The sequence below is a fragment of the Eptesicus fuscus genome, chromosome 9, assembly GCF_027574615.1.
Source record: "Eptesicus fuscus isolate TK198812 chromosome 9, DD_ASM_mEF_20220401, whole genome shotgun sequence".
Lineage (NCBI taxonomy): Eukaryota > Metazoa > Chordata > Mammalia > Chiroptera > Vespertilionidae > Eptesicus > Eptesicus fuscus.
In genome coordinates, this window is record NC_072481.1 from 63,275,785 (window position 1) to 63,383,492 (window position 107,708).

Below are 107,708 nucleotides of genomic sequence, written 5' to 3' on the forward strand. Positions count from 1 at the left end.
AATTTCAGCTGATGCTTAATAGTACCTTTGAAGAAGTCAAGTCCCTTGTTGCTGCTGCTGAGACTTCCCCTGCTTGCTTGAGGTTTGGTATGTATGCTCTCTCAGTCTCACCCTCACAGCTCTTGGGCTTCTCTGAAAAGCTTTGTAAATGCCTTAAAGAGTTGGCAGAGAGCCAACATTCACCTGTAGCTAATGATGAAAAAGCCTTTGTGGAGATTTGTGTAGAAAGTTCTATAGGAGTGAAGAGAGGGCAGCCTTCCTGCTGGTCAGCATCTTTGTGGCCACAGCTCAGTAAGACATGCTCCTTTAAACACACACACACACACACACACACACACACACACACACACACTTCCATTGATTTCAGAGAGCAAGGGAGAGGGAGAGAGAGAGAGAAACATCACTGATGAGAGAGAATCATTGATCAGCTGCCTCCTACACGTCCCACACTGGGGATCGAGCCCACAACCCGGCCATGTGCCCTGACCAGGAATTGAACCGTGATCTCCGGTTCATAGGTTGACGCTCAACCACTGAGCCACGCCAGTGGGGCAAGACACGCTTCTTGAGGTGTCATTCACTCAGCCAAGAACTCAACTCTAGTTCCCTAAACACAAGGAATCATGACAAAGCACTGGTTTGCAAACGTTACTTTGAAAGCAGAGTCAAAACTCTTTATAAATAAAGAGCAAAGCAGCTTTAACTAATATCAGCAAAGGGTCTAAGAAAAGAGATGCAGCTAATGTATTCCATCTGTTTGCTCTCTTGTGCCCTAAGACTGAGGACAAAGTGCCAGCTGGGGAAAGGGATCATAACACACAGGGCAGGAACAAGTCACAAACAAGTTTGTGTTTCCCAAACTGTCCAACCAGTCCCCAGCCTCACTCTCATCCCTAGTCTGGCCATGACAGGAGCATCTATTTCCAGATATGAGCTGGTAAGCAGCAGAACCAATCTGCACAGCCGTGTGGAACCAATCATCACTGATTGGTTCGGGAGGCAGCACACAGGACTGCATTCTTGTGGTTCACCCATTCAGAAGGGCCTTCCCCGAGCACCACATGCGGCCTGCACTGGGCCCAGCAGAAGAGGGGGAGGCCAAGGATGTCCTCTGCCCTTTGGCAGACTGTTTTGCCAGAACAATACTGCACTTCTTGCTTTGGCACATTGCATTCCCTCTCCCCACATGAGCCTTGCCCTGGAAGGCTTCATTGCATGAACCCCAGAAGACCTCTTCTCTATTTATGGAGAAAAGAATGGAGAGGAGGAATGGCATAGGGAAGGTTTTCATAGGGGCCTCCAAGCTCAACTGGCTGGAATCTGAAGAGGGCAAAAAAAAAAAAAAAAAAGGAATGTTAATCCTCAAAGACTGAACAGAAGCTAAGCAAACATCGGGTGACAGAGCAAACACACAGGAAATATGACCTGTGTGCCCTTGGAAGGGTTATCATTCTTGAATTAGTCTTGAAATGGAAGGAGGTTCTTACTGACTCTGGGGTATCTGAATCCCAGTCTGCGCAAAAGCTTCAGTCTTGATTCCTGGGAGAACAGCATCGAGTGCAAGGGTCAAGGAATTTCAGAGCTGGGGTGGGTGTCAGAATCGGTTTCCCGTGAAAAGAAGTTCCAGGAATCAACAGTAGCTGGCAGCAGATAACCTCTGCAGGCTGCTTAAGGATTGCAGGATCCTTGACCATTAGTCAGAAGGTTAATTTAGGGATGGCCTAAGGCTGAGTCGTTCACTTTCCAGATGAGGAAACCGAGGTCCGGAAAGGATAAGAGGATTGTCTAAGGTCACACAGCTGGTTCACAACACAGCTGGGAGCAGAGCCATGGTGAGCTGACCTTCATTCCCACGCCTCAGTCTATGTGTAACCCAAGATCAAAATAGTTGTGGGGGGCGGGGAGGGGGCAGAAAAAAGGGGAAAAAATGATGGGCTTTGAAAGTCATTAGTAATCCTATCATTAGACACAAGGCATCATTAGCCAGCTAAATATGCTAATATCCTTAATGTGAGAGGCAATATCTGTTACACTAATGAGGTGACTGGTACCATTAACGACTCAGCCTTGGGCTATCCCTAAGATAATCTTCTGACTAATGGTTAATGGCAGACATTTTTTTCAAGTTTAGGGTCCTAGAGAAGAAACACGTATAAAAAGAGATTTAGCCGAAACCGGTTTGGCTCAGTGGATAGAGCGTCGGCCTGCGGACTGAAAGGTCCCAGGTTTGATTCCGGTCAAGGGCATGTACCTTGGTTGTGGGCACATCCCCAGTAGGGGGTGTGCAAGAGGCAGCTGATCGATGTTTCTCTCTCATCGATGTTTCTAGCTCTCTATCCCTCTCTCTTCCTCTTTGTAAAAAAAAAAAAAAAAAAGAGATTTACACACACATATCCTGTCTAAACACACACCTTGGCCATTCTGTTATGTAAATTGAATGAGTGAACATTGAATGAGTGAGTAAACATTTATCCCTTAATTTTGCCAGATAGAAAAAACTTCAATTGAATTATACACAGAATGATGACAAAGTTATATGGTTTGTGGTTTAAAAACAAAATTGGTTAGGTCCCTCTCCCCCTTTCCACAATTGTATTAGTTTTTAAAAAGTGACATGAGTCATAATGAAGGTGTTGAACAAGCAGATGCAAAGACAAAAGTCCATTTAGTCAGCCCTGGCAGGGTGAAGTGCCATTTGCCCAATTGCGAGTCCCGGTTTGGGGCAAGGAAGAAAGGCATGCCCATGAAAACCATAAGTGAGCGGGTATATTTAAATTTCTGAGGGCCCTTCAAGGGGCTAAGAAAAACTAGAATGCCAGTTTGAGAGAGGATACAGACTCCTCATTGTTTCCTAATGTAGGTTAGAACATCAACCATCTAGAGTGCTGAAAGAGACCTCTTGTATTCTATTCAAAATAGATGAATGACATACATAGGTCTAGAAGGATCTCAGAAATCACCTAATCCAGCATCTTCGTTTTCCAGATCAGAAAACAGAGGCCCAGAAATATCCAGGAACTTGATTAAAGTTGGCACAAATTCTCAGTGTGGTTTGCCAACCTCTACTGTGTGTCTTGGAGAGGGGAGCTGGGGTGAGGCTGGGCCAGACGGCATTCCAACCGGTCTGTGAATCTTTCAAAGTGCAAGCCACACAAAAAGTGTACATTGGAGTTCTACTTCCCTGGAAGATTCCAGTCTACGGGAATTCACTCGAAGACTCATATGAAGATTTTAAAATGTTACAATGATAATAACTATCCAGCCCTTCAAAAGTGTGCATTCAGAGTGGGGAGTAGGTGTGAAGACGTTGGAGATGGGTCCTCTGTCTTCTCAGAGGGGCTGGAGCTCAGAGGGGCTAGACCACTGTTCCCGGGGATTAGAGCCAGAGGCTGAGAGGCCACAGTGCTCCAGCCGGTGAGTGCCACCAACTTGCTGCAACGCGGCCTCTTCATTTCCTTTGACATCGGAAGTCTATTTTCCAATGACCATCCAGTTTGATGACAACTGTCCACAAAACCAACACCCGAAAGTACCTGGGGCTTAAGGCCCAAAAGATAGTTTGATGAATGAGACTACACTCTTGGAGCATAACTGGGACCACTAACACCGCTCCATACGAATGGCTACCATGTTATTGAGCACTTACTAGGAACGGGGCTCATGACGTGTTGTATTGTTTCCTCTCAGCAACAGCAGGGCACACCAGGGGTCATAGCTCCCTGTTTCAGAGACTGGAAAGCAAAGGTCAGCCAGCAAGCGGCAGACTGGTTAAATCCCTGACTCTCCGGCTCCGTTCCCCTGCCTCCTGGCGCAGGGCCCAGGCAGGTGAAGTGGCACCCATGACTCCTGTTGGTCCAGATGTTAAGGTACAGTCAAGAGCCTTCTTAATTCCAATATTTGTTTGGGGGCCTGTTTTCTGAAGCTTCATGTTTGTTTGTCATTCATACATACGACTTCCTTCGATTTCTCTGCAAATTTCCACCAAATAAAACCATATGCACTGCCATAGCAACATTGCAACACAAACATGGTGTAATCTTTGTCTATTGCAGTACACAACTTGAAAGTTTTTTTAATTAAAAGAAAAAAAAAAAAAAACACACCAACTACATCTGTATACAGTTGAACCTGGTCCCATGGCAACAAACACAAACATCAACGTGGGTTCGTTTCTTTAAATCTTTCCTGGTGTTCTCTTTTCTTTGCTGGTTGATCGTTTTTAGAACAGAAACCGGGGTTGCAACACTTGTGACTAAGCCGGCCCCAGCTCGGCGAGGGACGAGCCGCCAGCCCCGCGGAGGGCCTCGGGCGGGAGCAGGGCCGCTGCTGGGCCCAGGAGCTCTCACCGCCGGCGCTGGACACACGCAGAGACGGGGCTGCGTCCCGGGCCTGGTGGAAGCCAGAGGGTGGCTCAGCGAGGTCAATCAGGCCCCTGCGGGAGGCCGGCCGACCCCACCACGTGTGGCTGTGGGGGAGGAGGCGGCCGCCCTCACTGCCCCCGGAGGCTGCGATGTCCCGTCCCCGCCGGCACCTCGCTGTCTCCGCACGCCACCGCGGGGTGTGCCGCGTCCCATGTGACCCTCCCGGCGGTATCGCTCCTAGTCACCGTTCACAAATGACAGCCTCCAGCGTCGTGGAGGAGAGCTATTTGCCCAAGCGGACAGGCTGGGGAGGGATGTCAAACCGGGACTCTCCTTTCTCACTCTACTTCTTTGGCTCCTGACCCCGAGCGCGCTGGGGACCTACGGCTCTCCTATGGGACCTGGGATGTGACCCCCTCCCACAGCAGCCCGGGCGGGGGTGAGGACGCCTCCAGGGAACGGGGCCTCCGTAGACGGGCTGTGCGAAGTGAGGCAGGTAAAGGCGGGTTTGGCTGCAGTCCCGGCTCCTCCCCTCTGACTCTCCTTCCTCCTGGAGCCCCGGCTTTGGAAGGCTTTCTACATTCTCCGAACAGAAATGCAGACATTCTCAAGCACCCAGGCAATTGGGGCTGAGCGTTGATTCGCTCCGGTTCTATGGTGGAAGGTCCCCCACGCACTAGCTGGAAGCGGGAGGACTCACGCGGTAAATGTCATTCTCCGTGTTTCAGGTTCATGGACCAGACACACTGCCGGGACCAGGTGGCAGCACCCTAAGAAAGGTAGCGCCTTGGACTTGTGCTGAGGTGAGGGGCAGCCAACGGGCCAGAAGAAAACCTACCATTTCTGGAAACTTACCAGGTGCCAGGTGCTCTGAGAAGCTCTTTATAACACTTCATCCTCACAGACCCAAATGTATTTTTTATTGATTTCAGAGAGGAAGGGAGAGAGAGGGAGGGATAAAAACATTCATGATGAGAATTATTGGATCAGCTGCCTCCTGCACGCCCCCTCCTGGGGATTGAGCCTGCAACTGGGGCAGGAATCAAACTCTGACCTCCTGGTTCACAGATCGGCACAACCGCTGAGCCACACGGGCTGGGCAATACTATTATTCTTGTTCAATGCCTGAGAGATCCAAAGCTTTAAGAGGCAGTCTGTCCTGTCCAATGGCAGAGCTGGTTCGGCCCAGGGCTTCAGACTCAGAGCCTGCTCACCACTGATTTCCCCATAGAAGGTGGTCGGGGCCATTCCAGGGGGACACTCTAATAAGGTCGTGCCAGGAGAGCACATATTATTCCTGACTCTCAGGTGAACTTGAACCAGCTTTAGGATATGAAAGGGAAGAGGAGTGGGAACAGCCCGCACTTCTTGTCCAAATTCAAAGGGGATCCAAGGTTCAGTCAGGAAGGCTCTTTTTTTAACCAATTGTTTTTTATTTTCAGAACTGAAGTGGAAATGACCCAGTGAGGAAGGAAAATGAGCGTAGCTTGCCCTGATCACACAATTCAGACATATACGCTGGCCAAAGGGACATCACACCTCCCCCCATCTCCCTTCAGAGAGAGAAGGAACTTTTTGAGCTGGAAGCCTATGAAAGCATTCCACGGGGGAATTCTCTGACCCTGCTGAAGGGACACTGTGAGAAACCTTGTTCCTTAGAATGCAGCTACACAAAGGGTTTTGTGCAAATACCGAGCCATTATTCTACAAATGCAAAGAAGCGTCGGGGGTGGTATGTGAACAAAGGCTGGATGGAGGATGCACGCCCAGATGCTGTCTTGGCCAGGTTACAATTTGAATGATCTAATGTTTTCTGGCTCCTTCTTGCTTTGCTTTTCCAATTTGGTTTGAATATTTGCGTTACTATATTATTTTCCCTGTACAATCGCTGTTGTCTGTGCACAATTAGGTCATTTTCATAGTTGGGTAAGGAGATGCTTCAGACGTGAGATGAGCTACAGGTGGTAGCTGGCTTCCCCGTGGGGATCTAACTATGCCATCCTGTTGGTTCCAAAGGCCCTACCTACCTCCAGGAAATGGAAGTTTTAATGTAGGTCATCTGACCAAGTGGAAAGAACCAGGACATCCCTTTGTAATGGTGGGTAAGCACATCTTGTTTCTATAAGTTTCGGGGTGATTTGCTGATCTAATCATACTGGTCCTTGGGCCAAATCTAACCCTGTATTGTTATGCTCCAGACAAAAGAAAGGGCTGTTTCCTGGCAGCCTGTGCCTTCTTGGTCTGTGGAAGTTCTGCTGAAATAGACCCTGGGCAAGGGACAAGGAAAAGGAAGTGACAGGGTGAGGAGGAAGGGCACACTGCCCCCAGAGGTGAGCCCAGAATTCATGTAGATGTTCAAGCCAGTACAGAGGCTGGACACTGACCTAGGACTTTGAAGAAAAAAAAAAAAAAAAGGAAATAAAAAAGAATGGAGGCTTCTTTTGCAAATGAAAGCTGCTTAGGGCCCTGCTCACCAAGTGCGTTATACCTCGGCGGTGTAAAACCTCACTAACACACACCCTACCTACCCGGCTTTCTCAGCTATCTGGACTTTGTGGCCCTTTGGGCAAGACCAAGGCTAAAAGTTTATATTGGTGCTACCCCTGAAGTAAGTTGGGGTAAACAAATGGGAAGGACAGGCTATGATTCAAGTTCCCTGTGGAAACCCCCTGACTCTTAAAGTGCTTTCTAACCAGACATGACTGTCCCCAGCTCACTGAGTGCCCCCTTTGGCAGGCCCATCTCTCTGGCTCAGTGTTCTCATTGGTTCCTGTGTGCTTCCTCTCGGTACCTTAGACCTCCATCTATGACATTGGCCTTGTTTCTCCTCTCTTCTTTCCTCTTTGTACCCAATTCATTAGCTATTTGATCACTAGATATGTGATTACCTCCTATGTGTCAGACATGCGCGAGGTGCTGGAGTTACAAGTGAGTATGGAGCCTCTGCTCTCATGGAGCTCACAGTCTAATGAGGAACACTGATATTAAAGTGTGATAGATGACATGGAAGGGAAACCCAGGTCCAAGTGTTGAGCAATGGCTGGATGATGGGGCTGCGAAGACTCAAAGAGATGGATTACCTTATCCAAGCTCTCACAGATGGCTGATGACAGAGTTGGAACTAACGAGATCATTCAGGAACAGAAGCCTGGCCTCCTGCCACCACCTCCTTCCTGAGGCTGCCCAGGGCCCCGCAGTCAGAAGGAATCTTTTCTGGTTCTTTCTCATCCAGTTGCACATAGTTCAAACTCACCCTTCTCCCTAGACTAAGTTATTCCCACCCCAGTAAAATCCACATTCTGGCCATTCATTAAAGCCAGAGGTCAGCCCTCTAAGAGAGGTCATCTCTCTCTCAAGAATTGATGTGCTGTTAAACTTAGCTGATAGATCTAAAGGTGCTTTGAGAGCTAAAATACAATACAAAACTAAGCTACTAAGTAACATATTAATTCAATCAATGAAGCAGTCAAGGGATTAATCACTACTCAATACTAGGTTCTGTGGGCGTGAGGCTGTCTTCATGTATAGTATGTCCCCATCCTTAAAAGAATGTATGGACAAGTTGATGATACAAGTTTAAAAGGGGAAGAAAGTAAGCATTTGTGAAGTGTTATGTGTGTTGTGCCATTATCGGCTGGTCCTTATAGTATAATCCTCAAACTAGTTCTTATTCAATGTGTGGATGGAATGCCCTCTCGCAATCACTGTCTGTTCAAGCACAATATAGAATAAAAACTAAAAGGTTTGGATCAGGACTCAGACTGCTTGAATTTGTATCTAGGTACTGCCAGTAACTTTCTGCAAGACTGGGAAAATTGCTCAAATTTTCTGTGTCTCAGTTATAAAATTGAAATTCTAAGAATAGAACTAATCTTATGCTTTGTTTTTAGGATAAGGTGACAATGCATGTGAAGTGCCCTGCACTATGGCATGGTCCAGAGTAGCATGAGATAAAAGTTAGGTGTTATTCCCCCATTAGAAACGGTAACTTTTACCTCTGCATCCTCACATCACCGTGAGCATGCCTCTCAGCACATTTTTATGTGTACCTGGTTATTAGGTCTTACACAGAAAAACCAATAAATGTTGAAGGTTGGATGAGTGGATGTTTCTGTCTCCCAGAGCTAATCAGAAGCTCATGGAAGGCAGGAAGTATTGTGTTTCTAGCTCTAAGAAAGGCAGAACAGCCCTAGCTGGTTTGGCTCAGTGGATAGAGGTCAGCCTGCATTCTGAAGGGTCCCAGGTTCGATTCCCGTCAAGGGCACATGCTCAGGTTTTGGGCTCAATTCCCAGTAGGGGGCATTGGCAGGAGGCAGCCAATCAACGATTCCCTCTCATCATTGATGTTTCTATCTCTCTCTCCCTTCCTATCTGAAATCAATAAAAAAATATTTTTTTAAAAAGAAAGAACATCTGGATATTCTAGATAAAGTATAACAAGTATACTTTCAAATGCAGAGTTAAATTCTCATATAAATTCGGGCAATCCTCATGGACACACACACAGAGGGACTGGAATTCAAAGTGGTAAACTGCCACTGAAGTTCTGCTGCTTTGGGAAGTCTGTCTATCTTCATGACTTTGAGGCTTGGTTTTAGGGAGAACAGAGACAATTATTAGTGTCCACAAAAGATGGAGTTGAAACTGAGAATTCTGCATAAAGGTGAGACTCACAAAGGAATACTAAGTGAAAGGGTGGACTAGAAAAAAACCCCTGCTTATCTGTAATAAAGAAATGTGAGAAAACTTGTCTGTCTTGTCCTCAGCTCCTAAGATGTTAAAATCACAGACTTCCCCTGACACAGGTTCAGGACTTGAATTTATACTATCTACATGGTCTGGGAAACTTCAGCTGAAAAATTAGTTAAAATTAGTCTCAGGCTCATAGCATCACAGATCACCTAGCAGAAGGAGATCTTCTCTGGAGGGATAGATACCCATGCCTCCCAGGAGTCTAATTGATATGGCCTCACTAAACATGAGATCACAGTCTAAAATGACAAGCCACACTAGGAAACAAGTTACCATGAGTGAAAGTCAGTACAAACCACAATGACCAGAATTAGACACTGTGAGGGAGCACAGGAGACTTGATTGGAAAGTCTATAAGGAGGAATCTCCAAAAGGTCAGGGGCCCCTAGGGGGACCTTGCCGAAGGCGGCAGACCCTGTCTTGACTTTTCCAAACAAGTCTGAGCCCCCAGGTGTTTACTGGAATCCTTATGCTTAATCTTTCGGTGTCCTTGCTTAAAGGACACTGTAGACACATGTGTCCTCCCAAGAATACTTACCCTTCTGATTGTATCTAAAAGATAAACTTTTATCTCAAACTGCTGCTACAATAAAATCCTGAAGAGGCAGGTGAACGAGGCTATCTGGTTCCTTTAGCCAGGCCATCCCTTAGCCCTCTCTTTCACAGCAAACCTGTGTCAGAGTAATCATTCATCCGTCGTTCAGGGTCTGCTGGTCAGCCCCAGCAAGACACTATATAACAATTATTATATGCCAAATATAACTTGTTTAGATATTTAAAAAAATAAAAAGGGGAAATAAAAACATGAAAAAAACCCCACAAATAAATAAACCTAAAGAGACTAGGAAGAATTGAGAAAGAATCAAATACTACTTATGGAAATAAAAAAATATATAACTATTAAAATTAGAAACACAGTGAATGAATGAAAGTAGAACAGATATAGATAAGAGAGAATTAAGATACTTGAAGATGAATCTGAATAAATTACTCAGGACACAGCAAAAAAAGAACAGGTAAAGAAATGAGAAACATTAGATGTTAAAGGGGTCAGGAAGAAAAAAACAGAATGTGAAAAAAGCAATATTTAGAGAAAATGTTTAGAATGTCTCTGGAATTAAGGGCAAGAGGTAGGACTTGTTTAATCTTTGAATCTAAAGCACCTGGCAAGTGCCTAGTACATAATAGATGCCCAATAAATGTTTCTGAGTTGAATTGACCCATGTGCTCTAGCATTTGCTTGTCCATTATTTCATATACCTATTTATTTTTAAAAATATTCAGTAGAGATAGTTGTAAACAAAACCACTTTTGTCTTTATCAAGCTGTTATTCTGAATGAAGAAGACAAATAATAAACAAATACACAAATTAATACTCAAGATAATTCTAGATTTTGAGAAGTGTTATGAAGGAAATAAAAGGGTTATTTAATAGGCATATTGGAAATAGGAATTCAGTGAAGAACTGAGACCTCAGTGATAAGAAATCAAGTGAAAACATTCCAAGCAAAGGAAATAGCAAGTACACATGCCCTGAGTGAGAAATAACTTGGCATTTTTTGAGGAAAAGAAAGAAGCCATTGCATCTGAATCTCAGTGAGTGACATGGACAGTGGTATGCGATGTGGTCTGACAGGCAGGCAGGAGCAATGGGATTTTCTTTTTTTCCTAGGAGCAGCAGAAAGTCATTGGAGGGTTTTAAGCACAGGAGCATGTGCTCTGTCACCCTGGCTACTGCGTGGAAATGGATTGCAGTGGGGGCAAAAATGGAAGCAGGGAGCTTAGCTAGTGATATCAGTCATCCAGGCAAAAGGTTACAGCAGCGTGGACTAGGATGATGGCCATCAATATGGAGAAAGTGGATGGACTTAGATATATTCTGGAAGTAGAAACAGGGTATTTGAAGTAGATATAAAAGAGGAAGGAAAGGGAAAGAAGGGATCAAGCCTGATTCCTAAGTGTTTGGATTGAACAACGGGGTGAACAGAAGTTGTGTAATCTGGCTCCCACCCACTCCTGCCCACCAGCATTGTATCCAAAAGCTCCAAGGGAGTAGAGAGTCAAGAATATGACGCATCAGGCGGTACACAGAAAAAGGAGATCCCAGCATGAGGTAATGACCAAAAAATGCCAGAGCCCATTACATAAGTGAAAGTGAAACCTCTGAGGAACAAATAAACAAAGGGTATCATATTGATATAAAAATATAAGAAGCTCATTCTGTGGTTACTGACATACATCATTGTGGAAACAAAATCATGTCCAAAGTGACTCTGGTTAAACTTGGAACCAGATGACAGGAGCTTTAGGAAGTTTCAAAATAATCAAGAATAACTCAAACAACGTAGTGTTCTTCCCCAGGCTTATGGCTTAGAGAAAAGGGGCAAGCATCCATCTGGAGAGGAGGGCCAATTCAAGGGGACCCAATGACTCGAGGTAGTTCATATAAAAGACAGGAACTACTGCTGCCCAGAAAAAGGACTGTGCATTGACTGAAATTAGTCAGGATGCAGCAAGTCCATGAGACTATATAGTAGAATATTTTTTCTCCCAGCTCTATACATGCACACACACACATATGTATGTATGTATGTTAGTAGCATGCAGCTTGTGTGACAACCTTACTGTTGGTGTAATTTTGTTTTTATATTCTTATTTTTCTCTTATCCCCATTTTCTGATTTTTGAAAAACGGTGTATTTGACACACGATGTGTTTTGGAATGTAGTAGAAAACAAACCAATCAATAAACTCTCTGCCCAAACAAGGCAGCATGAAAAGCAGGCACCTAGTAGTATTATGACACCTCAATGAACCAAAGAGGTTCTAATTACTGTCTGTTAGACACTCACGTCAGAATCATTAAGTTCATTAGATAGATGGGAATCTTGCTTTGGCCATAACAGGATGCCAAATGAAAGGTTCATGAACAAACGGAGGAGGTATTCAGGTAAGAAGGGCAGAGCCAATAAAAATAATTGAATGCACAATTCCAGCTCCTGTAGGGGTTGATTTTCACCTGGCAGGGAGAGACTTCCAGGAGGAGCCGGTTTGGCCGGCTTAGGTGCACCTCTTACAGAGCACGGCTGTGCCCTGGGCATGGCGGTCTCTCAGATTCCACCCACTGGGATCGACCAGACTCTTCTCCAGACAAATGGGTCAAAACCACCTCTGACCTCCTGAAAGGTTACTTTGCCTGCTTTCTGAGTATTTGTATACATTTTAGTAGGTTTTATTCCTGCTTTCTCTGTGTGTGTGTGTGTTTAATTACAAAAGTAACTCTTTTTTTAAAAAATTATAAAAGTAATACAAAGGCAATAAGAATTAAAATAATACCAAAGTACATAAAATATAAAATCAATCTTTCATTTCTTTTTTATTCTTCTCCCATTCTATTGCTCTTCCCCATTCATCAAGAGTAATCACCAATAACTTTTTAAGTGTTCAGTATGAATACTTGTGGATCTCTGCTATGCACATTCAGACATAGTTCCATATATATATAGATATAGATGTAGATATCTACATATCTACATCTATATTTTTATATCTACATATCTATATCTATAAATGCCTACATTTGTAAAGTAGGTATATAGCTTTAGTTTTTAAAAAATGAAAATTATATTCTCACTATTTTGTAACTTGCTTTTTGCACTCAGTAAGATGAAAGAGTACCTTGGTTCACATTCTCATCAGCAATGGATATTGCCAGTTTTCAAATTTTGGCAGAACTGATTAGCAAGAGCATGGTACTTATTTTAATTTGTCTTTACCTGATCAGTAGTAAGACTAACCATTATGTTTAGTCTTTCCTTTTACTATGGCTGCCATGTAAGACGAAGCAGAGCCCTAAGAAGATCCACATTTGAATGTTACATGCTTCCATGTTAGGAAAGGGAGTCAAAATTGATTTCATAGCAGGCATAGTATGGCTGGGGTCACCTCCACACAGCAAACGTTTTAAGTTTCTTGGTCTCTGTGCTCGAGTCAAATTCTAGGGAGAAAGATCCTTATTGGCTTAACCGGGCCTCAAGGGAAGACAGGCTCTTGATTATATTCCCAACAGACTTACTCTAACAGGAAGGAGATTCTTCCTCAAAAGGAAGTTAGGGTATTGTTAGGAAGTGAAATGGATGCTAGTCAGCACAAAACAAAACAAAACAAACAAAACTATTTTCTACATTAGCAATTTTCAACCAGTGTGCCAGAAGAATTTTTAAAACATGTAATACCTGACTATTTAGTCAGGGTCACTGACCTCTTTTCACTTAGATTGTCAAATAAAAAATAAATGACAACAGCCAACACAACAATAGCTCTCCAGTGTGAATGTGAATGAATCAAACTGTTTTCTATACCTATGTTTTTTGTTCAAATCGGCAAAAATATATATTTTTTGGTGTGCTGCAGAATTTTTGTAATTAGTTTATGTGTGCCAGGAGGTGGAAAAGATTGAAAATTGCTGCTCTACATTAAACTTTCCAATTGCCATTTCTTCTTTTCACCTTGCAAACCTGTCCAGTTCCCACAGACAATTTGATAGATAGCATGCTGCTCACATCCAGAATGGTAGCCCAGGGGTCAGAAAAATGGAAATCATCACATTGTCTGTATTTTGTGCTCAAGTACTTTTCAGTATTCCAGGCCTGGGATCAAAATATTTAAGTCTTAGCCCGGCCTGTGTGGCTCAGTGGTTGAGCATCGACCTATGGTTTGATTCCCAGTCAGGGCACATGTCCAGGTTGGGGGCTCAATCCCCAGTGGGGAGCGTGCAGGAGGCAGCCAATCAATAATTCTCTCTCATCATCAATGTTTCTATCTCTCTTTCCCTCTCCTTTCCTCTCTGAAATCAATAAAAATATATATATTTTAAAAAGATTAAAACATATTTAAGTCTTAGATTAAGAGCAATTACCCTGAGATGTTTTCATATTGGCCTTCACTCTTCTCCTTTCTCCTTATTCTCAAAGGCATGGAGACTCTGTGCGTTCATTTATTCACTCACTCACCCATGTTAGCACTTTATAGAGAGTGGTCTTGTGCTAGACATTGTTCTAGGTGCTGAGGGAATAGCAGTAAAATGGAAAGACAAGGTCTCTGTCCCAGTGACAGAAACGGCTGGAAGAAGTAAACAAGGCTGGAATTTGAACTTTGGATTTTATCTGAAAAGCAATAGAAAGCTACTCAAAGGTTTTGGGCTGGCAATAAAATGACTGGATTTATTTCAGACACATTACTCTAATTGGTGTGTAGAGTACGGACTGCAAGGGGATAAGAATAGAGGCCAAGAGACCAGTCAGAGGACCAGTGAAGTAGTTAGATGAGAACAGATGGTAGCCTGGACTAGTTTGGTGGCAAAGAAATAAAGAGATGTGAACAGAATAAAGAGAGATTTAGGAAGTAGAATAGACAAGATCAAGTGGGGGGAGTGTTACAGGAAAGGAAAGAAACAAAGATAACTGATACTTCTGGCAGGAGCCAATGGATGAACGGTGATGACAACGGGTAACCCAGGAGCTGCTTTAGGGACAGGTGGAGAAAAGAATGAATTAGCTGTGGGTCACACTGAGTACATGTGTGATTCTCATGTCAAGTAAGCAGTTAGGTATCAGGTCTGAAGCTCAGGAGGAGATTCCGAATGGGAAGTTATCAGTGGTCACTAAGCCAAGGAGTTAAAAGACGCTCCTCAAGGAGAGGCTAAAGATTGAACAGAGAGGGTCACCAACATTGAACTAATATTTTAAACAAGGAAACCCTGGAATATTTGGCCTCAAGAACTGTAACTTCTGTCTTCTGTGGAGCCCCACAGGAATTCTCCTCTGCTGTAGAGTTCTAGTCTTCAACAATAGCCAGCCCCTTCATTTAAGAGGTTAATAACTTAGGTGGATAAATCACTTGGGCCAACTCATAGAAAGATTCCCAACTAGTTCTGCTCAGGTCCATCTACTTTGGAGGGAGAGGTATTCTTCATCATGTCCACATCTTCACACAAATTGTCCAGTTGAATCCCCCACCTTATGGTTCAAGGGCTTATAGGTTTCCAGGGCCATTGGAGCCAGGGCTACACAGGCTATATGTTGATGGTGGTGAGATGGTGGGTTCTACCCTTGAAGATAGCCCAGCCCCGATTGAGTCCCTCTACATTGGTCCTCATGGCAGATTTGAGGAGCCCATTCCCTCCCCATAGTCCTTTCTGGTCTCACTAGCCCCTCTGCGGCCTCCCTTCCTCACTCCAGTGCTAGGTTACCCCGTCATTGGCTATGGAAAGACTGCATTGAGTGAATCTTTTGGATCTTTGTATCTGTTTCCATTTGAAGTGCCCTTAGGCACCAGGAAGAAGATTCCCAACTAGTTCTGCTCAGGTCCATCTACATTGTTCTAGGTGCTGAGGGAATAGCAGTCATGCACAGGAAGAGAAAGGTCATGCACAGGAAGCACATTAATAGGCTGGGCTAGCATCTGCCGCACTTTCAGATGACAGGTCACCTGCAGACAAATGACTCAAAGATCAACCAAGCCAGGGGTCCCTCAGAAGGCTGGGGATGTGGGCAAACAGATCAAACACTCAAGGTGTTGAAAACTACAGAGTTTTTTGGTAAAAATATGCACTATTTCAAAAACGTATTTGCAAAAATCGAGGTGTCTCTGGTCCAGCCCTCCCTATTAATCAAAGAAATTGCTTGAGCTTCGTGGCCCAGTCTGTGATCCTAGCCCTGACCGCCGCTGCCCATGAGGCCTCCGTGAATTCCTCTCGCAGCCTCCAGACTTCCTTGGCTGGAGACTTGTTCCTCTTGGGACAGCTTTCGCCTGAGCTGAGCGGGCTGGCCCCCAGCTGTGCTGGGCCCTCTCTCCGGTAAGGGGAACTGCTTTCAGCCGAGTCCATTAACACAAACATTCAAAAGCAAACATTCAAAAGCCACAGATCATGTTCGAATAAATAATATAGGATTGAGCAAAGCTTCACCCCATGAAACCAAAGGGGTGTTTAAAAACTGCCCCGGCCTTCCAAGGAGGCAGGCAGCAAAGCCACAGCAATTCCGAAGGCTTGTGTGCTCGGTAGAGCTGGGTGGCTGCGGCCACAGGCCTTTGAAGAGGAAATGCCATCCCTGGGACAGGCAGGCAGCCAGCTCCTGCCTGAGTCCTGAAAGTACCAGAGAGAAGCAGAGAGCAGTGACAGGGAAGGGGGAACACAGTTAGGAAGCAAAAAAGGGGAGGAAGGTGAGTAGGCGGAGAGAGCCTTCCTAAATAGGGTTGCCGCACCCAAACTGAAGCACCACTAGACAGAGCAATTCACTGTGCCCCTGAGACAGAGCTGGGCATGGAGAGTCCTGGGCGGCGGGCACAGCCCATAGTGACTAAGGCTTCGAGGAGGGGTGTGAGTCGTCGCTGAGGGGTGGAGAGGGGTGGTGGTGTCTGGGCTGAGAGATGCCTTTGCTTTGAAAGCTTCGGAGGAAATTAACTTTACAAGGTGCCTCCCTGTCTCCCAGAGTTATTAAAAGAAAGGAGGGAGCAAAGAAGAAATGGAAAAATGGTAATACCTCAGGAAGGGCTGTGTGATCCCAACTGAAGGAAATGGGAGGCAGATTAAGTGACTGACGAATGTGCAACCTCCCCTCAGGGAGGAAGAGCTCTGAATGTGACCTTGTACAGATGGAAATAAAAAGAAAAACCACAACAACCAAGGTGGCCAAGGACAACACACACACACACACACACACACACACACACACACACACACGCTCTGAATATCTACAGATGAATGACTATTTAAATACCCCAAAAAAACCTCCGAGTAAGAAAGTCTGTTAGTACGCCTGTCTCTGTAAGGCAGCACTGAATGCTATTAGAATGGCAGTGAGGGGGGTACTGGTGTAAATCATAGGTCATCAGAAAGTATAACCCTCAGAGCCTTTTCGAGTCCTATCAGTGGGGCCCATGGATGGACAGCTAGGCATTAGTTACACTTTAGATGATGAAGAGAGGAAAAACAAAAAAAGCACTAGATCTAAAACTCTTCAAGAAAAGAGAAGTCAATTGAAGCTATCTCCTTCATCGAGTAGGAAGCCAGGTGTTTTCTGCACGTTAAAAAACTGGGATTTAAAAATTTAAAGCCCTCCTGCCTGACAATAATCCTCAGCTCAGGTGAGGCCACCCTCACCCAACTCTGGCAAGCCCAGTCAGTGCTTGAAAGCATAATCCTTAGAAGCTCTGCCTGCCCAGACACATGCACCCAGCAACTCCTAACATTCAACTGTGCTCGGGTGGGATGGCAAATCACAGGCGGGGGGAAAAATACACTGGGAGAGAAACAACCCATCTGCTGCTCCTTTTCTGTCTCTTCACGCCTAAGCCCTTTGGTCTCTTACAGCCCCTTTGGATGGAAAGTCTAGAAGGGTTCTGACGCCCCTGGAGGTGACACTCAAGAGCGAGCAGCCGCCTAATGGATGAATGCTTTCCAGACGGTGCTGTTTAGCCATTGGTGAAGGAAACATCTCCATCTGGTTGCTGCTGGCTCCTTCATCAAAGCTGGGCTCTGAACCTCTCAGAACTCTGCTCCTTCCAAATTGGTTAGGGATTTTCCTCAGCAAATTAACAGTATCCTGATTGAAGTACTTCAGGACAGAAATGGACTAAACCAAACTATACAAGGTCACAGCTCCAGTCTTCATGGGCTAATTTTTATTTTCCTCTTTGCTAATTATTTTGTGTGGCTATCAACAGAATTAGAAACAATCATAGACACAGTCTATTGAGTGCTTACCTCGTGCCTCACGCTTTCTACAGTAAGTCCTCACTAAATGTCCTTGACAGGTTCTGGACTTTAAGTAAAAAGCCATATAATAGAACCAATTTTACCATAGGCTAATTGATACAACTAAGACTCAAGTTCCTACAGCATCTCATCAACATAACAAAATGACACTGAATGAAGCGTTATTCAAGGACCTGCTGTATGTAATTCTTATAAGCCTGACACAGGTACCATATTGTTTCTTTGGTTAATTGAGGCTTAGAGAGGCTAAGTAGCTTACAAGAGGATATTCAGCTGGTAAAGCATAGATTCAGAATTTGAACTCAGTTCTATTAACCCATAAACCAGTTCCTTCAATCACTACATTGGGTTGGCTCCAGGTTTATTTCTGCAGCAGGGAGAAATTGGTAAGAAATTTCATGTTGCGTTAGAGCTTTAACTAGTATAACTAAATGCTCTATCTCTGATGTTGCCCAGCAGAGACATTAGATAGGCAAGGTTAGGACATTGTGTTAAAAAAGTTGAACAATCTCCTAAATATCTCTTAATCTCTCATTGATCTATGTTAAGCCCCAATTAACACTTTCAGTCTACATCAATCTACTGGATTCTGGGTTTCATAAATTTATTATTTTCTTCATTCACTACATTTTTATGTATCTTGAAATTACTTTTGTCAAGGGCAGCCTCCTGGATTTAATAAGTTGGCTGACAGAATCAAGATTTTTAAAAAATCCCAATAGATTGAAATGAGGGATGAAAAAGGAGTTAAGAATAAACTACAAATCGTGAACTGAGGTTCAATTAGTCAGCCAGCTGACTACAGAATGATGGTAAAAAGACAAAAAAGATGGATGCTGTCACTCAATGGTCAAGCACAGGACATGGTGATCGCAGGCTGCCTTAATAAAAACGTAAGGTCCAGGATAAAGGGTGGGATAGCTCCATTAGTTTAGTCTACACTGTACATATAGGAAGTCGTGTTCTAGACACACAGCTTTAATAGCAACCAAAGCAATTGAGTATTCAATTTAAAAAAAAAATAATGAGAAAATGCTGGAGTGATTAAAAATCACAGTCCATGAAGAGATGTGGTGTTTGTGTGTATGTGCTGAGGGAGAAGTGGAGGGGGGCGGGCAGAGTAACTGTCTTGAAACAATTGAAGGGGGGAGTGGCTTCAGAGGGAAGAACTGGAACCAAATGTAAAGAAATTCCAAGGGCTGATTTGGTTTAGTATGGGGGAGACTTTTCTAACTATCAGAACTGCCAGAATGGATTGTGTTGCCTCAAATGGTGATAAGCTTCCCATCCTTGGAGGTGTTCAAACACAGGCTGGATAACCACTTGTGAGAGGTGCTTTGGAGGGAATTCTGACATGGGAAGTGACTTCATGATCTCTAGGATCCCTTCCAGTTATAAGATTCCACATTTAGTATCTCTCAACCTTCATTTACCACCTGGGCAATCCCTAAAAGAGCTATTAATCTGTCAAAACATCAATTTCCCTTTAAGTAAAAGCATTACATAAAACCTGTGAAGTCACAAGTTTGATGTGAAAATGCTAGTTGTATTTTACTAGGATTCATTATAATTTATTAAAATTAAAAGATATTCATGAGTGACCTAAAAATCACCTTGCTTACCCTAAGGCAGCTTGGAAGGCCCCGGACTAGTTGATCTTTATGGTCCTTTGGTTCTAAGATCCTAAATTCCATGGCTCTGCTGATTTCAATCATACACAGGGGAGACCGGTTTGGAAGAGAGGACGACCACTAAAAGGAGGGACTCGTTTAAATGTCCCACACTCTCTGTATCACCTGGGAAACTGTGATTGTTGTGGCAAATGAGGGGGGAGCACTCCAGAATGACTGGAAAATGAAGGCAACATGTTGTTACTAGGATCCAAGTTTCAGCTCTGCTTCTAGGTTGATTTTCAGGCTGGCCCCCCTGGTGGCACCCAACATGGTTACAGCAGTTCCAAAGCTCACATTCCCACATAGGTTAGCCCAATGGGGGACGGAGATTGAGCTCTAGCCTTCCTAGGAAAAATCTGGGCCTCCTTCTGGTATGGGTTTACTAGTACATGCCCATTCCTTAACCAGATACTGTGGCTGAGAGGGTGGAATGGAGAGGGGGGCATCAATTCCAACCAAACCATACAGTTGAGAATGAGGGCAAGTGGCTCTCAAGGGACGTGTGGAGAATGAGATAGGAGGACTAAACAATGTGACAATCCAGATTTTGGCTGCCTAACATCAACCCACAGCTTCCACACATACGGGTTACATCCCCCCACCCCCCCCCCCCAAGGGAGGTAATATGAAATCTCATCCAGCTACTAAAGCTAGATCCAAATCCAATATTTCATGTCAACGTGCAAATCATGTCAAGTGATAGTTCATGGTTCAGTGATCTGTGGGTAAATAAGTTTAGCCACATCCTACCTCTAATAGGAGAGACAAAACAAGAATTGCAAAAAGAATTCCAAATTGTAAAGGGGAGAAAGTAAAATATCCAATGGCCATCAGTCCTCACACACAATACAAGCCTTTTGGAGAGAAATGGCAAACTTTCTAATCTGCAGTGGAGTGAAGGTCTGAGGCTGCCTCAGTTTCACTCTCCAAGAGGATCTCCCTCGTCCATTATTTCCGAGAGCCTCCCAGAGGACGGAACAGCTCTAAATGTGGAATCTAGCAGCCACTGCTTGTCGGGCCCTGAGGACTGATTTAGGGGTTGAGCAATCATCTGTCAGAGTTGGGGGGTTTATCTGTGATGTAAATCTCTCATGACTCTAGTTGGCCCCCATCTATGTGTTTCTGGCTGTGATGGTTAATTTTATGCATCAACTTGACTGGGCTACAGGATACCCAGATATTTGGTCAAACATTCTTCTAGAATGCCTCTTTATGGCAGGGCAGAGTCTGCGCCCTGCCTGTCCTGTGGCTCCCTTAGATTGCTCCAGCTTAGGCCACCTGCATAGTCTGAACCAAGCATGCAATCGCTCACAGGAGTGGGACACTCTGATCTGTTTATATTGATGAAATCCCACTCTGAAGCTGGGTTGAGCTTAATCCCATCCAAACCAGACAGCTGAGAACCGGAGGGAGCTGGTAACTTCCCAAGGGGGCTCAAGGTATGGTTACCAAAAAACAGGTGGATGCATGCTGCATCTCAAACAACAGATTTTTACCACACCCTTTAATATAACATACTTGCACCATTACTTGGCCTAAGCTTTACAGATACATTACTACTCTTTGGAGAAATACTAAGTAGGACTACAGGAGATTACAGATCATAAAGTACTGTTGGGTGAGCTAAGTTACAGAATTTCAAATAAGGTACTTTCAGTGTGCTAAAAGAGCTGAGAAATACCTTGCTTTCCTTCTCACTCCTAAGGGGCACACAAGTTTGGTTAGGGACAGAAGAATGTGATTGCTTAGAGGAAAAAAATCAAGTCAAACCTCACCCCACTCTCCTTGCCACTTCGGAAAGGGAGAAAAGAACATCTGGATCACGCTCTCCCGTCGACTGTCCACACACAGGTCAGCCACAAACAGTAGCTTCCTTCTTACAGAAGTCTCATTAATTCTTCACCTGGAAGACTGGCTGCCCGCTCGCGCTTGGCTTTCCTCGCCACCTCGAGTTTTCCATTTCCAATACTTAGAAGTTTTGTTTGTGAGGGTCCAAATGCGGCAGAAACTATTTACAGGCTTCTTAGCTGCACTAGCTGCAGAGGCCAAGAATGTTGGCCGAACAACTGACGAACCTTTCCAGGGAGAGATCTGAAGCCGAGACTGAAAAAACACCTTCCAATCTGTCAGGAACATGGAAAAAGTTGCTGTCTCTTCTACGTTGGCAGGGGCCCTAAAGCACAGCATCACAGCATCTGGTTAACCAACCACCGAAACTTCAAAACACAGAGATCAGACTCTACTGTTTTTCTTTAGGAACACAGAGCAGCAGTCAAGAAGAGCAGGACCACAGGGCTCTAGGAAGAATAAGACGTTATTGGGCTTCAGGGACTGTCTTTGCACCAGATTCATGGACTTGAACTAGAACCCACTGTTCAAAGAGCCAAAAGAAATCATGATACCAAGAGGTGGTGTGTGACAATCTCTCCCCACAGTAAAAATAACTTCAAGTGCTTAGCAGAAACCTGGGAGAAGGGAAGCTTTTCTGAAATACACAAGTGAAACCACTATTTGATAGTCCCTGCATTACCTACCTGAGCGCGATAGGGCATTTCCCTTTTAAAAATCACGTGGCTTAGTTTACTTCTTGGTTATATAGTTCTAGAGCATGAACACTTGCTTTAATTCCATGAAATTAAAGATTAAGACTCACATTCCACTGTTTACAAGGCCTTTCGTTTATTTATATGTTCGTGCCTCCACTTCTGAAGCCGTTCCCCAGAATTCCAACAGGTCCTGAAATCATACGTCTCGTTTGGTTGTCCTAACTGCCCCCAGCCCGACCCCCAAGCCTGTGCTGTCCAGAGGCAAGGCCCAACAGCTTTCAGATGGAGTTCCCAGCGAGGCACGCACATGTTCCTCCTACAGCTCAACACAGAGTCAGTGCGACAGTCATTAACAGTTGCCTTTGCGACCTTTTGTCCTTTACACGTGAGCCCCTTCATCGATGTAGTCCTGCATAGCTACGCCCTGAGGTCTGCTGCAACTGCTGTGCGCGGAGCTCAACTCGGCGGTGCCTGATTCATAATGGACACTGAAATAGACTTGATACTGATATCCTCAAATCCATGGAAAGAAAATGGCTTCAGCACTAGTACCTGGTTTTAAACGAAGTGATTAGTTTTTATGCTCAAACCAGCAAAGTATGTGACATGAATAAAAGACAGAAACTAAACATGCTCAGAGAAACACAGCCTGCAGTCCAACATTGAAAAGCCTCCAAGAAAAGCAGTTTCACAGTGTGAAGAAACTGGCCTACCTTTTTGAAAAATAAGTTGATAAAGTAGCTTATTAAAATACTTTTCTTCCATTTTTAAGTGGCAGTAAACTATAGTATTCACTCCAAATCATCATGAAATAGAGAATGATTCAGGATGGCTGAGCCCACTCAGGGCTGCCCTCTGAAGCCCAACTTGCCTTGATTTGAATCCTGGCTCATCTATTTGCTTTCCATGTGACCAATCTGCTTGGGACTCAGTTTCCTTGTCCATGTAAAGTGGGGGCGACAGTACTGTCCTTAATTGTAGCATCTCTGAAATCTTTAGTCTCAGACAGCTTTGGCCAGGCCACAGTCTCGATGGAGTTGTCCTTGTTTGTGCACGAGGAGACTTGGTCGTTGCTTTAGGAGGCATGAATGGACAACTGCAAGCCTTCAAGATTTCAGTCCATGAATCATTGTCCTGATTGTGAATAGAAACCCTTCTTACCACCAGCATCAAAAGTTGCAGAACTTTAATGAAAATCATGGCAACAGTGGTGGAGCACTTCACCGAGAATTGCTGCATCATGAGGTCTCAGTCACAAATGTCAGATTGAAGCATTAGGAATGCCTTATACCCAGTTAATTTCAACGTATGTTTTTCTTTTTATACTAGAGGCCCGGTGCACGAAATTCATGCACAGGGGTGGGGGGCGTCCCTCAGCCTGGCCTGTACCCTCTCCAATCCTGGACCCCTCGGGGGATGTCCCACTGCCTCTTGCAATCCGGGACCACTGGCTCCTAACCGCTCACCTGCCTGCCTGCCTGATCACCCCTAACCACCTCTGCCTGCCTGCCTGATCGCCCCTAACTGCTCCCCTACTGGCCTGATTGCCCCAAACTGCTCCCCTGCTGGCCTGATCACCGTTAACTGCCGCTGCCCCGCCCCACACCCGGGACCCAGGATTCCCTCCTCTGGCCAGTCTCAGGCACCCGGGACCCGGGCTTCCCTCCCTCTGGCCAGCCGCAGGCACCCAGGACCCGGGCTGGCTTCGCCCAGGCCAGCTGAAGCCGTAGGGGACCGTGGTTAGGTGGCTTTGCCTGGGCCGCAGCCGCAGGCGCCCAGGACCAAGGGGCGGGTGGCTTGTCCCTCTCCAAGGCCGCAGCCTGGCTGGTCCGCATTCCTCTCTGCGAGCTCATTTGTGACTGGCTGGTCCCATTCCTCTCCACAAGCTCATTTGTGCCTGGCTGGTTCCCATTCCTCTCTCCCCCGTGTTGAGTGTCTGAGCTGTTTTGGTGTGACAGCGTGAGGGCGTGATGACCATTTGCATATTAGCTCTTTATTATATAGGATAAACACAAAATGATATAAAAATTTGTCTCGATACTACGTTACATTAATTCTATACTATTTTTTTCATATTTTAACATCTCAAGTCAGGATGTATCACACAATTAATTAAGCTTTGTTCTTAGTGGTATACAAAATGCTGTGTCTTACAACTGAGGGAGTCTTAGACTGTTGAAATAAAATGACAAAAAAGAGCTGTTTACATTTGTATAAACACCCGAAAGTAAATTTTTAAAAAGCTGTCATAACTCCAGAGAAGTAGCCTGCCTATATTCCTAATACTGTGTTTGTTTGCATTTAAGCTTAGAGTAAGCCCCAACTAAAACAATGGAAATGTATATAGAACTATTAGTTCTTTTTTTAAAAATAAATCTTTATTGTTCAGATTATTACAGATGTTCCTCTTTTTCCCCCCATAGCTCCCCTCCACCTGATTCCCACCCCCCACCCCATGCCCTTACCCCCCGCCACTGTCCTCATCCATAGGTGTAAGATTTTTGTTCAATCTCTTCCCGCACCCCTCACGCCCCCTTCCCCCCGAGAATTGTCAGTCCATTCCCTTTCTATGCCCCTGATTCTATTATATTCACCAGTTTATTCTATTCATCAGATTTTTTATTGACTTGATTTTTAGATTCACTTGTTGATAGATATTCAACAGTAGACCAAAGGACCCCAAGAATCAAACCAAAGATTTGAAATATGAGAAAACAAAAAACACCCAACCAGAAAAACAAAAAGAAAAAAGAATCCAAAAAATATGAAGATAGTGTAAGGAGCCTCTGGGACAACTTTCAGGGTACTAACATCCGAATTATGGGGGTGCCAGAAGAAGAGAGAGAGCAAAATATTGAAAACTTATCTGAAAAAATAATGACAGAAAACTTACCCTACCTGGTAAAAGAAATAGACTTACAAGTTCAGGAATGCTTAATTTCTGACCAGTCCTTTTCCATTTTTTTTGGCATTCTCAATAAGATCCTTAAAGGTGTCACTAAGTTCCTTGGAGGTTTCTAGAAGATTCTTGAGTAACCTTATAACTGTGGTTTTGAACTCTATATCCAGTAGTTTGCTTTCCTCCATTTCTTTCATTCGTGACGTTTCTTTGTCTCCACAGTTTGGCTGCTTCCCTGTGTTGATGGAGTGGCTTTGTGTGGTAGGTGACCTATAGGGCCCAGTGGCTCAGCCTCTCCAATCACCTGAGGTGGACACTTTTGGTGCACCCCTTTGTGGGCTGGGGACACAGTCTTGTTGTAGTTAAGCCTTGATTGCTGTTGGTATCACTGGGGGGAATTGACCTCCAGACCAATTGGTGTGAGGATCGGCTGTGTCTATAATGGAAGAACTGCTGTGCTGGAGACACGCTTATGGGGCAGGACTTGCTTCAGTGGGGCTTTGGTGCTCACTGAGTCTGCCTCTTGAGTGTGTCACTTATGTATGTGAGGAGTTGAAATCTGGTATTGTCTCACACTGACCACTAGGTACACTGGTTCCTGGATCTCCAAGGAGGTGCAAGTCAGCTACTGTCTGAGGCCACCCAGCAGGAGCTACAGGAAGATCTGCAGATTTCTCCTCTTTGCTTGGGGTTTGGAAGTTTTGGAACTGTCTTACCCAGCTGCAATTTGTTAGGTTAAGCTGCGAGAGGGCAGGCCATTCATATGCAAAAGCTGCTATGCACAGCTCGGGCGGGTTTGTAAATTGGGCGGGGCGGGGTCTCAGGGAATCACTAGGGCGTGGCAAACAGCAATCGATGGCTGCCAGTCAGCCATCTCTGCGTCTCCGTGTTTCCGCGTCCTGCACCCTAGCGCAGTAAACAATGATTCCTGCACGCACCTCTGTGAGAAAGCCACCCTCACTTTCCGACCCGATGCCAGACAGTCCAGTTTCTCCCTGTATGAGTCTGGGTCCCCAGAGTCTTGCCCAAAACTGGAGTTCAGAGGAGTCGGGAGCTTGTATCTCCCTTCCAATTGAAAAAAAAAGTGCATCCAGTTGTCAGCCCGATTCGCGCGCCTCTGTACCTCTGCTTTCCTGAGCCTCTGCACCTCCTACACAGTCTCAATGAGCTTTTTTCTTTCCTTCTAGTTGTAGAACTTCTACTCCGCCAGCTTTCCCATGGTTCTGGGTGATAGTCATTTTGTCTTTTAGTTGTAGTTTTGGTGTGGTTATGAGAGGCAGCACATACAGGTGTATACTTTATGCTGCCATCTTGGTTTCCCCAAAACTATTAGTTCTTACTTACATGATTTAATTATATCAACACACACAAATTTAACTTGCTACACTGTAGGCAAACTTAATTTTCATCCATTTTACTGTGCATGTTAAAATAACATCCTTCTGCTGCATATTCTTTTCTTGACTCAAATGAAATATTAACATATGGTCATGATGGGAGAAACAGCTGAGATGAATGTCTTTAGTAAACAGCAATAAATGTGTCAAACTTAAAAAATCATTCTAATTTAATCGGCAACATTTTTTTTCTTTCTTAGTGTTACATTAAATGGCACATTTTTAATTAATGACATTTTGGATTCCATGAAATACAGCAATGTCCACCTCACAGGATTGTGAGGATTCAATGATTAACAGCTATAATGTGCCTAGAGTGGTGCCTAGCTTATGCTAAGTTCTGACTTTTCAGCTATTACTATTATCCTATTAGTGGCCCAGTGCACGAAATTCATGCACATTAAAAGGGAATTAATTAGAGGAAATATTTTAATATTTCTATTTGCCCTTTCTCTATAATAGAAGTGTCAGAGATGAAAGAAAATTAGTAAAATGTATATGAAAATCTTCCCCCTGTCAGAGTCTGGGGCGTGCTGTGGGACCCAGAGTCAAGTCCCTGCCCACCTGTGTGCTCCTTGAAATCACGCAAGACCCAGACCCGGCCGGCCCCACTCCCATTGGGTGAGATCCAGACCCAGCCAGGCTCTCCACCGTCAAGCCCCACCATGTGGGGGGCGCAGCCTTAGGTCCCCTGGCCTGGCGCTGGGGCAGGGGGCGTGGCCTGAGGTCCCCCAGCCCGGCGCCGGGGCAGAGGGTGCACCTTGAGGTCCCCCGTCAAGCACAGCCTGAGGTCCCCGCCCTGGCCTGGCACCACACAGCCTCAGGTCCCTGCTGATTGCTCATTATGGCTTGTTACAGGAACCCTGCCTCCGCTGTGGGCGCAGCCATCTTGTGATGGTGTGAGGGTCAATTTGCATATTACCTCTTTATTATATAGGATGACTCAGGGGCTTTCCTAAAGACTGAGAAATAACAATGTACCAAAAAGCCTTAAAAAGTTTTTTTGTTTTCAACCTGGAGAATTTCCCTACTCCTCCCACCTCATCTCAACACCTCGTCTTTATTGAGGGCTTACTTTATGCCAGAAACTGTGCTTGATGCTGTGATGCTGCAAGTATCAACCACAGATTTGGCCTTCAAGACCAGTTAAATACAGAATAATTTTATCAATACTTATATAGACAGGAAGAAAGATAATGCCAGGTACAGACAGGAATTGAGAGAAGAAAAATATCCAAGCTCCATTATTTATCATTTAACAGCTGGACCTAAGAATAAGCTTTAACATCTATATGCCCTGGTTTTCTCATCTGTAAAATAATTTATAGTAACTCCCATCAATAATGCTGCCCGAAATAACATGAATCATTTCCAATGTTCACCTAGCCCCTGTTCACAAATGCATGTGGGCTCAAATTCTTAACTCTTGGTGAAGGTGAAGCCAGGTGAGGAAATGGCAGGCTGTCTCAGGAAAGAGGGAGGCAGAGGGCAGGTTTATCTCAGATCAGGTTGATGAAATGGGCATCACTACCTAGGAGATTCCTGGACTCACTCTGTTAGCCTAGAAATTCAAGAAATTCAGGACTAACTCAGAATTATCCCCACTGGTATTTTAACCATGTGGTGCCAAACTACAGAATGGATTTGGGACCTATAGTTAGATGCCAGGAATTCCTGGATACTAGTTGTGTAGGCTCACCCTGGACCCATTTCACATTTCTGAATTTTTTGTACTACTGCAGGACTTCACTGTTGCATCTATTTCACAGGATTGTTGTGAAAAATCTTAAATGAGTTGATGTATTTAAAGTGCTTAGAATAGTGCTTGGTATTTAGTAAACTATTAATACAAATTGGTTACTACTCTTATTATCAGTGTGATAGTAAAAATGTGTAACCATCACAATGATATTAGTGTCATCCAATCAGGAGACATACAGCATGAACATAACTAAGACTTCTACAGGGAGGATCACCACAATTACTGATCAAGGTGATTCCGTTTAAAAAATTTTTTAAAATATATTTTTATTGATTTCAGAGAAGAAGGGAGAGGGAGAGATAGAAACATCAATAATGAGAGAGAATCATTGATCAGCTGCCTTCTGCACACGCCCTACTGGGGATCGAGCCCACAACCTGGCATGTACCCTTGACTGGAATTAAATCCAGGACCCTTCAGTCCACAGGCCGAAGCTCTATTCACTGAGCCAAAGCAGCTAGGGCTCAAGCTGCCTCTTAAAGGACAGGTAGAATACCCACATGTGGAGATAATGGAAGAGGAGAAAAGCACTTCAGGGGGATAAGCCCGATGCATATATGGTAGCCTTCATGTTGTTTTGTGACTGAAGCAAAGAAAAAAAGAAAGAATGCTGTCAAATTAGGTTAGGGCCAAGTCATGGAGGGAAAGGGTTTTGGTAACTGTATTCAGCAAGAAAATATCTATAATAATAAAAGCGTAATATGCTAATTAGACTGTACAGCTGAATGACCTCCTGGACATCATTCCAGACATCATTCTGGACAAAGCTGAGGCGGGCGGGGGCCGAAGCAGAGGCGGTTAGGGGCGATGAGGCAGGCAGGTGAGCAGTTAGGGGCGATGAGGCAGGCAGGTGAGCAGTTAGGGGCGATGAGGCAGGCAGGCAGAGTGGTTGGGGCAATCAGGCAGAGATGGTTAGGAGCAAACAGAGGCAGGTGAATGATTAGGGGTGATCAGGCAGGCAGGCAGAGTGGTTAGGGGCGATGAGGCAGGCAGGTGAGTGGTTAGGGGTGATGAGGCAGGCAGGCAGACAAGCGGTTAGGAGTCAGTGGTCCTGGTTTGTGAGAGGGATGTCCGACTGTCGGTTTAGGCCCGATCCCGCAGGGATCCCTGTGCGATCGGGCTTAAACTGGCAGTCGGACATCCTCTGTGGGGTCCCGGATTGAGAGAGGGTGCAGGACAGGCTGAAGGCGGTCCCTCCTCCCGTGCACGAATTTCCTGCACCGGGCCTCTAGTAATGTAATAGTTGTGTAGTAGCTAACCAAAGCCAAAGGATGCAATTGGTCATGAATTTCAAAATGAGTGCAGTCCACCACACTCCAAATATGGAAAATGTTTACATTGTAGTTCAATTAAAAGAACAGGCTCCAGATAGCTTACACTGACCAAAGCTGACTAAGAACATACTTTGTAATGAAGATCCCCAAAGGTTTATTTACTTACATTATCTTTATTTTTTGAAGCATTTCCCCCAGTACAATTCCAATTTCAAAGTCACCATTTCTCTAATGCTGATGAAACTGGAAGTACCCAAAGCCCTGATGGAAATGGAGTGGTGCTATGTGCTTCTGATCAAACTGGTAGCAACATAATATCAAACACAAAGGAAAGCATTTCTTAAAAGCTCATAATGGCAACTCAAAGCAATAATGGCATCAAGTAGGAATTAAAATTTCTAGTGAAAGGCAATAAGGGTTTGCAGGTTAATTTTGAATTTTACTGTTAACGTTACTTCAAATCAGAAACCTCTTGCTACTCAAATTCATCTAGAGTGCAGTGGACATCTGTTACTTTTGTATTCCTCTCTTGCTCGCTACAAGGTTCCTTTTTCTGATCATTTCCCTTTCTTTTGGGGGAACTCCTCTCCTGATCCGCTCAGGGATGAAAGGTGATCCAACCTAGGCAAAATCAAAGTTCTTCCCCCAAATTTTACACAACTTACTACCATGCTTTAATTATGATGACGTAAGCTGAAATTGTCATCCAACATCCTCACCTCGCTGTCTCCCACCCCAAAAAGAGCATCCCTAAAGAGTCTGCTTAGATGAGAAAACCAATCCAGAAAGAAAAAATCAGAGGCAAGTATGGGAGGAAAGATGGCTTCTTTGGGTGTTTGGACCTAGATAAACTTTCCTGTTTATGAACTAACTAGAGGCCCGGTGCACGAAATTCATGCACAGAGGGGGGGGGGGTTCCCTCAGCTCAGCCTGTACCCTCTCCAATACGGGACCCCTTGGGGGATGTCCGACTGCCTCTTGCAATCCAGGACCGCTGGCTCCTAATCACTCGCCAGCATGATCACCCCTAACCCCTCTGCCTGCCTGCCTGATTGCCCCTAACCACCTTTGCCTCACACCGCACCTGAGACCCAGGATTCCCTCCTCTGGCTGGTCGTAGGCACCCGGGACCCGGGCTTTCCTCCCTCTAGCCAGCCGCAGGCACCCAGGAGCTGGGCCTGCTTTGCTCGGGCCGCAGTCACAGGCACCCGGGACTGTGGGGCGTGTGGCTTGTCCCTCTCCCGGGCCGTAGCCCCAGCCACTCGCTCCCGGACCTTGGGGCAGGCGGCTTGTCCCTCTCCTGGGCTGCAGCCTGGCTGGTCTCCATTCCTCTCTCGCAAGCTCATTTGTGCCTGACTGGTCCCCATTCCTCTCTCCCCAGTGTTGAATGTCTGAGCCATTACAGCGTGAGGGCGTGACAACCATTTATATATTAGCTTTTTATTATCCTATCTAATAAAGAGGGAATATGCTAATTGACCCTTATGCTGTCTCAAAGATGGCAGCACCCACAGCCACAAGATGGCAGTGCCCAGTCCCCTCAGCCCCACCTGGGCAGCAGGCACAGCAAGGCCGGGTCCACCCCCAGGTGGGCCCAGCCTTGCCACACGCCTGCCTCCGGAGTCTCCCAGTCCCTTCAGCCCCCTAGCCACCCAGGGCCGGCCCGAGGCACAGGCAAGCCTCGTATGGCGGCTGTCCAGCTGCCCAGGGCTGCCCGAGGCTCAGGTAACCAGGGCTGGCCGAGGCTTGTGCTGCCGGCAGTGGTAGCAGCAGAGGTATGATGGGGCGTTACCTTCCCCTGATCGCTGGGTCACCTCCCACCCCTGAGGGTTCCTGGACTATGAGAGGGGCAGGCCGGGCTGAGGGACCCCCCCTCCAGTGCATGAATTTTCATGCACCGGAACTCTAATATAGAATAAATTGATTGCCCTTCAGGCTGACACTAATTTTGTTTTGTTTTTTTTTAATAAATCTTTATTGTTCAGATTAGAATTGTTCCTCTTTTTTTCCCCCTATAGCTCCCCTCCACCAGGTTCCTACCCCACCCTCTGCCCTTACCCCCGCCCCCGTGTCCTCCATAGGTGTAAGCTTTTTGTTCAGTCGCTTCCTGCACCCCCCACTCCCCTTTTCCCCTGAGAATTGTCAGTCCACTCCCTTTCCATGCCCCTGATTCTATTATATTCACCAGTTAATACTGTTCATCAGATTTTTTATTCCCTTGGTTTTTAGATTCACTTGTTGATAGTTACCTATTTGTTGTTCATAATTTTTATCTTTATCTTCTTCTTCCTCTTCTTAAAGAATACCTTTCAGCATTTCATATAATTCTGGTTTGGCGGTGATGAACTCCTTTAGCTTTTTCTTATTTGTGAAGCTCTTTATCTGGCCTTCAATTCTGAATGATAGCTTTGCTGGGTAGAGTAATCTTGGTTGTAGGTTCTTGCAATTCATCACTTTGAATATTTCTTGCCATTCCCGTCTGGCCTGCATAGTTTCTGTTGAGAAATCAGCTGACAATCATATGGGTGCTCCCTTATAGGTAACTGTTTTTCTCTTGCTGCTTTTAATATTCTCTGTCTTTTGCTCTTGGCATTTTAATTATGATGTGTCTTGGTGTGGTCCTCTTTGGATTCCTTTTGTTTGGGGTTCTGTGTGCTTCCTGGACTTGTAAGTCTATTTCTTTCATCACGTGGGGGAAGTTTTCTGTCACTATTTCTTCCATTAGGTTTTCAGTATTTTGCTCTCTCTCTTCTTCTGGGACCCCCATAATTCTTATGTTGGTATGGTTGACAATGTCCCAGAGGCTTCTTACACTATCTTCAACTTTTTGTATTCTTTTTGCTTTTCTAGAGGAGTGTTTTTTGCTTCTTGGTATTCCAAATCTTTGACTTGATTCTTACGGTCCTCTAGTCTGCTTTTAGGTCTCTGTATATTTTTTATTTCAGTCAGTGTATGCTTAATTTCTAGTTGATCCCTTTTCATATCCTCAAGGTTCTCATTTAATTTATCGGCCTTTTTTAGGAAATACTTGAAAAACCTTATAACCGTGGTTCTGAACTCTATATCCAGTCTTTTGCTTTCCTCCATTTCCTTCAATTGTGGCCTGCCTCTTTGTCTCTGCATTTTAGGTGCTTCCCTGAGTTGATGGAGTTGCTTTGTGGTTTAGGTGTCCTCGCAGAGCCCAGTAGCTCAGCCTCCCCAGTTACCTGTGGTGGACCCTCTTGGTGCACCCCTTTGTGGGTTGTATATGCAGACTTGTTGTAGTTAAGCCTTGCTTGTTGTTGGTATCACTGGGGGGAGTTGATCTCCAAGCCAACTGGCTGTGAGGATCAGCAGTGTCTCCGCTGGGAGGGCTTCTGTGCTCAGCTTGGATGGGGCGGAGTCTCAGGTTGGCGCAGACAAGCTTTGGTTTCCCATCAGCCCCGCCCTAAGAAGGCCTTGTTCTCAGTGTCCCGCAACAATGGCTGCGCCCCTCTGAGAGAAGGCTGCTCTCGAGTTTTGCCTGTTGCCAGACAGGCCGGTTTCTCCCTGACCGGAGCTGGATATCAGTGCAGTTGGGAGGTTTTGTTTTCCTCCCGAACGAGAAAGCCAGCCGCGCATTTGGTGCCTGCCCTCTCCGCGCACCGCGGGTAAGGCAGTCGCATATTCAGCCACCCGCCCTCTCCGCGCTCACAGACCTTCGCACCTCCACAGCTCCTGAAGCTCAGCGTCCTTTTCTCTTTTATTCTAGTTGTAGAGCATCCACTCAGCCAGCTTTCTGGTGGTTCTGGGTGATGTCCGCTCTGTTTTCCAGTTGTAGTTTTAAAATTGTTGTGGTAGGCAACAATTAGGTGTTTACCTTATGCTGCCATCTTGGTTTTCCCAGGCTGACACTAGTTTGAATTGAGTTTCTGAGGGACAACTGGTTAATAATCAAAAGTGCACAATATCTACCTGAGAATAAATTCAACACAGTTTAATGCAGTGTTGTATGATTAAATAAAAGCAAACTAGGTATCTTGTATATGTCAACCAAATTAAAAATACATAAAGGAAATTTTTGGCATTACAGTTATGTGTTTAATGATTTACTCTACATCATGAAGCCTAAATCCCACCACTTGCTACAGGGAAACAAATTGGCTCAACTACACTTTGTATTCTTAAATATCTTTATATTTAAATTACATAGTTAAATTTAAATTATATTTAAGTTATAGAGTTAAATGATAGTAATTCTCTTTAATTTATATTTATAATATGAACAGGTGCAACATTTGTTTACAGTAATTTATGGTTAATAATCCCATATATAATAATTAGCAATTATGAAAGGCCTACCTTCTCTTTGAAATCATTGTTTAAAAAATAAAGAAGGCCAGGTGGAGCTTTACTCCCTTTAAAATGTGAGTCATGAACAAAACGCAGGATGTTGCACTTAACATGGGTCAGGGAATTTGTTTATGCATCAGAATTTGTCAAGAATCCAAAATGGAGAGGGACTCTAAAAAAAGAAATTGGGTGTTAATACTACAAACTTCTAGGGCCCTCAATTATTCCAATTTCAACCCCTCCAAGCAGTTGACATGGTTATTCACTAAAACACATGTTTATTGTAAATCCTATGGGAATAAAAGTGCATATTACTCACATGAGCTGATAGTTCATTTAAGGGAACTGTGCTAGTTAAATTCTTTCCTAAGGAATAGTCTATAATTGAAAAGTTTAGTACAATTCTATAGAAATGGCAAAGATGCACTATTACATCATGCAGATTTTCCCCCCTTTCTTTTGCCTTCTGGGCAGGGGGAAAACACAGGATAAATTCTTTGGTTTTTGTCCAGTTTTCAGTTTAAATTCTAAAAAAGATGAAACTCAACACTTCTCTTGGAAATGAGACTACATCATAACAGATTTCATTGTCAGGAAATTCCTCTCCACCCTGATATTCAAATCACATGTTCATTTATGTACCTCTCCCCACTTTTCCCAATAACAATTCTATTCATCTATTCACACTTTTGATTCAATTCATTCTATTTCTTGCCTGTTTTAAAAAGACAAATTTCCCTTTTAGATTAAATATGAATCCTTTGAAATGCCATTCAGTTGTCTCTCCAGCAGTACTGTGAATGACATAATTCTAAAGAAATTTTTTACTGAACGAGGGAGAAGATTCCTGAAGTTGCTTTAGGAAGTATTTGTATTTCAGACTGCAATAACTTATTTCCTATAAATCCCATTTCCACAATTTTATACCAACTGGTCTTTGTGGCATTACTATCTTTGGATTCTCTTCCACAATTTCTACCACAAGTTTTATATATTTGTGTTCTACAAGTTTCTTCTAGGCTCATCTTCTCATTATATATTTTTTCATATTTCCAATCTTTCCAAATCTCTTTAATTAATGCTTTTGGTTTCCATTTGGTCTAAAACTTATTCCAATTATAAACTAAAAATGGATATCACCAATATCCAATTTTACCTTTGTTTTCTTTTTTTAAATATATTTTATTGATTTTTTATTTTTTTATTTTATTTTTTTACAGAGAGGGAGAGGGATAGAGAGTTAGAAACATCGACGAGAGAGAAACATTGGTCAGCTGCCTCCTGTACACCTCCTACTGGGGATGTGCCCACAACCAAGTTACATGCCCTTGACCGGAATCAAACCTGGGACCCTTCAGTCCGCAGGCCAACGCTCTATCCACTGAGCCAAACTGGTTAGGGCTATCTTTGTTTTCTTAACCATTAAGTACACAGATGCAACACAGTTGTAATAATCTTTTACTCTTTTATAGTCATGCTGCAATTTCATAACTGTATGAATTCCAATAAAACTAGGAACATTTAATTTCAATATGTGAGATCATAATGTATACAGAGCTGCCATAAGGTATAAATTAAGCTAGGTTTATCATACATACACATATACATTCCAACAACACTAAAGAGTTCCAAGTGTTTTTCCTTCAGTTATTGCTGGATGTTTCAAAACAAAACCTAAAACTGGTCATCATAACACCCCTGTGTGGCAATGACAAGAGTGGAGTGAAAATGGGATAAAAGGCACAGAATTCATAAGACACAGCTCACTATGAGAACAAGTGCTGCCAAATTTGTGAGCATTGAAGGTTCAAACAATGATGTGGAGTTGCTAACTTTCTGACTGAATATAAGAAATAATAGCTAAATGTATTTATTCAGCCTTTATATAAGACATACTACTGGGTGCTACCAAGTATAAAAGACCCATTCATTTATCTCAAGAGGGTAAGTTACATATAAATATCAAAGGTAAGAACGGGCAACTGGTGGTTAGCTGGTATGTCACATGGTCTTTTGACACCTTTGTGGCTGACACAGGTGATCCTTGGGTATGGCCTTGTATCAAATCAGAAAATGTTTTAGTATATAACTGAGCATACTAAAAGCCAGGATCTAATTAAAATAAGCACGATGCTAACCAGGTGCAAAAGAGGGGTTGATAATAGGAATAAGGGCTCATAAGTCAATTCAAGAGGCTAGAAAACACATCTTTTTTTTTTTTTAAATTTAGATTGTTTACTTTTCAGAAAAACAAAAAATCGCACAAACCCATTGACAATACACCCCAATCATCCAACAGTAGTTAGTCAATGGATCGTCCTCTGCAACCTGGGATTTCCTTCCTCCACAAGTGCTCAATTTTCACTGCCAATGTTCTTGGTAGATTCACTTTTCACTGAAAAAAAATAAAATAAACATACAGTCAAATGTTTATACTGTTTCTATTTAGCCTGTTCTGTTTTTTTCTTTTCTCTTCTCCCTTCTGATGCATACCAATAGCACTGCTCACAGGGGTAGAGAAACCATGTCATGTCCCAGGCAGCCGGGATATACAATTCTGGCCACAGTAAATAGAGAAATGATGTCTGAAAGTGGCAATTATATTTTGTGAGGTAACATCCTTCCTGACTGTGTGGAAGACTTGGGAATGGTCACTTCACAGTGTGGTTAGGATCCCACACTCATACCACCGAAGAGATTGCGATTATCACATAGGCTAGCCAAGTGTGGTTTGGAATAAATTTTTCCATGGTATTTTTTAAACTTAAAATTGAGGGGCAGTATACGTTGAGTGAATGTGGGCTGACAGAAGACTAGCTAATCGCCATGTCCTTCCTTTCACAAGAAAGACGACACAGAGCAGAAATGGAGTTCCTTTAAAGGAGCTGCCTTGACTAGAGCCAGCAAGTCTATGATCACTCACTAAACTTGAGGATACTGGAGCACCTTTCCTCCCTATATCTATCCCCCTGGTGTAGCACATTTGCAGTATCAATATAAATGCAAGTCACTCTTTCAGTTTTGTTTTTGAAGACTTAGAATTTTATTTTATTTATTTTTTACTAGTGGCCTGGTGCATGATTTTTGTGCACGGGGGTGGGGTTCCCTCAGCCCAGCCTGCATCCTCTCCAATTGGGGACCCCTTGTCCCGCTGGCGGTCAGACATCCCTCTCGCAATCTGGGACTGCTGGCTCCTAACGGCTCACCTGCCTGCCTGCCTGATCGCCCCTAACTGCCTCTACCTGCCTGCCTGATTGCCCCTAACCCCTCTGCCTGCCTGATCTCTCCTAACTGCCTCTGCCTGCCTGCCTGATTGCCCCTAACTGTCCTCCCCTGCCAGCCTCATCTCGCCCCCAACTCTCCCCTGCCAGCCTGATCTTACCCCCAACTGCCTCTGCCTGTCTGATCACCCCTAACTGCCCTCCCTTGCCGGTCTGATCTCGCCCCCAACTGCCCTCCCCTGCCGGCCTCATCTTGCCCCCAACAGCCCTCCCCTGCCAGCCTGATCTCAACCCCAACTGCCTTCCCCTGCTGGCCTGATTGCCCCCAATTGCCCTCCCCTGCCGGCCTGATTGCTCCCAGCGGCCTCTGCCTTGGCCCCCACCACCATGGCTTTGTCCGGAAGGAAGTCGGACATCCAGAAGATGGCCAGTCAACCCGGTCTAATTAGCATATTACCCTATTAGTAGTATAGATAGATTATATAGGATAGGATTGCTTAAATGGGGTGAGGGTAGGGGGCCTTTTTCATCAGGAGGAGATGCTCTTGGCAGACAAAAATACATAATTCCTATATCTAGACTGATAGCCAGCCATATGCACTATGCTGCCAAACTGGTCATTAAAAAATTGAACCGTTTTCTTACACCTTATACCAAACAGCTGTTGCCCTTAAAATCCCTCCTTAGCCCCCACCTTAGGTTCTGCCTTCACAGTTTGCCCAGATTAGATTCTGACTGGCCGGTTTCTATGCCAGTCAGCATCAAAAGCTCCGCCTCCTAGGCAGCCATTGGCTCCTTGCACTTCACCCAGATTTGGTTCTGATTGGTTGGTTTCTATGCCACTCAGCGTCTCCAGGCCTATCAATGGGCCTGATCAGAGAGGCGGGGCTGATCAGCAGCCCCAACAGAGGCCCAAGAGAAAGAGAGGTGCAGCTGCTGGCCAGGCCCCGAGAGAAAGAGAGAGGCAAGGGCTGATCAACAGCTGCCACGGAGGCTACAGATCAGACCCTGCTTTTCTCTCCAGGCCTCTCTTTGGGCCTGATCCGCAGCCCCCTCAGCAGTAGTGCTGGGTTGCCTTCCAGTCGGTTGAGCCTTCGGTCGATTGGGTTGAGCCTTCGGTCGATTGGGATGTTACGGACCCTGGGTTTTTATATATTAGGATTGAACTTATTGGGGTGGCATTGGTTGACAAAACCATACAGGTTTCAAGTGTACAACTCAATAAAACATCATCTGCACACTGCATCATGCACCCATAGCCCGAAGCAAGGTCTCATTCCATCCACATTACCCAGCCCTTTGCCCACCTCCACCTACCCTCCCATTCCCCTCTCCCTCTGGCCACCACCACACTGTTATCTGTGTCTATGTGTTATGTATATATGTTTTTTGGTAATTCCTTCACCTTCTTTCATCCAGTTCCCAACCCCCCTTCCCTCTGACAGCTGTCAGTCTGTTCCATGCCTCTGTTTCTATTTTGTTTGTCAGTTTATTTTGTTCATTAGATGATATATATAATCTGGTATTTGTCTTTTCCTGACTGGCTTATTTCACTAAACATAGGGTATTTGTCTTTTTCTGAATGGCTTATTTCACTAAGCATAATATTCTCCAGGTCATCCATACTGTTGCAAAAGGTAAGATTTCCTTTCCTTTTTTTTTTTTTTTTAATAGGTGAGTACTATTCTATTGTGTGAGTGTACCACAATATTTTTATCCATTCATCTACTCAGGGACACTTGGGCTGCTTCCAAATCTTGGCTATTGTAAATAATGCTACAATGAACATAGGGATGCATATATTCTTTCAGATTTCTTAGGATATATTCCCAGAAGTGGGATCGCTAGGTCAAAGGTAATTTCCATTTTTAAGTTTTGAGGAAACTCCATACTATTTTCCACAGTGGCTGCACCAGCCTGCATTCACACCAGCAGTGCACGAGGGTTCCCTTTCCTCCAGATCCTTGCCAGTACTTGTTTGTTGATTTACTGATGACAGCCATTCTGGCAGGTGTAAAGTGATTTTAATTTGCATCTCTCTGATGATTATGTTTTTGTTTTTTGTTTTGTTTTTTGATCTGCAAAATGGGATCCAGAGTGACTACTCTAACTTCATTGTATGGTGAAGCTAAAAGGAAATAATATATAAAAAAACAATTAAGGTTAAAATAGAGATTATTTTGCTTGAGGCTTATAGCCATTTATCTCCACTGTGTAAATAAGAAAAATAGAGTTCAGAGAGGCAGAGCAAATGCTCAAGGGCCCAAAGCTAATAAGAGCTGGTGCTAGAATCATAAACCTGGATCTAGCCATATATTCCAATTGTCAAGTTCTTTGAGGTTTGCCAATAGTACCTAGATTTAAGATTGTACCAGCAACCGAACTGGTGTTTATGAGTAAGGCCTTGAAATAGCTTCCATCCAAGATATGCCCCCATCCTTGTGGAATTTTATAAACTCTAGCAGAGTCCTTCAAGTGTCTCCATATTATAAGTTGTTGTCTCTTCTGGCTTTCTCTGCACTTAATGCAAACTCTATTTAGCACCTATTGAACTGTAAAGTTTACATTTGTGTTCCTGAGATCTAACCATTAGCTCACACACACTCTGAAAGAGAAAGGAAGAGAAAGAAGGAAAAGGAGGGGTAAGGGGAGGAGAGAGAAGGAGAATGGATGAAAGGATTCATTGGCCCAACAACAGACTTACGTATGAGAAGCTGCTATGCCAGGTATTTTCACTAGTTCAAGTAATCAATTTTGGGTTGGATTCCTTCTCAAAGGCAGAGGCATTTTCTAATTTTGAGTTATCTTAGAACAACAGAGAAATATATTCTGCTGGTATTTTTAAATTAATGGGGCTTTGTACTATTTGGCATTGCAATTTTAGAACTTTTCCCCTTTCCTTGCTTATTGAAGTTGCCTAGTTGTTTTCTTTTAATAGAGCTCCATTCTTTTTCCTTAGACTGAAATGAAGCACACTTTCGTCAAGTCATTTGATCTACCAGTTAATTTTGGCAAACAAAGACCTGTGAAGCAAGTAACACTATTCTGATCACTTCATACTGGATTGAAATGAGATGGCTGATTAGCACTCTACATCTCCAATCTAGTGGGCTACCTTAACTGCTAAAACTTTTACAGTCAACTTTTTTCATTCCTTAAAAAGCAAAAAGCAAACAAACAAACAAAACTTGTCCGATTGCTCATCAATACAGGGAAACTTTGGATAAAGTAAATTAAAGCAATCTACAATAACAAACATTATAACAACCATCAACTGTGAAAACTACTGAATCCAAGCCCAGAAACACATGTTCCCAAAACTAGAAGAGAGACACCTTGTGCTATGAACTCAAGATTAAAAATTCAAGTTTTTGGCTTTGGAGAGAGAAAGAATTTCAAGGCTTTCCAAAGAAAATGCCCTATTCTTATATAACCCTTCTTCTGTATTAAGGGACCACCCTGAAGAATATCCAATGGTTTGAGAAGGTACAAAAAAAACAGACACCTTGAAGTGCTTACACAAAGAAATGCAGGTACAGGAAGGCCTGGCATTGTTTTTTAAAGTATGTGTACTTATGATATGACAACACTGGTATGGTCCTTCAAATCCTGTCAGATCCTCCTTAGTTCTTTGCTAGAGCAGCTCTAAACTATCCTCTATACTGAAAGCAAGAGTCACTCTGCTTCCTGTAGATAAGTCAAACATCATACACCTACCAAAAAGGAGCAAATGTTTCTTAAGAAGGTTCCAAGTGCACTACAAAAGTAGCTTTTCTTTTTGCTTCGTTACAGGAAGCCTTACTTCAATGTGCATTCCTTAAACAAGGTAAAAGAGGTGCTGTGTGTGCATGTTTATTTACACAGACAATGTTTGCCCTGGCTAGTAACCCACATTACTAAACAACTTTCCCTGAAACCAACATTTAGAGAGAGAGCTATGTGAATTATATTAAGGAAAAAGCAAGGTTTTATACAACTTCAAAAAAAAAAAAAAAAAAGGGAAACTGGTCATTTAAAAGTAAAATTTCTAATTTAATTTGAGGAAAAAAACACAGCTATTTCCAAACTGTAAAACATATAAAAAAGAATTAACCTTAAGATTTAGAAATCCATAATTGATTATTAGAAACTTTGAATTTGTTAATTAAAAATCTAGTTTCAAATTGTGTAACTGACACTTGGAAAATTTTTTTTCCCTATTAACTTTCTCAAGAATAAAAGCTATTATATATATACTGTCCAGAGAAGACCTTATATTAAAGGTTACTTCCTGTTACAGTCAATAATAGCAATAAAACCCGAATCACTTATTTCAGGTAATATTATCTTAAACAACAGAGTTCAATCCAATCCAAGGACTTTACGGTAACCTGGAGTGTGTCACAGTGAAACTTAGCCTGTACCTATAATTCTTAACTGAAAATGGTATCTAATGGTTTTGAGTTAAGGTAAGTAACCCCTCTCCCTTTTTAAAAGGAATTTCTGGATTTTATTTATCCTCTCTAATCTGTACTCAGAAACACAATTAGCTTAATCATTACTTGCAAATATGGATGTCATTTTATACACTAAACTTTTACATATACCACTTCCAGTTCGAATACTTCCAACTCCACTACTCACCAAAGAGGGAAAAGGAAAAGTATCTACTTAAAAAAAAAAAAAAAAAAAATCACTAAAATGCCAAGGAATATAGCCAAGGAAACAAAATTAAAGAAAACAAAAAACAGTGGGTTCAAAAATAAAAGGAGCCCAGCTGGCTTGGCTCAGTGGTTGAGCGTCAACCTATGAATCAGGAGGTCACAGTTAGATTCCCGGTCAGGGTACATGCTCTGGGTGTGGGCTCCATCCCCATTGTGGGGTGTGCAGGAGACAGCCAGAACAGTGATTCTCTCTCATCACTGATGTTTCTATCTCTCTTTTCTTCTCTGAAATCAATAAAAATATATTTAAAAAATAAACATAAAATAAAAGGAGATAAAGGGTCAAGGCAATGGCACCTGACCCTTATGGCACATTTTCTAAACGCAGTCCAAATTTGAAACTAATATTCTTTGCAACATTTCTCTTTCTATATGGTGGGATATTAAAAATGTTTTTGCATTCCTCATTTTAGGAATTTCTAAAAAAAAAAGTTTTAACTAGGAAGTAAATTTTTCTGATCATGACAAACTGTTACTGCTAGACCATTAGCTTTAAAGAAGACAAAAACACATAGAATTCATGTAAGACAGAGAGCATCCTTTTATAGCCAGGCATTTAAACTGGTTCAGTCATTTTAAATTGATAGCTTACATTCTCTCAAACCAGACAGAAGGAGCAGCTCATTCGTCACTTACAGTACTAACTGCAGCTATAGAGTAAACCTGTGTAAATCTACTGGGAAAACACATATGTAAGGTAATACAGATAGCCCTATTGCTTCAGTTTCACTAGGGTTATTCTGAACATTACAAGAACAAATTGATACTTACCTTCGTGAAGAACGTTCATGTCTTTACTGGATTCTTTTAATACCACATGTAATGTTGGGTATTCAATGATCACTTTGTTCCTCAAATTGTCAAGGAGACTCTTGTGAGGATCCAGTTCATAATATCTTATAATAAAAAAGCAAAACAAGAAAATGCTCTCAATATTAAAATTTACTCATAAATAAAACATATCAGAGTTCCTTACATTAAAAAAATTTTCAACAGTGATAACATTAAACCAGTAGCTATTTCCTTATAATATAGTAAATTTAATATTTAAAAAAACAGGTAAAAGAGCTATTATGAAGGTTCTAAAGCTAAATCAAAAGCATATTAAATAAATAGACATTAGGAAAGCTCTAGGATAAGTCATTAATTTTTATATCAAGTAAGGAATAAAGACTAACTTTAACATAATATCTACATTTTATGTATCATAAAATTATCTTGGATAAAACAATGACTATCTAAAAATCCCCCCCAAAAAACTTAGTTTGAGCCTTAAAGGGAAAACAAACAGCATTCCATGATAAATAATTTCTAGTAATATGTATCAGTAAAATAACTGGCTACAAAATACTTTTGTAAAGTGGATTAGAAAACTGTGGTACATCTCTACACAATGGAATTCTACACTGCTGTAAAAGAAGGAATTCTTAGCATTTGCAACAGCATGGATGGAACTAGAGAGCATTATGCTAAGCGAAATAAGCCAGTCAGAGAAAGGTAAATATCACATGATCTCACTCATTTGTGGAATATAATGAACAGCATAAACTGATGAACATAAATAGAACGAGAGACATAGAAGCATCAAACAGACTGTACAACCTATGAGGGATGATGGGGGGTGAGGGCGTAAGAGATCAACCAAAGGACTTGTATTCATGCATATGAGCATAACCAATGGACACTGACAGTAGGGGGGTGAAGGCTTGTGCTGGGAGGAGGGGATGGCGGGGGAGAAGTCAATGGGGGAAAAAAAGAGACTCATGTAATACTTTAAACAATAAAGATTTTTTTTAAAAAAAGTTCATTCCAATGATAGCTTCTAGAAATGTTATTGCCATACAATTAAATACGACCTTCCTTTATTTAAAAAATTAAAAAAAATAGATTTAGTTTTCTGAATGAGGCAAAAACACAAAATTTAAGAAATATGGAGTTTATTAGCCATGGTATATGTATGACATAGCTGTCAAATGTATCACAGGTTATTTGATGCTCATATTCCTCAAGATATGAAATTCTCATGCCATTACTTAAAAAAATGTGAGTTGATTAAAGATGCATTCCTCTAACATGCTACCTTGCCTGCTTTCTGGAATAGGAGCGAAAGGGGTGGGATTTCAGCTGGCTTACTGGGACTTAGTTGCATATAGGAATGTGCTGGCATGTGAATATCATGTCACGTCAAAGAGGAAACAGTAGAGAACATGTCCACCAATGCAGCACGGAAGTTCTCTTAACTTTTCTTCTCTATCTCCACCAATGATAGATGATATTCACGTACACAACACACATCCCAAGGGATACCCAGCCTGACAGCTGTAACTCCACCTCTTCCCCTCCCGCCCCCAAAAGCATAATGGAATACAAGTGATCAAGCGTGAAGTTATCACTGGGATACACTTGAATCTGCTGTAGTTTTAAGAGTAAATCCTGCACAAACCTTGCTATTTCTTAACTAGTAACAAATTATTTACTTCATAACCTGCAGCTGACTGAGACATGTAGCACACTTACTAAGAATTCCTGGTATAGTGATTTCTTTGTTCTAAGTTTGTCCCGTGTCATAGTTATCAAATGAGAGAAAACAAAAGTACTTAACAAAGTAGAATGCAAAGGCAAGCCCACTGTAAAAAACTGATTTCTTTTTAAGAAGTAGATGACAAGTGAGAGAACAAATGTAAAACCAAAACTTGACTTATGTTTGCCTGACCACAAACCTCACCCCTGAGATCAAGTTCTTCATTTTAGAATCAGAATTTTTTTTTTGTTAAAACTCAAAATGCAAAATACTCAGTTTTCCTAAACCAGCCACCCTAGTGCCCATAGGCCACAGAACACATACATTCTTTTCCCTGTGTAATGTATTACAGATGTGCTTATGATACTTTAAAAGTGGTTCCAGCATACAAGGATTAAATGTTTCACATCTTTTAAACATTATTTCCCTTTGAAATATGTAGCATTTTTTTAAAAGTTAGCAGTAATTATACAAAAGAAAATGAGATTGAATTAGACATCAAAGTATAACATGAACTTATAAAATAAAATACAAAATGGATATAACTACATTTTTAAGAGAAAATAACACTTGAATTATCAAGTAGACACTTTTCAAACAGTATCCTATAAACACTTGCAGTAACTTATCTTCTGTGCATTTTAACGGAATCATCAGGCTTCTATTAAAAGACATTTCCCAAATAAAGGAATGTTTTCCACTTATTTCAATTTTTGGTAAATAATTTTCTGTGTATACCTACTCTCTTAGGTATTTTATTTCTTTCCACAATATTAAATATTCAGTAGAGTTCTATAGATTTCCAAAGCTGGAGCAATTAAAAAAAAAAAGGATTTCTTCAAAAGCCACATGGTAATCAGAGCCTAATATTATTGCTGATACAGTATCAAATAGTTCCCAGCATAGGAACCTTTAGATACTTAAAAACTACCATGTAATAATCTACATATTACTTCAATCTTAAAGCTATAATGATTACACTTGCTCATTTATTTTTTAAAATTTGGTGCCTATTTTATTTGCCAACCAGGCACTGCAGAAAGCATTTAGGATGCAAATATTTATGAGAATTTATAATGAATGATTTTTAAAATATTTTATTCAAATGCAATGGAAATCTGGTATGTTGTGTGTTTTTTATTAGAACCAATGAATTTTATTAAATGTTAACTCTAAAATGTTGCAAACTTCTAATCATGGCAATATTGCTATTGACTGCCAGTAAGCTTGCAGGCCTCAGCTTTCCGGTCTGTTAATTAAAGAGGTCAGACTGTACTAGATAATCTTTTAGCTGAAATTCTGAGTTTCTTTGATTTTTCTGCTACTAGTGGTTATTCTTAGTCTACTAAAGCAATTTTCAATTGGTGTGCTGCAAGAATCTTTAAAACGAGCAATACCTATTTAGTCAGGGGCATTACCACTTTTCCCTTATACTGTCAAATAAAAAAAATGACAGTATGGTGATTACCAGAGGGAAAAGGGGGTGGGGAGAGGTAGAAGAGAGTAAAAGGGGGAAAAACGGTGATGGAAGGAAATATGACTTTGGGTGGTGAACACACAATAAAATATACAATATGACGTATTGTAGAATTGTATCCCCGAAACTCATGTAATTTTATTAACCAATGTCTTCGCAATAAATTCAATAAAAAAACAATAGTCAACACAACAACAGCTGTCCAGTGTGAATGAATCAAAATTATGCCTACGTTTTATTGTCAGATTGGCAAAAAATAATGTATTTTTTGGCGTGCTGCAGAATTTTAGTATTTAGTTTATGTGTACCATGCATGAGATGAAAAAGGTTGAAAATCGCTGACCTATGCCATGAACACTGTTTTACATTCATATTTACTTAACAACACATCCTTTTAGAAACTTTAGCTTAGGACAAAGTCATTGAACTTCTTTAGTAACAAAGAATGCCACTTATTACATAAGCATTAAAATAGATATTTGCCATTTTATGCATTTTACATTTTAAATGCAGCCTTGCAACATTTAGTACAACCTTCAAACCATTATTATTATTTTTTAAATCATCTATACTGTTCAAAGTATTTCAGATATCCCCCCTCCAATGACCTTCTCCTGCCCAATCCTGCCCCTTCCCCAGGCCTTCACTGCACTACTGTCTATGTCCATGAGTTATGGCATCTATGATAAGTTCTTTGGTCAATCTCTTCCCCGCCCCGCTCCGCACCCCTTTTTCCTCTGAGACTCCTCATTCTGTTGCATGCTTCCTATCATGTTTACTTCTAAGAGAGTAAAAAGCACTTTGAATGTTTGTTTCCATTATCTTGAGGCAAATTGTACAGTGCAACTTGGCACTGCCTAAAACATTTAGACTTTAGCTTCTTTGCCAGCCATTAAGTCAGTGAATCCTAAGAGACAGCTGTATCTTTTTTTAATTTTTCAAAAACTCTGGTGTTCCCATTAGTAGAATGGCTCTGCTACCATAAGACAAACTACTTAAGTTTGGAAGAATTAAGATACCAACATTTGTCTTTTCTTTTACCCTTAGGGACGCTCTCAGACATTTCCTCTTGTTATTTCACTTGCTTTCCCTCACAGGCTTGCTGGCTGACCCTGCTCCAGGCGGCTTCACAGGGGCATTTGAAGGGCAGCATGGCTCAGTAGGCTAAACAGGTGTTACAGTGATTGACGTTAGATAAATAAAAGTTGTCTCGATATTTAAGGGTATGTTTTTAATCTTGGCTGTGTTACTAACTTTCAAAGAAACGGGCCATGTTCCTGAAGTTCTTTCTCTGCACTTTATTAGCAAATTAGGGGGTTTTAAAAAACTTCTCATAACTCAAAAGGAGACAGAGAATTAAAAGAAAAAAATGAGTCACAAGCCACTTTATTTTCCATCTGATCACTGACACTCAACCTCTTGTATCCCCTAAAATATACTGGAACTAAGTCTGAATATTCTACAACTTTAACAATATACTAGCAGTACCTAGGTTACAGATTATTTTCCACCATAAAATAAGATCACTGATGAGGTGAACACCAAGATCCCTCCAGCTCTAAAATTCTGCAAGTTTTGGATATGTATCTGCCAAAGGTAGCACTTAACCTATATTCTTCATAGTCACATTTATTTATCAATATAGGGTTCTGGGTTAAAAGTGCAACTAACTGATTCCAAATGTAAAAAGTTGAATCTTCAGCTATTTAAAAAACATAATCCTAATATAAATCAGTTTATTGTTATTTGGTTTTAAAAGTATAGCTCATTCTGGCAGAAGGGAATTCAGTAAGGGACCATTTGATGACTAGAAGACATTAGCATCAACCTAGAAAATGTCCATGCACATGAAAGAAATATGTAGAGGGGGTACTAAATATTTGTGTCATCTCAGAGAGAACATGTCCAGTGATGGAATGGGTTTCATGTGTGGGATTCTGCTTGAATCAGTTTTATAATAAGAATTATGAACTTAGTTCTAGGGAAAAAAGCTCAGCTAGTTGGCATAGCTGGGTAAGTATTTGCAGGACAGATGCAAGCACAACTTAAGTTTCAGTGGCTGTATGCTTGAGAATCTAACATCATGTTGAGAGTTAAAATATATTTCCCAAATTTTGAGAAAACTTTCATTTTATATTTCACATAATTCCCTTAACCAGTAAATGAAATATACATTTGAAACAAGAGCATCACTAAGTAAACTGTAGATTTATAACCTGCTAAAAATTTGACCATCACATCACTTTGGATCTATCCTTCAGTAAATTTATCCACTCTACTTATGTTCTTAATAATTTGTAATCATATACATTAATTGTGTGATTACAAACTATTAAGCAACATAAGTAGAGTGGATAAATTTACTGAAGGATAGATCCAAAGTGGCGTGATGGTCAAATATAAATATACTAGAGGCCCAGTGCATGATTAAATCATGCACGTGTAGGGTCCCCCTAGGCCTAACCTGCCATCCAGGCCATATCCACTGCCCCGCAAAGCCTAGCATGCTCCGTGGACACTGCTAGCAGCCTGCTCCCCGCTTTTGATGGCAGGGGGTCCGCTGGTGCTGGAGCAGACACACAGCTTCCCGCTTTTGATCGCAGGGGAGCTGGCTGTCTGTCTGCTGGTACCAGAGCGGACAGATAGCCAGCTCCCCTGCTTTGGCTTTTGATCGCGGGGGAGCTGGCTGTCTGTTCGTTGGTGCGAGAGCGGACAGACAGCCAGCTCCCCCGCTTTGGCTTTCGATCGCGGGGGAGCTGGCTGTCTGTCCGCTGGTGCCGGAGCGGACAGACAGCCAGCTCCCCGCTTTCGCTCCCCACTTTTGATGGTCCACAGCAGGACGTGGGCTCGCTGCCCCAGAGGCCCCTTCTGTGCTGCAGCACAGCCATGGCGCAGACGCTGAGCTCGCGCAGCCGCTGGCGACGCAAGCTCAGCGTCCCACCGGCCCAATCGGCCACCCCGGCCACGCCGAGTCCCGCCCCCTGCGCCTCCCGCTGGCCCAATCGTGGGCGTAGCGGAGTGATGGTAATTTACATATTACCCTTTTATTATGTAGGATATATACACACACACACACACACACACACACACACACACACACACACACACACTAGAGGCTCGGTGCATGAAATTCTTGCACTCCAGGGGATCCCTCAGCGCAGCCTGCGCCTTCTTGCAGTCCGGGAGCCCTTGGACATCCTTAGTGCTGCTGTGGGGGTGGCAGAAGATCCCTCCACCACCACTGCGCTCACCAGCTGTGAGCCCAGCTCAGGGTTTTTGGCTGAGCGGCGCTCCCGCTGTGTGAGGGCACTGACCACCAGGGGGCAGCTCCTGCACTGAGTGTCTGCCCCCTGGAGGTCAGTGCACATCATAGTGACCAGTCGTTCTGCTGTTCGGTAGATTTGCATATTAGCCTTTTATTATATAGGACTAGAGGCCTGGTACACAAAATTCGTGCATGGGGGTGGGGGGGTCCCCTCAGCCCAGCCTGCAACCTCCAATCCAGGACATCCCTCTCACAATTCTGGACCACTGGCTCCTAATCGTTCATCTGCCTGCCTGCCTGGTCACCCCTAACTACCCCTCCTGCCGGCCTGATCGCCCATCAGTGCCTCTGTGTGCCTGTCTGATTGCCCCTAAGTGCCCCCCTGCTGGCCAGGTCACCCCCAACTGCCCCCTTCCTGCTGGCCTGGTTGCTCCTAACTGCCCCGCCCACCAGCCTGGTCACCCCCAACTCCCTCCCCACCCCACTGGCCTAGTCGCCCCTCACTGTCCCCCTTGCCAACCTAATCGCCTCCAACTGTGCCCCCCTGCCATCCTGGTCGCCCCCAACTGCACCCCCCCGCCAGCCTGATCACCCCTAACTGCCCCCCCACCAGCCTAGTCACCTCTTATTGCCCCCTCCCGCTGGCCTGGTTGCCCCTAACTGCCACCCCCCTGCCGGCCTGGTCGCCCCTCACGCACCCCCCCCTCCCCCAGCCTGGTCACCCCACACAGCCTGCTGTTCAGTCATTTGGTCGTCTCTCACTAACCCCCCTGCCAGCCTGGTCACCTCACGCAGCCTGCTTGTTCAGTCGTTTGGTCGTCCCTCACTGACCCCCCTGCCGGCCTGGTAGTAGGCAGCCATCTTGTGAGGGTGTGACGGTCAATTTGTATATTACCTCTTTATTATATAGGAGGATACTCTTCATATGGAATAATGACATGATTACTTGAAATTTCTGGGTGATTCAGATATTTCATTTTAGTCAAAGAATGTCAACCTCCTCCCCAACCAGACCTCTCACTGTAGTTTATTATAAATACCAAAATTATGAATTCTATGTGTATTCCTGTATCCACTGTCTGCTCAGTCTTATAAACATCTAGCTTATTCCTGACTACCTTGTGTACAGGGCAGGGGAGCAAAAATAGGTTTACTGTTGTTTGTATGGGAAATAATAAACTAATTAATAAATAATAATGCAAGAATAAACTGTTCCATGTACTCACAACTGTAAACCTAGTTTTCCCCATGTTGTATATACTTGCTTCCTAGAAAGCCTCACCTTTTCACCTCTAGTGAATACCTAGTACTTTACCTAGTACATTCCCAGTGTTTAGAACAGTGTTTGATAAGTGGTAGATCTCAGTAAATATGTGTTGAGTGACAAATAAGCAAACAGTTGAATAAAGGAACTCAGAAGATCTGCTTTATAGTCCCAACTCTGCATCTCCATGAGTGATCCTGAGTAAGATACTTAACTTCTCAGAGTTGGAATGTCTTCACCTGGAAGACAAAAAAGACTAGAGTAGTTCTTGCTAACTCTAAAATAATATTCTATGATGTAGTTGACTCATGAACTATTTGACTAACTTTTAAGCAAAAGCTTCTCTGAGGGACCTAATCATATTTTGAAAGTGACACTTCCTAATAAAGATAAAAGATCTAAGAGTCTGTACAGATCAGAATTTTGTATTCAATTTAGCACCAAAGGAGACATATTATGTTAACAGGACTAAGGCTAATTAAAATCCCCTATGTTAATTAGGAGAAAATCTATGGAGGAAGAGGGATTTTAAGAACCAATAAATGAGGGGGGAGCTAGAGTTAGCAAATGAAGTGCCTAGATATTTAAGGCATTGTGCAGCCTGTAAGAATGTTTGGAGGTGGATAAGGAACAAGAGAGAATGCTTACTGAGTTTCTACTTAGCTTTTAGATTTCTATTAGGAAACTTGTCCCAATGAAAACATGGTAGTTGATTATTTGACGGTCATCCCCAACAAATGGGTTTATTTCTATAAACTACCATTACCTAGCAGACTACCTATACATGATAGACCCAAATAAATATTTGAGGAATTAATTGATGAATAAATGCCAGGCACTGTGTTTATAGCATTTTCAAATGTATTAATTTTAATGAAGTACAAAATATATCTCTACAAGATAGGGATCCGGCTCTAAGAAATTGACTTACCCAAAGAAACCAAATTACAGTTAAAGTTACAAAGCCAGGATTTTTACTCAGGTCTGTTTGTCTACAAAGTTTATGCTTTTTCTTCTATTAACTAGTTTCATCATACATCATGAACGTAATTCCTGAAAAGTATGTCATTTCCCTGCTAGAGATCCTAAATTACCAAGTATAAAATCTTATTACTGATACTAGTTTGGCAAGTTACACTTTAGAAACATTTTCACCTGTTACATTTACTCTTTACAAACTAGCTACTGAATAGTTATCCTTTCCATCACACTGATGAGGAAAACTGAGTACCCTTGAGGAGTCACAGCTCCATAAGGACCAAGTGATAAGATTGGAACCCAGGCCTTCTGGATTTAAAAGTAATTGAGCTTACAGTGAGAATAAGAAAAGACTGAACAAGGGGCATCTAGAACAAGTAAGAGCCTTATAAGGCCCTCTGTAAGGCGTTTTTTAAAATGTATAGCTGGTCACTATTTTATCACATTCCAAAGCTTTCATATCATGAATAGACTAGGATTCTTTACCAGTGCAGCTCTGAACTGCTGAGCTTTCTGAATGGAGGCATATGTCTGTACTAACCAACTCATGACTAGTGCCCCATGTCAAACATGTATGATCCTCATCTACATGGATACATTAAAGTGCCAAAACAAAGTGCAGCAAACTGCTAATTCAATTATTGTATTTTTAAATATGAAAACTAAAAGACACAGCAATGGATGTGGTGTGATGAGATCTAGACATCTGGAGCTTAAGGTTTAATGAGATATGTAAGTGAAGATAGCTTCAAACCAGGATTTGGAGCTGGGGAGAAAGGTTGAAAATACATCTAGATTTAGGAGTTATTTGTACAGAAATGACAGTTGACAATATCTTAAATAAACAAGCTCCTGAAACTTCATAATCTTCCAATATCCCACTTATGTCAAAAGAAATGAAAAACTAACATGATTGGGTACCTGCACCCTTGTGGTTAGTGCCTGTCTGAAGCACAGCTAATCCTATACAATAAAGAGGTAATATGCAAATTAACCCTCACGCCCTCACAAGATGGCTGACTACAACCAGGCTGGCAGGGGGGTTAGTGAGGGACGACCAAAGGACCAAACAGCAGGCTGCGTGGGGTGAATAGGCCAGCGGGAGGGCCGTGAGGTGCGATCAGGCCGGCAGCAGGGGGCAGTTGGGGGCGACCAGGCTGGCAGGGGGGCAGTAAGAGGCAACCAGGCTGGTAGGGGGGGTGCAGTTGGGGGCAATCAGGCTGGCAGGGGGGGCAGTTGGAGGCGATTAGGCTGGCAGGGGAGGCAGTGAGGGGCGATTAGGCCAGCGGAGGGGGGACAGTAAGGGGTGACCAGGTTGGTGGGGGGGCAGTTAAGAGTGACCAGGCCAGCAGGGAGGGGGCAGTTGGGGTAACCTGGCTGGCAGGGGAGGCAGTGAGGGGCGACTAGGCTGGCGGGCAATTAGGGGCAACCAGGCCAGCAGGGGGGGCAGTTGGGGGTGATTAGGCTGGCAGGGGGGGGGCAGTGAGGGGCAACCAGGCCAGCAGGGGGGGCAGTTGGGGGTGATTAGGCTGGCAGGGGGGGGGGGCAGTGAGGGGCAACTAGGCCAGCAAGGAGGGGGGGTAGTTAGGGGCGACCAGGCTGGCAGCTGCGGGTAGTAAGAGGAGAACAGGCCAGCAGGGGGGCAGTTGGGGGTGACCAGGCCGGAAGTGGGGGGCAGTGAGAGGTGACCAGGCCGGCAGAGGAGGATAGTTAGTGGTGACCAGGCAGGCAAGTAGGTGAGCGATTAGGAGCCAGCAGTCCAGGATTGTGAGAGGGATGTCCGACTGCCGGGGATCAGGCCTAAACCGGCAGTTGGAAATCCCCCCAAGGGGTCCTGGATTTGGAGAGGGTGCAGGTTAGGCTGAGGGGACACCGCTTTGCATGAAGTCCATGCACTGGGCCTCTAGTCCTATATAATAAAAGGCTAATATGCAAATCAACCGAACAGAGGAACGACCAGTTGTTATGATGTGTACTGACCACCATGGGGCAGATGCTCAATGCAGAAACTGCCCCCTGGTGGTCAGTGGGCTCCCACAGGGGGAGCGCTGCTCAGCCAGCTCACAGCTGGCGAGCACAGTGTGGGTGGTGGGAACCTCTCCTGCCTCTGTGGCAGATGGACATCCCTCGAGGGCTCCCAGACTGTGAGAGGGTGCAGGCTGGGCTGAGGGACCCCCCCCCCCCGCCAAGTACACGAATCTCATGCACCAGGCCTCTAGTCTACACTAATAAAAGAGAAACATGCAAATTAACCATCACTCTGCTATGCCAAGCCACGCCCACCAGCCAATCAAGAGCGAGTAAGCAAATTAACCCAACCAAGATGGCAGCCAGCCACGGAGCTGGAGCAAGCAGGAGGCTTGGGTTACTCCAGCAATGGAGGAAGCCAAGCTTCCCGCCTGCTCTAGCCGGCCCTGGTCTCCGCTCAAGGCTACAAAGTTTCAATTACAGAAGATAAATAAATCCCAACAAAAATGGCGGTGGCCACGGAGCTGGAGAGAGCAGGAGGCTTGGGTTACCCCCGGCGATGGAGGAAGCCAAGCTTCCTGGCTGGCCCTGGCCTCTGCTCAAGGCTACAAAGTTTCAATTATAGAAGTTAAATAAATCCTAGATACTTGCTTCCAGCCAGCCCTGGCCTCTGCTCAAGGAGGCGCTGAAAAAAAAAAAAAAAGAAAAAGAAAAAAAGGAGGGGCTGGGACCTTGGGTCGCTGGGGGATGATCAGGCCAGGATGGTACGGAAGGGGCTGTTGGGGGTAAGCAGGCCGTCAGTGGTGGTCAGTTGGAGGTGATCAGGACAGCGGGGGGTGGGGGGGCAGTTTGGAGTGAGCAGGCCAGCAGGGGGGCAGTTGGGGGTGAGCAGGCCAGCAGGGGGGGGGGCAGTTGGGGTGATCAGGCTGGTGGGGGGGCATTTGGGGGCGAGCAGGCCAGCAGGCAGAGTGGTTAGGGGCAATCAGGCAGGCAGGTGAGCGGCTGGAGCCAGCAGTCCCGGATTGTGAGAGGGATGTCCAACTGCCGGTTTAGGCCCAATCCCTGTAAACCGGCAGTAGGACATCCTTCAAGAGGTCCCAGTTTGGAGAGGGTGCAGGCCGGGATGAGGAACAACCCCCCCCCATGCACAAATTTCGTGCACCGGGCCTCTAGTATTGAATATAAGAGTATGCATGTTGCAGAAATGTAGAAAATTATTACTTTTTTTTTTTTTTAAAGTAATACATAATATAGTCAACTGCTAGCCATATAGAACTTTTTGTCTTAAACCTATTTCTTCCTTTTACTAAGGAAGTAATCTGTAAGATTAAAACAAAAACTTATATTCAGAGTCAATTCAATAAGATGTTGACTTGAATGCTGCACTTCATAATACATAATACATATTTACGGAGAATGATATGCTTGCTATGTGCCAAGCAATGGGCTCAGTAGCTGACAGGCATTGTGTCAGAGTAATTTTCACAACAATGCAGTATCATTTCTATCTTGATCCAACTTTCAGATAGGAAAATAGAAGCTTAGTAACTTTCCAAGGTCTGTATCAAATTTGTAACATTATTTTGACTTTATAGAGAATCTACTTTGATGTAGGTTTTTGAATAAAAGCAAAAAGATTATTTCAAATGTCACATAATTTGGGTTAGGTTTGAGAGACAGTGATTTAATAAATTTAATATTTGTAATCCTGAAACTTTTGCTCTACAAAGTCTAGTCTTGAATTTTTAAAAATAAGGCCTACTTTTCCACAGATTATATATTCTGAAGAAATAATATTACTATTTCTTACTGGAGTGATATAATCTCACCCTAAAGGAATCCTAATAATAATAAAGTATTAGTATGGAAAGGCCATTCTTTTTTAAAATAATGTTTCTGAAAATGATGCTACTTCTACTTGAAACTCAACATACACTAAACCTGCCCAGAAAACAGGCCAATCTCTCAGATAACAGGTCCATGCCAGAAACCTCAGTCTCCTAGGCTACATGTCTGTTTTCTGTAGCCTATTCATTCTTGTATAAACTCCAATTTTTATTTACATGTGTGGAAAATTAAATATGCTTAATTAACACGTTAAGCGCCCAGCCTGTTTTGTCTTCCGGAAGGAAAGTATAGTGTCAGTCACCGGTGACTGACAGGGTGCTTAATGTGTTAATGGCTTCTGAGTAAATTTGGAAAAAAAAAAAAAAAATCATCCCACTAAAGCTTAAACCACATCCTTATCAAAACTAGGACTTTATACAAATATCAAAGCAGCAAAGTAAACATAAAGAATAGAAAATGTACCTAAGCTTCTTTATGAAAATAAACTATTCCATTAATAAGTAAAATTATAACAGAGACCTAAAATTTAGTAGATTTGGAAAGTTACAACTGCAAGGGCAGTAGGAAAGCTGGGGGTATTCTAAGCTCATCAGTCACTAATAACTTCAGTGAGCAGCAGAACAATGCCACCTCTGATAGTGCCCTGCATTCCTGATGAAGGCTTTTCTGCTTCAAACCATTTATTTACATTCTGAGAATAGAAAGCTGGTAAGAAATGATGTGGCAAGAGAGCAAATGTGGCCTTGCTAACAGGCGCCTTATGTAAATTCTCCTCCCCTGGGAATGTGAGCCCCACAGAGGCAGGAATGATTTTCTTACTGATATCACCCTAATGTCTAGGACAGTACCTGCACCATAGTAGATACTCACTGTTTGCCAAATGAATAAAAGATTTTACTTAAGAAGCCATATTAGCTTTTATAAAGAGACACAAATTCAAATTCTGTGTTTTCTGGAAAGAAAAGTCCCAAATAGACCAACAACAAATTTTTTAGGGTTAAACATATATTCATGATCACCTAAATCTAAAAACTATAAGTTGTGTATGGCACAGCTAAATCCTGGGAAACATTTAAGATTGCTCTAACTGATCAGGTATAACATGAGACAAATGTTTAAACCCTAAAAAAACGGAAAACACAACCAGTGGAAATTGGCAACATCAAGCATTTGGTAAAAGACTTTACTCTGAAGTTACTGGAACACTCTAAATCATAAGATACATTTAAGGTCAGACAGCCACAAGACAACTACTTATTTTTGCCTTCTAAGCACTTTTTAGGAAATAATAAAATCTTATTTAGCATGCTTATCTTAAATTAGAAACCTAACATTTTATAACCTATAATAACCTTACTCAGATATTCTCTTGAATGTACTTTTCTTTAACAGTATAACTGTAAGTATACAGTCAAATGTAAATGCTCATCCTAGTCTATCCTATGAATGTACTAGAGGCCTGGTGCACAAAATTTGTGTGTGTGTGTGTGGGGGGGGGGAAAGACAGGGAGTCCCTCAGGCTGGCCTGCACCCTCTCGTAATCCAGGACCCCTGGGGGATGTAGGGCCTAAACCGGCAGTCAGACATCCCTCTCGCAATCCGGAACACTGCATGCACCAGTGACCATACTTTTTATACAGGTGAAAGGCATCTTGCTGTTTGTATGGGCAGCTACATTTTTTTTTGCCCTGATTATAAAAAGTAGTACATAACATGATCCTTCTGAGGCAGTAGTACCATTTTCCCTATCTTATGGGTGGAAAAACTGAAGCAGAGAGATGTTAAGTAATTGGCTTTGTCACACAGTTATAAGTGTCAGAATCAAGGCTGACCATAAAATGTGCAAGCCAGAGTCCATGCATGTCATCGCTGCATCATCCTGTTTTTTCAGAGTAGCCTTGCCAGGTTTTAATTTTTAAATCTAAGAGACTGTTCCCAATATATAGGGTGAGGTCCCTAGGCCTGGCCAGAGATCAGGGCCATCTGTGGGGGGACCAGTGGGCAGGGAGATCGGAGGGCCCCTGCTGACACCCGCCTTGGCTGGTGGCCTGGTGCCACCCGCTGGCCAGCCCCACCCCCCAATCACTGCTGCTGGTCGCCTCCCTCTGGGGGGAGAGGGGGAGAGACGCTCCTGAATTGAGCGTCTGCCCCCTGGTGGTCAGCACATGTAATAGAGACCAGCCATTCCGCCAGTCATTCTGCTATTCGGTCGATTTGCATATTACAGTTTTATTATATAGGATTACAGACAGTCCTCGGGTTACTTCGGACTCGATGTACGTCGTTTTGTGGTTAGGTCTCCATCTCCCATTTATTTATTAAAAAAAAAAAAAAAGCTCTGTCATTTCAACGTATGTACATATGTGCTTTATGTTTTTTATTAGTTATTTACCACAAGTAAAGGTCAGGAATTGTTATCTTTCTTTTAAATTTTTTTTAACTGTTTCAATTCATTACTCCTGTATATGTGCTTTATGTGAGTGACATAGGTGCTTATGTAGGTGGATTCCGACTTCCGGCGAAAATTGTGTTACGCTGTACTGTAGGAACGAATCTCCGACGTAACCCATAGTACTGTAAATACTATGGTTTTAAAAATAGTTACTTAAAAAATAAAATATTTCTAAGTGTACTCCCATAATACCTAATTTCATTATTCATGACTAGAGGCCCGGTGCATGACATTCATGCACTGGGGGGCGGGGGGGACGAGAGAGGGGGAGAGGAGGTTCCTCAGCCCAGCCTGTGCCCTCTTGCAGTCTGGTACCCCTCATGGGATGTCCGACTGCTGGCTTAGGGGAGTGGGCCTAAGCCGGCAGTCAGACATCCCCCAAGGGTTACTTAGCGCTGCCACAGAGGTGGGAGAGGCTCCCCCACCACTGCTGGGCTTGCCAACTGTGAGCCTGGCTTCTGGCTGAGCGGCGTTCCCCTTGTTGAGCGTCTGCCCCCTGGTGGTCACTATGCATCATAGCAACCAGTCGTTCCACCATTCGGTCAATTTGCATATTAGGGTTTTATTATGTAGGATTAGAAAATACTTATAATACTGGGAAGTTTTGTAGAAATTAGGATAATTATATCTTGAAGCTGACTTAACCGGAAATGTAGGTCCATCTTAGGACAAAAGCTACCTCAATAGGAGTTTCTGACATTATTACAGCCTTAAAGTGATGCCACCACTACTCCAAGTTAAATAAGGTGGGCCCTCGCTAAGAGAGTCAAAGAGGGTAAACCTGAACCCCCCCAAAAGGACTCCAAGTTAAATAAATGGGCTCAGTGGACACAGCATGGACCTGAGGACTGAAGGGTCCCAAGTTTGATTCCGGCCAAGGGCACGGACCTCGGTTGCAGGCTCCTCCCCATCTCAGGTGGTCAGACGTGTGGAGGAGGCAACCAATCGATGTGTTTTTCTCACATCAATATTTCTCTGTCTTTCCCTCTTTCTAAAAATCAATGGAAAAATATCCTTGGGTGAGGATTAAAAAAAAAAAAAAAGGTGGAATTTTTAAATCCCAAATTTTTGGACCTAGGTTGTAACTGTCTGCTGCCTCTTTGGTGGGCAGCAATGAGTTCAAGTAAACAACTCAAATGGGGAAATCTGAAGAAAAGTTTTCTACACAGGTAAGTAAAGTCAGAGTACTTCTCAGGTATTCCCTAAAGTTAACATCACCCACCTTTTACTTTACTAACCTATTATTTCTTCCTTTTTGGGGATAAAGATTAACCCAAAGCCCAACTTTTGTCCTGCCTGGGTTCTTAAAGAAGGAAGATTATAAAGTAAAAGAAAATAAAAGACCTAAGGAAAGTGAAGCAGAGAAGTTGAGTGCCTAGAATTAGGTCATGTGACCTTCATTTCAGTGTCCTTTTTGGGGGATTCAGGTTTACCCTCTTTGACTCTGTGAAAATAAACTATACTGATCTACTGGCATTCTCCTGTGTTCTGGTATCTCCTGTGTTCTGACTTCTTTCTATGCAACTGCATGAAATGGTTTTCCCAACCACTTCCCCCTGGATCATGTCATGCATTTCTGTCACATTCCTAGAAAACCCTGGTCTGCTAGGACAAGCTGAGATCTCCATCCCCTTTGCTTCTTCAAGAATTTACAATACATATTTCCAAGTTAAAAATGAATGCTATCTGGGCCCAAACAGTCTGTTCATAGTATAAACTTTAAAATAGTATCTTACATTTAAAACAGGAACAACTACCAGGTTGTCAGGCAAAGACTGGAAAACATGTTATTTCCATGGCCTAGAGAAGTTGAGATGAGACAACTATCCAAAAAGTAATTTCACTTTTAACAAAAACCCTCAGGTAAGTGTTCTCTTAGAGGCTTATGAGACTGAAGCCACAATATATTCATCAAGTATGCACCAAAGTATGAAAAATGAATTAACATTTATATAAACTATTTAGATAAAATATGGTGCATGTTAAGAAAGGAACTAAATTTGGAAAAGGAAACACAGATAATAAAAAAATGAAAAAAATTAACTAATGACTGACCAGAGATAAATTCTAAGGGAGAAATACAAATTATTTTGTTTAGACATGAGTTATATGGAATCCGCTTTAGGAGTTTACTAAACAAAACGGAAAATATGCACCTTTTACATCAGTATTTCTCATTAATTATGTTTGATTACCAATTTCAGAAATAATCGATTTTGGCTAGCATGGATGTTGTAACTCTGGATAACTATCTTTGCAGAAGCCACAGAACTTTCTACCCTCTTATCTGGGGCTCCAAATCTTTTAGGGGAAGTAGCAGAGTTAAAGTATGAACTGCATTCTTAGCTATAATGTCTTATAATGTTATAGGTAGACCTTTTGTAAGAATTCATTTATCAGTAGTAGTTAATAGTAGTAGTTATATTAGTAAAAGCATACACTTACCATGTGCTAAATGAATTATTTTAGTCCCTCATGACAATCTTATAATTATTATTATCATCCCCATGTTACACATGGGAAAACTAAGGCAAATGAGGTTATATAACTTACTTACTAACATAATTGGCAGCAAGCAGAGCTAGGATTTACACATAGCTCTGCTTTCACAGCTTGGACTCTCAAACCTCTAAGCCAAGCCATACCAGCAAATCAAATTGTAGACAAGGCCAATCATACCTAGTCTGAATTGCATCTAGCAGTTTTGTTAATTAAACAATGAAAAACGGGGGAAAAGCATTAGGAGTCTTAAATGACCAGTGTTTTGCAATTCAGTAGCCAACACATAGCAGGCACTTAAGCAGATTGCAGGGACCCTCAGAGATCATTTAGTGTAGTGTACTTCATTCCATTTAAGAAGGAACAGAGCCCAGTGATGTTGAGAACTTCACCAAATCATTCAGTTTGTTAGAACCTATCTCCCTTCACATTTCTATGCAGTGTTGTTTCCACTGCAATGTATGCAGTAATCAGCTGGTCGAAAGAATTTCTGCATTTCCAAAAACAATTTGAACACTAGAACACTGGAGCTGGAACTGGAACTCTGTTGAAGAGATTATTTCTTGAAATAAGTTAAAATGCAACTTAGAATCTTTTAGTTGTATATGATGTTATTTTAAAATATTCCAACCTGGGTGATTTTTCAACCAAATTTATCCTATAAGGGAGATTATTTAAAAAATTTAATTTGAAAGCCATTTTTAAAGCATAGGCTTTATTAATAGCCATATAATTAGTATAATAATTAGCTACTTAATTATATTGCAGAATTATAAAATAATTAAATAAATGGAGGGAAGCAATTTTACCTTACTAAATTTTGCTGCATATTTTCGACCTTCATTAAAATTTGGACCCCAGTCTGAGAGCGAATGTAGGCTTTCAATCTGAAATAAAAATATCATATTAAAATGGCAATTTTTAATATATTTCAAACTAGTGTCATGGAAGAACATTTATGAATAGCTAACAATTCTTAAAATTTATCTATACAAGCATAGAAAAAAGGTTAAATGCATTTTCTAACCAAGGATCTGAATTTTTAAAAAGTACCTTTCTCACCCTGGCTGGTGTTGCCCAGTAGTTAGAGTTGGTCCACGCACCAAAGGGTTGTGGGTTAGATTTCGGGTCAGGGACACATTACCTGGGTTACAGGTTTGAATCCCAGTCCTAGTTGGGGTGCAGTGCGTGTGGAAGTCAACCAATCAAACTGTTACTTTTCTCTCTCTCTCCCCCTCCTCTCCCCACTCCCCACTACCTTCCACTCTCTCTGAAAAGAAAAAAAAAATCAATGGAAAAAATATCCTGAGGTGAGGATTAACAAAACAATAAAATTACCTTTTTTTCCTTTCTGTATAATTAAAAAACTTAAATTAAAAATAACTATTTCAGTAATTAATCTTGCTATTTAACTTTTTTAATGTATGCAATTAAGTGGCAGGTATTTTGTGTTATTGCCAGATATATGAACAATAATAACAACTGGATTCTCAGTAATTAGAATAAAACTCAACGATTATGCCTGTCGCAAGACACTGTTTGAATGTGACATGGATCTGATTCAGTCTTGGGCTCTACCTTTTATCAAAAGTGTATGATGAGATTTAACTAAAACTGAATCAGACATTTCAGAATCCACTCAGTATAAATTTTAAACACCAAGTTACTCTGGAGCCAAACCAAGCATTCATATCCAAGCAGGTACCATCTGGTGAAAAGAAAGTCAACTGGGTTCCTGCCTAGGAACACTAATAACAAGCATTCTAATAATAGTTCCCTTTTTAGAGCACTGCCTACTATGGGCTAAGCCTTGTAGTAGGAACTTAAATATGCTGTTTTTTAAGCTTCATAAGAATCCTATCTAGTAGATTATCATCAATCTCATATTAATAATAGAAAAAAATTAAGGCCCAGAAGTGAAGTAACTTACCTCTGATCACATAGCTAATAAGGAATTGAGCTAGTTATTCTAACCAGACCTTCATTACTGATTCTTTCCACTATGCCATGTTAATTATTTTTGTCCATGCTGTATTTTTGGACAGGAGACAGAGTATATCTTACTTAGTTTTATGAAGACTTGGCTGAAACAGGATTTCCTGTCTGTAACAGTTACTTGGAAACTCCTAATTTTCAGTTTTGGGTTCAACCTGAAAGGCATTTGGTTTAAGGGTTAAGAGTGTAGACACTGACTCCAGACTGCCTGGGTTTGAATCCAGTTTCCCTGTGCTTATTAGCTACATGAAGTCACTTAACCTCTTTATGGCTCGGTTTCCCCTTCTGTGAAATGGCTATGTAATACCAGTAATCTACCTTAATGGGTTATTGTGAGGATTAAATGAATTAATATATTTATCATTATCTGCTTCAAAGAGTCTGGAAAACAGTACAGAGTAAGTACGGACTACTGTTACAACTATCCAAAAGCAGCATCTCTGACTGACAAAGCCTTGAGTAAAAACCAAGGAAATGGAGCAGAAAGTAAATGGCACTGACACATCACATTCTAATAAAGTCATGACTTCCCATATTAAATATGCACATAACAAATATCTCGACATTTTAAATAATTCAGAAAGTGAAAAGATTTTAAAAACACACCTTTGACGAATTACAGGATCAGACTTTTCTGGGTCAATGTAAGTTGCTAAGATTTCATTAATAGTTTTATTATCCGGTACTCTTTGCAACAAAAGAAAAGAAAAAAAAACCCAAAACTTATTATTTATAATTTTCTACTAAAGGTGTTAATTTAGAATTACTAAATCTTATAGTGTTTTTGTTTAAATAATTGAACACAGACCTTTTATTTTACTCTTGGCAAAATATAATGGCTTGTTAAGCATAAATTACTTATAAAAATAGCTTTAAAAGATTTCTTGGACACACTTAACAAAGTCTTAAAAAACATTATGTTGACCTCTCATTATTTTGATCCCTATAAATTAATCACAAAAATATGAAGCCTCTTTTAACACACACCTATGCTCAAAGATGAAAAGAAAGAAGTCAGGATGAAATACATTTGAAAGTTGTAGAAATAAAAAACCTGAAAAAAGGTTTCAGATGATGCTAATTTCAGTGCATGTTAAAGTTTATTCATTATAAATCATTAAGACCAGGTTAAAAATTTGATACTGCTTTCCCTGGAAACAAAGCATTTTAGGTTTCCCAACTTTTCTATATGTATTGTTCTAACTATAAAGCTGTAGAAACAAAACGAAGACATGGTTTTGAACTTAGTAACTAAAAGTTGCAAGGCAACATTTAAAATGTAAAATGCATAAAATGGCAAATATGTAACTTTTCTCAATCATTTACACATCTATACTAATAATAGAGAAATATGCAAATTATTCGTTACAGCATCACATCACGAATGGATAAGCAGGCTGCGTCCCCGCCCTCTGCTCAGGCAGCTGCAAGGCCCGGGGTAGGATAGGATATGATAAGAGGGGATAAGAAAGGAGAGGGAGAGGAAGGCAGGCAAGCATGCAGACAGGCCAAGAGGAGAAACAGAAATACAGAAAGGGAACAAGAAAAAGACGCAGAAATGGAAAGGGAAGAAAATGCAGGGCTGCATGCGGGAGGGGATGGCAACTGCAAGGGGTGGGGGGAAGCAGGTGCACCCAGCGAGGGGCAGGGCAGGAGCCCCACCCAGATGCAGGAGGAGGGCAGTGGCCCCTGGTGTGGGCTGTTGGTGGGGAGGCGCCCACGGGTCCGGGACAGAGTGGGGGACGGTCTGAGGCATTCTGGGCGGAGGCGCTCCTGCTTTGCGGCAGCAGCAGCGCTCGGGCTGTGCGGGCCTCAGCCACGCTCGCTGGGCCGCGTGTCCTGGACAGGGAATGGGAGCAGGACGGCGGTGGGGAGGCTGGGGAAGGGGGGATGGCGAACACCTGGGCTGGGGGTTAATGCCCCCCCCCCCTAATGGAAGCTTTAACAAGGGAGGAGGGAGGGAAGAACTTTATAAAGGAGTCAGTAGAGAGCAGAGTTAAAGAAAGAAAGAGGATGTATGAGTGAACTGTAGGAGCTATAATGAAAATCAAGTATAGCTGTGTACTGGGGACAGATTTTAAAAGTAGGAGTCAGAAAAGAAAAAAGATAAATGATAGTGAATAATTAGGTAGGTAGATATTAAAACAGTGGAAGTAAGTAGAGAAGAGTGTATGGGAAAGGTAGGATGAGAGAGAAAGAGGGAGGAGGGAAGAAAAGTTTTAAAGGGGAGCCGGTAGAGCTTAAAAGGAGAATGGGAAGAAGGAAGAAATGGGGGAGGGAGCAAAGCAGGTCCGAGGGAGGAAGTGAAGAAAAAAATTAAGGTGGGAAGGAAGGAAAAGGGGAGGGAGGGCAGGGGTAAAGATAAAGGAAAGAAGGAATGTGGGGAGGGAGAGTAGGAGAAAGATGGGAAGAAGGATGATGGAACAGACGTAGGAAATAAGGAGGAAAGAAAAGTTTATAAATGATGAGTCAGTAGGAAAAAGTGTTACATAAAGGAGAGAGAAAAATTGTGTGAGAGGGAGAAGCCAATAAGGAAGTCAAATACAATTGTGTGTGAAGGGGATAAGATTAAAAAAAAAGTCAATAGGGGCGATCAGGCCAACAGGGGAGGGCAGTTAGGGGTGACCAGGCTGGCAGGGGAGGGCAGTTAGAGGGATCAGGCAGGCAGGCAGAATGGTTAGGGCAGGCAGGCAGGTGAGCAGTTAGAAGCCAGAGGTCCCGGACATCCCCCGAGGGCTCCAGGATTGGAGAGGGTGCAGGTTGGGCTAAGGGACCCACCCTCCCCCCGTGCACGAATTTCGTGCACCGGGCCTCTAGCATTCTTATATACTATTATGATAAATAGTCCTATCTGAAAAATTTAAGTCTTTTCACTGTCTCTTTTTTGGTATGCACCTTCAAATAAAGTTTTTCAACTAAAATCTATGACAATGGCAAGAAGGGGCACTATCCTAGCTAAGAAAGACAGAATATGCAAATTGACCATCACCCCACGACAAAGATGGCAGCGGCTGGGCCGGGACGCTTGCGTTCCACCCTGCCCCGGCCGCCTGCTATGAGGGGGACTCGGGGGGTGGAGGAAGCTACAGGAGGGCGGCAGGGCCGGAGCGAAGGTGGAAGGCGGCGGCCAGAGTGAGGCCCGGGTCCCGGGTGTCGGAGGGAAGCCAGTGCCAGCAGCCAGGGGAAGAAAGGCCTATTCTTGCACGAATCTTCGTGCATCGGGCCTCTAGTCTATTATATTTAGATATATGTTAAATATATTAATTAAAAAGCAACTTTAAAATTTTCATAACCCAAGGAATCAAATTGTATACAACCATTAAAACTTTTAAATGATACTTGAAAATGTTCACAATATGGACAAAGGATAAAAACTACCTATGTAACTTAATTTCAATTATGAGTATACATATGTACATTTCTAAAATAATGTATTTGCTGCAGACACACATTACTAATGGTAGTAATCCCTGCTGATGTTTGCATTTCATTGTATCAATACACCACAACTTAGTTATCCATTCTACCACTAACACACATTTATTAACATCACATTTAAGTTAACAAGTTCTTAATAGATAGTGATGATACTATACCTTTTTTCTATGTACACAGCTTGACTCTGAGGAAACTGGAGCTTCACATGCCAACAAAACTGTTGTTTTCTAAGAGAGACAATAATCATGTGAGGCTCAAGATAGTCAATAAAAGTATGAACACAAATCAAACTTCCTAAATTTTTGTTTTCAGAGAATAATTATAAAAGTATTCTTAGATTTTAACGTGTATTTTGTACTGAGTTATTACTCTCTTCTAGGATTTTTAGAGGCTATGTTTTTCAAGCAATATACTTGCAAGAGTTTTTAAGGAGAAAAAAAAATGAAGTGAAACAATTCTAAATTCCAAGGACTTCACATTCCCGAATTAAAAGGCAATTTCTCATAATTCAGGGGCATTTGAGATCAGTGTGCTACTACTTAAAGTTTACAAATAAAATTTCCTCATGGCTAAATACAATGAGCTGATGTCTCTGCCTGACTAGTCTGGAAATTAGGTGAATGAAGTATTGTCTGGTTGAGACCAGCTGGCTGCAGATACACTTATGAGCCATGAGTATGTGCATTCAGTAGCAAAACAGCAGACAAGTCGGTTGCTAAGCAGAATGCACTCTAGGCTAGAGTTCCTGTGCTTTCATGTCTAAACTTTGATACAGGATCGACGGTAATAACTAAATGTCTGATTTTAGAAAAATGACCATATGTTCTACTTAACATATCTAAATTTGGTGACACTAGACACCATTCCTTTAAAAAAGTATTTAACGCTGCTTAAGACATTAATCCATCACAGAAATTTAAGTATTTTCACTACATGATGGCTTTACACATTTTTTTCCTTGGTTAGAAGAAATTTCTAACAACCCACTTGCCAGTTAATGGCCGGCAGCATGCCAAAGCAATGGTCAGCATCTTCTACAAATCTATGCCTCAGCCACATGCCCCCAAATCTAAAGTAATTTTTGTTTAATACAATTTAGTAGAGTATTTCCCACCAAAAATTTATATGATTTAGTTCAGGGGTGGGGAACCTTTTTTCTGCCAAGGGCAGAAATCCATTTGGATATTTATAACATCATTCATAGGCCATACAAGATTATCAACTTAAAAATGAGCCTGCTATAATTGGTTAAACATTTAATTAACTCACCCCTAATGCTTTGCCTGGGCCAGACCAAATAACTTTGTGGGCCTTATATAGCCCGCAGGCTGGAGGTTCCCCACCCCTGATGAGTCAAACTTTTTCAAAAGACAATGACTATAAAATCAAGTAAAAATCCTTCTACTAGGGCCGTGGTCGGCAAACTGTGGCTCGCGAGCCACATGCGGCTCTTTGGCCCTTGAATGTGGCTCTTCCACAAAATACCACGGCCTGGGCGAGTCTATTTTGAAGAAGTGGCATTAGAAGAAGCTTAAGTTTAAAAAATTTGGCTCTCAAAAGAAACTTCAATCGTTGTACTGTTGATATTTGGCTCTGTTGACTAATGAGTTTGCCGACCACTGTACTAGGGTAATTTATCACAGATCTGTTTATGGAAGTTTTCTTTAATAAAAGGTCAGATTTTGGCACTAGCTAGAAAAAAATATGCTTGATGCTTATGTCGATAGTGCCATTTATCATATAACAATCATGTTTAATATTGTTTTGATAGAACAAAGTTGTATAGTACCCTTTACTAATTTAAAGGCCAGATGTCTAATATCTCAGAGGAAAAAAAACTATAAATTCTGAATGCAGATACAGCAGTTACTGGTTTCAAATAAATAATTCTTCCCAAAGAAAATACCTTGCAATGTTTGTTACCTGTGAAACTGACATAGTACAATATCACCATCAAGACGCTGAGAATTACCACATTTCTCTCATCGTAAGAAATAAACTGGTATTTTAATCTTAATGTGTAAGAGTTTCTTTCTAAACATATTTGTTTTTCCATGTTAAGTTACAGGGGGGAAAATTATGAACTTAGCATCTTATGGAATTATAAATCATAATCATGAGCAGTGTTAAATATTTTTTTAAAGGAATGGTGTCTAGTGTCACCAAATTTAGATAACTTGTCATCTTATGGAATTATAAATCATAATCACCCCAAGTATTTGCTTGAGTAATTTCAAGAACCATTTACCTTTGTTAACATTCAGTAGCCCCTAAATACCTTCAGAAAGTACTCAACATTCCAAAAAACAAGAGAACAACCCTTGGAAATAATTTTGTTTGCTGTAGTTAACTACTTGTGGTTACAAGGAAGTCAGTCATTACTGTGTAATTATATCTACACTAGAGACCCGGTGCATGAATTAGTGCATGGGTGGGGTTCCTTGGCCTGGCCTGCTGGGGCGGTCTGGCCCAGTCCCCATTGGGGCCGGCCTTGGGGAAGGATCACGGGAGGTTGGCTGTGGGAGCACACTGACCACCAGGGGGCAACTTCTGCATTGAGCATCTGCCCCTTGGTGGTCAGTGCGCGTCATGGTGACTGGTCGTAATGGTCGCTTAGGCTTTTATATATATAGACTAGAGGCCCAGTGCACTAAATTCATGCACTCAGGGGGTCCTTCAGCCTGGCCTGCGCCCTCTTACAGTCCGGGAGCCTCGCAATTGATCACCCCGCATAGGGAGGCCCGGCCCACCACTGCTGGCTGGGTAGCCTGGGCCTCCCTCTTTGGGGAGATCCTGGAGCACCCCCGCTGGTGGCCTGGGCCTCCCTTTGCGGGGTGATCATGGGGCGAAGGCGGGGCCCCCCAACCAATTGCATTGCACCTGCCTTGGCGGCGGCAGTCAGCACTGGGTTGCTGTGGCGCCCGAGGCGGCGGCAGTCAGTGCTGGGTCGCCGCGGCGCATGCAATCCAGGAGGGACCAAGAGGTCAGCAGTTCAGCCCGCTCACCAGTCCCCGCCCACCCGAGCCTGCTGCGCACGCAGCCTGGCGTTTGGTCATCGGTTCGGTCATTTTGGATGTTACAAACCCTGGCTCTTTATATATTAGGATTGCTAAATTATGACTAGAGGTTATTGATATGGCTGATGATTCTTTGTACTGTTCCTTTTCAGAGGTAACTATCTTGAGGTTGGGTGTGTATTCTTGCCATATTTGGTTTTATATCTATATCTATCTGTAAACAGTATAATATTTTGTGTGACATTAACATTTATTTTCCTGAAATTGATGTAATCTGACATGGCCAATCAAATCTCTTCCTAAGTCTCAAAAATTACGTTTGTTTCCCATATTTCATTATTATATATTATAATATAAAAAAAAATACACATAACGAAAATCCCAAACTGTGAATAATGTCTTCTAAAAGAAAATACTTTGTAAAAAAAATTAAGGTTAATGCTTCAGTATCTTTGGGCATATGTGAAATTGTTTTCTGTATTTGCATTATTTCGTAAAGACAGATTCCAAAAAGCAGAATCATTAGAATTGAGCAGGGTTTTTTCAACCTCAGCAGTGCTGACATTTTGGACCAGATAATTCTTCTTGTGGAGGTGGGCAGTACACACGATGTTTAGCCGCATCCCAGGTCTCTACCCATGAGATCACACTGTCAGTACCCACTCTCCCAGCTGTGACACATAAAAATGCTCCCAAATATTGCAAATGTCCTCTGGGAGGCAAAATCATCACTGTTTGAGAACCACAGAGACAGAAGTTTAAACATTTACTATTACTCCTAATGCATTAGAACTATTCTTTTCTAAATTCGGCAAAATGCCTGCCACTATAATAATGTCATTGTGTCCCTGCAATATTTACCAATATTCTCAATAATAAAAATACTGAAGGGGAGGGGTGAAAAAAGTGAAGGAATTAAGGAAAAAAACACCACAAAAAACCTCAAACCTCATAGACAACATTATGGTCATTACAACAGGGAAATGGGTGAGAGGCAGGATTGGATAAAGGGGAATAAATAGTGATGGAAAGAGACATGACTTGGGTTGGTGAACATAATACAGATGATGTATTATAGAATTGTAAATTATATAGGTTTAATTGTAATATAATTTAAATCTATATAATTTTATTAACGAATGTAATCCCAATCAATTAAAAAATAATACTGTACTCCAAGGCATATGTTTAGAGTTTGATAATTACTGGTAAAGTAATTGTGGCCGTTACTAAACTAATGTTGCCTTCTGGACAACCTGATAAAGTAACAGAAACACTGAGTCCCATGAAACTTAAGAAACCATTCATGCATAGCAAGCTTTTTCTCTTCCTCCTCAAATATCAAAACACACACACATCATGCATTCTCAACGGGGATAGCAAACTGGTTCCTGGGAGGGTAAAAATAATCCTAGATATTATAATGGTTTGTGGGCTCTCAAAGGGCCACTGTACATTAACAGATACACAGTATATTTGTCGTAACAAAATACCATGCAGGATAATTAGAGGGTAAATATCTAAAAAGGCCCTTTGGGAGGCAATAATGAAAAAAAAAAAACAAAAAGGTTGAGAAACACTTAGATGATACATGTATTATATTAGGAAAATAAATATTATTTATATGTACTTGGTTTTAGAGAGAAGAAAGCCACTCCTCCAAGGTCATTATTCATCTTAAAAGTGACAGTATAATCTACTCTACTATTGGGAACTTACCAGAATTGAAAATTCAACAACAAACCATGTATTTTTCAGTATTAATTCAAAAGTATTTCAATTATATTTTATTTTTAAAATTTGCCTTAACACTTTAAAATCCTCTTAAAGAGTTATAGTTATACTAGCAACCCAATACCACCATCCTCCTTCCTAATCCATCACCATACTTTGATAAATGGACCCACCCCCATCTCCAGAGCTATCCACTTACTGGATGGCTTAAGAAAATCATTATCTTATATTCTCCTGGAGAAAATGGCTCAAGATTGGGCAGATGGCCTAGATGGTCCAATCATAATGAATTTTAGGTTTCTTGTTCAGTATGCTGGGAGAGAAGAACTCTTGGATATTTACTATAATCCAAACTGTTACTGCGAGCATCCTATTACCATAAGGATACAGCTGACACCACAGAGGAGACTATGGAGAATCAGCAATAGACCGGATCCCTGATAATATACTTGAGTCGCAGTATCTATTAAACCTGAAGTCCATCCTACTTCTGGACATTCAATTATGAGAGCCAATAATACACTTTTTATAGCTCAAACCAGTCTGAATTAGGTATTTTATTTCATGTAACAGAAAGCATCCTGATACAAGGGATTAAAGTGTTCTTCTTTCTAGATTTCATCTTTCATTTCTAAGCAACAGAAAAAGAAGATAGACTAATCTGTAAATTGCCAACTATTATAAAACTTGGAAGCAGTAAATAACACATGAAGGAATTTCAGGAAAAAAATGTGTATCAGCTATAAAATCATATGTATGAATGAGAGAGTGGGAGGAAGGGAAGGGGGAGAGACACACACACACACTGATTGGTTGCCTCCCGCACTATCCCTCCTCCCTGCTGTGGGGCCAGGGATCAAATCTGCAAACCAGGTACATGCCCTTGACCAGGAATTGAACCCAAGACCCTTTGGTGCAGGGGCCAACACTCTAACCACTTGACCACAGTATATTTTAATTTAAAGCAGAAAGAAAATCTACCAAATTTTGAAACCTTCAAGAAAAAAACAAACATACAAAATGATATATGTAATCCTTTACTCACAGGCATTTTATCTTTTTAAATGTATTTCAAGATCAAAATTTAAAGTTTCAAAAGTAAAAATAAAAACGGTCCTCATAAAATAATCCATCTATTTTCTTAGACCTGGTATCATAATAAGTGTTTTTGGAAGACTGAATACAAATGATCTGTGTAGTTATTTAGCATGGATTAAAATTACTGGAATTGAGGAGAATGAAAACCAAAATTTTATGTCTCACATCATTATAAAAATACTTTGAAAAGTTCCAGTTATATATTACATTTTGCTTTTTAAAAAATTAGTTTCACCACTAGATAATAATAATAGGAAACAGGTTAAGTATGTGGTATTGGCTTTAGTAGACTGTATATTAAGAAAATGGATGTAGTAGGGGAAGATCAAAATGAAAAAGAACATTTTGCTTCAAATAACTAATAAATACTTGAGCACTTAACAAAGCAAAGCAGTTCTCAACTGTAAGTGGTACCAACCTGGGTTGTGGGGGCATTTGGAAATGGCTGGGTAGTTTTGACTGTTCCAACACTGGGGAATACTTTAGACATTTAGTGGGCAGGGACCAGAAATGCTAATCTTCCTGTACTGCATGGGAAAGTCCCACACAACAAAAATTGTCCTGATGAAAATGCCAGTAGAGCCCCTACTAAGAAACACTAGAATGCAGAAGGGAGAACAGATATATGCATACCAAAATCTGAATACCAGCACTAAATGCTGGCATCTGTTTCATATTAACTGTGGAGAAAATATGTACTATAGGAATTCTGGCAAAGGAGAAATAATGGAGAAGATGATCTACTTTCACAGATGGCCAAGAAATAGGAAAGGGGAAGACATTCTAGGATTAAGAATAGTGACCAGCCTGGGTATATTTAGTTGAATCCATTAGGGAATTAGGTGGGGACTATGAAGACCCATATTTATTATGGATCCTCATAGAATAGGAAACTTTTCTAATCAGAGTATGGCTGTAGCTAAACTCTCTGGCATGGCATATAAGGTCCCGAAAGGCCCAGCCCCATTCCCTGCCACTTAAACAACTCCCACTCAAGTTTCTAGACAGACCAAACTACTTACATTGTCTTATATTTTCTACTCTATCTTTTACATCTGTTATTCTCACAAGATCATCCTTCCTTTCTGTCTGGATAAAAACCTTGACTCAAAAGCTCCTCCTGTCCTTCAAATATCTGCTTGAATTCTATTTTCTCTGGGGGTGGGTGGGGTGGGGTGGTGTCTTTCCAGTCCCCAGCTCTCAATGAATAGCACTTCTCTGAGGCGGGCAGTGAGCCTCCTTTATGCTCCCACAGCACTCCAGGACTACTCCTCAGAGGATTTACTATGCCAGAGCAGTGCTACACGATGTGTGTTTGCTGACTTGACTTGTCTTCCAGTGAATGACTTACTTGAGAAAAAGGACAGTGACTTACTGGCACATAAGTGGTTTTCAGGTAGAGGTAAACAGCAAATCCATCTGGTACTTTTTTTAAAAAAATTAAAGACAATTTTTTAGACCACTTTTAGAGTCACAGCAAAATCAAAAGGAAGATACAGTGATTTCCCATATAGCCTCTGTCCTCACAAATGCATATCCTCATCTAGTGCTTTTTAAAAACAAGGATGCCTAAGCTCTACCCTTGGCTCCATGAATCAGCAATTCTGTTGGTCAGTACAGGTTTACCTGCATTTTGAAATTATGACAGGCATTTTAGATTGAAAACTGGCACTATTATTGTTCCCATCTTACAAAAACGGCAACAGGTACAGAGAAATAACTTGCCAAGAAAACTCCTTACACATAAAGATTACATTTTGTCATGTTTAATACAAAATTAACATTCAATAATTAAACTATATTATCATCCCTCTTTTAAAAAGCAAATACACCAAGGATGAGTTATATTATTTTACTTAATGAGTTATGTTATTTTGCTTAATGAGTTATGTTATTTTGCTTAAAGTTAGCAATTTCAAGTGGGGTCAGGGATAAGAAATGGTAGTTAATTTTAGGCCAGGCAATGGGGTACAACCCCTGAAAGCTTCAGATAACCCAAGGCCAGGAGATGAGATGACAAATTTCACCTACTGGCAATTCTGCCTATGGTCAGTGAGGTATCTCTGTGCTAATGACTCCTGTGGGCACAGAAGCATTAAAGGATTCTGAGCAGATGGCCATCACCCTACCTGGCAGCAGTGTATAAGAGTGACTGAGGTGAAGAGATGCTGAAGGTAGGGAGAGTACTTAGAATTCCCCAATAGTCCAGGGAGACACAAGCTGGGCCTGCATGGGAAAATATAGCAGATAACGAAAGGAACACATTCGTTATCTGCTATATTGATAGAGGCATATCATGAAGGAGCAGGCTTGGTTGACTAGGGAAGGACTCCCCTAAGTGAACCAGTTTGGGAACCCCAAGATGATCCAGAGAGTTTGGTTTTCCATTTCCATGAATGGTGGTTAACTGCTGTTGTGGAAAGGTACATTCTCTATGAAACTACATCATAGGAACTTCCTATGTCTGCATGGCCTCAGTAAGGAAATGCATAATTGGGGAATCATTACGCTACTATTCTTTCACACTGTTTTTCTAAGTCTCTGCAGACACTCTGAAATTATTCCATCAAGTTCTATCATAGCTGTTATGGCAGAGAAACAGAAGAGCTAAACATTTTCAATCAGTTACCAAGTTTGTACTAAGCACCTATTATGTAATCCTCCAAAGATCATTGCAAAATCCACTGTCCCCTCATGACCACAAACTATTAAACCCATCATTTCATTTTCTGTTGCTCTCTCTTTTCTAGTCAGTTTGCAGAAAAGTACAAAACTATATAACTTATAAGACACCATGCAAAAAAAAAAAAAAAAAGTGCTATGTATTACCAAACAATTGTTCGGGAAAAAAAGTCCTACTGCCTCTTGCAGTAGGTATATAAACTCAATATAACTAGAATGTTGTAATTTTATCCAAAGAACAAAAACTAATTTTTTAAACCCATAATAGGTTATTTCTTTACAAGAGAGACATCTAGTGGTTAGCTTCTAAAACAGGACTGGAGCTCAAATATTAATTCACATGTTTGTTTAATAATGGGCACATTTCTACTATCTTAATATGTAAATCTAGGAGAGATCCATACACAGAGAGCTAAAGATCCTTGGGCCAAAAGGAAGCTAAAATCTCAGTTCTAAGCTGACAGTGCCAATGAGTGGTAAGGAGGACTGGACTCTTAGAACTGAGATGAGTTGGAGACAAAGTGGGGATTTGAGAAGAAGGTCAAAAGTTGGGTCCATTTCTGGGGAATGGGTGGTTAGCCCACACATGAGTCCAAACCAGGAGTTATGCTAAAGATATTACTGGGGAAGGGTCTCAGTGCAATTCTTTTTTTCAATTGACAAGTTGAAGTACATTCTCCACCTCACTGTTAACTCTTCAGACCCCAAAAGCCAGGGAAATAAAAGTAGGAACTTATGTAACCAAATGAGACATGTTATTCAAGCACAGTCATACAGTTTCCAGGTTTGATACCCATGGCTTCCTGTAGCAAAACACTGAAAAACAACTAAAAGAGGAACAGCCATGGGTAACATGGAATTTCATGTAGTATCAGAGTACTTTTCAAAGACTATATTTACAAGTCAAAATGTATAATGGTCCTGCCCACAGCTATCAATGTCTCTTTAAATTATTATTTTATTCAATTTATTTTTTAATATATTTTTATTGATTTCAGAGACAAAGGGAGAGGGAGAGAGAGAAACATCAATGATGATAGAGAATCATTGATTGGCTGCCTCCTGCATGCCCCCTACTTGGAATTGAGCCTGCAACCTGGGCATGTGCCTGACAGGGAATCAAACCATGACCTCCTGGTTCATAGGTCGACACTCAACCACTGACCCACAGCGGCCGGGCTAAATTATTATTTTTTAAAATCCATTTACTTATTCTTAAAATATCCTTTATATGCACCTGGTCTAAACATTCAAAAAGATACAAAAGGGTACATAATTCTCATCCCTGTCCATCTCTATTCAATTTCCTTCCCTTAAGATAATCACTGTTACCAGTTTATAATATAAGCACATATTTAAAAAAACCTTTATTTTCACACAATGGTAGCATACAATGAACATGGTCCTGCATCTATCTTTTTTCACTTAATGTTTCTGGCAGTTAACCCACATTAGTACATTTAGAGCTGTTTCATTCTTTTTCCAGTATACTATAATTTATTTAGGCAGTCCACTATTGATGAATATTTAGATCCATACTGCTGTTTTGCTATTACAAACATTGTTGTACTGAGGTGATACATGTATATGTATACATGAAATATATATAAAGATACATGCATATGTATCTTCACTTTCCATATATATGGTTGTATCTATCAGACAGATTCCAAGTAGACTTGCAGGATGAACAGTAATTATCATGCCTTCTGGATCCACCTCTTCCCACTAATGACCTTACCTTTGTACTGGGGCCAGTGCTTATTTTAAACAATTAAGGCAGCATGGCAGAGAAGATAATTTGAAAACCCTCCCAATAGCATATAGTAAGAAACCTTGGAGAGAAATAGAACAAACATAGTGAGCTCATCATAAAGTAAGAAAAATCTTAGGGCCAAAAGGAAGCAGGAACTGAAAACCATAGTGGAATGCTTAAGATACACGTGGTCTGGAGGCCTTTGCCAATCTGTATAACGAAGAAGCTCGTGTTTCAACTGCTACTGGGTAACATGAGGCAAGACCCTGGGCCACATAAACTGGAGACCTCAAACTGAGATCACTGCATTAAATCAGTGAAAGGGTGAACCAGAAAAACACTGCCCACTAGCAAAGGGAACTTGTCCACCTCAGCTTGGACTCTAGGGAGAGAATAAGGCAGATGGGGTGGGGAGAACGGTTTCAATTGAGAATGCCTAATTATAGCTTTCTCAAATGGGTTTGAGGTTCAGATTATTACTAGTAGTACAGTCTGGGAAACTTCAGAATCAGAAATTAAAGAGGGTCCTACGTTGGTGCCAGAGTATCTGACATAAGCAAATGCATACTACCTTCTATATAAACTTGAGTTCATAATTACATTTTAGAAAAAAAACACAACACAATGAAACAAGCCATCATAATCAAGAATCTATAGAAACAGCAAGTAAGTAGTAACAGCTTTCCAAGCACTTCAGATACTGGAATTAACTTACAAAGATAATAAGTGTCCTAAATTAGTGAACAAAGGGAAGCTTAAAACAAGAGAAAGGACTACGATTCTATCTAAAAGACCAAATAGATTTGGGAAAGAAACAGAACTTCTAGAAATAAAAAACATAACTGAAACAAACAAAACAACATGGGCTAAAGATTAGATTAGTTAGACACAGCTGAGGAGAGAATATAACTTGGATAATATAGCTGAATAAATTACCGAGAATGTAGCAAAGACAAATAAATAAGAGATTAAGACAATTCATCTGAATTTTCCAGAACTGCCATACAAATCCCAAGGAAGATAAATAAAAAAGAAATAATATGAAGACACACATCATAGTGAAACTACAAAACTTCAAAGACAAAGATCTTAAAAGCAAACAAATAAAACACCTTTCTGGGGTGATAGCCCTATATTGATAGGTTATATGCATTTGCCAAAACCCAACTAATGTACACTTAAGATTTGTGCATTTCATTGCATGTGAATTTTACATCAATAAAAAAAGTGAGCTTCCTATCTTTCAGACAATTGTTTTAACTGTAGCATATTTTTTTCACTGAATATACCAAGGATGTCAGTCCATGACAGTACTTCAACATCCAACTCTGTTTTTATTTAATGGCTACACAGAATTCCAATGCATGGAGTTACCCTTATTAATTTAACTCAGTCCCATATTAATTGATACTTGAGTTTTTACACTATTAAAAACAATGCTGTGACAGATACATGTGTACATGTATCTCTATGAACTACACTAATATATTTGTGGGCTAAATTCCTTGAGTAGGCATATATAACATTTTGACAAATATTACCAAATTACCTTTTATACTATTTATTAATTTATACTATCAAAAATAGTGGAAGAGGAAAAAGCCTGGCTAACACATACCTTCATTATACATTATTAGTATAGTAGAGGCCCAGTGCACGGATTCGTGTACAGGTGGGGGTCCCTCAGCCTGGCCTGCAGGGATTGGGCTTAAACTGGTTCTCCGACATCCCCTGAGGGGTCCTGGATTGTGAGAGGGTGCAGGCCAGGCTGAGGGACTCCACTGGCACAAGATTGGAGCCGGAAAGGGACTGCGGGAGGGCTCCAGGACATGTCTGACCTGTCTCACCTAGTCCCAGTGGGCCGGACCTCAGCAGCAAGCTAACCTACCAGTTGGAGCATCTGGCCCCTGGTGGTCAGTGTGCATCATAGCGACTGATCTAACGGTCGAACAGTCGGACACTTAGCATATTAGGCTTTTATTATATAGGATGTTTACAGCCACGTGTGTGTGTGTGTGTGTGTGTGTGTGCGCGCGTGTGTGTGCATTTTATTATCCTTTGCCCATTTTCTTTTCTTTTTTAAAATATGTATGTGTGTGTACGTACGTACGTACATATATGTATATATGTGTGTGTGTGTGTGTGTGTGTGTGTATATATATATATATATATATATATATATATATTTATCTCCTTAGTGCTGCCGTGGAGGTGGGAGAGGCTCCCGCCACCACCGATGCACTCGCCAGCTGTGAGCCTGGCTTCTGGCTGAGCAGCGCTCCCCCTGTGGGAGTGCACTGACTACCAGGGGCAGCTCCTGCGTTGAGCATCTGCCCTCTGGTGGTCAGTGTGCATCATAGCGACCGGTCGTTCCCTGTTCAGTCGATTTGCATATTAGCCTTTTATGCCTGCAGGATCAAGCTGAAACCTGCTCTCCAACATCCCCTGAGAGGTCCCAGATTGTGAGAGGGTGCAGACCAGGCCAAGGGACCCCACCAGTGCACAATTGGGGCCGGGAAGGGACACGGGAGGTTGGCCAGCCGGGGAGGGACCGCGGGAGGGCTCCAGGGCATGTCTTGCTCAGTCCTGATCAGACGGACTCCAGCAGCAAGCTAACCTACTAGTTGGAGCGTCTGCACCCTGGTGGTCAGTGCACATCATAGAGACTGGTTGAACGGTTGACTGTCTGCCCCTTGGTGGTCAGTGCACGTCATAGCAAGCGGTTGAGTGGCCTTAGCATATCATGAGCATATTACGCTTTGATTGGATGACTGGACACTTAGCATATTAGGCTTTATTATATAGAATTATTGATTCAGAGAGGAAGGGAGAGGGAGAGATAGAAACATCAATGGTGAGAATCACTGACCAGCTCCCTCCTGAGCCTGCAACCCGGGCATGTGCCCTTGACTGGAATTGAACCCGGGACCCTTCAGTCCGTAGTCTGATCCTCTATCTACTGAGCCAAACCAGCTAGGGCGAATAAATTTTTATTGATTTCAGAGAGGAAGGGAGAGGGAGACAGAGATAGAAACATCAATGATGAGAATCATTGATTGGCTGCTTCCTGCATGCCCACACTGGGGATTGAGCCCCCACCCCAGGCATGTGTCCTGACCGGGATTTGAATTGTGACCTCCTGGTTCATAGGTTGATGCTCAACGACTGAGCCATGTGGCCGGGCTCCTTTGCCCCTTTTCCTTATTAAGTTGCTTAGGCTTTTTTCTTATTAATGCATAAGGATTTTTTGTCATATATGTTAAAGATTTCCTTTTTTTGTTCAGTTAGTCTTTTGACTTTATTATGGTCTTTTTTGCCATATATTTGTTAAAAATTGATGTAAATTTTGAGAGTTTTGTTTTTACGTTATAGTTTTGGATGGGATGTTTCATATCTTCAAAATTATGAACATATTCCACCATCTTAAAATTTTCATTTTAAGTTTTTGATCCACCTGGAAGTTCTAGTCAAAGAGCCAGCTTTTTCCCATCAAATGGTAAGCTACCAGTCTCAAACTCATTTATGGAATAAGTAATTATCTGTATTAATTTGAAATGCTATCTTGACTATGTAATTGAGTACCAAATATCTGTGTTTATTTTCTACAATCTAAGATAACTGTAGATTCCTCTGTCAAAACTATTAAAATTTCATAAATTTTAATGAGTCCACCCTCATTACTCTTCTTTCTGTTGTTTTTTTTTTATGGTCTTTTCCCATGTTTATTCTTCAAAATGAACTTCAGTCATTTTATCATAAACCCTTTCCTTCTCAAAAAAATAAAATAAAATAAAAATCCAAAATCCAGAACAACAAAAATCCCATTAGTATTTTGATTATGATCATATCAGATTTAAAGATCATTAATTTTAAAAATGAATGTTATTTCTAAAATACTGAACCTCCCAAAAACAAGATACTTTTCTCCATTTGTTAAAATATTTTAAGTCATTCAGTAGACTTTCAGTTTTCTTCATAAATATCCTTCAACTTTCTTTCAACAGGTTTTGATTCGAGTCGGGTAAACGTGAACATAAGGAATTACCTCTGAAAGAGTCACTATTTTATAGAAGTAGTTTGGGATCTGCTCCAAAATAAGCAGGGAAGCCTTCTATTGGACACCATTTCCACATCAAGCTTTTCTTTTTAATAGAGAATGTCAGTCCTGCTTTGGCTCAATTCTTTTCTTTTATTTTATTTTATTTTATTGATATCAGATAGAGGAAGAGAGATAGAAACATCGATTGGCTGCCTCCTGCACTCCCTCTACTAGGGATCGAGCCCAAAACTGGGCATGTGCCCTGACTGGGAATTAAATGGGTGACCATCCCACTGAGCTACACAAGCTAGGCTCAATTATTCTTAACATAAGTATCTCTTAACTTTTTGTTGTTTGTGAAAGTTTCCCATTCTGATGCTCCTACAAATTCATCAGTCTTCTAAAATTCATTGCTATTAAATACTACATTTTTTACCTCACAGACTGATTAGTGTTACATCCCACTTTGACTATAAAATGAAAATTACAGTTCCTATTTTTAAAAAAATTCATGTCACATAATTTTTTATGTGACTTTAGGAAATTCAGAGTGATACTGGTCCTAAGCACCCGAGTTAGAATGAAACTATGTTCCTAAGGTACCTATTGTGTTTGCTGCTACATAACTTGCTGACAGTTCTACAGAGGTAATTAGTCACAATGACACATTAGTCACACTTAATATAGGGGTATTTAAATATTTTTAAAACCATTGTTCTTGTGAAATAATTTCAGACTTCATAGAAAGCTACCCAAAGAAATCTTCATCCAGATTGCTCAAAAGTTATTATTTGAATATTTGATTTTAAATAAGTTAAATATGAGTTTTTTACTATATATTATAGTTCAAGCTGCTGAAACAAACTAAGGACCAAGTTAATATCTAGGGAGTAATAATAATAATCTTAGAGTAGTACCAAAATCTGATATCAACAATTCCATAATCCCCAAATCTCAAAAACTCAAAGTTTTCTTCCCTTCTTCCCTTCCTTTATCTTTTTCTTTCTTTCTTTTCCTCCCTTTCTCCCTCCCTCCCTTCCTTCCTTTCTTTTTAAAACATTTTTAATTGATTTCTATAGAGAGAGGAAGAGAGAGGAATAGAGAGATAGAAACATCAATGAGAGAGGAACATCATTGATTAGCTGCCTCTTGCATGCCCCATCGGGATTGAGCCTACAATCTGGGCACCCGCCCTGACCAGGAATCGAACTGATAACCTCCTGGTTCCTGGGTTGACACTCAACCGCTGAACCACACTAGCCCAGCTCAAAGTTTTTTCTTAACTCCTTGTGCAGTAAAACCTGGCTGAGTCCATTTACAGTCATTATTTACCCATTATAATGTGAACAATTGCAGGTTTCACTGCAGAAATAGTATTGTCTGATTATGCAATGCTGTCGCAGACCTCCTAGGAGTGAATATTATATAGTAAACTAGAGGCCCAGTGCACGAAATCTGTGCATGGGGGTGTCCCTCAGCCCGGCCCGCAACCTCCCCAATCTGGGATCCCTCTCATAATCTGGGACTGCTGGCTCCTAACCACTCACCTGCCTACCTGCCTGATTGCCCCTAACCGCTTCTGCCTGCCAGCCTGATTCCCCCAACTGCTCCTTTGCTTGCCTGGCTGCCCCCAACTGCCCTCCCTGCCACCCTGGTCACCCCCAACTGCCCTCCCATGCCAGCCTGGTCACACCCAACTGCCCTCCCCTGCCAGCCTGATCTCAACCCCCAAATGCCCTCCCCTGCCAGCCTGGTCGCCCCTAACTGCCCTCCCCTGCAGGCCTGGTCACCCCCAAATGCTCTCCCCTGCAGGCCTGATCACTCACAACTGCCCTCCTCTGCTGGCCTGTTTGCCCCCAACTGCCCTCCCCTGCCAGCCTGATCATCCACAACTCCCTTCCCTGCCAGCCATCTTGTGGTGGCCATCTTGTGACGTGAGGGCAACCATCTTGTGGTGGCCATCTTGTGTTGACGGTGCATGAGGGTGTCGTGCGAGGGCATCACGCGAGGGCGTGACGCCACCTACGTTTTTACTATATAGGATGTAATATAGTAAACTATAACCCCAGGATTTCAGATAAGGAAATATAGACCTTTAATTGTCACTATATATTATTTACTAAGTGTCAGGTACTACAGTATTATTTCATTCAATCCTCTCAACAACCCAGTAAATGGTAGAGGCAATATTTAAATAGAGGTTTATCTGAGTCAAAGCCTTAACCACTTTTGAAAGTTGAAGAAAACATTGAAAATGAGTTTCTTCAAAACACGAGAACAGAGGTGAAAAAAATTATTTAAAAAAATTTAGTATTTGCTTCTTCACTCCAACAAATAACACTCTCATCATCTATAACCTTGGTCATTTTCATATGAATGGCTGAGAAAATACAGGTATCCCAAAGAAGGTACTTCTAAGTGGGTTTTCCCCCCTCTACCCTTAAAGTACATGACTTTCATTATTTATCTTGTTACTTATATACCACCTTTTAGCAATCAAAATTTTGATTATGCCATGCTTTAAGTTCAGTATGTCTTCTGTATTCATCTAAATCAGTGCTTCTCAAATAAGGGTGATTTTGCCCCTCTTCTCTGCCCCCACCTCAGGGGACACCTGGCAATGTCTGGAGACATTTTTTGTTGTCACAACAAAGCGTGCATGTGTGTGTATGTTTGTGTGGTTTTGCTACCAACATTTAGAGGGTAGAGGCCAGGGATACTGCTAAACATCCCAAAATGCAGAAGACAGCCCTTCCACAATAAAGAATTCTCTGGCTCAAAACATCAACAGTGCCAAGATTTATATCACTGATGAAAATGCTGAACAAGAATGAACAAAATATTGAGATTAAAGAGATTACCAAGATGATTAGTGAGTAGTAAATATTCTTTAAGCTGGGAACTCCTGTTAATACTTTTTTTATTCATCCAACATCTTAAGTCAGAAATTTTAAAATTCAGTTAGTAGAAAAACCATTTTCATTTAAAAATATAACAGGTCATTTAACAATTAACAAATGGAAAAATTCAGTTACGTAGATTAAAAATTTTTTCCCCACTGAACTGACTCCCAAAATGATTTTACAAATGATAGATCATCTTAACTCAGCAGACTGCATTAAAGTCTAATGTTACAATTAAATTTTAAGATATCACTCTGAAACTTGTGAGCAAATATTCCATATCTCACTAGCAATTAAATGAAATAAAATTAAAACAAAATATTATTTTAACCTTTAAAATGGGTAAAAAAAAATTTGTTTTTAATACTCACTTGAGGATATTTTTCCCATTGATTTTTAAGAGAGAGTGTGGAAGGGAGGGAGGAAAAAGGAAGGGAGAGAGGGAGAGAGAGAAACATTGATTGGTTGCCTCCCCACACGCACCCCAACCAGGCTGGAGATCCAACAAGCAAACTTGGTTCTGTGGACCAACGCTTCAACCACTGAGCCAAACTGTCCAGGGTGGTAAAAGTGTTTTAAAAAAGAGATAACTCTTTTATGCCTGCAGGATATTCAGTGAGATATTTAAACAGATATTCTCATATAGTACTACCAATGGAAATGAAAACTGGTTTAACCCTAATTTATTACTAGCCCCACTTTATAGATGAGGAGATTGAGGCTCAAAGCAATTAGGTGCATTAACTTAAGACCCCATAGCTAGGAAAGGCTGATGAGAGAAATTTGAACTCAGGCAGACTGGTCTAGTTTGTGCTCTTAACCACTCCAATTTTACTATCTCTGTGTTTTTATTTATTTATGTATTTTTGTGTGTGTGTGTGTGTGTGTGTTTTAAAATTGATTTCAGAGAGGAAGGGAGAAGGAGAGAGAGATAGAAACATCAATGATGAGAGAGAATCATTGACCGGCTGCCTCCTGCACACCCCCCACTGGGGATTGAGCCTGCAACCCAGGCATGTGCCCTTGGCTGGAATCGAACCCAGGATCCCTCAGTCCTCAGGCTGACGCTCTATCCACTGAACCAAGCCGGCCAGGTTTTACAGACTTTTTTTTTTTTTTTTTTACAATTATTTAACATGTATCAAAAATGGAAGGCAAAATTAAAGGATAAACAGACTGATGAAAATGTTCAAATGTATGTAACAGAGCAAGAAGAGATATAAATAGGCACATCTGAAAAGAAATAAAAATTTAAGAGATCAGCCTCTCTAATGATCAGATAGACAAAAAAAGTTTAAATATTCAATTAAAGTGCAATATAACTAAGATATGTACTCTGATACTATTTTTGATGAAGGTACAAAGTGGTACTTTTTTAGGGAAAATAATTTGGAGTTTCTCTAGAAAGTTTAAACCCATGTAGTCTCTGAACCATTAATTCTGCTTTCTAGGAACTAATCCTACAGAAAAAGTCATATAAGCACCCAAAATAATCTATTCAATGATATTTATTACAACATTATTTGCAACAATTAAAAACTAGAAATAAGCTAAATGTGCATGAATATGGGAATAATTAAAATTATTATACAGTAGTCATAGTTGGAACAGACAACTTAAAAATAGTGAGGCAGGTTTGCATTAACAAGAAAAGCAGTCTATACTATATTTTTAAAGGGAAAAAGGCTAGCTGGAGAAAAATAAAAAGTGTGTGCCTTTATTTTTGTGAAGGCACAAACCAGTCACCTTAAATTTCAAACAAATTATGTCAATTTCCAGATATTTTAGTTTCAAAATGTACAAAGGAATCATCTCACATTTAATAAATAGAAGGCATTACTTTACTTCTGGAAGCCAACCAGGAAAAAGGAAAACCACCTTTACAAATATTTATGACTTGAAACATACAAAAAAAATAAGTGGATAACATCACCTTCTTATAATAAAACATGTTGAAAAGGTAGAAGGTTTAAATAATAATCTGATGGTCTGTCTTTTCAATTTATGGAGTAGTAAAATTGGAAGGAATCTTAGATTTTACTTAGTACAAGCCCCGCATCTTACAGATGAGGCCTAGAAATAGGAAGTAATTTGTACAAGTTCTTACACATACTAAGAGACTGAAGAAGAAGGGACTCCGTTGTTGTTCTTTTTACTCTAAATCCAGAATCTTGACTTTTGAACGGTATTACCCAATAATTCAGTGGGCTACTTACAATATGCTGAAATCCTTACAGTACTCTGTACTATTGGGGCCTTTTTGATCTAGCACTTTCAGAAAGCAGCAAACTAATCTCTGTTGTATTACCTGTACTCACATTTACTGCAGAGTAAAAGTTTCCCAAGTCTTTTTCTTTCCCATCACTGGCTCTCAAATGAAATCTTAAGTTTCAAAATGCTTATTTTCCATTTCTATAGTCATCTTTTCATAGACCAATAACAAACAGCTCACAGAGCACACTACTGGAACCTCTATATCAAACTAAACCTTAAAAAATGTTCCTGATAAAATCAGAACACCGGATAGACTAAGGAAGAAGTTAGGAACTTACTTCTTATCGAAAAATGTTGAATTTTCTTTCCTCTTGGTGAACCCATTGGGTAGAAGTTTTAAGTTAATACCTTGCCTTCGGGCACGATTTTTCATAAAGCACATCTAACAACAACAAATATAGACAAATTAATTTTAAAATTCCTTAAATTTCAAAAGTGAATAAAATAACGTTCAAAATACAATAGTTACGATATATTGAATGCTTATATTTTACCAACTGTGCTAAGCAACACTGTTGTTTAATACTGACAATACTATGAGACAGGTACTACAATTACCCTCTTTTTAGCAGTGAGAATTCATAAGATGCCAACATTATACAACTTTTTTAAAAAAAAACATCTTATTTTATTTTTTTAATTCCCACCCAAGGACATTTTTCCATTGATTTTTTAGAGTGGAAGAGAGAGGGAAAGACAGAGAAATAGCAGATGTGAGAGAAACACATCCATTGGTTGCCTCCTGTACATGCCTGACCAGGGAGGGCCCGGGCTGGGGAGGAGCCTGCAATCATGGTATATGCCCTTGATTGGGAATCAAACCCGGGACCCTTTGGTCCACAGGCCAACACTCTATCCACAGAGCCAAACCGGCTAGGACTATACAACTATTTCTGAGAGAGCCTGTATTCAAACCCAGGTCTGTGTAATTCCAGAGCCTGTGCTTTTACCCATACACTCTATAAACCAAGAGAAGGGTTAAAAAAAAAAAAAAGACATTTGACAATCTTAGGTGTAGTTACCTATATAGTTCTTTCTCTTTTACTGATTTGATGTTGTTGTTGTTAATCCTCACCTGATTAGATGAAGTGATTTGGTAAACAAGGTAGTGGAAAACACTCAATAGGTACACAAAAAAAATTTGTTTTAATGAGGATAGTTTAACGGACCTGTGGGATAACATCAAGGGTAACAACATTCACATCATAGACGTACCAGAAGGAAAAGAGAGAGCAAGGGATTAAAAACCTATTAGATGAAATAATGGATGAAAACTTCCCTATCTTGGCAAAGGAAATAGACATATAAGTCCAGGAATTGCAGACAGTCCCAAACAAGACAAAATCAAAGAGGCCCACACCAAGAAATATCATAATTAAAATCCCAAAGGCTAAAGACAAAAAAAATCTTAAAGGCAGCAAGAGAAAAGCAATTAGCTACCTAAAAGGGAGCTCCCATAAAACTGTCAGCTGATTTTCTCAACAGAAACTTTGCAGGCCAAAAGACATTGGCACAAAATATTCAAAGTAATGAAAAGCAAGGATTTACAACCAATATTACTCTACCCAGCAAGGTAATAATTTAAAATGGAAAGAGATAAAGAGCTTCCCAGATTAAAAAAAAAAAGCTCAATGAGTTCATCACCCCGAAACCATACAACAAAACAAATTTTAAAGGGACTTCTTTAAGAAAAAAAAAGATTTTAAAAAATGAGTAATAAAATGATGGTAATATATACCTATCAATAATTAACTTTAAATGTAAATGGTTACATGCTTCAATCAAAAGACATGAGTTGGCTGAATGGTAAGAAAAAAAGACCCATACATATGCTGCCTACAGAGACCTATTTCAGATCAAAAGACACAAAAACTGAAAGTAAAGGAATGGAAAATAATATTTCATGCAAATGGAAACAAAGAAAAAAAGCTGGGGGAACAATAGTTCTATCAGATAAAATAAGACTTTAAAACAAAGGCTACATATAACAAGAGACCAAGAAGGGCCCAGCAATTCCACTTCTGGGTATTTAACCAAAGAAAGCCAAAACACTAACTTGAAAAGACAAATACATCCCTATATTCACTGAAACATTATTTATAATAACCAAGATATGGAAGCAACCTAAGTGTCCATCAACTGACAACTGGTAAAGAAGCTGTGGTGCATATATAAAATGAAATATTGCTCAGCCATAAAAGAGTGAAATCTTGCCATTTGTGACAACATGGGTGGACCTAGAGGGTATTATGCTAAGTTAAATAAGTTAGAGAAACACAAATACCATATGATTTCAAATATGTGTGTAATCTGAAAAACAAAACAAACAAACAAAAAATAGAAACAAACTTATAGATACAGAGAACAAACTGTTGATTGCCAGGTGGGAGGAGGTGTTGGGGAGCTGGGTGATAAAGGTGAAGAGATTAAGAAGTACAAATTGGAAGTTACAAAGTGGTCATGGGAGGTAAAGTACAGCATAGGAAATATAATAAAAAATATTGTAATAAGTATATAACTATATGGTCGGGGGTGCTAGACTTATCAGGGGGATCACTTCATCCTATACAATAAAGAGGTAATAGGCAGATTGACCATCACTCCAACACACAAGATGGCTGCCCCCATGTGGTCAAAGATGGCCGCCACAAGATGGCTGGCAGGGAAGGGCAGTTATGGGCGATCAGGACAGCAGGAGAGGGCAGTTAGGGGTGACTAGGCCGGCAGAGGAGGGCAGCTGGGGGCAACCAGGCCTGCAGGGGAGGGGAGTTGGGGGCAACCTGGCCACCAGGGGAGAGCAGTTAGGGGCAACCAGGCCTGCAGGGGAGGACAGTTGGGGGCGACCAGGCCTGCAGGGGAGGGCAGTTGGGAGGGACAAGGTCTGTAGGGGAGGGCAGTTGGGGGGGACCCAGGCCTGCAGGGGAGGACAGTTGGAGGGGACCAGGCCTGTAGGGGAGGGCAGTTGGGAGGGATGAGGCCTGCAGGGGAGGGCAGTTGGGGGCAACCAGGCCTACAGGGGAGGGTAGTTGGGGGGGGGACCAGGCCTGCCAGAGAGGGCAGGTGGGGGGGAACCAGGCCTTCAGGGGAGGGCAGTTGGGGGCGACCAGGCCAGCAGGGGAGGGCAGTTGGGAGCAACCAGGCCTTCAGGGGAGGGCAGTTGGGGGGGACCAAGCCTGCAGGGGAGGGCATTTGGGGGGAACCAGGCCTGCAGGGGAGGGCAGTTGGGGGGGGACCAAGCCTGCAGGGGAGGGCATTTGGGGGGAACCAGGCCTGCAGGGGAAGGCAGTTAAGGGCAATTGGGCCGGCAGGGGAGGGCAGTTAGGGGTGACCAGGCTGGCAAGGGAGGGGAGTTAGGGGTGACCAGGCCTACAGGGGAGGGCAGTTGGGGGCGACCGGGCCTGCAGGGGAGGGCAGTTTGACAATCAGGTTGGCAAGGGAGGGCAGTTAGGGGCAACCAGGCTGGCAAGGGAAGTCAGTTAGGGGTGACTGGGCCAGCAGGGGAGGGCAGTTGGGGGCGACCAGGCCTGCAGGGGAGGACAGTTAGGAGCGACCAGGCTGACAGGGGAGGGCAGTTAGGGGCAAATCGGGCTGGCAGGGGAGCAGTTAGGCATCGATCAGGCTGGTAGGGGAGTGGTTATGGGGTTATCAGGCTCGCAGGCAGAAGAGAAGCGGTTAGGGGCAATCAGGCAGGCAGACAGGCGAGCGGTTGGAAGCCAGCAGTCCTGGATTGTGAGAGGGATGTCTGACTGCCCACCAGGATCAGGCCTAAACGGGCTGTCGGACATCCCTTGAGGGGTCCCAGATTGGAGAGTGTGCAGTCTGGGCTGAGGGACATCGCCCTCCCCTCGCTGTGCATGAATTTCATGCACCGGGCCTCTAGTAAATTATATAAATGTCTAACCACTATGCTGTACACCTGAAACTAATATAATATTGACTGTCACCTGGAATTAAAAAATAAGAAATATTAAAAAAAAATAAAGCCAAATATATAGGCAATTTTATTAAAATGTAAATGAACTTAGTGATTCAGTTAAAAGTTACTGTTGTCAGACTATAGAAAACCAATTATATGGTATTTAGAAACATAACTAATAAATTTAACCTAAAAGGAACATATAGGCTATCTATTCAGCAATTGCAGAATACTTTTTATTTTTCAAGCAAACAGAACATTATAAAACATATCCACATGCTGGGCCATAAACACAAGTCTTAAATGTATTTTAAAGGATTGAACTCAGAATAAAAAATAGGTTCTCTGACCACAATGCAATTAAACTAAAAATAAAAAAGAAGAATGTAACAAAAGTCAGGAGGATACATTAACAAAATAGGAAAGAAATAACAGCAACTGATCAAGAAAAAAATAGAAGACACAGTAACCAATATCACAAATGAAATGAATATAATTCATACAAACATATATGTAAAAGAGATTATAAAAAACTTTATGCCAATAAATATGAACATCTAGGTCAAATGGACAAATTCTTAGAAAAATGTAATCCATTAACAATGACTCAAAAAGAGAGAAAACCTGACCAGTCCCATAAATAATAAAGAACATACCTCATTGTCTCAAACTCTAAGCACATATTGGTTCATTAATAAATTTTACCAAATTCCCAATAAATAATTCTAATAATAAAGTCCAATAATCCAATGAATCAAAAAGCAAAATGAAAACATTCCCAAATAATTTTATGAAACTAGAATCATATAGATATGGAAACCTAAGGAAATACTAAAATGGAAAATTAGAGGTCAATCTTACTCATGAACAGAAATACAAAGTGAATGAATGAATAATGTGTACACACACATATAATACAATGAATTCTGCAAAGTATAAAAGTATGCTTTGTTATGATAATAACACCATGTAAGTTTAGCTTAAAACAGAAAACCAAACAAAGGTTTATGATAAAATCTCTTAGCAAAGTAGAAATTCTTTAATTTAAATATCAAATTGTTCTACAAAATTTAAGAGCAAACATCATGTTAAAATCTTGAAAGTTTTTCCTCTATGGTCAGGAGTTACAAAACAATGATGTACAGAATACTTACATAGTGGGCCTGAGACTATTATCCTTAAAAGGTTCTGCTTATAAGGTTGACCCTTGGCTGGTGTCTAGGAATTGGACTTATTAGTAAACTAGAGGCCTGGTGCATGAAATTCGTGCATGGGGGGGGTTGTCCCTCAGCCCGGCCTGCATCCTCTCGCAATCCAGGACCCCTCAGGTAGGATCCCTAGGCCTGGCCAGCGATCAGGGCCTATCGGGGCTTTCCTTTCCCCGGCTGCCAGCAGCTGGCCCTGCCCCCGCTGCTGCCACTGCTTGCCATCTGTGTGGCACTGTCCCCCACACCCCCCGCCTCTGTAGGCGACAGGCATGGGGTGCGATAGCTTGGCTGGCCTGGGCCTCCCACTGCAGGGCAATCGCTGGCCGGCCCTACACACCTGCTCCAGCGTCGCTGTCCGATGGCCTGGGCCTCCCTCTGTGGGGTGATCAATCGTGGGGCCCCCAGATCGATCACCCCGCAGAGGGAGGCCCTGCCCACCTGCTGCAGCGCCACCAGACAGGCCTCCCTCTGTGGCTGCCGGCCAGGTGGTCTGGGCCTCCCTCTGTAGGGCGATCAATCGTGGGGTTCCAAGATCGATGGCTCCACAGAGGGAGGCCCTGCCACCCACCGCAGTGCCACTGGCCAGGAACCTGGGCATCCCTCTGCGGGACGATCATGGGGAGATGGTGGGGATCCCCAACCAATCGCATCACACCCGCCTTGGCTGGCCTGGCACCACTGCGTGTCATAGCATGGTCGTCCGGAAGTTCGTCTAGATGGTCGTTCTGCTGTTCAGTCGATTTGCATATTATGCTTTTATTATTATAAATTGTTCCCTAAACTGATATAAAACTTTTCCAAATGATAAAAATGGTTCGCTGTGCCGAAATTGTTTGTATAAACAATGTGGATTATTTGCTTTCCTTCTGGGAGTCTGGGATTTGGTACAAGCTGGGCAGAGGGTGCTTCTGCAATCAGCTCCCAATAAAAACCTTGCACAGTGAGTCTCTAATGGTGTTCCCTGGTAGACAATACTTCACATATGTTATCACAGCTCACTGCCAAAGGAATTAACTATGTACTGTGTGACTCCAATGGCAGAAGATTCTTGGAAGCTTGTATTTGAATTACTCCAGACTTTACCCCAAATGCTTTTTCATATTGCTAATTTTACTCTGTACCCTTTCACTGTAATAATATAGCCATGAGTACAACTGTATGTCAAGTCCTGTGAATCCTTCTAGCAAAATCCTTCTATCAAGCCAAGGGTAAACTTGGGACATGCAACATAAATATCTCCTGTCATCACTAGAATCTGACATTGAATTGGAAGTCCTAGCTTTTTCAATAAGGAGAGAGAGAGAAAAAGAGAGCGAGGGAGAGAGAGAAGGTAGGGAGGGAGGGAGAGTGAGAGAGACAGAGATCAAAATATTAAGGATAGGAAGAAATTGTGATGAATTATTTACAGAAAAAAACAAAACCTAAAGAATTTATAGATAAGGTACTAGGATAGATTACAATATGGTTGCTCACTATAAAATAAACAATAACAAAAAAATCATTCATAAATACCAGCAAAGAGATAATAAAATTAAAATGCTATTTAAATTAGCATGAAAAAGTTGTGCCCAGGAATAAATTTAGTAAGAAATGTGCAAGACCCCCACTGAGAAAATTAGATATTAAAGAAGGTACAAATAAATGCAGATACAACACAACCAAAGATTTAAAGAGTCAATGCTAAAAAGATGTCTCATCACTCAAATTATTCTATAAAATAAATGAAACCCCAATCAAAATGCTCAGGTTGGGGTAGGAAGAACTGTAGAACCAACAGGCTAATTACAAAGACTATAGCCATACTCTAGAAAATGAACAAAGAGGGAGGGAGGACTTACTCCATTAGATAGCAAGTTTCAATAAAAACAAATAAATAAAAAATTACAACAAAAAAACCACACTGCTACAATAATTGGTATGGATAGACAAGTGGAACAGCCAGAAACTGACCCAAGCATATATGGATGCTTGATATATGACAAATATGGTCTTGCAGTGCAATAATGAAAAGATGAACTTTTCAATAAATGGTGCTAGTAAAAGTGGATTATTCATATGGAAAATTAAATGGGATCTCCACTTCTCATGTTACACAAAAATTAATTCCAGGTAGTTTACAGATATAAATGTGAGAGGCAACACTAAAAGCTTTTAGAAAATAACTATGGGAGAACAACTATAAATTGCAGGTAGGTAAGGGTTTCTTTATAAATACAGAAAACTAACTATGAATGAAACATGATAAACTTGACTACATTAACATCAAGAACATTTATTCACCACAAGACACTAGAGTTAAAAAACACACAAAAACAAAGTATGGAATAAGATATTTATAGCACAGACAACCAACAACCAGCATCCAAGAAATACAAAGAATTCCTAAAAACCAGTAAGAAGAAAGCTAATCAATGAAAAGATGAGCAAAAGCCTTAAACAGGCATTCCACAAAAGAGAAAATCCAAATGGCCAATAAAATATTTGAAAGGTGTTCAATCTCATTAGGAATCAAGAGAACTGCAAATTAAAAACCACAATAAAATTATGCAGCCATCTAATGGATAAGTTTTAAAAAAAAATGTATTTTTATTGATTTTGGAGAGGAAGAGAGAGGGAGAGATAGAAACATCAATGATGAGAATCATTGATCGGCTGCTTTCTGCACACCCCAGACTGAGGATCGAGCTCGCAACCCAGGTATGTGTTCTGACTAGAATCAAACTCTAATCTCCTGTCATAGGATGACACTCAACCACTTAGCCAACTCGGCTGGGCAACAAAAATTTTTAAACTTTGACCACATCAAATATTGGACAGGATGTGACAATAGGTGACATTTACACTCTACTGGGAGCTGGTATAACCACTTTGGAAAATGTTTTGGTAACACCTAGTCAAACTGAAGATATGTACACTCCACAACAAAGCAATTCCACTCCCAGATATAACCCCAGAAAAACATGTGCACACGCAAACTACAATTCATAAACAAATGGTTCATAGTAGCATTGTTTCTAATTTTTTTCTTTTGTTATTACAGAAAACTCAAAGTCTACCAAGAAAAGAATGGATAAATTGTGGTACAGTCTTAAACTAGAAAACTATTCAGAAATAACAATGGATTAGAGAAGGGCACAAGGGGGGGCAGGGAACTTTTGAGAAGCAGGTGAATGTTCTAATTTTAGACTTGCATGGTAATTAGATGGATGTTAACTTTATAATTATTCATTTAACAGTGTATTTCTTCTATGCTTTTTAATGTGCATGCCATACTTCACAATAAAAAGAAAAAATTAAAGAGTAATTTATCTTTTAAGTAGAATTCTAATTAAGCTTAAGGAAAAAAGTTGATGCATGATAATCTTGCTTTCAGATATATGTAATATCATATCTGTACTAAAAACACCAATACAACGTGTTTAAAAGGTATTAAAATTCTGCAACTTCAATATTAAAATAGTGTCTGAAAAAATGAACATAATTCCATGACATGATTTAATATTATTAAAGAACTAGAGGCCCAGTGCATGATTGAATCATGCACGTGTAAGGTCCCCTACACGCTTTCGCTTTTCGTGGTGGAGCTGGGTGCCTGTCTGCTCCGGCACCAGGCCTTTCAGAAGCCTCCGCCGAGCGGACAGGCACCCAGCTCCCCCACTTTTGATGGTCCACGGCCGCTGAGGGGGGCTACCCTGCTGTTGAGAGGCGCTGCCGCGGACACCTGGCTACCCTGCCGTTGAGAGGCGCAGCTGGGTGTCCGTGGCAGGCCCCCTCAGCGGCCGCGGATCTGGCCGTTGAGAGGCGCAGGGGGCGGGAGTCCCGCCCCCTGCACCTCTCAACAGCAGGGTAGCCCCTCTCAGTGGCAGCGGATCCGTGCCTCTCAATGGCTGGATAGGCCACCCCGAGTCCCGCCCCCCCAGCCTCCCGCCGCCCAATCGTGGGCGAAGCGGAGTGATGGTAATTTACATGTTACTCTATTAGTAGATAGGATTTCTGGAACAATAGCAGCTGCAAAATATTTCAAACATGTAAGCTTTAATTTTGAATAGTGCTCAATGAATGAAAAAAGGATGAGCCCTGGCTGGTGCGCTCAGCTGGTTAGAGCATCATCCCATACACCAACAGGTCTTGGGTTGGATTCCCAGTCAGGACACATACCTAGGTTTTGGGTTCGGTCCTCAGTTGGGGCATCAACAAATAGATGTTTCTCTCTCACGTCAATGTTTCTCATTTTTTCTCTCTCTTCCTCCCTCTATCTAAAGTCCATAAACACATGCTCAGATGAAAATTTAAAAAAAAGGGATGAAAGAGTATGAAAATTATGTGTATTGAAATAGCAAGTTCTATTAGCTATTCCTTTAAATCCATAATCTAACTGCTTTCTAATAATTCTAATAGCATTATCATCTGGTACCTGAAGCAACTGCCTTTAAACTGGTCTCGCTGCTTCCAATCTCCCACTCTTACCAGCTAAAGTCCATTTTCCAGACAGCAGTAAGAGTGATCTTTCTAAAAGCATACTCTCAGAACCTTCCTATGTCTTCTAGTTTCACTTAGAATAAAGTAGAACCAAAGTTCAACATTCTCCTCAACTACACTTCATTTGCCTTGCCCTATTTTACTTCTTCAAACACACCAGCCTTGTTCCTGACTGTCTTTACTTTTGTCTCTACCTGGCAGTCTTCCTCCAAATGTTCACAAGACTGCCTCTTTCTCATCATTCAGATCACTGTTTAAATGTCAGCTTCTCCTGACCCCTGTATCAAAAACCGTACCCTCACAACCTCTTCCCAACAAACAGTATTCTCATTTTCTTTAACCTACTGTGCCTACTTTATTTTCCACATGCACTTAATTCCACCTGAAATTAAATATTTATTTCTACTCAACTTCTGTCTCTCCCCTTACAATACAAGTTCCATGAGGTGAAGGCCTTTGTTTTGGTCAGTGCTGTATCCCTGGAATAGACTTCCAACCGTAGTGGCCACCTAATACATTTTGTTGAGTGAAAAAAATGAATCTAATTAATTAAAAGGAATTCTAACTGGAAAAGATTAGAAGAAATACTTACATGTTTATTGCTTAATGATCTTTTCAATAAAGCATCTCTGGAAATATGGTCTGCTGTTCTTGCCACATCTTCCAAAAATCGATAATCTAAAAATTTCAAAAGAGAAAAATAAACAAACGACATATAGCAATGGCCAGGAAGCACCAATCTGCTATGCATAAGATGGCTTACCACTTAGGAGATCCATTTCAGTAAACTGTTGTAATGAAACATAGGCAGTTTTATCTCGAACTCCATTACATGTCAGTTCTGCTTTGTGTTTCTTTACACAGGGCAAACTGAAGAGAAAAGAAGAGGCACTTTTATATTTTGAGGTAACAATGGCACAGATAGAGATAATAAGGTAGGAAATTATCTATACTAATAAAAGTGTAATACGCTAATGAGACCAGAAGGACGACCTTCTGGACAAAGCCAGGTCTGAAAGGGAAGCCCGGGTCCCGGGTGCTGGAAGGAAGCCGGTGTCGGCAGCTGGGGGAAGGAAGGCCTACTCTTGCACGAATTTTCATGCATCGGGCCTCTAGTATACTAGAGGCCGAGTGGCCTAGCGTGCACGGAATTGTGCGCGGTTAGGGTCCCTAGGCCTAGCCTGGCCTCTGTCAATGGCCTCTGCCACCCTGCGATGCTACATGAAGCTCCCCGCCCCGGGACGCTCCACGATGCTTGCGATCCCTCAACTGCTCCCGAGGCTCCCCCTGCCCTTCGACAGCTCCGTGAAGCTTGCTGGCGCCCCGCAAAGCTCGCCACTGGATGCTCTGCGAAACTCCCCCCACCACCCCACCCCGGCCCCACCACTGCTCCACGAGGCTCCCCTGACCTCCCAACTGCTCCGTGAAACTCCCCAGCCCCGCTGCTTTACGAAACTCGCTGCTGCCTGGGTGACTGCTCCGCTAAGCTCACAGCCACCCCACAAAGCAGCCCGCCACCGCTGCTCAACAGTCCCCAGTCCCACCCCGCCGCCAGCCCCTCCTCATGGTGAGCAGCTCGGGGGCTGGGGGAGGGGGGACACAGAGGTGCTCCATGCACTTCATGGTGACCGGTTGCCCGTTGGGTCGTGACGCCACCTAGCTCTTTATATATATTAGGATTAGGATACCTGCAAGAATGCCGCATACAACGTGGACATCTGTACTTGGCTTCTTCTGTACCACAAGTTTCACATCTACAAAAACCCACATGAAACATAACAAATTATCAGTTATTAATTCTACTTATTTGTTTATAAAATTTTAATCTGAGTCAATTACTCATCACAATCAATTTACAGACATAGTGAATAAAATATATGCAAGTCACTCTGACAAAGTACTCCATTGCTGTCAAACATTGTTAGAAAATTCTCTTCTAGGAAACTGTCTCCAAATGACTACATTTACAATGTTGTTAGCAATATGTAACTCAAGAAAATATGTATTAGATTTGTTTAAAAAATCATCTCACTTTTGACTTCTTTTACTACTATCATCAGAGAAAGAGATTATTCAATGACATTTTTAACTTGTAATTCCTGGCAATCTCTTAACGATTGTGTGTGTGCTATATCCAGAAGTTCAATCCATGAGTTACGTTTAGATATATTACAGGCTCACACACCAGTAAAACTGTGTACGACTCAGTCAAATTCAGAGAATGGCAGTTGAATCTTTTTCCTCAACTACACACCCAACCTGGAATAGGCATCAGAATAATCTATGCCTGCTATTACCATCTGTCTTCACCTGCTATTCTAGGACCTATTGTGTTCTAGATAGTAAAAGTCCCAAGAATCTGATCACTCTTTATTTCCTATGTCACATGATCACACACAACTGGAAAAAAACAAATAAAAAAATAACGAACAGTCATAGTATTCTTAGAAAACTAAACAACTGGATGAGTTTAAGTGCATTTTTGTATAATTTTAACTTAATCCACTTTGTCGTTGTTACTTTTATTAGACTTTTCCTCACCTCTATCCTCCCTCAAATAAATACTGAGTCAAGGGCACATAAGTCAAGCCAGAATCTGGTCCAAGGGTTTTCTGGTCCCCAGAATTTTCATCTTCTGACTTGCTCACGGGACACTATCAACCTCACATATTTTCATTGAATTAGTTATATGACAAAACCCTCCACAGCCCCAATTCCTCGCTCCCCACTCCCACCACCCAGGTTCCAGGGACCCAACTTGTGCATAATTTTCTGCACCTGCTGGTTGTGTAGTTTCCTTCAAACTGGACAGCAGAGGACTCCACAGCCTTATCCCCGCACCACCCCCCCAATGGGTGTCTCGAAGCCCTACCTTGACATGGCCAGTTTCCGCTTCGAGCCCACGGGGCAATTTATCTGAGGCTCTTCTTTCACCTTTGTATCATCCAACATTTCTTCCTTCGGGAAATACTTTTCTTCTTTCACACACACTTCATCCATCACTTCCTCTTTTATGTTCTGAGCAAAAACCATCTCTTCCTGTTTTATCTCCAAGTTATCTTTCCTCTCTTCCTTCACTTCCAGCCAGTCCATCACCTCTTCCTTCACCTTCACTTTCTCCTCCTTGACCTCTGGCCCATCCACCTCCTCCTCTTTTACCACCAAACCGCCCTCCACCTCCTGCTTCACCTCCAAGGGGTCTGGTTTCTCCTCCTTCACCTCAGGCCCGTCCTCCACCTCCTGCTTTATCCACCGGCCATCCAGCACACCTCCTTCCATTTGCGACCAGTTCATGTTTTCTAGCTTCACAGCTGTTGGAAACACTCGCTTTTCCTCTGCGCTCTGTGCACTCCCTTCTCCTCCATCCGCTATTTTCTCCATTCCTGTCAGCCCATTCCCCGCCTCCCCACCGCCGGACTCGAGCGGCAGCCGCGCCCCCTCAGCTCCGCGCTGGAGACCGCCTCCCGACGTGGCTTCATTTTCAGCAGCAAAATCCATCAGCTCGCGACCCTTGGCCTCCGCTGCCACCCCGTCCTTCAATGCGGCTGGTCCCCGCCAGGAGGTATGAGGTACAAGCGGGAAGAACTACCGAGGCCCACGTGCTGGAAGTCACAGGCCGTGGAACGCCGGCCTGGTGTAGTCCTCCAAGCGTCGTAAAGCAGCGCTCCTGCGCCACGCCACTTCGCGACTCAGAGAGATCTTTACGGCTCTCCGGAGGTCCGCCCAGATCCTCTGGGAGCCTCGGCGTGAGGCCACGCCCCACCGCGGTCCCGCCTTCAGGGCGGGCTTTGCCCAACTTTTCCCTTCGGGGGCCGCCTCCCGCCCCACCCTCTGCGCCTGACTACAACTCCAGGATCGGGAGAGTAGCCGAACCATGATCTTGGAATGGGAAGACCCACCTGATCTGTAGGAAAGATGAAATCTAATCTTGTATGAAGATGGAATAAATATGTTACGCCTCAACAAGCTTCATTTTCTTCACCAATGCACTAGAGATGATGGTATTACAAATCTCTTAGTGTTACTGTGAGGATCAAATGGAATCGTGCATGGAAAGATGCTAGCCGGGACTGAAACAAACTCAATATATGGTGGCTCTTATACTGGTAATCCAGATAGGTTTCCCGTTAGAACAGAAGGCGGAACTTTTATTCTATCAATCCTTCTTAATAGCCCAAATCATGGTGCTGTTAGGTTTTGTTGGCAGGATTCTCTGCATATCTCTTAATTTTATTTTTCCCACCCCTTTATTGTTTCCAGATATTTCCTGGGGGATTTCCCTAATTTCTACCTTACTAATAGGTTATTTGATGGTATCTAATCTGTAATAGTCAACCCATCCACTAAATTCATTTCAGTTGATTTATTTTTTCATAATCAGTATCTTCATCTTATTATTGCTTGACAGTATTCTCCCTTATATCTTTGTAGGTACTTATTTTACTCGTTTAAAATGTATCACTTTTTTTGTCCATTAATTCTGCTCCTCTAGTACAAATTGTCCAGTGTTCTAACAATTTTTTATGAAATTATACTCCTTAGATGCTGTAATATTTTCCCCTGTGATCTCATATTTATTTGGGAATATCAACAACTTTAAATATAATTCATACTAATTCATACTTGAAAAGGGAGCATCAAAGCCCAAGTGATTTTTGTTTGTTTGTTTGAGAGGGGAAGTAAAGAGGAGAGTGGATGAGCCTTAGGGTAGAAAATCTTTGGTGTTGCAATCTGGGCTCCACTTGTCCCAATCTGCCCTTCCATGAGGAGAACATGCCATTCAGGTTACCCCTGCATTTGTCATCCCTTTCCCAAGAGCTACTGTTTTCTGTAGCTAGACCCCAGGATGGAAGAAAGAGAATAAAAGAACTGTTCCAAACTAACCTGTATTCACAGCTATGAGCTTTATTGATGTTACTCTTCCTCCTTGGGCAGGTGCTGGGCTGGTCCCACTGTTTTCTATGCCCACCTTGAGTTGGGGTGGGCTGTGATCCATCCAGGGTAATGTGGATAGAAAGGGCACAATCAGAGATATCTCCTATTCTACCCCTTACCTCCAACAGTGTCCATCTATGACTCCAGGAAAGCCACCACAATGAGACCCAACTCCCTTTCATTTCCTAGGGGTTTCTCAGAACTTCTGAGTTAGGCTTCAAGATCCATTACCTCCTTCTCACTTACATAACATCTTCAGGATTAGACTTGGGGACTCCAGGAGGCAATAGTGTTATTAGTTAAGAATGGAATTCTCCATAGTGAACCTTTAGAAAATAGTAACAGTAATACATTTCTTAAATGCTTTAAAGGTTGTTCCAATATCCTCCTCACTGGGCTTCCCATAACATTGTTCATATATTCCCAGGATGCAAGAGGCTTCATTATATTCACAACTTGAGGAAATGTAGTAATTTCCATATGCTTGTCCATGGACCCTTACATCAGCATCACCTGTTATACTTGGTCAAAAACAGATTTCTGGGCTTCTCCTAGAGGTATTGAACCCAAATAGAGTGAGCTGTTGGGAATTATTTTCTTTTTAATTTTTAAAATTTTTATTTCCCCTTTATTTCTATGAGTTTATTTCTTTGTTTAATCATTTCACCTTTTTCACCCAGCCTTCCAACTGCCTTCAGCCTGGTCTCTGTATCTATGAGTCTGTTTCTATTTTGTTTGTTACTCTATTTTGTTCATTAGATTCTGCATATAAGTGAGGTCATATGGTACTTGTCTTTCTCTGACTTATTTCTTTAGTTCACTTAGCATAATACTTTCCAGGTGTCACAAAAGGTAAGTTTTATTTTTTTATTTTTTATGGCTGAGTAGTATTCCGTGTGTAAATGTACCATAGCTTTTTTATCCACTTGACTACTGATGGCCACTTAGGCTGCTTTCATATCTTGGCTATCTATAATAATAAAAGCATAATATGCTAACTAGACCAGACATCCTTCCGGACGACCTTCCCGATGAAGCCAGGCCTGTGAGGGAAGCCCGGGTCCCAGGTGCCATAGGGAAGCTGGTGCCAGCAGTTGGGGGAAGGAAGGCCTACTCTTGCACCAATTTCGTGCTTCAGGCCTCTAGTTGTAAATAATGCTGCAGTGAACATAGAGGCACATATATTATTTTGAATTAGTGTTTCAGGTTTATTTGGGTATATTCCCAGAAATGGAATTGCTGGGTTTTAAGGCTTTCTATATTCAATTTTTTTTCAGGTAACTCCATACTGCTTTCCTGCTGGGAAATATTTTTAACAAGTATCTCTGTGTGTACTTCTTTTAAAAAAAATATTTTTATTGATTTTTTTTACAGAGAGGAAGGGAGAGAAATAGAGAGTTAGAAACATCGATGAGAGAGAAGCATCGATCAGCTGCCTCCTGCACACTCCCTACTGGGGATGTGCCTGCAACCAAGGCACATGCCTTTGACTGGAATCGAACCCGGGACCCTTCAGTGCCCAGGCCGATGCTCTACCCACTGAGCCAAACTGGCTAGGGCTCTGTGTGTACTTCTTATGTACAGTCAGATTCAGGAACCAGTGGATGAAGGCATTACAACTGCACTGTCCAATACGACAGCCACTAGCCACAGTGGCTACTGAGCTCTTGACATGTGGTCATCCAAATTGAGACATGCTGTAAGTGTAAAATGCACACTGGATTATAAAGACAGTACAAAGAATATAAAATTCTCATTAATAACATTTTTATATTGATTACATGTTGAAATGATAGTATCTACACTAATAAAAGAGAAATATACAAACTGATTGTACCGCCGTGATTCCCATCAGCCAATCAGGAGTGAGCATGCAAATTAACACAACAAAGATGGTGGGTTAATTTGCATATGCAGGCGAGAAGCCTCCTGGCAGAGCGGGACGCCTGCTATGAGGGAGAGGGCGGGGGGCGGAGGGAGCTACAGGAGTGGTGCTCCTGCGGGGAGTGAGGACTTGTAGGCTCCCAGGCAGCCAGGAGCGAAGCCAGGGGAAGGAAGGTCTATTCTTATACGAATCTTTGTGCAACGGGCCTCTAGTTTTAGATTTATTAGGTTTTGAAATATTATTAAAATTAATTTCAACTGTTTTTATTTACCTTTTAAGTAATACGTCTGGTTCACATATTTCTGTTGGACAGTGCTACACTAGAAAATGTTATTAAAATTCAAATTTCAATTAGATGGGGTTAACATAATGTGAATACTCAAGAATAAGCACTCTGATTTCAAACTATATTACAAAGCTATAGTAATCAAAATGGTATTGTACTGGCACAACAACAGATACATAGATCAATGGAACAGAATAGAAAGCCCAGAAATAAACCCACACCTATGTGATCAGGTAGCCTAAGACAAGGGAAGCATGTTATAATGGGGTAAAGACAGTATCTTCAATAAATGGTACTGGCAACACTGTACAGATGCATGCAAAACTGTGAAAATGAACTGGTTCCTTACATCATACACAAAAATAAAACCAAAAAGAATTAAAGACTTAAATGTAAGACCTGAAACCATAACACTCCTAGAAGAAAACATAGGCAGTAAACTCCCTGACATCGATCTTAGAGTTTGTCTCCTGAGGCAAGGGAAACAAAAGAAAAAATAAACAAATAAGACTACATCAAACTGAAGAGTTTTTGTCCAGTGAAGGAAACTATCAACAAAACAAAAAGAGAACAAACTGAATGGGAGAAGATATTTGCAAATTATGTGTCTGATAATGAGTTAATATCCAAAATATATAAAGATGCCTGGTTGTTGTGGCTCAGAGGTTGAGCATCAACCTAGGAACCAAGAGGTTGCCAGTTCGATTCTCAGTCAGGGCACATACCTGGTTGTAGGCTCGATTCCCAGTAGGGGCCATGCAGGAGGCAGCCAAATGATGTTCCTCTCTCATTGATGTTCCTCTCTCTCTCCCCCTCTCCCTTTCTCTCTCTCTAAAAATCAATAAAAATTTATAATAATAAAAGCATAATATGCTAATTAGAATGGACAGCCAAACAACCTTCCGGACGACCTTCTGGACAAAGCCGGGGCTGCAAGGGCCGAGCACCTTGTACAAATTTCATGCATCGGGCCTCTAGTATATGTATAAAAAACTCCAACTCAGGACCAAAGAAAAACATCCCCCCAAACCAAACAATCTGATTAAAAATGGGCAGAGGACCTGAATAGACATTCTTCAAAGAAGACATACGGATGGCCAACAGACATATGAAAAGATGTTCAACATCACTATTCATTATTTGATTTGCAGGAAAATGCAAATCAAAACCACAATGAGATATTACCTTATACCTGTCAGAATGGCTATTATCAAAAAGTCAACAAATAAGTGTTGGCAAGGATGTAGAAAAGTGAGAACCCTCATTCATTCACTGTTGGTTGGATTGTAAATTGGTGCAGCCACTATGGAAAGCAGGTGGGAGGTTCCTAAAAAAATGAAAAATAGAACCAGCATATGACCCAGCAATTCCACTTCTGGTCATTTATCCAAAGCAAACAAAAACACTAATTCAAAAAGATGAATGCACTTCTATGTTCATTGTAGCATTATGTATACTAGCAAAGATATAGACACAGCCTAGGTGTCCATGAATAAATGAATGGATAAAGAAGATACGCACACAAACAATGGAATATTATTCAGCAATTAAAAAAGAATGAAATCTTGCCATTTGTGAAAACTTAGATATATCTAGAGGATATTATGCTAAGTGAAATAAGTTAGAAAAAGACAAATACTGTATTATTTCACTTATATGTGGAATTAAAAAAAAACAAACAAAAATAAGATAAAGCAGAAACTGACTTATAAATACAGAAAACAAACTGATGTTTGTGAAAAGGGAGAAAAGTAAGGGGATGTGAAAAAGGTGAAGAGAAATAAGAGGTACAAACTTCCAGTTATAAAATCAATTAAGTGCCCTAGCTTGTTTGGCTCAGGGGATAGAGCGTTGGCCTGCAGACTGAAGGGTCCCAGGTTCAATTCCAGTCAAGGGCACATACTGGGGTTATGGGCTCGATCTCCAGTAGGGGGTGTGCAGGAGGCAGCTGGTCAATGATTCTCTCTCATTGATGTTTCTATCTCTCCCTCTCTCTGAAATCAATAAAAATATATTTAAAAAATTAATAAGTAACAGGGGTGTAATATAGGGCACAGGGAATATAGTCAACTATATATATATATATATATATATATATATATATATATATATATTATCAACTATATATATAAAACCCTAATATGCAAATCGACCGAATGGTGGAACGACCAGAATGACTGGGCACTATGATGTGCACTGACCACCCTGATCACCTGATCGGGCTTGCTGGCCAACCTCCTGGTCCCCTCCCCCTGGCCGGAAGGCCCTGATTGCCCACTGGGGAACGGGGCAGGGGGTGGCGGTGGACACAGGCAGTGCCAGGCCAAGGCAGGTGCAGGTGGGGAGTGGGGCCGGCTGCTGGCACCCAGAGGGAAGCCTGGGTCCCAGGTGCCAGCAGCCAGAGGGAAGCCCCAGTCCCGGGTGTGGGTAGCCGAGGGAAGCTGGTGCTGGTGATCAGGCTGGCAGGCAGAAGCGGTTAGGGGCAATCAGGAAGGCAGGCAGGCAAGCAGTTGGGAGTCAGCAGTCCTGGATTGTGAGAGGGATGTCCCAGATTGGAAAGGGTACAGGCTGGGCTGAGGGACAACCCCCCTCCATGCACGAATTTCATGCACCGGGCCTCTAGTAAAGTATATAAAAATGTAAAATCACTATTTTTGTATACCTGAAAGTGATGTAATTTTACATCAACTATACCTTTTTTTTTTAGAGAATGAGGAAGGGAGAAAGAGAGAAACATCAATGTGAGAAGGAAATATCCATAGGTTGCCTCCTGTACTCGTTCCAACCAGAGATAAAATCCACAACCTGGGTATATGCCCTAACTCAAGCATGTCAAACTCACAGCCCACAGCCGCATGCAGCCCACAATGAATACTTTTGTGGCCCAGCCAATATAGCAGTATGTAAGAAACATTTTAATAATAATTTTGTAACTTAATTTTTACAATATCCTGTAATACATAACCCTACATAATAAAACCCTAATATGTAAATCAACTGAAGGCAGAATGACTGGTCGCTATGAAACACACTGACCACCAGGGGGAAGACACTCAATGCAGAAGCTGCTCCCTGGTGGTCAGTGCACTCCCACAGGGGGAGTGACGCTCAGTCAGAAGCCGAGCTCACAGCTGGCGAGTGCAGTGGCAGTGGTGGGAGCCTCTCCTGCCTCCTCAGCAGCACTAAGGACCCCTCGGGGGATGTCAGACTGCCGGCTTAGGCCCACTGCCCCCAGCAGAACTACATCCCCTGAGGGTTCCTGGACTGCGAGAAGGCAAGGCCAGGCTGAGGGACCCCTCCCCCCAGTGCATGAATATCATGTATTGGGCCTCTAGCAATTAATAATGAACTACAATGTTTGCTAATGACTGATTACTGTAACTGTGTTCCATTCATTTCCCCATGCATGCCATATGTTCAGGCACACCATTTCTCTCCACCAATACTAGCAGCGAATATTTCAGCAGCCATTTGCCACATCATTAGTCTTGGATGGACTTGTTTGGTGTGCACAACAGGAAATATTTCTCTTTCAGAGAACAAGAAAAATAGGTTTATTTGCATTTCGCTTATTAATTTGGGCAGTTATTCAGTGTCTGGTAAGTTAATGTTCAAGAAAAAGTATTAATTTTTATTAAAATGTTCTATAACTTTATGTTAATGATTATTCATTTATTTCAGCCCTTTGTATTCAGCATGTCTGTATTGAAACAAACCTATGTTTCTATGAAAATCGAAGCTTTTGTGTGTGTGTTTTTTTTTTTTTTTGCAGCCCACATAAACTTAAACCTCGTTTATTTGGCCCATGTTAGCCTTTGAGTTTGACATGCTTGCCCTAACTGGAATTGAACCCGCCATCTTTTCATGTATGGGACAACATGAAACTGAGGCACACTGGCCAGGGCATAATTTAAAAAATTAGATAAGTGTGTTAGTTTACTTACTTTGTTAATTCAGTCAATAAATATTTGTCTCTTCAATTCATAATCCAAACTGCAGTCTGAGCACCTTTGCAAATCACGTCTGATAATGTCAGTCAAGTCCTTAAAACCCTTCAACACCTATTTGCTGCTCTTAGAGAAAAGAATTAAATCTTTATTAAGGTCTTGTAAAGATTCCTCATATTCTGGCCCATATCTTCTCTTCAGCCTCATCAATAATTAGTCATTCTTCAGATGTCAAGTAAGCATTACTTCCCTAGGCAAGCATTCCTTATTCCTTAGCCACTCCTCCTCTGCCATGCTCCAGCTTAGGTCAGAGGTGTGTGTGTGTGTGTGTGTGTGTGTTGTGTGTGTGTGTGTGTTTCAGAGTACCTATTTCTAGTTGTAATTATATATTCACTAGAGGCCCGGTGCACAAATTCTTGCACGGGTGGGGTCCCTCAGCCTGGTTGGCATTTGGGGCCAATTGGGGCCATCTCGCCCAGTTCCAATAGGGGCTGATTGGGGCCAGCTGGCAGGTGGGGAGGGACCACAGGAAGTTGGCCAGTTGTGGGAGGTTGGCTGTGGGAGTGCACTGACCACCAGGGGGAAGCTCCTGCATTAAGTGTCTGCCCCGTGGTGGTCAGTGAGCGTCATAGTGACTGGTCATTCAGTCGACCAGTTGTAATGGTTGCTTAGGCTTTTATACATATACATGGGTATTACCATTCAATTAACATCAGTTTCTCTCCTAGATAGTAAGCTCTTTGAGCACAGGGACCTTGCCTGATTTGCTCAATTTGAATTCTCAACTCAGAATACAGTGTCTAGTTCACAACATGCAATAAAACACGAAGACCTGAAGGACTTGAACACTTATGTGCATCATGCACTGTGCTATTCTGTGTGATTATAAACATTAAAATCTATACTGTGCCTTCAGGGAGGCCACTGTTTAATGAAGGGAGATGAACATGTGAAGAGCAATAACAACACCTTGAAGAAACTGCAGAATATGCTGTGTGACCTAAAGAAGAAGCAGCATATATTCCTTTGTGGGGAAAGTTTTCCCAAGGGGTTAACTTGAAGAATGAGTAAGAATTGGCCAGGAGGACAAGGAAGGAGACCAGACAGAGGATTGAAAAAAGTGGAATACATTCAGATGATTGGATATTGTGTGTTGATTAGGAATGGCTGGAGAGTATTGACTCTGATGAGAATGGAGGGAGAGAAAGAAGGCTGACAGGTAATCAGAGGCCAGGTCACCGAGGCCTTATAAGCCTTTCAGAGAAGCTTGCATTTCTTCATTCTATTGGTGATCAGAGCCAGATTTATTGCCTGAGGTTGGGTTCCGAGGTTGGGATACAGAAGTAAGTGGTCAGGGAAAAAACCACAGGTTGGTTCTGGGGATGATTATTCTTTAGCAGGGGAGCATGACATACCATGACTTGGATGGGCCTATTACTACAACACAAGTAACTGTTTCTAAATAATTGACTGGACCTATTATTGGCATAGCATGATTTGGATCAAACACATAAAACATAATTTAGGAGGTTCAATCATAATTGATGAGCCTTTAGGATCCAACAGACCTAGAAAAAGAAGGCTTACACTATCTGTTGCAGAGAAGTACATGAAATAGATTTCTAAAAAGATTTCAGGGAAAAAATTTCTTTTTAAATTCTAAAAATATTTATTACCTTTTTAATACCTGAAGCCTAAATTCAGTAAGTGTAACTAGCCAGAATACCTAGTAATGAAACCAAACTAAATAAATTCCAACTATTAAACCAAAAACTTTTTGGTGTCTACTAATTGTTTTATACAAAATTTAAAAAATATTTTCATTGTAGGAAGAGTAAAAGAAAAATACATATTAATTTTTTGTTTTATATTGAATTATGTAGGAAATATTTGAGAACAATGAAAAATTATTTGAATTATGAATATTTTATATAGTATGTTGGCATTTGCATTGGTAGTTAAATGGTTCAACCTCTTATACAGATGTTCAAGTGAGAAACAGAATGTAATATCAATAATGTTTAAGTAATGTTTTTATTTTCTAATAGTTCAGGAAGACCTTTATCCCTTCATGAAGAATGTTCTTTTTATGAAACTGGGTTTCAGTGTTTACTTCGAGAACTGAGAGGTTTTCTTGAATTTCAACTCTAAATTTGTCCTGAACTAGTT

The 107,708-nt window shown here is 41.7% G+C and overlaps 1 protein-coding gene across 1 annotated transcript; it reads right to left on the reverse strand.

The window, feature by feature from the left end:
* Nucleotides 1–34,752: 34,752 nt before the first annotated feature.
* ZNHIT6 (zinc finger HIT-type containing 6) lies at nt 34,753–98,119 on the reverse strand. Its single transcript, XM_008139487.3, has 10 exons — nt 97,359–98,119; nt 96,175–96,240; nt 95,250–95,356; nt 95,079–95,164; nt 85,162–85,265; nt 65,539–65,607; nt 62,549–62,629; nt 60,757–60,834; nt 42,447–42,571; nt 34,753–36,146 (listed from the first exon to the last, which is right to left on the reverse strand). Exons 1-10 carry the CDS (start codon nt 97,982–97,984, stop codon nt 36,106–36,108), a joined length of 1,383 nt encoding a protein of 460 aa, XP_008137709.2. The 5' UTR covers nt 97,985–98,119; the 3' UTR covers nt 34,753–36,105.
* Nucleotides 98,120–107,708: the final 9,589 nt, after the last annotated feature.

What these genes read in the sequence shown, in the direction of transcription:
- ZNHIT6 (XM_008139487.3), bottom strand. Translation starts at nt 97,984, where the DNA reads ATGGATTTTGCTGCTGAAAATGAAGCCACGTCGGGAGGCGGTCTCCAG. An exon ending in GCTGTGTACATAGAAAAAAG is followed by an intron (nt 62,630 to 65,538) that starts GTATAGTATCAT and finishes TTTGTTGCAAAG; the next exon opens with AGTACCGGATAATAAAACTA. An exon ending in CATGAACGTTCTTCACGAAG is followed by an intron (nt 36,147 to 42,446) that starts GTAAGTATCAAT and finishes ATTTTTTTTCAG; the next exon opens with TGAAAAGTGAATCTACCAAG.